Source organism: Microchirus variegatus (assembly GCF_963457635.1).
Source record: "Microchirus variegatus genome assembly, chromosome: 11".
Taxonomy (NCBI): Eukaryota; Metazoa; Chordata; class Actinopteri; order Pleuronectiformes; family Soleidae; genus Microchirus; species Microchirus variegatus.
Genome location: NC_139812.1, coordinates 2,739,949 through 2,884,127, shown reverse-complemented (window position 1 = coordinate 2,884,127; position 144,179 = coordinate 2,739,949). Strand labels below are relative to the sequence as shown.

Sequence of the window (144,179 nt, the reverse complement as noted above, 5' to 3'; positions counted from 1 at the left end):
CATGTTTATTCACTTATTGAATGACAGTTTTCCTGATAAAAATCAGTGTCAGTATCAATGAATGTCATCTTATTGGCTTTGAGGTCAATAAGGCAAATATACCAATGTACAGCTGATAAATTGCATCTGATATATAGAGATAGATCGATATATCAGTATATAGGCACCACAGGATTCTATTAATATGTTTACTTCAGATACTTTTTCAGAATCAAAATACCTTCTGGAACATAAACTCAATATAAGCTCACTCTTCATGTGCATGAAGAAAAACAAACACTGAATGAAAGCCTTTCCGGTGTTTTATTTATAGAAAATGAAGCATGGCTTCCATTTGACCGAAAGTGAATTGATCCCAGCCCTCGCTGCTGCGAGACAAAAAGGGTTAGCATAGCTCCACAGCTGTCACTTCCTGTGCTCTCAGTGTCACACTTCCTGCCTCACAACACAGTCAGTGGCGGTCTGCCAACCAGCCATAGGCCGCACATCAGCACTCTCCCCCTCGTCTTTTTCCCCCAGCAAACTACAGAAACAGAGCTGCATCTTAGAGAGACACCTTGGCTTTCTTCCCTGGACTCAGCTGTTTTTTTTCTTTACCAGGCTCCGGAACGAGAGTGTGAGCCCGGGAAAAACATGTCTGAAATAAACCATAAAAAAGGCCAGTGTTCCTGGCCGAGGCCATAACTAATGCTTAAAGGAAAAAAAAGCTTGCATTGTTTAAGTAGCACCTAACCTTTCAACACAACAATCATACTGCAGATAATGGAACTGATACTGTTAAAGTGGCTGAGAATGAAACAAACAAACAAAGCTCCACATGTGAAGCTTCAACAAGAGTCTTTCTCAAAGTCCAGATTGAATCGTTTAAAAATGTTACAGTATTCGAAAAAAAGGAGAACAAGGAGCCTTTATGAAGTAAAAGCAACACACTTGCGTTCTGAAATGACGCCATGTATGAAGCAACTCAAAGTTCAGGTTCGACCATTTAGCAATCCCAGTGTAATATTCATCTTCAGATGAGAAGAGCAAAGCAGAGCACAGTTTGTTTTTTTACAGTTTACTTTGTGTTTGAAGAAAAAAAAGAAGAAAAAAAGACATTTTAAGGCAGTGTCTCAACCAAGTCTCAAGTGTTGTTTCCGTTGTACATTTCACAGATAATCAAGATGACAGGTCCTGCCATAAAACTGCAACTGCAACTGATTTCCTCCATTTTACACGTGACCCTCGTGGTGAAACAGTGTGTGCTCAGAAACCTTCTCAAATGCAGGCGATCTACAGCTGATAATTCCCCAAAATGTTTAACTAACCCTTTAACAAGAGTCTGACATCACAACGTTCAAAGATAAGGCCAGAGGGTTTGCAGCAAGAGACACATCAACACATTATGCGACCTAATCAGTATTTTTGTATTGCATTTTATTGACAGCTCTTATGAACTTGAAAATTGACTGGGAGTGGTTTAAGTCAAGTTTTGTTATGCTGTGTGTGTGGTTGTTCTACATCCTTGTTTATTGCACTTCTCTAAATAGTTTTATATTGCAGAAGAGGGACTATAAACGTCTGGACTGAACTGTAATCTCGTCTATGCATCTTTAGCATCTTAACCTCCAGTTTCTGACAGTAACTTTGACAACAGGAGCTGCACTGCATATTTTCAGCATTTCCTCTTTGTTACACACTTAGAACTCTGCACAGGCTCCGTGTCTCAACAGACACTGTGCAGCAGCTTCTTCAAGTTTAAGAGTTTTAAAACCTCAACACCTACTGTAACTTTCAATAGTTGACACACAAATGCAATCATAGAACTAATTAAATCATCACTTAACTACAAAGAAAGGAGACCGAGGAGGAGCAAGGAGAAAAGAATCCATTCAGTGAGTCGCACAGTCACATGGACATTAGTGGGGCTCGCCTGCAGGCTTCTCACTCACTTTAGATGCTTTGTGATCACACATCACACCACATATGACTCACATACTCTGGGCCAAGCAGAGCTGCAACAGGATGTCATTCAAATGCTTCAGCAATGTGACAACTATTTCTGAAGGATGAAACTGACAAAATGCTCATTCAAATGCTGAGACACTGAAATATGACTGAGACCGAGTTAAAAACAACTTTGCACTTAAACATTTGGGGATAAATGATTATTTTATAGCTTTAACAGGCCGTGTGTTTTAGGCAGAAATGTTTACATTAAGAATTCAGAATCAGTGATTCTCATCAGCAAGTAAATGTGGCCGAGAGCCAAACAATGGTATCTACATCAGGGAAAGTGCCTTAAAACATCTTCAGTCACCAACAGAAATCCACATTTGCTGCCTTACACTAACAACAATATGGATTTAATCACCTGCTTGTTACAAATGTGTGCAAGTTACGTACTTGTACTGTTTATATTTATTGTGCATCATTTCATTTTTACTGCATTTTTTTAAAATTTAGTTTAAGTTAACTGTCACTTCTAGCAACATAATAACATGAATAAGTTAACTTTTATTCAATATCATATGTGGGTTTTTCCCTGTTTTTTTAAATTGTTTTTATTTAATGCATAGTGATCCTGAAAAAGAGAGGTTGCTCTCAGTGGCGCTTCCTTGTTTTGACTCATTGAAATACATACAATGTATATAGTCATGTTTTGTTTTATTATTTCACCTGACCTTATAAATAATTTTCTTTTACATTCCTATAATGGCTGTTACCAGCTTTGACCCCTCAACAACACACGAGGCGCATGGTCATGAGTTGCAGTGCAGGATGGACAGATGTGCCAGCGTCACATGGTTTACACAGGAAACAGATACAGCACAGTTTTGCAAACCAAATGCACATGCTATATTGTTAGAGCACAAAATGTGGTGAACATTGTTCAATAATTCTCTATACATTGTGTCTGTTTATCTCTGATTACACAGTAGGAAATGATGAGGTCCTTTTTTTTTTTTTGAACAATTGACTATTTCAAGAAATAACTAGAGATGCGTTTGTGTAAATGGGGGAGCTACGGTTTCAAACCAGCCACTCACTTCCTAACCAACACTGGGTTCATCCCACTGTACCCCTGAGGAATGCCAAGAACTCAGCGCTACAATGAGCTAAAACTAGTTCTGTGACAAAGCACAACACAAGCACGCAAACAAGCCTCATGTCTGCAACACAATATTGGAATCTACGCATTATTGACCAATCTCTGCTCCACCCCTGTGCGACATCCAGCAGAGGAAGCAGTTCAGTCCAAAGTATGATCGCACGTCATATAATTAAAATAGTTTGGTGATGCAAGTATTTATCAGAAACGCTTGCATGACATCACCATTGTCACAAATAAGTTCCTGAAGGGACTTTTCATGGTCTGAGGTCAGGTTTAAGTCTTTGTTTGTTTGGTAAAAGAAAAACTAAATTGGGAAGTTGATGCGGATAAAATAAGTGAAAACCACTCCCTGTGTATAAACAGCCTGGCACACTGATGCTCACCCTCACGGAGAACATTGGCTGCCAGTGGAGACACAAGGATATATTATGCCACTTAACAAAAGACTCACCTAATAAAATCTATGCCCACTTGAGTGTATGCTGCCATACGAAAACATTTGCTGCTGTATCTCGTTTCACCGCCTTGAAGTTTGTCTCGCTTTGTAAACTGCTCACTCCCCACACCAAAATCCATAGGAAAAAAAACGGTGATTTTACATCACAGCACACAGAGGTTATTGATCCACCACTGCCACCAATTATCATCGCTGTCACATGTTATAAATTGTCAGTGTTGTAGCACTGAGCAAATTAAATTAAATTAGATTTATTTTTACTTGATAAGAGTTATAAAGTATGATGCATCAATCTACAGTAAATACATATTTTATAACTGCTGAATGTTGGCCCTGTGATTGGCTGGAGACCTGTCCAGAGTGGACTCTGTCTCGTGAGTTGTGTCAGCTGGGATTGACTCCAGCTTCCCCCTTTGTTCTAAAACGGGTAAGCAGTAAAATTAAATGAATGATTACTATTCCAGCTCTGCATCAGCATCAACTGCTTAACACCCAACACAAATAGTGTTAGTTTATTCATTTCCAGTTACCGCGCCAACAATCCAACTACAGTACGGACAAGAGAGTAACTGGACTGAGCTTTTCAGATTAGTGTCATATCCATATGTGTTTACTCTGAATTCATCCATTAAAAGAAAACGTCCTGTATAAACTGTAATGTTTATAGCCAAGCCTCAGGGAGAGTGTGTGTTTACGTAAGTGCACACAGGACGAATGCTTACAGCCAAATGATATTCTGTCAAACAGGTTGTGAACAAACACACACACACACACAAATTCCTCTTCTGACTACACGTCGGCTAATCCAATGTAAACCATGGACCAGTAAGGCCTCATATGGAACATAACCTCATCCTAATGAGGAAGAACCTCATTTTCTGAGGGCAAAAAGATGTGCATTGCGGTCAGGTTATGGTTATGTTTTGGGGCTAACTTTTGGTTTTTGGTTAAGAAAGGAGGTCACTGCAGTGTCTTAACAACAACAGGGCTCCATGACTGAGGACCAGCTTTATTATTCTGATGAATTTAGACACGGTACAACAAAGCAAGCAGTGATGTAATTCAGTGTGTGTCTTTTGTTAGATCAAGAGGAACTTCAAGTTCCTTTTCTGGCATGAACACTGACCTTGCTCGGACCAGTTCTGCTCAAGGATACCAACGCATTGTCTGAATGAGGCAGAACCTCATTTCTGAACCTCTGATTCGGTTTATTTATAAGACTTGAATTGTGCTTGGAGTTGGGGATAAACTGGTTGTGTTTATCAAACTTCCTTGACCATAAAACAGTCGAGGTCTAATAGTAACCAAATCGAACGACAATACACATCACCAAAACCAAAATAAAGCTTTGGTTAGGCTTTCCAAATAAATGTAAGACAAACTAAATATCGTGTCATATCAAACATGTTCGCGCAGGGCCGGCACCATCATTTATGGGGGTCCAAAGCAGAATTTGATTTGGGGGCCACCACCTCTGAGTAGCTAGTAACTATTATTCATAGCAATGCATCACTTTCCAATAATTATAGTTGTGTTATTTACACCAAACCAGTGTCACTCTGGTTTCCCAGTGAAGCACTTGAACTTGAACAAGTAAACCAGTTGAATTACTTTTTAAAACTCGGAACCAATGTGGCATCATCATCATCTCCAGAATAAAACCAAATAACTGCAGCTCGAAACTATTTAAATATCCAAATACATTACATGTTCTCCACACAGTTCTACGACAGCTAAACGGCTCTGTGTGTGTGTACACACATGTGTGCAAAGTAAAAAACCCAAACATGTGCACAGTGAAATTCCTTCATGTCAGCATCTCCTCACTCACAAACACAGAACACTCGTCCTTATGTTCAGCTTCTCTGTATGTGGTGGTGGTGGAGATGAGACACATTACATCCTCTCATTAGAAAAACACAACATAAATGTACACACAGTTTGTGACAGGAAGAAAGGACAAACTGTGGCCAACTGCCAAAGCCCCTGCACGCACACACACACACACACACACACATACAGAGAGCCATGGACCACGTCTGCCTGTCTGTAAACGACTAAACGCTTCTTTAAACGCTGAGATAAACAACTCGCCTCTATTCATTCGCTATCACTGCTGGAGTCAGTCCCAGCTATTTTTTCTGCAGGATGACAACTTATTTTCGTTCCGCCTGTAAACTGAACTGAACTGTGGGGTCCCACGGTTTCCGCTTCTCTTCAGCTATTTTTTTCCGCACACGCACACAAACGCAAAAAAAAATGAGGCGGGGGGGGGGGGGGAAACAGCCCCAGTTGAAACACCACCACACCCGCTCCGAAATGTTTGCTTCACGTACCTCTGCAAGCACGAGACGCGGCGCTGCTCGCGGGGCTAACAGTCTTCCGTGGAGCTGCTGTGGACTGTGGTGCAGTCACTGCTGAAGTGAGCAGTCAGAGCAGAGGACGAGCCGTTAAAGTGACCTCAGCCACAGACAGAGCAGCAACAGAGAGAGGGGTGAGTCAAGGGCTCTCCTCCAGCTGAGACTCCAGCAAAAGAGGAGGAGTTTTCATACATCTGCACTCCAACCATCCTCAACCTCAACACATTCTCCACTACTTTATAAAACAATTGTTTGTTGACTGACTATTTTTAGTCATTCAACTGAGGCGTTTTAACACATTTTTTCCTGTGGGGTGGCAAAGTGCAAAATGCTCCATTGTGTTTGTATATTCTATAAACACAGTAAAAAGTTGAACTGAAATAATGTACCAAATCATATTGTAGTCACAATGTGTGTCAACAACATATTTTGATATTACATGGATATTTTTTTGCCTTAATAAACCCCATCTTACAGTGTATAGATGTCTGTGGTTTAAACAGTGCATCTTTACATAATCAATATCCATCAATGCCAGAGGCGATTCTAGAGTCTGTAGGGGCCCTAAGCAAACATTCCCAGGGGGCCCTTCCAACCAGTGTTCATCACCATTATGTTACAAATAATCTGACACCAAACGAAAAATGTATGAGTTCAAAATATTTTTTATTTTTTTCAAAATGAATGAAATAACATGGAAAAACCTTGTAATTAAAAAGTATGTGAACATATAAATGTAAAGAACAATAAAATACTGTAAATAGCTAAAAACTATAAAAACTTAGTAAAAATATATACACTGTAAAGAACCCACATTATAAAACAATATAAATATATAGAACAATTAAATACTGTAAGTAACTGAAAAAAACATATATAAACTGAGTAAAAAAGATATGCATTACACTGTAAATAATCCTCTTCATTTTACAACTTGCAGAATGATAACTTCACACAGGTTAAAGTGAGGTGGGGCCCCTTTAGGGAGGTTTGCTACTGAGATGTCATTGCAAATCGCCCATTGTTGTTTAAGGGGGACGGGGAGGCGGCTGGTCACTGCACATTTCAGTAAAAACAGTCCTCAGGCTCTGAGTGTCAGGGGCCCCCTATCGGCTCGGGGCCCCAAGCAGTTCCCTGCCTTGCCTGTTCACAAACTGCACCTATGATCAATGCTGTTGTTGTTTCTGTCATTGTCATTTTTATTTGCGCACCAGGTCAAGTGTTGTATTTTATTCTCTTGTAGTTAGTTCCCTTTTTTATATAGTATCTTCATTTATTTTCTTGGTATGTCTGAACAGAAAAGTAATCTCTCCCTCACAGACACAGACTTCACCTATGGTCTTTATTTCCTCGGGCACAGACTCTAGTACTAAACAGAACAGCAGAGTTTAAATTAAATTAGACATTTGGTCAATATATTAATTAACAGAAAACCTTAAAATTAAAGTGCGTAATCCAGACGGTGCAATTTACACAAATTTCAAATAGAAATTTCAGATGAAGTAATTTATATAGTAAATAATATACAAACAAACAAAAAAAGCCTCTGCTCAAGGTTTTCTGGGTGTTAATTATTTGACTTATTTGATAACTTTAGATCACAGTGACTGAAAACGGACAAATGTTTTGAATGTAAATTTTGAATCGAGGTTGTTCTTCAATACCTGGCCTACAAACAGACATATTGCATATTGCAATATATTGCACATATATATCGTTCTTCAGTGGTGCAACAGATTATGTTGACAGAAATAACATTTCTAATAGTCCTCTGTTTCTCTCCTACACGGTCTTCTTGTTCCTCTCCCTGCTCTGATTAAAGTTTTGTTGATTTAACTCTTATTCTGCAGGACTCTGGCTTCTGCTAATGCAGCTGTGCCGTCTGGTTTTCTTATCCGGGGTATTAGCAGTGATGCAATGTTTCCAGATGTGGAACAAGTGAGAGAGAAAAAAAAAATCTGTTTTTTTCAGTCGAGCCTCAGGAAAAGCTATTACTTCCTCCCAACAAATAAATGTGTCTGTAATAGGCATAGTGTGTTTGGCACAAAGAAGTGTGTTTTTATTTGTTATTAATCTTTTTTTTTTTCCTCTAAAATGTAGAATATGAGAATAAATAGTTATATATGTTATTTATGTTTTAACTGACAGTATACAGCAATAATATAATGTTAGTCTCTGTACGTCAGGGCTACATAATTGTAAGGAGTGGTATTGCATAATCAAATTATCTTGTTTTGGTGTTTTTTTTTCACCATAAGTTACACAACAGTGTGTTTACTGTGAACTTTAACATGGTTTCATGGTTCTGCAAGTCAAATATCAGAGGAAACGGTTTCCATTAATTTATCACTCAGACATAATCTGTCATTTTATTCAGTTATGGAAGACTTTAGGCAGAATTAATTCATATTTTTGTAAGATTTTAACTGGTTGGATGTGTTTAGTGGCGTCAAAGAGGTGGGAGTGTGTGGAAAAACATGTTGGATGACTCTCTGCCTGTGCTCATGTCTGATGGACAGAAATTCCATCACATCGTCTCCCTCCACAGCTGGACACAATTGGCACGAGTAGGACAACGTCACCTCCTAGTGGCATTATATGGATATTACACAAGCAGTTTGTACCATGGAGGGTAAATGGCCCGAGTCAACTTGTTTTTTTTAATAACTAGATAGAGGTGGATTAAGGTCAATGTCTCTTGTTGACAGCCTGTTTAATTGAGTACATATTACATGCTGTATATTTAGTGTCTGATCACTTTCAGTTAATAACTTAATTTTCCTTTTTCCTACCAGAGGCTTCATTAGTCAACATAGGTCCCAGCATGGTGTGACATTGGTGGTTGTTTGTATATTTCATCTTGTTAAGTCTATGATCATTACCACTCCAGCCTTCTGTACTATTTTTTGCAGTATGTCTACATTTTAGGACAGATAAGGAGTTTATTTTAAAAAGGTTAAGTAAGGATTATTATCTTTAACTGGTCAAAGGAGATACTTCTATTGCTTTGACAAACCAGTTTAGAGAAGGACGCAGAACACAAATATTTTTCGTTTAATTTAAATTACTTTTAATAACATTTTCAAGGACTAAAATATTGTACAGAAGACAAGTGTCTGAACAGACTTTTAAGCAGATGAGTTCCAATTGTTTTCTCATGTGACAATACTATATAAAAAAAGGGCAGTAACTTCTATTATGAACCTTAATAGGAGAATTTCTTTCCTCCAAATTCACAACTTGAATAATCTCTCCCTTCTGCATTATTCTCTGTGGGTGGACACAGCTATCAATGTGGTTTATTTCCCTGTACTTCTAAAAGTACAGGGAAACTGTGACTTTGTTTTGCAGGATCATAAAGTGTCCACAAGTCAGAGCAGACAGAGCTTAGCTGACACATCTCACGTGTCAAAGAAAGAGCCAAACAGATCTATCCGATTGTTGAATATACATTCAATGCTGAATGAAGAAGGCACAGACGAAGCCGATAAGCTGCTCAGATGCTCCTGTTGGTCAGACACTGGTTGACCACCTCAAGCAGCGAGGAGTTCTCTAGAGCTGCAGCCACTCGCTCTTTGTCTGCCAGCTGTTTGTTCACTGCACAGGAGAACAACAACATCTCACAAAATATGCCAACACATTCACAAATGAGCAATAACTATTACACAAGAAGACTTTTATAACCAGAATAAAACAGGAAAGCACACATGGAATATCTGTGGGTAAAATAAGACAGTAACTATCCCGCAAGACTTGCTGTGATTTTTTTTTTTTTTTTTTTTTTACCTGCTTCCTCTGATGCATGAGTCCCAGGAGTGATGTGAACATCAATCTGCGCAGAAACAGAAACACACACTGCATTTAGAGTGGACCTTGATGTGTCACAATATTGTGTTTATGGTGTTAAATGTACATCTCTATAGCCACAACACACAAACGTACTTTGAACCTGGCTGGTAGAGAACGTAGCAGCTTGACTTTGATTGACAGACCGATGAGTGTTGCCATGCTGCAGTGAGGGATTGTGGGTGTGAACTCAACACCCACAGTATTTTCTGCATCATTCACCTGTGAGATAGATAAACAGATTGAAATTTACTCTATAAACAACATATTTCTACTAACAGAATGCCCTATATAGTTTACTGAACTTGTTAAAAATTGCTTTCAGGGCCAGAGTATTCATTTATGACACTAGGCTGGAAAAGATAATGAACAATTGTCCGATAAAGGCTAAAGTGTGAATGTTAATTAACTTTGCTCCTGTGATTTAAAAATAACAAAGTGGAGAGAGTGAAGTTTGACCCTTTCTAAACTAATTTACAACACTGTTTAGCCTGAAATTACCTCGCTCTCCCTTGTTCACATTCTCATAACCCTAGAAAGAAACCATGACAAATCAGGAAAAATATGAATGTACTGCGATACCTTGACTCTGACTTGCTCCACCACATTGAGTTCTTCCAGAGACAGAGGATGCTCTGGGTCGTTGATGGCTCTGATCAGATGTAACTTTAGTTAAAGAATTCAAGACAACATAACATCACAAGTCCTGCCTCTATGTGCAATACACTGCAGCATCTTGGAAGTACTATTATTATTTTTGTTCTGTTTCCAAATAGTGATGATCTGAAGTTATGCAATTGTACAACTCATTTCAGTAATCTAATGATCATCATAAATGCACCCTTATCACGTCTGCATATGTGTTGCATCTAAAGTTACTTTTGTTCAACAACAGCACAAACATCGAGTATGTCTAAATCACAGAAATCATAAAAACAAAGAAAGGCAGACACAAAAATTCATTGAATTCTCGATTTAGAAACAGCCAAAGCTTGAGAGTTGGATTTATATAATACGTGTTTAATTAATGATGACTGCCATCGTTAATATGATCAGTAACACATGTGCTTTTCCTGTTAGAACATGTCAAAATGCCAACTGTGCAAATAAAGCATCACGTAGACTGACTATATTTAATACAGCTGAGTTATAGTCACCAGAAATAACCGCATCGAGTAATATTTACTCTACTTTGTATTGGTTCTAAACTCCTAACTGCTAATTACTAAACTGACAAATACGTCTGACTTCCATAGATGGATAGATTATCATTATACACGAGTCCTCTTTGTGTATTATATATAATAATATACATAAACGATGATGAGCTGAACAAACTGGCCGAACACAGTTATCAGTTTACGAATCGCACAGTTTGCTGTATGTTAGTAAAACCGGAGAAAAAACTAGCGGAAGTTATGACAGGATATCGAATATTTCTCTGTCGTCGATCGGATCATGGACGTCTTCATCCTCCTCTGACGCCGTCAACAGTCTCTCTCCAGACCGCTGGAAAATCACAGGGTTTGCGTTCTCCAGACGAGTCCCTCCAGACATGTTTACTGCCTATTTTAGCACACGACGACGAACAATAAAGTCAGAATGTAAATTCGGAGCAGCGTATGTTACCAAACACACTGGACCTCGCAGTGCGTACACTTCCGGGAATAACGGAAGGCGACAGAGTCCAAAAGGGCTACAGCGAGAAATTAAAGAGACAGTACAGTTAAAAAAAAACCTGACAAACTAAAAACGCGTTCTGTAACCTTGAGTATGAAAAGAGCCACTTTATGCATACATATATATGGTAGATAAACATGTTTACATGCATGTTTCTATGTGTACTGTTGTGTAGTGTGTTTTACATCAATAATGCTGTGTTCTTGTCTACAAAACACTCCCTGAGGAGTTCATTTGCTAAGGACAAACAAAGGGATCAAGAAAACACATGACATGACAAATGGTTGAGGAAAACATCAAGCAGTCACAACAGAAAATGACTACACGTTGGTCATCACTTTCATTGGAAACCTAATGCGGTTTAAGCTCCCAAACTGAACCATGGCTTGTGTATTTTAGCACTATAGTATGACTATGACTCATGAAATTTAAGAACTTTTGACATTTAATTGCTGATTACCCAACCTTTTCTAAAGTATAGATAAAAAACACCATTTTAAAATAAAACACAGAATAATGCAGACTTATTTGTTCCATTGTTTGTGGCAATCTAAAAATGAGCACATTGTATTTTCTTCAATGTTACAGGGAGCCACTGCAGAGGACCTGCAGAGTCACAGTGCCACAGGTTGCAGACCCATGCTTTAAACAAAACTTAAAAATCTGTTTCAGTAATGACTGGGTTGAGGAAGAAGGAATTGTAAATAAACTGCTCAGTAATTGTACATGTAGTGCATTTATTAGTGTTCTCCAGCGAATATGAGGCACTTGTTCACTTTGGCATTTCATTGTATACTACATAAATAGTAAATTGAATTTTAGTGTAAAAAATTATGTACTTTTTACTCCTGCAGTAATATGGAGATGGGAATTTAAAAAGTGTACCCTCAGGTGGCAGTTACAGTTTTTCTCGGTCACTTTGGTGCTTTTCTCACATCACTATTAACATGTGCACAGCAGTTAGTGCATTTCTCAAACCAGTTAGTGCAAACTGAAAAACCTAGTGGATAACCTGCAAAAGCATGTCACATGTTCAAAATAGTTAGTCCATTCCTCAAAAGCAAGTATTCATGTCAATGAAACTGAAGTGTCATCAAAATGAGAAGTCTTGACACTATCGTTTATGAACACGAAAGTTAAATGGCTTTGTCATGTTTTCATTATGACAGTTTATTCTCTCAGGGTTTTCCAATGCAAAAAAAAGGTCAGAACTCTGTGATGCTACTTGAAAATGCTCAAGACAGCACTATAAACTAATTGTATAGCCATTTGAAAACTACAATAAAGTTACACATTGCTGTAGTTAGGAGAGTAAGTTAGATATTATGATATGTTGGATTACTGTCCAATACTATTCATACCTGTTCTACCTATGAAATGTTTGAATGATTGAATTCACAGTAGTTCTTTTTTGGTTGCACCCTCCGACCAGCCTCAGCCATTGTGAGGCTGTGATTGACAACATGCTCCACAACTGTAGCTCTAATTTCATTAGGAATCTGCCTAAGTTTTTGGTCTCTTCTCCCTCTTCCCCGGTTTTGTCCCCTTCCTCTTCCTCCCCACATCCTCCCCCCTCTTCCACGATGCTGACGTTCCATTTCTGTGTCACAGAATTGTAGAAATGGTTCACATTATGTCCTGCTTGGTTCATACTGTATATGGTTGCCAAGTGAGGGTTCATGGGATTTATCCCTGAGTGACTGTGAACAAGTGTCTTGTCATTGATTACAACTAATACTTCAGACATCTCCTCATGAGTGAAATCTGAAGTTCACCTGAGATCAATTGTTCAATTTAGGAGACATTTCCAGGAAAAGATGACAAAGAAAGGTATAAAATTTGCTTGGCAGAATTTGATAACTGGTTCAACAATTGTGTATGTAATGACTCAAGCAATGAAATGAAGACTATTAGTTTTATTGGGAACGACTATTCAGCATCCATAGGTATAGTTCATTTTGACTGACATGACATAAGCAAATGATAAAGTTATAAAACAGCAGAGAATTGTATGAAGAAACTGATTCATGTCCAAAAGCATTTGCAGTTTGTTCAGAGGAATGAGACATTGCTTCTATGATGAACACAAATGACTAAATGTCGTGGAGGTTGAACTAATAGTTATGAGAATGTTCATTCTGATCTGAGAAAAGCACCACAGCAACTGTAAATAGATGTACCTGAAGATGTGAAAGTGAAATGTCTCACTGTGTGGTAGTGACTCACTTTGTCCACCAGATGGCAGTAGCTGCTCATTTTATTTCTGCAATGCAGCAGCATTGTAAAATTGCCCAGTTTGTCTTGAAATACACAGACTGAGGACATACATAACATAAGCTTCTGGATGCCACATAGTCTAGTATAAATAATCATTATCTATTACGATTACCAGTTTGTTTAAACTGTTCACTGAGAAAAACAACAACAAAGTAGTCTTAGAAAAAAACTGGATTATTGCACTTGAACTTTCCACATTCAAAATCCAGTCTGGTAGCTTTCAACACATTTGACGATTTAAGTAATTTAGAAAGCCCAGTCATGTTTTGACTGTCAGTGAAGACTGATGTGAGACCTATTTAAAAAAAATGGAAAAAAGTTCCCTTGCTCTCTATCCTTCACTTGTGTAGTGACAAGTCCATCACCAGCAGAGCCCGTGGCCACATCTAAATGCTGATTTCATCAGTGCAGAATCTTAATGAGCTGCTGAAGTCGATATAAAAAGCTTCATTTTAACGCGATGTGTTCACCTTTTAAAAAATGTGCATATAATAAGGCTGCCTTTGACTGTTGACACGCCAGCCCTTGGTAATTTAAATGTCACACAGAAGGGCAATAGCGCAGGAAAATAGCAAAGTGTTTTATTAATTATGAAAATTTACACCAACAATCTTGGCATTTGCTCCCTTTTTTGCCTTCAAGATGGTCATTGGAAACAAAACTATTACCTTTTTTTAACCAGAGTCAAAATTCTTGGAGTAGGAGTGCATATGTACAACTATTACAAGATATATACAAAATGTGTTATTGAGAAAGGTAACACTCTTTTACAGACCTGTAAGCATCAGTACTGTTTCAGAGTAAATGATGATAAAACCCGCAAAAAAGATACCAGTTGTAGGAGAAATGTGTTTTTATAAAATGTTGATTTACTCGTGTGCCGTGAAGGTGAAAATAGTTATTCAGGTGTGAAAGCAAAACTCAAATGTGTAAATGAAAAAAGGTTACAGTGTTCGTAAAAAAAAGTGATTTGCTTAAAGCGGACATAGAGTGGTTCTGTTGCACATATATGTTAGTTACGGACTACTTACATACATTAACTTGTTTTTATGGTCAAAAACCTCCTAGTTGCTGTAAAAGAGCCAATTGAAATCCTCTTTTCTGACGCTGTACCTTAGTCGCGAGATTTCAGAGTGAACTCTCACCCCCAGAAGACAGAGTCTTGTGATTAGCCAATACTATTCAGCACATCCGCTCTCAGAAGCGCAGCTCCCCCCTCTGGAATGGTGGATGCACTGCTCCTCATTATCAAAACATTGTTTTAACAATGTTTAAAAATAGCTTTGTCACGACTCCCAGCTGCAGTCCATTTTATGACTTTGACCCGGAGTCAGACCCAGAGTCAGAAGACTCGCGAAACACCTCCACAACGGACGTTATTCTTCTTCTGCGGTTCAATGTACGCAACCGGATGTGCCCGGACTAGTGCCCGGAGCAGGATGATCTGCTGCTCCGGAGAACCAGTGTTTACGTAACCGGACCAGGTTTTTTTTAGAGATCTCGCTGAGCCAGAGATTACAATAAAACACAGCGTTCTCAGCAGTGGCTGAAATGTTTGTTTAGAACACTTCAGGGCTTCTTAAACAGGGTAATGACGCAGATACACACTAAAAAACAGCGTTAATTGGAACTTCCGGTCTAGGTCCGCTTTAAATACACTGCCATCGAGGACACATGGTTGGTGTAGTGCCTGCACAGCAAGAAGACCTGGGTTTGAGCCCCAGTTGAAACATGGGCCTTTCTGCATGAGTTTGCATGTTCTCCCCATGTGTGCGTGGGTTTTCTCCTGGTTTTCCGGTTTCCTCCCACAGTCTAAAAACATGCAATATGGACATGAGGTAAATTGGACACTCTAAATTGACTGTAGGTGTGAATGGTTGTTTGTCTCTATGGACTGGTGAACTGTCCTGTGTGCACCCCCCGCAACCCTCCTGTCGAGGTTAAAGTGGTAGAAAATGGATGAATGGACGCCAACAATCAACACGTTATTATCTAAATTAATTCAAAACAATCACATTGTTGGTAATGTGACGACCCCTTGTGGGGCACAGTGGTTTGTCTCCTGTGTTTCAGGCCTAGGGGCGGGGTCATCATTGAGGAAATGAGCCACACCTGGTGGCCGGTTTGGAAGAGGCCTTGCTTCCTCCCTCGTTTCTCTCTCACTCGCACGGACACACCAAGAGTGTGGGCCTTGGTGCGGCTGCTTCATTGTTTTTCTTTTATGTATCCATACACACACACACACACACACACATACATGTATGCTTACACAGACTGACTACTGTTACTGGTATTTAGGTTTACTTTTGTTAAATAAATCATTGTTTTGAAACAGACCTTGTCTCTCTCCCTGTTTTGTTGCAGCCTACGAGCCGGGGTGTAACAGTGATCGAACAAGATTTGACTTATAATCTCATAAATACAAAAAAAGCAAATACCACAAGACAAAATGTTAATTAATCAGCAACTGAAGTAACAGAAGGAAAAAAAAAACAATCACATATCTCTGAAATCCATCCATCCATCCATCCATTTTCTACCGCTTATCCGGGGCTGGGTCGCGGGGGCAGCAGTCTGAGAAGGGACGCCCAGACCTCCCTCTCGCAGGACACTTCCTCCAGCTCTTCCGGGGGGACCCCAAGGCATTCCCAGGCCAGCCGGGTGACGTAGTCACTCCAGCGTGTCCTGGGTCTTCCTCTGGGTCTCCTCCCGGTGGGACATGCCCGGAACACCTCCTCTCAGCTGGCTCCTCTCGATGTGGAGGAGCAGCGGCTCTACTCCGAGCTCCTCCCGGGTGACAGAGCTCCTCACCCTATCTCTAAGGGAGCGCTCTGCCACCCTGCGGAGAAAACTCATTTCAGACGCTTGTATCCGGGATCTTGTTCTTTCGGTCATAACCCAAAGTTCATGACCATAGGTGAGGGTAGGAACGTAGATTGAACGGTAAATCGAGAGCTTTGCCTTTCGGCTCAGCTCCTTCTTCACCACAACGGACCGATATAACGACCGCATTACTGCGGCCGCTGCACCGATCCGCCTGTCAATCTCACGCTCCATCCTTCCCTCACTCGTGAACAAGACCCCAAGATACTTAAACTCCTCCACCTGAGGCAGGATCCCTCCACTGACCCGGAGGGAGCAACCCACCTTTTTCCGGTCGAGAACCATGGCCTCGGACTTAGAGGTGCTGATTCTCATCCCAGCCGCTTCACACTCGGCTGCAAACCGCCCCAGCGCATTCTGGAGTTCCTGGTTCGTAGGAGCCATCAAGACCACATCATCTGCAAAGAGCAGAGATGGAATCCAGCTGCTCCCGAACCAGACCCCTTCCGGCCCCCGGCTGCACCTAGAAATTCTGTCCATAAAAATAATGAACAGAACCGGTGACAAAGGGCAGCCCTGCCGGAGTCCAACATGCACTGGGAACAAGTCTGACTTACTGCCGGCAATGCGAACCAAGCTCCTGCTCCGGTCGTACAGGGACCGCACGGCCCTTAACAAAGGGCCCCCGACCCCATACTCCCGGAGCACCCCCCACAGAATCTCTGAAATGTGTTTCTTTATGAGCATAAGCTGCAGAAGTTGTACCTGAACTTTGAAAACATTGACAGAAAACAATAACACATACACTGGAGTTAGATATGACAAATGAAGAGTCCTGGTGAGCTTTGTTATGCATACAATTTCATCCTGTGCAATAAATAACAACACTTTGTCAAAATATTGGTGAAAAAATGAATAATATGAAGATAGTTAACATTCAGAGTGGTGAAACTTCAGCCCCTCTGCATTTAAACCAGCCTTTTTAAAATTCCTAACGCCGCCAGTAACTCAGTAGCACTGACTACATGTGTCAGCAGCTGTCATGCACTACATGATGGGTCCTGTATTTATTTAGAACAGGGTCTTAATCTTTGACTAACTCTGTTGTTGGTGTCCCAAGAGCAGAGCAGCTGATGTGCATGTCGTGAGAAAAAAGGAATACATTGGTCCTTGATATTCAGGGAACAACAATGCTCACTCCCAGACCACAGAACAGCAAGTCGGGGTCTTGAATGTCTGAGTGAAATACCTTTGAGGATAGCTAGTCCCCAGTTTGTATGACATTATTCCATTACTTCTATGATTGCACCGCCTTTTAGTGGCAATTTGAATCACTTTTGCCTTCAGACAGGACATACCAGTAGTTCAATTGTTTGTTATTGTTATGTAACACACAATAGTGTAATAACGATGGTCCTTGACATGCGAGGAACTGTATTTTTTTCTGAATTGTTGTTGAAAATTCAGGAGAGAATCAGTCAAACTTTTATATTTTGAACAAAAAGTTGACAAAGAAATGGGGCCACAATATGGAAATGTGTGACTAATGAGTGAGTGATTTTAGCATGACAGTAACTTTACTGTTCACTGACAGCTGACCAATTATTCATGAGGTCAGTTATTTGGATCTGACAGGTTTAGATTGTTTAAGATTTGTTACTGGCTCTATAATTGAGCCCACGGGGACCACGGCCTTCTGTATTATATAGCTTTTGGCCAGTGGAGAGTTCCATGGAATATATTAGACACTGTGGTTTTGATAGAGGTACATCTGCAGAGAGCCTCTCACATAACGAGTTGCACCCCATCATGTATGATTTACTGAATAAAATATACAATCATGAGGTTAAACATTAACAGCTGAGAAATACAAACTAGTTTGAAACTCTTTTGTTTGCATTCTGACAGTGACACTTTGAATATGTGGAATTTAAAACCATTCTGATGTAGTTTACCCACTGAAAACACTGCTGTCCATCATTTGTGAGTCACAAGTACAATGTGACAACCTATCATGTGTGCTCCATTATAACAAGAACCTCATGTACTTTTCCACTGTCCTGCTCATGTTCTCCTGTGTGCACCGTTACTGTAAGAAGAAAAAATATGCAACACAAGGTTTTGTGTTTTTGAAAAGCTAATAAATGTATTTTGCATGATTGGATCACGTACATCTTCCCATTTAAAGACTTTATTCATAATGTAGACACATTAAAAACCCTACGACAGCCAAGTGAAGACAGTTGAACTAGAGAAAGCTATCACTCTACCCTGTACATGAGGGTCGCAGGGGAGCTGGGGCCAATCCCAGCTGACATGGGGTGAAAGGCAGCGTACAGCCTGGTCAGGTTGCCAGTTCATTGCGGTGAAAAACACACGAGATGAACAACCATTCACTCTGACACTCACACTACTGTCAATTAGCCTTGGCTTTTTTTTAGACTGTGAGAGGAGACTGGCGTACCCAGAGCAAACACAAAGGGAGAACACGCAAACTCCACGCAAACTCCACACAAGGCCCTTGGTCGAACCAGGATTCAAACTGTTGACCTAGGCCAGGGGTCTGCAACATGCGGCTCTAGAGCCACATGTGGCTCTTCAGCCACTCTGCAGTGGCTCCTTGTAGCTTTAGAGATCAAGGCGACAAATAAAAGTGTTTTAATATCTTGTGCAACATCTAATGTCGACGTAAAATGCAATATTCAGTACATGTTTGGATGTGTCCTGTCCATCTTTGGATCCACATACCGTTTTTCTTGAGCATGAACAACATACAATCCAAATATTTGCTTCATTTATTTCAAAGTGGGTTCATTTTAATTTCTTTAATTTGCCACAAACAATGAAACAATGGAAGAACCAGGTCTATAGGGGTATAGAGGTTGGATATAAACTGAACATGTTGTAGTTCTTAAATGTCATAAATGAAAGAGACTATTACTATTGTATATAGTTTGTCTGTATAAAAACCTTTATATGTGTTATTATCTTCATCTTGTGGGTTTTTTTGCGGCTCCAAATGAATTTTTGGGTGGAGAGACGACAAAAATGGCTCTTTTCATCCTAAAGGTTGCAGACCCCTGACCTAGGCTCTACCCTGCCATATGACCTTTACCAAGAGATTTAAAAATGTAATCTGCATTTGTATAGCCCTTTCCTTGTCTTGTGTTTGGGGCTCAGTGTCTTGTACTGTGGCTTGAAAGAGCCACCTTGAAAGATGCCAGCGGTTTTAACCACTGGCATCCGGTTAGTTGACGGCCCACTCCATCACAGCCACCCAGGTCAAGTGGTAGCATCAAGAGCCTGCATAAATACTGTCTACTACCGGTGACTACAGATTGATTGGTGAATTATAAATGGAACAGTCCCTGTCTGAATCTTCTGGATTAACCTTAGATTTTCTTGCATTAATCACATGAATGATTGATTAAATGCAGCTTTGATGGCACCCCGCAGCAGGATTGACTGAGTTATTTAATATAAAGTAATAATGATGTTCTTATTGAGGAGCAGCAGTGTCAGTGGAGATGGTTAAATATGTGAAAACAGGGAGATGATGAAACAATTTGGTCATTTAGGCTCATGTTATCTGACACTATATTGGAGGTTGACATCACTTGCTCCTTTTCCTGCAAGAGCTGAAGGAAATCAAATCAGCTTTAATTGTATATAAATACAGAGAAGTAGAAAATTCAAACCCAATTCAAATGTCCCCCATGAATTATGTTTAACTAAACTGTCAGAGCAAATACATGAACCAACCAAAGTAAAGACTGGAGAATGTTTTCTGTGGATATATTATTAATGCACCAATTTAATGTATCTCAGATTGCTAATAATGGACTTGACACTTACAGTCAATAAATTAGAATCTCAATAAATTAGAATATTGTGGAAAAGTTCATTTATTTCAGTAATTCAACTGTATTATATAAACCCTGTATTATATAAATTCAATACACACAGACTGAAGTAGTTTAAGTCTTTGGTTCTTTTAATTGGGATGAGTTTGGTTCACATTTAACACTAAAGCCAAAGTCAGTATCTCAAAAAAAACTTGAATACACCATAAGACCAATTTAAAAAATAACAATCGTTGGCCTTCTCGTTGGAAAGTATGTTCATTTATAACTAGCTACTCAATACTTGGTTGGGGCTCCTTTTGCTTTAATTACTGCCTCAATTCGGCGTGGCATGGGGGTGATCAGTCTGTGGCACTGCTGAGGTGGCTCATCTGCATTATTTGGTCTCTTGATTTTTCATTTTCCTCATAGATGTCACGATCCAACAATTGTGCTGATATTACTAGTTGACATACTACATTATTTTCGGATAACACATGCTATGGTATTGCACAGATGAACGTAATGCAAAACGATGTCAGAGACGTCAGACTCTGTTGAACTCCAGCCGCAGCATGGCTCTTAATCTGAAAAGAGCAGCACGCTCTTTTAACTTGAAAAAAGCCCCCAGAATAGTCAGGGCTATAGCCGACCAAGAGTTTCTTTGGTTGATTACAGCCCTACAGATTAGTATTTGAATTTGAGAATCTCCATCGCTTCACCTCTTGAGCGTGATAACGCTACAATTCTTGTCACAGGACAGTTTGCTTGTTGTTCACTTTGGGTTACTCATCTCCACAGACACAGCTTGTCTGTCAGGTGAGAACCTAAATGCACGACACACCAGACGGAGACAGATCAGTTCATATGTAACAGGCAGTATTTATACGGAAGGCAGAGTTCAAACCAGGAATTCAGTCCTTGTGGCAAACAAATTCGACAAGGAGACGACAGGCAGGGATCAAACCAGGAAATCAGTCCATGAGGCAAACAAATCCCATAAGTGTCAGGCAAAACGGGAATGTCCACAGGTCAGAAGCAGGTTCAGGCAATACCAAGCGCAGCAAGAAAATAACGCTGGACTACTAGGGATGAAGTGAGACAATCTGGCAGAGAGCAAGGGGAAGTGGCCGGTATATATGGGAGCAGAGTGATTAGCTGATCAGGTTACTGGGAGTGACAGGAGGAGGAATGAGGAGGACAATGAAATGTTATTATTCAGGTTGAAACTGTGACATTGGCATGATGCTGCTCAAAGACAAGTCTTTCACCATACGGAAGACAAGTCCCCATAATCTCAGTGAGATGTAAATTGTAATGTGAAAATCCATGTGATAGTGTTTAGCTGCAATGTGATTACGTCAAGACCCAGAAAGCATTTGGTTATGGTTAAAAAAGATAAAGGTTGTCATTACCTTAGATTCTACAAAACAATGCATCACAGAGTTAAAACACACACCAACATGTTTTTTTCTAATAGGGTTTGTTCTAAACGTGTGCTCTGTTGCTTGATGAAACTACGTCACTCTAAAAATGTTGATATGACACATTTCAATCTAAATCCCAGTTTCAAACTGGGATGAGAAACCTGAAGGAGTGCCATTTATACGTCCTAGCTCATTTCATTTCCAGCATAATCTGCAAGGTTCATATTGATTGAGCTCCTGCAGGTCACAGCTTTTCATCAGACATGCAGTTATTGCCCAAATTCATGCTGGCAAGAAGAGTTGCTTATTTATTTCAGCTGCTCCTGTTTTATGTGTGATTCACTTCTACTTTTGGAAGATTTAAGGTCACATAGCGTGGTCCTGTTGCACATAAATGTTAGTTATGGAGGTCTTCTTACATACATTAACTTGTTTTTATGGTCAAAAACCTCCTAGTTGCTGTAACCTAGCCGATAAAAATCCTCTTTTCTGACAGTGTTTTTCTGCTGCGAGATTTCAGAGTGAACTTTCACCCCCAGAAGAATGAGTCTTGTGATTGGCCAGTACTATCCAGCACATCCGTTCTCAGAAGCGCAGCGCCCCCCTCTCGAACAGCGGATGCACTGCTCCTCATTATCAAAACATTGTTTTAACAGTGTTGAAAAATAGCTTCGTCACGACTCCCCGCCGCAGTCCCTTTTATGACTTTAAGTCGGAATCTGACCCAGAGTCAGAAGACACTGTTGCTCGTGAAACACCTCCACAACGGACGTTATTCTTCTTCTGCGGTTCAATGTACGCAACCGGATGTGCCCGGACTAGTGCCCGGAGCAGGACGATCGGTTGTTCAGGAGAACCGCTGCTTACGTAACTATTACGGGATTTTCAGTGATCTCGTTGAGCCCCGAGATTACAATAAAACACAACGTTCTCAGCAATGGCTGAACTGTTTGTTTCGAACTGTCAGGCTTCATAAACAAGGTAATGACGCAGATACACACTAAAAAAACCAGCGATAATAGGAACTTCCGGTCTAGTTCCGTTTTAACCATTGATGCCGTTTGATGTCTTCTATTCAGAGTGTTTAGATTTGGGTCTTCTGCTTTCTCCCGCCCATTGAGCATTTTTATTAGTTTTACATGTATACAGTTAAACAAACAACAACAACAAGACAAATATTGTTTTAACAACCTTTGGACAGTCACCTTCTGTCAGATCTCCCAGCAAATGTGGACGTCTGAAAAAATGAATTAGACCGGCTGGTGGTGAAGACAGCCACACTCAACTGAAACGACTTCAGTTTAAAATCTGGGAACTTGAAAGCACTATGTGAAGAATATTGATACAATGGCAGGGTCTTTCAGAATTCATCTGTTATGTTTTCTGTAGAAGAAAAGGTAGAACGTTTCATTCAAAATGCTTGAGAAAATACCAGAGAGAAGTGTTTTGAAAAGCAAAGACCTTTAAGAAAATAAACTGAGACAGATCATTAAAACAGACACAGCTGCTTACTCAGCTGCACGACACTAAGCCCATTTATCAGCGGCACTTTATTAAGTATTATCATGAATTTCAAATCAATCTTTGACTTGAGCTAAGTAAATGATTAGTTTTTTTTTTTTACATTTAGAGTACCAATACATAATTCAGACACATTATTCAGATCAGCTGAAAACCATGCAAAACCAAAACCATCCATAGAATAAATAACACCTAAATATGTAGGTTGTTTAATATAGCAATTAACTTTTTTCTATCTACATGGAGAAGATAGAGACAACCAGATTAGTCCAATTATATAAAAGAAAGGGATTCATTTGACACGTCAGAGGAACCAAACATCTTTCGGGCATGATGTTACAATTATAGGTTTTAATGGTACAGTGATTGTCTGAGGAACAAAACACAGTTTTAATGGTTTTATAATTTTAATGAATTCTTATTTTTCATCACTACACAATAAAATTACATAAACATCTTTGATGGTTTTATTGCACTGCAGGATCACAGTGTTGTGGTATTTAGTCGGGTCCACAGGGGACGATGGAGGTTCTGCACAGGAACTTAAAGCAAATTGCTAGTAATTACTCATTAACTTAGTCATTACTTAGTGCATTATCTCCATTTAATCATGTGCAGCTGAGTAGTTCTGCGGCCGCCACCTACCACGCTGAAGTGTGGTCTGTTGCTCTGTGTCACTGATCTTGCCCGGATATCAAATTAAACCGTAAAAATACCGTACTAAAAATTCAGTAACTCATTGACCAGAAACACTGGTTGTAGCTGAGCAGTCAATCTGACTAAAGTCAAACTTTTTTGAGGTTTAAAGGTGAAGTAAGTAGTTTATAGTGCCATCTAGAGGAGAGGCTGAAATGTACAACAAAGAACTGCTCCTCTGCTCACCCCCTCCCTCACCTGAGCGCTACGGTATCGTCAGCCAGTCAAATGTCGTCCTCGTCGTCTTTCTCCGTGTCAGCAGATGAGGTTCGTGAGGCGAGGGAGAGGGCGGAGCTACCGCGGCCGTAGCAGACGAAGCGGAGAGAGAGGAGGCGGGACTTCCGCTACAAGTAAAGAGACGCTTGATTTGTTCTCTCGCGTTTGTCCTTACAGGCTCCGGTAGAAACATGGCGTCTCGCTGCTAACAGTGGAAATGCAAAAGCGGCCCGTGACCATGTTTTTTTACATGACTTTTTGTAAAACTACGAAAATGAAACAAAAACTATTATACAGCGACTAGACAATGCAGGAGCACGTAATATGTATAAAAAAGTGGATTTTGGGTCATATAAACCCATAAATACTACACAGTGTCCCTTTAACTGGTATTTTATTGTATATCTATAATAATAAGAAGCAGCTATATTTTAAGATTTCCCAAACAAAAATCTTTGAAGCTACCTTGACATACAAGAGCAGTCAAGTCTTGTTCAAATTAATTTATAATGGACAGACTTAAACAAAGACGCTGGAGGTTCTAGTAGAAATGAATTTCAACAAGAGAAAACAACAACCAATGCTGATAAAACATTGATGTTTCATGGTGTGTGTGTGTGCGTGTGTGTGTGTGTGTGTGTTGGTGTTAGAGCATCACAGCCTGAAGCTAACGGCATCTCCGTCTCATCTTTTCTTGATGTTAAAAGCTTTTTAATGGCTCATTCTCATCAGTGATCCCTTCTTATCATGTGATTTAACACTACAGGGACGCAAAACAACGTTTTAAATTCCCACTTTGTCTGTTTTCACAGGGAAACAACAGGAGTTGTATTTCATAATTGGTGCAGCAACAGCAATGTGCCTTTCATGAACACACATTATACGCACATATAATTCTAGAATGATTGGGGAATATAATTCGGTATGAAAATTTAATCCATTCTGTTTTGTTTGTTTGAGGTTGATAGGGTGCGTACAAACATATAAACATACAAAATATAATCAACAAGGCTCAGCGTAACTGCAGAACAGTTCAATATCACAGATGGCACTAAGAGATGTGTGCATACATTATATAAGAACTAAATACTCAACTGACTGAAACTTTAACAACAGACTAAAGGTGGATGACATGAAATCTTTGTTTGTGAGTAAACCAAGTTTAAGATTGTTTGGCCTTGATAGGGACATCTGGAGGAGGAGGAGGTGCCAGGTTGTTGTGGCTGTGTATGGTTCTTCAACGAGCAACTGACTTGCCTCTTGTTTGTTAAATGAATACATTGTTAAATTGCCAAATTGGTTGTTTGTTTAATAGTTATTTATTTTCTTCAGACTTCAATCATCCAATCCCATAAACCAGTGTTTTTCAAGCAGTGTGCCGTGGCACACTAGTGTGCCGTGGGAAATTATCCAATTTCACCTTATTGGTCTAAAAACATTTTTTGAAAACAAATAATTAATTATCTGCAAATAATATGGATATAAATATTCAAGACACATTGGTAAGAATTACTAAATTGTTAATATAGGTTACAGAGTATCATTTTTTAAACATTTTTGTTTGGTGGTGTGCCTTGTGATTTTTTCAATGAAAAAAATGTACCTTGGCTCAAAAAAGGTTGAAAAACACTGCCATCAACAACAACAAACAAGAGTCAATATCAGAGTAATCTGTTTGGCATTGGTAGAGAAGATTTGACAGCCCACATACTGAACACTGATGCTCTTTGGGCTCTGCTGGCACAAATGTGGCACCATTTAAAAGCGAAATGAACAGGCTTTCTAACGGTATAAGATTTATTGCCAAGAATCATTGTTACAACAAAGACATAATCGACCAAACACAAACGTCCTTACTAAACTTCCAAGTTTAATAAATGCAGGAAATATGAAGACTATATTAGCATAGGTCAACGTGTCAAGTAAAGGTTCCAAGTCATCCAGGTCAGTTGTCTTCAGGAGTTAGCTTTATGAATGTACATAAGAGTCTGACCACTACACAAACCAGTAAGACAAAAGCCTCAACATTGAAGTAGACAGGAAACACAGAGACCAACATCTGCTGTTGCCATCAGACCCTTTCACCAACCAGGTCAGAGAAAAGAAAGGGGGGGAACGGTGAAGGAACAGCAAAACAACTACTGCTGCAACTCAAATTGGGCCCTCGTCAAAACCTTCTGAAGAAAAACATCAAACAAGGGAGAAAATAGCAGTAAATGGAACAACATCATTGTTAATCTGTGTATTGCTGGAGTCTGTGTTAATGCTAAATGTTGGATAATTTTTAACAAATACCACTTTCCTGTAAAATTCAAATCCTGCAGAACTTTAAGACAAAAACTTCACCTAAAGGACAAAAGTCCAAGGCAAAAACAGATCAATGTGGTTTATGCAGTGCAATGTAATCTCTGGGTTGTCCTGAGCTTTACACTGGAGAAACCACACAATCACTGCATAAACACATGGCACAGCACAGAAGAACCACCTCATCTGGACAGGACTCAGCTGTCCACCTACTTCTGAAGGATGAAGGACAGTCTTTTGATGATGAGAACCACTGTGGCCTGGGAAGACAAATGGTTTACAAGAGAATTGAAAGAAGTCATCGATATTAACCTGGAAAAACCATCAGCCACCTACACTGCTGTCCTTAGCTTTCTTTTTAAAAGGATCAACACACACAGAGAACAACACACAACAACTCTGTCTCTGAGGTGACACTAAAAACACTAAATACATTGATTTTTCCTCCAATTAGTGGGTTTGGGGGTCATTACCCTGTATCAAGTGAGGCACCTTAAAATGGAGCACTGACATCACTAACATCATATTAACCTAACTCTAGACATAACAATAACACTGTTATAAGCGCGTGAGCTCAATCCAACATTTCACAAGATTAAACCAAAGAAAGATGTAAGAAATGTCCTTTTTTAGGTCCCGTCCGTTGGTCCAGAGATGGTAGCTGGTTGACCATGTTTTTTGGTGTCTGTTGCTCAAGTTCCACCTTGCAAAGTTGGCTAGTTGGAGCTAATTTGGCTCCAGATCTATGGTTGATCCTTAAGGTGGATTTCCACTGGAAGCGTTACAGCGTTAGCTCTGCATTGAAAGACCTTCAGTTGAAGAGCTGATGACCAGACTGGAGAGGCATCTGTGTCCTTACTCCACTGAGGAGGACTGGGCTGAGGAGAGGAGTCAGGGTCCTCCTCACAAGAGTACCGGAGAGAGAAGAGAAGAGAGGTCGGGAGAAGAGACTGAAAGATAGATAGGTGAAAGATAGGGGATCTTGAGAGACTAAAGGCCACATTATACTTCTCCGACTGCGTAATGCGTTATCCGTCTGCGTCACCACGTAGACCACTCGAGCCTTTATAATTCTGCGTCGTGGTGACGGATAGGGGCTGCAATTTCCCGCCCGATCAGTAGGGGTCGCTGCGCAAGGTTGTTGTGCTTTTGGCTACAGTGAGCAATGGCGTCCGAGGGAGAAAGACTGTTGTTGAAACAGCGGCCGTTTGTCACTTTTCTGTGTCCCGGAACGCAGTTTTAAGATTATTTGAGGCGAGAAATTGGCCTTTTAGAGTCTAAACATGTGCTGTGTGTGTTAAGATATGACGTATTTATAGTTCGGCAGCGACAAAGTCAGCGGTGTTCAGCTCCGCCCTCTGTGGACGCTAGCTGCTCACTGTGAGCCGGCACAGAGCAGCTTAGCTCGGCCTGTCCTGAGGATCAATCGCAGCTCTTGCTGTCTCCGTTGTCCCTTGACGGAGTGACGGACACTTAAAAAATATTCCGTGCACCAGGAGACGACGCAGAGGCTCTTCGACAGGTTCTGCGTCGACGCAGAGGACTCTGCGTAACCTACGCAGAGCACTTTAAACAGGAGTATATCTGTCTGCTGCTCTCAGCCTGATCTATCTATCTATCTATCTATCTATCTATCTATCTATCTATCTATCTATCTATCTATCTATCTATCTATCTATCTATCTATCTATCTATCTATCTATCTATCTATCTATCTATCTATCTATCTATCTATCTATCTATCTATCTATCTATCACAATGGAAACTTTGAGCTGAGTGTGACCTATCTAACTGAGACACTGTAAAAAAGAAAGAAAAAGCTGTTTCAAGTATCACTGATATTGTTCAGTCAATTGTTCAACTCACATTGTTTTCCAAGAAAATCCCCTCCGTCTGGCACACTGCTTTGCTATTAAATTTCTGAATCAAAATCAAAACAGGCGATGGAAATTCTTGGGGTGAATAAGCTGCACTTTACAGATCAACTCCCACATTGTGAGCCCGTGATGGTGAACTATAAACTTACAATAAAGCAACAACTTCAACGGCTTGCATGTCAAATGAGGGCAATTCAGCTTTAATTTAATCAGTGACGTCTCATAATAAATATTTCATGTAAAATGATTTGAATTTCTTTGTGCTGAAATGTGGTCAAAGTAGCAAGGATGCGGTTCAAATATGTATGAAGCACAACTCCAGTTCCTCCCACTTTACAGGAATTAAGCTGAAATGAACACATCATTAAAAACAACCTAAAATCATAGAAACTTCCTAAAGAGATGAACGTATTAGATGCATGCTTTAACTTTTTATTTTGGATCATGTTTCATCTGCTGACATGAAGGAGGCAGAGTTTGTTTTTGTATTTATTTCATTTTTATTTAATCAGGTTAACTCTAATTGAGATCAAGAACTCGGGCGACCTTGTAAATGAGTAAATACAAGTTCAAAAGGACAGATTACAAACTGGCTTTCTGCAAACTACGTCTTTTATAGTCCTTGCTTTGTGGACTGGAGCACAATCATGTTGGAATAGAAAAGGGTCTTCGTCAAATTTGCCCACAAAGTTGGCTACTTTGTCCAAAATGTCTTGATACGCTGAAGTTTTAAGATTTCCCTTCATTAGAGATAAGACCCTGAGCCCAAAGCATGCAACCAGGGACCGCAAAGAAGTGAATGATTAAATCAATATTTTAAAGTGTTTGCTTCTTAAAAAGTGTTGAAAATATTGACTCAAATCTAATTCCATACTTTTTGATATTTGTATTTTAGGCCGTACAAATTCTGTTTTAGTTTTCCTACAGCTAAGGATGAAGGATGAGACTGTGACTGGGCTTAGGTGGGTTTGAAGACAAACAAACAAAATACGTGTCGGGTATTTGTCTTGGGCTTGGGGAGGTTTAGCTCTAAAAAAATGGCCTTTAAAGGTGTTTTCTACAGGAAAATATGGGTCACATAGTGAAAATATAGCATGTAGGACATTATCATAAGCTGTCACACAAAGAAGTATTCTCATTCTTGTTCATCTGACAGATGTTCGGACAAGGTTAGAGGAACTACAGCAGGTCCACCCTATAGTCTTCAACCACTTAGCTATATGTGTGTGTGCCAACAAGACAGAAACCTACTAAAACACTTCCTCTCACCACCCTGGGTCACATCGTAATGACCAGACAGATGCTGCCAAGGAGGAAATTCATCTGAGGATATTTTCAGTGTGTGGGGAGGAAACAAAGAAGAACATGTTGCTGATTTTAATATTTCACTGGTTTGTTGTACAGATGTTCTGAAGTTGACAGTGTATGTGTTTTAAAAACGTGCAATTTGTTACATACAACTTTTTGGGAAGAAAAGAGACCTAAAACAAGCATGACTCGCAGATATACAGGATATCTAAGTGTGATGGACTTCAGAGGCTTTACCTTCAGGGATGGAGGGAAAACTTCAAAGATAAAATCATGCAGAAGCTTTTAAACATTTCTAGAATAGGAGTTAACACAGACTAGCGCTGGCACATGCATCTGGGATATTAAGTAGGACAAAACTGCAAACTATGAATTTGATTTATTTTGCAGGTTCAGACCAAAAACCAAAACTACAGTCTGACACAATTGTTACAGAAAAGTGGACCATTCATTTTCCTGCAATCTGTCTTGAGATGTTTTCCAGGTGATTTTTTAGCAGTCTGAGTATGGAAGTCATTTCTCAGCTCTTTCAGAATGGAGCTGGATCACAAAGTCTTTCTGTTTGCCTCCCATATTTTAACTGTGACTGGATTATAAACAAAAGGTTTAACTGCAAGCTTTTCTGTTTTATTAATGCTGTGGTTGCACACTCATACTGGTCACTGGAAGTGTAATTTTCCTTGCTCATTATTCACAGACAGGGTTTATACACCTATGTAATATGCATGCATCTATACAATTCATTTGCACAATACATTTCTGAAGAAAATCTGCAAGATAGGACAGCAAACTGGAAAAAAACCCTCTAAGGTTATTACTTGAACATTCTCATTATCGTCTCTGTGCTGTGGGAACCCTGACTGATGAAAGTACAGACGAGCCGTGTGCATGCACTGCAAACCTCCCCTGTAAACACAAGTGAAATAAATAAAGCAAAATGGTCGGTCCTTTGTTGTAATAGACTCCATAAATAGGACAAAAGGGTCCATAAATACAGAACAGCACTCTATGAAGCAGAACAGCTTCCCAGGGGTTTTATTCATCCGGTGCTGTGCTCATCTTTCTCACTGTTGCAGTGTGGTTTCAATTGCTTCCCATTATTGGCTGGAGAAGAGGCTGCTCAGCTGTTAAAACCTGCAGTCCCCCTCAACTATCTTAATAGAGATCTCCCTCGCTCTCTCTCTCTCCCTCTCAGCCTCAAAGGTTTTCTTAAACTCAATTGAATGTTTTGATACTTATTTGAACAGTTTCTAGGTTCAGGAAAATCTCTTTATTACTAATAAACATCACCTGCTCAGTAATAAAGTTATTATCAATAAATAAAGACTTATCAAAGATGATTTGTAAGTCGTCCACCAACTATATTGTTATAGCTAAGTTGAATGTGCATACATTTGAACATCAAATCAAACTGAATCAAAATGAAATCAAATTAAATGTATTGTTATCTGACCAATTAACAGCAGTGTGCGTATATTGCTGCATATTGAGTAAGGAGAATTGCAATTTTGTGCTATGTGCTTCTTCTGTACATTCACTGACTCTTTATCATCAGTTTAGAGCATCACTATTTTCTGTTACATATTCAGCTACGACGAATAAACTAGAAGTTATTTCTGGTGACCTTGACATTGTGTCTCTGTCTTTGTCTCTTCTCCTTAAATATCAGATCACCCAGGAAATCTGTGACAGCACACGCATCTTCAGACTACTGGGATCAGACAGGTGAGGACACAGACACACACACAACGACGTATCCCTTTATTCATCAGACTCTTGGTGTCTTACCACTGAAGACGTGTTGACCGTACACATCCAGAAGCTTAGGACTCTCTCCAAGCCTGTGACTACGTCCGGTCCCAAAACTCAGTAGCCAATTCGCAGGCAGCTTCCTAAGGCCGGCCCATGGTCAGAACCACAAGCAAAAAAACATGATGCACCTCCCATATAACTTTAAAAGTTGTCCATTACATTCAATTCACACTATGCTGATTCAGTGCCACACAGCACTCTTTGTTTTTTCAGTATAAAGGCCACATTATACTTCTCCGACTGCGTAATGCGTTATCCGACTGCTTCACCATGGAGACCCCTGGAGCCTTCATACTTCTCCGTCGTGGTGACGGATACGCACTGCAATTTCCTGCCCGATCAGTAGGGGTCGCTACGCAAAGTTGTTGTGCTTTTGGCTACAGTGAGCAATGGCGTCCGAGAGAGAAAGACTGTTGTTGTTGAAACAGTGACCGTTTCTCACTTTTCTGTGTTTTAAGATAATTTGAGGCGAGAAATTGGCCATTTAGAGTCTAAACATGTGCTGTGTGTATTAAGATAAGACATATTTATAGTTTGACAGCGACGTTGTCGGCCGTGATCAGCTCCCCCTCTGTGGACGCTCGGTGCGCACTGTGGCCGGCACGGAGCAGCGATAGTTTGGCCTGTCCTGAGGACCAATCGCAGACTTTGCCGTTTCCGTTGTCCCTTGACGGAGTGACGGACACTTAAAAAATATTTCGTGCAGTCGCAGAGGCTCTGTGACAGGCTCTCCGTCGACGCAGATCTAGATCTCTTGTCAAACATAGAGTATGACATGAAACACAAATAAGCTCCCATTAAAAGTTTAACGTGATAAGTACTTTTTTGACACTGCCCACCCCTGCACTGCCACCGTATACTCACAAACACTACTACTTGATGACTATAAATAATGCCATGTATCATGGCAAGGTTCCACACATTGTGAAAGTGTCAGATTTATAACAATACATTCCATTTTTTCGAAAGAAAATCCATTAGAAGTGCATGATTTACCTCATATATTCTACTGTTAGACATTCTTTCGAGCAAGCTTTTGAATATTTTATCATTTATACAGTACACTCAAAAATCTGGCCAGAGGCCTTTACTGAGTAAGACCTTGCTGCCTCCCACAGTGCCGCGTTTCATCATGAAAGATCAATGCCTTTCTCAAAGACATAACACGGTGATACTGTAGATAAGATAAGATAAGAATTCACTCAGAAAGTTACAGGTTACAGTAAAGAGGAATAGTTCTACCATTTAAAAGTATATTTATCAGTATTATTATTTTTTATTATTATTATTGTTATTATGAGAAGCCAAAATAATTTTTTTTTATTATTTCTCAAATGCAAACATTTGTGTAAAACATGGCAGCAGCTCTGCAGCAGATTCACTATGTGAACAACAGAGATACGTGTGACACAGCAGATCAGTGTACAAACGGTATGGCAGGTCCCAGCAGGCCAAGCATATATAGGCATATTCATTTTGTAAGGATACATACATGTAACAGTCAGGGAAATATCAACTTAAAGATTATATTTATATATTTATATTTATATCTATTTATTGTAAATAGTGCTGTCAGTGGGTATTCTGGATTTGGTAACTGCCACGCCCCTACTTTCAACATCTGTGGACGAAATACAACACTCCTATTTGCATATATCTTCTGTCATCGCCCAATTTAATTATTACAATATAAACTGGAATTCTCTGCAATTGGCATTCATTTATATTTAAATGTCTTGCACTACAACTTTAAATCAAGGAAATTATTTGCTTTTTTTAAACCCATGGTCATTTAGACCAGTATAACATCAGGTCTTTACCAGTTGTGTTTCTCAGTACCATGTACAGTGGGGCAAAAAAAAGTATTTGGTCAGCCACCGATTGTGCAAGTTCTCCCACTTAAAATGATGACAGAGGTCTGTAATTTTCATCATAGGTACACTTCAAATGTGAGAGACAAAATCCTGGAAATCACATTGTAGGATTTTTAAAGAATTTATTTCTCATCCCGTGGGGTCAAAATGATCATGAGAACGGTGAGCAAAAATCCCAGAACTACGTGGGGGGACCTGGTGAATGACCTGTAGAGAGCTGGGACCAACGTAAGAAAGGTTACCATCAGTAACACACTACGCCGACAGGGAATCAAACCCTGCAGTGCCAGACGAGTCCTCCTGCTTAAGCCAGTACATGTCCAGGCCTATCTGAAGTTTGCCAGAGAGCATATGGATGATCCACAAGAGGACTGGGAGAATGTCATGTGGTCAGATGAAACCAAAATACAACTTTTTGGTACAAACTCAACTTGTGTTTGGAGGAAGAAGAATGCTGAGTTGCATCCCAAGAACACCATACCTACTGTGAAGCATGTGGGTGGAAACATCATGCTTTGGGGCTGTTTTTCTGCCAAGGGGACAGGACGACTGATCCGTGTTAAGGAAAGAATGAATGGGGCCATGTATCGTGAGATTTTGAGCCAAAACCTCCTTCAGCATTGAAGATGAAACATGGATGGGTCTTCCAGCATGACAACAATCCCAAACACACCGCCCGGGCAATGAAGGAGTGGCTCCGTAAGAAGCATGTTGAAGTCCTGGAGTCGCTTACCAAGTCTCCAGACCTCAACCCCATAGAAAATCTGTGGAGGGAGTTTAAAGTCTGTGTTGCCCGCCGACAGCCCCAGAACATCACTGCTCTAGAGAAGATCTGCGTGGAGGAATGGGCCGAAATACCAGCTACAGTGAGTGCAAACCTGCTGAAGACCTACATCAAACGTTTGACCTCTGTCATTGCCAACAAAGGTTATATTACAAAGTATTGTGTTGAACTTTCGTTATTGACCAAATACTTATTTTCTGCCATAATTTACAAATAAATTCTTTAAAAATCCTACAATGTGATTTCCAGGATTTATTTTTCACATTCTGTCTCTCACAGTTGAAGTGTACCTATGATGAAAATGACAGACCTCTGTCATCATTTTAAGTGGGAGAACTTGCACAACCATGGCTGACCAAATACTTTTTTTGCCCCACTGTATGCTGTGAATATCTTTTTTGGATGGATGAGAATATAAGAGCCCCAGGTTTCCGCTGATAATTCAGGCGCTATAAATTTATAGGGTGGAAAACAGGTTTCTGTCAGTGGTGAGCCTTCCATAGGCCCATATGAATTCTCACTGCACCCAGGGCAAAGGCGTTAATTTTCCTCTGACATTTTGGCTTGATGAGTGACGGGGGAATGGCATGTTCCTGAGTTAATGAGATTAAAGGCCAATCTGCTGATCTAATGACATTAAATCATTCAGTGGCCAGAGTAGGAGAGTTTTCCCTCACAGTCCAAACAAGAGAACAGGGCACCAACTTCACATCATCGCTTCCCTAACTGGAAACTTCTAGCACTGACAGTTATTCATCTGGTTATTTTTGCTGTAACCATAAGCAACATATGCATCCCATAACCTTGAGTGAATGTGACAAATAACATGGAATAATAGATGAAAGCAGGACAACTAAGGGAGGTGTGTTTGTGTGTTTGAGGGACGTCTGAAAGAAACGTCTTTTGAAACAAAAACAAAGAAAAAAATCTCTGCTTCTTTTCATCTCACCCTTCTCTCTCTTTGTTGGCTGGCTTCACGTCAGGTGATCAGAGAAAGAAAGAGCTGCTGATGACACAATAAATACAAACATGAGCTCAGTGCATTAAAGAACGTAAAGACAGGGTGAGTCCTTCAGTGTCAGCAACTCTCTTGCTCGTTAAACATGAAACTGGAGTTTCATCCTTATTCATACATTCATCCAGTTCCGTGACTGTGATAAAGAAGATTGTAGTTCCTTCTGAAATTGGTTTTAATTCATTTATGCCTGAATTTGAGTGCAGAATTAATGGATATAATTACAAATAATATTGTTACTGAGAGTAGAAGAATTCTGTATAAACATACTGAAGTTTCATACCCCCTTTTATCCTGAAAACACATTCACATATGCTGTCAGCCTCCATCTTTTGATCCTATCCACCCATCCATCCATTTTTCTACCACTTTATCCTCCACACATTTAAAAAAACACATGGTTGCCAAAGTGCTAGACACAGTAAACTAAAACACAGGATATATGGGTAACTCATTCCACAGTTTGGGTGCCACCACTAAGAAGGCTCAGTCACCTCTGTTTTTTGTTTTTTTGTTTTGCCTTGTTTTATGTCAGACATTGTCTGCAGCACCTCTATTAACCCGTTTAACCCCACTCAACCTACTGCTGAATGCCTTGTAAGATCATGATGTGCAGCAAAGTAGTGTTTAAATCCTCCAAAATGTATTTCAAATTCAAACAAAGAGTAAAAGAAAAGAATGACCTAAAGTTAATACTGTACATTTTTTTTTCATTATAATGACTTTGGTGGAAAGTGTATAGCTAATGTATAGCTAATTCAGGATGTGCGTCGCAGTTTTTATTATTGTGTTACTTAATGTAATAGCTAATTTAGAGGAAGTCTAAATCGTAAATTGGGATGTTTCTGTTATTTTTTGATAAAAGTGAATGAGCGAATGAACAACTGGAACAAGGAAACTCGTTATTTACGTAAAACAAGGACTTGCTATATCTTGTTTTGATTTACAGTGTATACAAACAAAAATATCTATCTATATCTATATCGCGGAGCAAATAACACACAACAGCCAGCTGCGTATATGTCTGCAGACTTCCATCACAAAATCCACACAGGACTGAGCTAGAAAAGGCTCCACTGTCTATATATTTCTGCAATGCTGTCAATCAAACACTGGTTCCGCCTTTCAGACAGTTCCTCCAATCATCATGCAGAAGCCCAGCGTCCACGCCCACCCACTGCTCGTTTTTGCTGCATTTGTCCAATCACCGTTGAGCTCACCAAAGTGAAAAAAAAAATTCTGTCGCCCCATAGAGAACCGTTGAAGCTGAACTTCAAGTGGTTTTATGTGGAGGCTGCTATACGGGAATACGAAAAATCATGAAAACAATCCATAATCCGTGATAAATAGCTGATTCTAAACAAACTAAAGACACATTCTCGTCGTGTTCTAGCACGTTTAGTATTGAAATGTAAATACAACACAGTACATATTTGACATTTTAGAGGAAGCTGAGAGCAACCGCCACAGTTGACATTGTGCAAATGTCTTTGAAATTACATCATCTGCCTTAGACATTCCTAAATCAGACTCTGGGCAGATCAAACTGTCCTTTGAGTTTGGTTAGATTAGTTGGATTCAGACAGAAATATGATCCACACTATGACCTTCACCCAGTCAAACAAACTTGGAGTCAATCTTTTTTTTGCAGAGGAACATTTTCAAAGTTGGACTTCTCCTCTTCTTATTCTTCCAAGGTTGACCCATTCTTGTCTGCAACAACAAATTCAGGTCCTGAATGTTACTGCTGTACTTCCTGTATATTATATGATATTCTATAATTAATCTACTCCATTTGAGTCATATGACTGAACACTTTGACATTAAATTATTTGAATCTTAACCAAGAATCCTCCAGGATTTCTGAAATGTTTGGATTTTTTAAAAAAAACTTAAAAAAAATTATAATAATAATTTTAAACATGACAAACCTTTTTTCATATATTGTCACTTTACCACACAGAGAGCCACAGTCTCATCTCAGAGTCCTTGTGGATGCTCTCTCTCCTCCTTTTTAAAAACTGCACCATAATGAATGGGATTTAAACAGAAACTAAATAGCTTCCATTCAGACTGTTCCGTCTTAGTGCAGAGGACAGAGCTGCTTAAGGCCTTTGTGACATTAAGATACTTAGAATAAAGAATTTAGATATCCAAAAAGGCCCAACAAAAAGTTTAAATGACCCAAATCACAATAACCTTCTTTAAAGTAACTGTTCAGGGTGAGATGATTAGAATAAGACAAAACCCAATAATGGAGGGCCTGTTAAAATTGTAATAAGACAAATGTAAGCGCTTGTATAATCTGGACCCTGAGGCAGACTCAGAGGCAGGAAAAAGTATTTTAACTTAAATTACCATTTCAGGGCAGTGGAGATGAGGGAAGACGACAATGGTGGGAGTGATGCACTGGTGAACTACAGACACTGGAGTGGTGCCACTGGTGTGAGATCAACACCATTGCAAATAACTTGTGCCAAGTGCCAAGCTGCTTCAGCACACATAACAAGGACTTCCCACGATTTCTATGAATCACCATCATGGCAACCTAAGATGCAGCAAAAATGAACAGGATTGGTACTGTTTTCAACCCCTCAGAATTCAATACGCACTTTAAATCCACAGAGATCGAGCGATTTATCAAAAACTTGACAGACAGAATATATCCGATCCTTATGATGCCCCCAGCATGCTTTTTATACGAGCTTGGCAACAGCAAGAGAGGACATTATTCCAGACCTGCAGTGCATTAACATACTTTTAGCATTATCAATAGGGCTGCAGCTAATGACTATTTTGATAGTCGGCTAGACTGCAATTACTGAAACAATTAGTCGATTAATAAGATAATAAATCACACAATGTTACTCAATGGGCCCACGGGTGGTGGAGTGGTTAGCACTCTGTTGTTTGGAACAACTTCGGAACAAGGGCCTTTCTGCAAGGAGTTTGCATGTACTCCCCATGTGTGTGGGTTTTCCAAAGTCCGAAAACATGCGATATGGGGATTTGGTGGGTTACCCTGCCCTGCACATTGCCCTGCAATGGAATGGCGAACTGTCCAGGGTGTACCCCGCCTATCGCCCAATGTCTGCTGAGATAGGCACAGCACCCCCCGCGACCCTCTGGTGGAGGATAAAGCGGTAGATAATGGATGGATGGTTACTCAATGGTTCTTTTTACCTACCAGCTTTTCAATTTACCATGAGGTTGTTTTGGGCATGTGTAAACTAAGAAAAAAGTTGACTTGATTCGTTTAGGACACAAAAGATATAGGATCCATTTTTCTGTAAACCAGGGAATCATGAACAAGAAAAAGTGTATAAAAACTTTTCCCTTAATAAATAAAAGTTGCAAATAAAAGTACATTTTCCATGAATTTGTGCCCAGTATGCTGTAGTCTGCAGTGTTTTTAAACTATGTTACACAAACTGCTGTGTGATGACATAATCTACAAATACATTCATTTGCAACTCATTTTATAATTTATTTTTGCCAACACGTCTAGTCATTGCAATTTGCATCAGGCAGTGTAATCCATGATTTACCAAGAGTTAACCACAACTGTTAACAGGGCGATGGTAGTGGCAGAGCGGTCCTTCAACTCGAAAGTTGTGGGTTTAATTCCCAGCTCCTCCAGTCTACATGCCGATGTGTCGTTGGGCAAGGCCCTTATGACACATTACTCCTGTTAGCTGTGCCCGCATGGGTGAATGAAGTCAAAGCATTGAGTGGCTATCAAGATATAAACATAAATACAAACCATTTACAAAATATGTTGCTTGTGGGTTCCCATCACTGAGTCTTCTTCTACCTGCTGTGAGCACATTTTTCTGATCTGTGGGGTTCCAGTAAAATGCTCCCCCATTAGCTGACTGTTTTGGCAGCTATCAACCATCAAAACAGCTGACGAAGAGATGATTTTTCTGACATATTGCCTAATTTATGTGTTATAGTATATTTGATAAAGGTGAAAAGCATTATTTCCAGAGGGTGTGACCTTGACTGTTTGACATCAACGGAGCTCTATCAATCTCATTCTGCAACAGCTCCTTAAAAGAGAAAAACATAAAAGATTTGGTAGAGGGAGAGAGAGGGTTATTCTCAAGTTTATATTGCAACACCATGAACTAAAAAAGTATTGATTGTGTACAGTATATCCCAGGAGAGGCATGCAAGTAATTACTTAGATTTAGATTTTGTTTCTGCGCAGTTTATTATTGGGAAAAAGGAATGAAAAGGGCAGAGAATCAAATAAATCCCTGCATGGTTCCACTGTTGTTTTTGCCATGAAAAAAACAACATATTTTAAAGGTTGCTGAGCCTTTAAAATGCTGTGTATACTGTATTATTCAACATGTAAGTGCCACATTGGCTTTACTAGTGTTAACTGTTTATCTGTTCTGTGTGTGCAGGAGCAGCTTGGCACAAGCTGATTGCACACACCTGTGTTTCACATCCAGTTACTTGCAGTATAATGTATAAATCGCACATCTCTGAAAATGTTTTTTTTTAGTACTGGTAATACATTTATATATTGACTGTCTTAGTTTGAAATAGTTCTTGTTTTTCTGTGTTGGATTCGTGTTTGGCTGGTTTTGAGACACTGACTGTAAAATCATGCAGACCTCTTTAAAAACATAAAAACCTTGATGGTTGGTAACATCTTCATTAATGAATGTGCTTGACAGCAAACAGTAGCAAAATATCTATTGTTCTGTGAATGAATTTCCGTTCATTAGTACTGAGATGACTTTGTAGTGAGATAATGATGTGAACCTGCATTATCAGTGAAACGAAGTAAGACTTAACATTTTGCTTTGCACATTGGCATCTTCCTTTTTTTGCCTCAGTAACGATGTCTCTACTGGAAAGTGTCTGAGATGAGATGATGTGACAGTTTAGTGAAATGGGTTTGGAAGCTGAATGTCAAATGACTAAGTCAATAATAAGTCAATGATCTGATCTGAAGCCCTTGTCATTCTGTGCTAAATGCAATTCAAATAACACGAGGCAGAAGATGTTGAACGTGCAGATTTCTGGTTTCAAATGTGTTGAGATAAGGCTGAGATTTTATATCGGTAAAAAAACCAAGGCTTGAATGTAATCAGTTGAAATTTGACATGTTGCGGGCAGTACTTTCTGACAATTCAGGATCTTGTAGTATTTGTCATGGCTCAAAGGTTTACTGGTAAATTGTCAATGTTAATATAAACTATAAATAAAGTATCTAATTGTGATTATTTTGAGAGGGAATGGTCATTTTTACATAATTATTCTCGTTTTCATGTGAAGAACATATTATAACGCAGACACAAACAGGCTGGAGTCAGGTACTCTTGAGCTTTAATTGGTTTTATGGTGCAGCGCAGCCGTTCGCCACAGTAACACACAGTCGGCAGAATGTCAACAACAACACTGGCTTCTTCAACATGGTCGCCATTCGCTCACCAATCAGTGGGCCCTAATTGGGCATCAAGCAACATGCACACTGCTGATTGGCCGGGGACAACAAGCCTGTCACAGCATCCAGCTGCGTCGCTACGCTACCCCACTACAAAGTTCCTCGCCCAGATGAACTACACTAACATGCAAAAAGGCCAAAAAAGTGCCAAACTCAGTGGCAGTGCATCATTTCTAGGGCAAGTAATCTCTTACAGCTCAGTATAAACACACATAAGGCACAACGATCTAACCAGTAAACTTACCCCCCCCCCCCCCCCCCCTCCGTTTCTGAACTAGGAAGATCAGGGTAGACTGCCTTCACTTCCATTGAGACCAGGATGCATTCTTGTCCTCTATGAACTTAAGGTCCCAATAGCTACTATGCGCCGAACGAGCACTACAATCTGGATAGCATCTCGTCGGCTTCCTTTCACTGCGAGGACGCCAGGTCATCGAAGACCAGGCCGGACTTCCCTCTGATGAGAAAGCTGGGACAGAATGAACAGGCACTTCATGCCTCACTGACTGAACGTCGCCTGAGCCGTCCAGTCCTTGGAGATCGGCTGACTCAGCATGCTCCTCCAGCGTCACGTTGTAGACTGGTGTTCCACTCCCTCTGTAAGGGGCCAGCCTGTCTCGATGTAAGGCGACTCTCCTCCTTCTGGTGGCCAACAGCACCAGGTAGACCACCTCCCCAGTCTCTCCAGAACTCTGCAGGGCCCCGACCATGCGCTGTACAGCTTGGGACATCTCCCCTTCCTCCTCTCGGGCAGATAGACCCACACACGCTCTCCTGGCTCGAAGTGTCTCCCCTGCTTCTTTACATCATAATTGCGCTTCTGTCTTCCTTCCACTCAAAACTGTGGGCAGACTGCAGCCTGTCTTGGAGCCTACTGGCATACTCCTGGCCAGGAGTGGGCTGTTCAGCGTCGAATGGCCTCCCAAAAGCCAGCTTGACTGGTGTGCGGAGGTCCCGGCCCAGCATGAGAAGAGCAGGGGTGCAAGCGGTGGTCTCCTGTACCGCTGAGCAACAAGACACGAGTACCACGGGAAGGTGCGCCGAGACGAGGAGGGGCATTTGTTGGCCCAGAGTATGGTGAAACCTCTCCACCAAGCCATCACTTTGAGGGTGAACGGGGGTGGTGCGCGTTTTGTGGATCCCCAGACACTCGCACATGGAGGACATGCCTCCCACCAGGACATCAACCACTTTATATCACATTTACGTCACATCTGCATCAGACATCCTTCACATCTCTGCGGCATCGACTCCAATAAAACCTTTTCTGGAGGCGGTGAAGGGTCTTGGCTACTCCAAAGTGTCCTGACCTCACTGCTCCATGGTTGGCTCCTAGCTCCGTCTCCTGCATGCTCTTCTTGACCACCACCTGCCATCTTTTGTCTCCTGTTTCTGTCCAGGCTCTCTGCAGAACCTCCTGACTCAGTCGTAGCGCCTCGATCATTGACCTTTGGTGGTGAGCAAACTTCTTGCGATCTTGCGAGGACAAGGCATCCTCCATCCACTCTTCTGCAGCAGCCAACAGCATGAATTGAGCATGGAAAGCCTCCCAATCTGACTGACCTGAGTACTTGGTCGTAGTCACAGCCATGAGCAAGGGGGGACACCATTCGCCGCTCCTCTCTGTTCGGATTGCTGCTGATCGTTGTTGGGGAGACCAAAGACACTAGCCTCCGCCGAGCCAGCCATGCCCGCTTCAGCAGCAGCTATGGCTGGCAATCCAGCCATAGCTGCCCTCAGACGGCCCTTTGATTCACGTGAATCCCTCCCAAATCTCTCGGCCACGTCCTCCATCCGTCCACACGCTCTTCTTTTTCACTTTCACACTGCTGCTGCGGTAATCCATGGCGTGCCAGCTAGTGGCTATCAGGCTTACTCGCTGCTGTGAATGGATGGTTGGCTTTTGTTGTTATGGTGCGTCGCAGCCGTTGGCCACACAGTCAGCAGAATGTCAACAACACTGGCTGTCACTGGCATCATCCAGCTGGGTCACCACAATATCTAAAATGATAAACTGGGTAATATTTGTGCACATCCAGAGAAACACATGAGAAACAACGATCAGTACAGGACCATATTTAATCTAAAATGGTAATTTGACAGAAAATATTGCACCTCCTGTGTTTTTAAAACTGCAGTTGTCCGTAAACCATAAACTAATTTAACTGGATATTCTTTTTCGAGGGTAAAAAAAAAGATATTTTATTTCATCAGACCCAACTAAAGGACAAGCTCTCGTCCTGAACAGATGTCTCCTCCTCAAATGGCACCAGCCATACTCTCAGTCATACGAGGGAAAAGCTGATAGATCCAGGCCAGTGTCCAGAAACCAGGCTTACAGGTTTGTGGGATTAATATGTTTATGGTTTTTGGTGTGGGTGTAGTTCTACCGTATGTGTGTGTGAGTGTTTGTTCAGATGGAGGAATGTATACACGCATTCACGTTTTTAAAAAAATCTATACCGTCTGAAATATAAACTCATTACCTGGCACACAGCTACTTTAACACACAAGGCTGAAAATGAACAGTGAGATATTTTCCTGTCCATGTAATTGGACCGAATAAGAAATATTGAATCTAATGAGGAAACCTAGTCAGCTCTGGAAAGAGCGGCTCCCTGTGGGCAGTTAGTTCAAGGATGCAGAGTGCAAATGCAAACGAGATCATATCATCCACACCTTCAGGATTATCTTTTTTCTTTTTTCTTAATGCTTTCTTGTTGCTGTGGCTTCTCTTTCCCTCCACAGCAGCATCAGCACCCTGTTTACATCTGTACTTCTTTTTGTGGTTGAGTTTTATTATGAATAATTATTATGGTATTTCACTTCATTTACATTTTACTGTCATGAGCAATGCTGTGGTGTTTGCAGAGGTTTTGTGTTGAAGGTTTAACATTGTATTATACTTACAGTTTGTAAGTTAAAGCAATGCAGAGAAAAGTAAGGTTTTTTTTGTTATTGTGACTGGCAGGTAGGGTGAGAGCCCAGGCAGCCGGAGCTGACTGTGTGAGTGTCTGTGATCTTGATGAGAGTGCTGGAGTGTGCTGGTAGGAGCAGAGCAGTTACTATGTTGCAATGACTGGCAAGGCACGAAGCCGGACGGAGCAGGTGATTACGGCTCTGACACAAAGAGAGCAGGTTCAGGCAGGAGTCCAAAAACCAAGTAAATCTTAGTAAAAAAAGAGGCTCAGGCAGAGATTTGGCTGCAGTGGAGGTACAGTAACAATGGGAGAAGAAAGCCTGCGGCGACACTGTTTGGCAAGCGCTCTCTACATTACCGTAATGATGTATGTAGCTATTATTATTATTTATTACTATTATTATTACTATATTATTATTACGGTAATTTCACTGACACCAATACAAGGAAGGCAAATCAGCACTTTTGTGATGCATGTTGATGCACTTTTTTGATTGGACATATTATACTGTTCAAATTTCAAAAATTAAATGCAAATGCAAAACATGTCTTAATTACATATGAGTGTGTTTATTTCTAAATAAAAATGCAGAAAATTGTAAATAACTGCCACGTATCGAACGCTTTAAAGTGTTCTGGAAAAAATTAGCAAAAGCTCTTCGTCACAGGACATTTTGCAGGTGCAATAAGCAAAAAAGGCCAGGCAGATATTTTGATACTTAAAGGGTTAACAGCGGTACTACATTGTACTGTGAGGTTCAAAGACAGCCATTGTCACAGTCCTGTGATCAAAGATGGCTTTAAAAAATGTTCAGACAGTATCAGATACTGTATGTGGGATGACCATGCCACATTATGTGTGCTCCTACCAACTACTACTAGTGCAACATGAAGTATTGCATGTGGTGTGTGGCGTAACTTGTGTTGCAGGTGATGACTTTGCCATTGTGGCATCTGTCTTAGCCAAGTTTATTAGGTCCATCTTGCAGAGTGTGATTTAAAATGATCTTATGAAACTGCTGAAATCTCACAATCTGTAGGAGGCATGAGACTCACACACAAAGACAGGCGAGGGCATTGAAGTGGGGACCAACAATCTACAAGAATCATGGTAACCACTAGAGTGCCAAAGGGGAAGTAGACAAAGTTCTGCAGATCCTGATAATATGAAAGAATAACATCACTGTGGCATCATTGTTGTGTGCTTTTGTTTATTCCAAACATATCCCAGAGCAGCAGCAATCAAACCCTACTCTATCAGCTGGACAGCAAACAAACCAACTTATATTACTTATTTAAGAAAGTGCTACTTAAACGCTGAATTTCAAATTGGAATCTCGTATACTATACTTGTTTTCGGAAAGAAGAAGCACTATGTGGTAACATGTTACTGAGGATTTGTTTTCTTTTTATGACCGAGCAGTAAGTGACGAGTCCGACAATGTGACATATATGAATTATAACTGTATTCATTTAAATGTAATTGTCTTGACAGATGTAGCTCATGTGCTAAAGTGTGGTGCATTATAAAAATCACAATTCCAGTATTTCAGCAGTAACACAAAATGTATTCGACAAAAGACTGTTAGTGGATTTGTGGTAATAATATAATCTGTAAGCGCTGTGATTGTCTCTAACACAGCAACCCATTGAGTAGTTTTAATTCTATTCTTTTCTCTGTTCTTACTACATTCTACAGTAAGAGATAAGATAGGATAAGATAATACTTCATAGTCTGTTTGCACAGAAAATTGTCTTGCATTCATCATCATGCAGACAATCGTAGACAGACAAAAGACAAAGTTAGAGGCAACAACATGCATTAAACCTCAAAATATAAATAGTTTGCATATGTAAATATGTAATTATCATATGGGATTAATATTTTAATATAATTGAAGGTATAAAATAGTAAAATTAGCATTGTTGGACTGTTTCATAAATTCAAATATTTGTATGACTGGATATATGTATGCACATATGTGTGTCCATGTGTAGAAAAAGCATCTCATTAGTAATTGAAGGTGATATAAAATGGAACGTGTATAGCAGCAACCTCCAGCATTCAAAATGGTTACTGCAATCCTAAATCCAAAACAAAGTGAGATATAGCAAGAGGAAGATCGACTGTCATCGACTTCCTCTTCACGTTCACTTGTCTATATTTGAATGCATCTCTACTGCAGACCCTTGTTGTTCTTCTCTGGTCGAGACATTTTGATTTGTTTGATTGTTATCAGTGAATCCAGAACTTCAATTTAACTATTTAATGTTTCCATAATATAATACAAAATACATTTCATATATAGATCATCTTTAAATGTTTCACACACATCCTTGTAAACTGGGCTTTGAATTCATGCTGTACGTTAGTATTTTTTGCCATTTAAAGACCTAGAAAACCTATTTAAGTGATAAAAATCTGACACTGTTATTATCTCCAACCTGCACACCGATGTGGTTCAATACAACAGCTCCAGCCCAACAATTACTAATCATATGTTACTGACCGTGCACTGTTGTTGACTCACAGATAGTATCATTGAAACGCTGGTTGACACTGTCGTGATACAAGTGGTATGACTGCTGCTTTTTAATGAGACGGAAAAACACTGCTCTGTTCTCCCCGTATCCTCGAAGCTTCTCCGTTGAAGCGTCTGGCAAGCTCTTGACTAATATTCAGCACTTTTTTATTCCTTCATGCAATTTGCATGTGTGTCTGTGTGTATGTCTGACAAAGCATGGATGCAGAAGGTGCTCTGAGTGAATCAGATGGAAAAAAAAGAACAAAGGCAAAGTGGGAAAATGCAAGAAAATAGTAGTATATGGACAAGAAATCCCACTTTACCTTGTGACCAGTCCACAATGTCATGCATGTGCTTGTTTAACACCTCAGCAGTTACCAAATCATTAATTAAACTGCATCAGACACAGGAGACATCACATATTTCCAGTCATGTGCTTCCCATAAGGCAAATAACAAGGCTGATACTGATACACATTAAGGATAACAATAATGCTATGATAATATTGAGTTGTAATAATAGTGGATTGAGTCTGAGGTTGTTAAATATTTTTGGAATGATTTCTTTATGTATAAAAGATGCTTGTGTTGATAATTCTGTCAGCGAGCAATTGACTCTGATTTTGATCATTTCAGTGATGCACTGGTCCCAAAAAGTCTTATTATTATTATTGTTGACTACAGCACTACTTAGTAGAACAGCAAATAGCAGAAGCTCCCAGTGATTGATTAAAGCCTCCCATTAAAAGCCAGTGAAGCCACATTTCCCTAAGACTGGAAAGGATCAAATGCAGAATTGATTTACATTATGCTGCTGGTTGTTATGGGAGAAATGATCAATAAGACCAAAAATGCTCCTGCTTTACACTGGCTAATGTAAAAAAAAGTGGTTAATTTAATTTATAGTATTCTGTTATAAAGTTCTATAACATTTAAGCCTTTAACACCTAAATGTATGCCTGGAGTGTTTTTTATTGTTGTTGTTGCTCATTTTAACTATAAAAGGACCAGTGATGTCCTGTATCTGAGCGTTTTTGGCCATTTTTCCAGAATAACATCCAATAACACTTTTTTGAGTCTCTCAATGTTTCTTTGTCTCTCAATGTGCAAAAACAGACCAACAAATTATTCTCGCGAGTGAAATTATCGTAATAACCACATGTTGGCTTGTGCAAACGTGTCATCAGCGATAAAGTTTTAAAGGGTTAATGAAATCAGTTATGTTATTAAATGTTACACTAGTAACAGTAGCAGTAGTTATTAGGGATGTAACGATTTTCTGTGCACGATATGATTTTCTCACAATTTTTTTATTTTTATCAAAATGAGCTACAGACAAATTATGACCAAATAAAATGATCTTTTATTCGTAGGAAAAAAATCTTAGCGGTGCTTTCTTTACAGAAACTCTGAAACTCTGTAAAACAGTTTGTGTCCTCTTATAAAAAGTGCAACTTACATGGTCATCTTAAACAACAAAATACATGAAAAATATCTCCTTTCTTTAACACTCTCACAAGTAAAGGCCACATTATACTTCTTCTACTGCGTAATGCGTTATCCGACTGCGTAACGACGGAGACACCTCGAGCCTTCATACTTCTCCGTCATGGTGACGGATACGCACTGCAATTTCCCGCCCGATCAGTAGGTGTCGCTGCGCAAGGTTGTTGTGCTTTAAGCTACAGTGAGCAATGGCGTCTGAGAGAGAAAGACTGTGGAAGCGGAATTACATTGAAACAGTGGCTGTTTCTCACTTTTCTGTGTCATGGAACGCAGTTTTAAGATAATTTGAGGCGAGAAATTGGCCATTTAGAGTCTAAACATGTGGTTTGTGTTAAGATATGACGTATTTATAGTTTGGCAGCTCACAAGGTGGTGTAAACTTTGCTTCTCATTGTGGTGGCGGCTAATATGCTACTGCATGTTGCTCGTGTTGCCGCTATTAGCAAGTAGTGTTAGCAGTCTCTTTGGTTTTGTCTGTCCATTTCTCACTGGTTGTATAGGGAATCCAAAATGCCACCACACAGGTGATTTTAAACAGTTCAGTGCATCCTCTATCTCAAAGTTGTTGTTGTACCAAATTTTAATCGTGTCACGATGCATCGTTACATCCCTAGTAGTTATTATCTGTAGGAATCAAAGTGTAAGACTCTTTATGCTCAAACTGTGAGCTAAATCACTGAAAAAAGAAGAGTTGACAAACTTTAAAACATTTAACACAGTTGGTATAACACCTAAATAAATTTAGATCATTCAAACGAAAGTAAGCAGTTTTCTTTTTTGTAAAAGCTTTGTTCTAACTTTGCCTTGAATGAACTCTATTCATTTAGGTGTCGACAACATACGTATAACTTTCTATTGTGTAGATAAGAGGTGGGTAATGTACAGTATGTGACAGGTGAGAACAGAAACACAGTGATATCAGAGCTTTTCACATTCACTCTTCTCACACATGTAGTGCAACCACCATTACAAAGATATATATATATATATATATATATATATATACAAAGGAAGAAGGAACATGCACATGGAGACAACATGTTAAAACAATCCAATGATGCTTGGTCGATTGCAAGGCTGTGTTGAGTCACCACATGAACTACTGAAATACATCTGGACTATTAGTGTTAACATATTACTGGATATTATCTGTTTTAATATTTTTCACATTTTCTAAACTTTATTTGTATGTTGCTGTCTTTTTAACCGAGCTTATTATTTCTTTTTATTTCGGCTGCTCTTAAACTGATAATGTTTTTTATCTTTCTGAAATCCAGTATTTTGTTTGACATTGCATCGATTTCTTTCAACTTTGTCTCTAAGATATTTTACAGAGTGTCGCAGTACAGCACCCTGAATCTATATCAGTGTGTGAAAGGTATTTCAAATCAACCTTGCCTTTGTGAGTTATTATTTTTGACTGCTGACCTTGACCATTGAACCACCTGCAGGTACATTCTCCACAAGGAGTCAGAAGGAATAACATATTTTTTTTTTTTGATGGTTCTGCTTTATGGAAGTCTTACAACTATTGAATATGTGACTTCTGATATTTACATGGCTCCTGTGAATAATTCTGATGCTCTGGGACTAAAGTAGCACATTAAACATCATTAAAAGCACCAGAGCAGCTGAAGAAGACAGGCTTGGTGTCCTTTTGAACAGTTCCTGCCTTTGATGATACAAACGTGTTTAATACAACCATTTGAACGCCAAATACGTGACTAACAGATCATTTCATTGTATTAAAAATACACATTTTACTCTCCCTGCAGCTGGTTCTCATTTGTTTCCTGTCATATAATCATCCATCCATTATCTACCGCTTTAGCTCCACCGAAGGGTCGCGGGGGGTGCTGTGCCTATATCAGACATTGGGCGATAGGCGGGGTACACCCTGGACAGTTTCCTGTCGAATCAGATCAGCCAAGACACTGCTGAGTCGCTAACCTCTCTCAACAAGAAGTGCATGGAATGTCCATAGCAGTGAATCAAAGCTGTTCATGGTGTTTTGCTCATCGTTGCTCAGTGATTATGACCCAAAGCTCAGAAAGAAGCTGCTGACATGAATTTAGCTTCTGCAGGGAGTGACATAGATGCTGCTGTGAGGAAGACATGTCTTCTCCTGCTGCAGCGTTGTGACACACACATGCACAGACTGTTTGCATAAGTCAGAACTATGAGGATTAGGGGGGAAACATTTCCTGGGGTGCTTTTTAGCATTTTCAGCCCAGGAGGTAGGCAGTGACATCAGACTTTAAGCCATGCCTCAGGTGAACCTGCAGCGCTTTCTGAAAGGATGACTTCAAGTGTGCTGCTTTCTCACTACTTCACTTACTGTACCTAGTGTAGCTGTTATTTCTTTATCAATTGCTTGTTCTCTTCCTTCCTTTGGTTCACTGATAGTCTGTTTGCATTTCCCGCTGTAAGGGAACTGCACCAGGGTTCACTTGTACCAAATGTTGAGGATCAGTATTCTTTACATTTTAGGCTATGTAGTTTTATTTTATTTATTTTTATTTTATTGATGTTAATGATATCTTTTATTATAAATAACTCATAAGTTGGACCATGACACATCCCTTACATTGTATGAGTAATACAGTGTTCCTGTTACAGATAAAACTCTAGTACATCTTTATTTTGTTGTTGAAAAAAAAGTTTTGATATAGCAGATAGATTTACTGTTTTTGTTTTCTACTTTAAAAGTGTCTTTAAAGACTGGCACAGCAGTGGGGCTGCAGTCAGACATTTAAGCCATATTTGATGATATCAATCAGTTAAGTTTTATTTCAGAGACCACTAATGGAGCAGTAGAGACGGCTGCTGTGACCACTGATTGGTTAAAAGTGTGTGTGATGGCAGATACAAACATTATCACAGATTCCTTTGGGTAAATCATCAAATCACAATAAAGCAGGTCTAACAGCGATTTTTAATTCTCTTTTTTACTTTAAAATGTAATCACACAACATTTGGATCAGTTGTGATTGGAACAGGAAATCAGCATGCCGCTAGCTGATTTTTACATTACTTTACTGTGGGCAACCAGACAGAGTAAAAACCTACCAACCTTGTAGTTTATTTGGTTCATGTGTATCATATTCTCTATGTAGAACACAAGCTCTTGCTCTCTGGCAGATGATGTAAAGTCACCAACTGTAAACTCCATCATTTGGAAAAAATTAATTTGGACCATGTTCCATCAAACCTTTAAACAATGCTGCAGGGATTACACATTTTGTGCAATTTTTACCACCAGGTGTGTGAAATATGTGTTATGTGCAATGATTGTGAAATATTTGTATCAGCAAAGTCAATAATGTGCACATTTTCCTTGTCATGATTCGTTACAGCTGGTGTTTTGCTTTTTTATGTTGAGTGTATCTGCGGAAGCATTGTGTGCGCAGCACTTTATCCAAGACAAATGATCCCATGTTGATCATAAATTATATTTTATCACATACTGAACACACACAGCTTTAGTTCATTCATGTCCATATTCAACATCAGAATGTGGAGTTGATGCCAGATGTGCTGATCTGAGTATTTCTGAACCAGTTTTTAGGCACAACAACCAGAAATGTACTCTCTCCAATGTTACTCACAAAACAAACAACTCAAATCATCCAGTGAATGGCACCAACAGCATGAATCCGTGGTCATAGAAGGAGAGTTTAAAGATGACTCGTGAGACATCCACAATTTTACATATTCAAAGAAGAAAAAATTATTAGTCAGAGGGTTTCAGTGGTGCATGCAACTGGGTGTCATCCGCATAAACATGGTAAAGTACCTGGCAAAGGGGCAACATGTTGTCTGAGAACAGGAGAAGGCCAAGACAGAACCTTGGAACACCACAATCTAGCTGAGCTGATGTAGAGGTTGTGTTCAGGGCAACTGGAATGGAAGAGTGAGTGCTGAGCCCCTGATACCTACCTGGGGTAGGTTAAATGTGAGGGATGCAGTGGTCAACTGTGTTGAAGGAGGAACTTAAATCTAAGAGAATTAAATTGGATGGGTTACCTCTGTCAGCAGGTAGTAAAAAGGTCATTAGTCGACAAAGTATTAAATGATGCATAACTGCCTCAGTGAGATGTGCAAGCACCCAGGATAACAGATACGGTCACAACAGATGTGCATTGTGCTGACAACCGTTTATGCATGATTCTGATGTTTCTATATATAAAGCGGGAACTGACTGATGTGTTTCTATAGAAACTAGTGTAATTGTGCACATAAAAGATGCTGCATTTGAACCAGCCTTTTGTCTTTTTCTTTATTATTCTTTACAGCACTTGTTGTTTTAAATTGCTTTACAAATAACGTGGAACGTTGGAATTCATGAACAACTGAGGCTTTTGTGAGAGTGAAGAGACTCTACTGAGAGAACATTACAAAGAACTGAGGATTATTATTAGGAACATTGTACTAATGTGCAACATTGTACTAATGTGTAATGTACTCTAATGGACACTATTGCAATAATGAGCTCAGTGAGTGGATTCATTCCATTTCTCTTTGTAAAAGTCTTCCTGTTTTGTGTGTTCAAGGAAAGACTAACAATGAAAATGAACCAACTGTCAAACAATAATACGTAAGGTGTAAACAAACCCCATATTATGCTTTTCATGAATTCATACATGCATTATTTATATTCACAGTCAGGTTGCTTCATTAAAAAAAAACTAAAGAGTTGCTTAAAATTAAATGTATTTTCATTTTATTTGCTCCACAGTTATGCTAATAGCCTGGGCTTAAACATCCACCACTACAATCCTTCACGAAACCTCTTTCAAAGTGAAGGAGGTCAAGAGGGAAGCATTTTTTAAATGTATTTATTTTCTTATTTTATTTAAACCTGGAAGACATCCAAGCCTCCCTCTTTTAATTTCCCTTATCAGAGCTCACAAGCAACAAACTGAAATGCAACAAATGACACATTTACAAAGGGACACAGAATATTAGACAGGCTGCTCCCTGGACGGCTGGACTGAATGCTGTTTTTTTTGGCTTTGTCAACATTTCATTATCATTAAATAGACATGAAGGATTTGCTTTGAATTTGGTGATGATTTAACTCTTAAGAGTTGGCACTATTTAGAGCCAATTTCCAGGTTTTTGTGTTTGACATGTCCTGTAAATTCCATCCTTCGCCTTACCCCCAGCTCTACCCTCTCCAAAAATACATACATCGTGCTTCACAAATCTCCATTTTTGTAAATATATATAAAACATATTGTAAATGGTCTGCATTTGATGACCAATCAAAGCTGCTTTACACCACAGTTTTTGACATTCATCCATTCAACTCAATTCATCACACATTAATACAACATGTCTATGTGCAGCACTTTTCTATCTCACACATCTCTCATAGGGACACGTAGACTAGAGGAGCTGGGGATCAAACCAACAACCTTAGAGTCAAACGACGTCCCACTCTACCACTGAGCCATAGCTGTCCTATATGAGAAATGTGGAAGGAAGTCCGTTACAAATACACACAAAGAAAAGCAATTACCTCAACAAAGAAATAACATAAACACACAGTCTAATCCATATCAAAGTGATCTAAAAATCCCTCCCTGCTGTTTATCTTATTTCTGCCGTGTGACTTTAAAGAATCCAAATGCACAAACACATCAAAACATGAGTTAAAAGAATTGTTTAAACTATATAAACTAGGATTCTGATCCCATTTGGAAAGTTTCTGAACTGAGTGTGCCACTGAATTTAAAGTTCTGTCACCAAAGAAGCCAAAACTAATTAACAAAACAATCCAACCAATCAAACTCTGACACAGCACTCCAATGCAGAGGTCATAAAAATGGCACAACACAATAAAAATAAAAATTGTCTTACTTCAGCAAAAATAAAAAAAACATATTTTATATTCTCACTTCTTTTCTGCAGATCTGATTTATCATCTTCCTTTTCACCAAACAGTCAGACAGAGTCAGTGATAGAGTCAGTGATAGAGTCAGGCAGCTGAAATTCATCTCAGCAGATGAAAAATTGTCTGCTCGACGACCTTCAGTGCAACAGTGAGCAGCAGCACAACAGGAGGACGGCGTCAAATGCAACACTGCCACACACTCACACTCAATTCTGTGTCGCCGTGTTTGCCCCAAAGGCAACGTTTTATTCAGTTGATTTTTCCCCTCTGAAGTGTGAAGAAGGGAAACGAACGCTCATCATAGCATCTCAACACCACACAAGGTTGTAACTTAGCTCAATCTGCTCACTTACAGTGGAATCATAAGGGATTTTCTGACCATCTTGTGATTTTTATTTGTAAATAGGCAGATTTAAGTATTAAAGGACATTTTCAAATGAGCAAAAAAAGTAAGTAATATCCATCAACTTTTTGGACCAGGCAAGGCCTGAATCATTGTCAGCCTAATGTTTTCACTTTGCTATATGAGTATAATAATAATTATTATATATATACACACACACATATATATATATATATAATTAGTATTATTATACATATATGTATATATATATACACAGAGCTGGAAAGTAATGAATTACATCCACTTGCGTTGCTGTAATTTAGGTGTTGCGTTTTTTCTAACAGGTGAGGTCCCTGAGGGAGTGACATTTGTGACCTTTGACCATTTTGACTGACACATTATGTGTTTTACATTTATTTTGTCAGCACTTAAATTTCTAAAGGTTTGTCTTTAATCGTAAAACAAATAATGTGAGATTTGTGTCCCTTAACCCCAACCTTGTTAAAAAAGTAACAAAGTACATTTTAAACAAGCTACTTTTTTAACTTTAGCTTGAGTACATTTTTAGAGCAGTACTTTTACTTGTAGGAAATTGTAGAAAAATAAAGATACATACTTACTTGAGTAGAATACTTCATTACCACCTCTGCATATACTGTACGGAACACTCTTTCTGTGTAAATTACACTAACGAATGAAAAAACCTAGTGAGTCTTGAACATGATTCAGTCATGTGTTTGGTAAATTTGCAAAGTCGAAGTAAATGAGAAAACCAGAGATAAATATGCACGTTGACAATGCTGTCATCTCTTTCTCTCTCCTGCACTCGCTCTGTGTGCTGTGTTGCCCTCGAGCCTCTGCTGCAGAGTACTTGCCTGTAAAAACCCATTAACACTGTGAACCTGAAGCCGCTGCTGCACAAAGAGCTCAATTACCATCTACAGTCTCTCCATCCGTCTGTCCGTCTGTCTTTTCCAGCTAAACAACCAACTGACCACAAGAATTTTCATTGTTGAGACTTAGGCAATGATGTCACTTTGACAAGCGTTAATAGATATACTTTTAGATACAGTGAATTGGCTGCTGTGTGTGTTTTTTATTGGTTTGGCTATTTCAGATTTTAAGTGTATATTTTGTTCATTCATTCATTTATTCATTCATAATGTGTGTTTGCAATTACACCACAAGTGCTGCTTATAGGGGAAATAAGTAGTTTATAGTGCCATCTAGAGGAGAGGGTGAAATTTACAACAAAGACCTGCTGCTCTGCTCACCCCCTCCCTTCCCTGAGCGCTACGGTATCCGCAGCTGGTCAAATGTCGTCCTCGTTGTCTTTCTCCGTGTCAGCAGATGAGGTTCGTGAGGCGAGGGAGAGGGCGGAGCTACCGCGGCCGTAGCAGACGAAGCGGAGAGAGAGGAGGCGGGACTTCCGCTACAAGTAAAGAGACGCTTGTTTTGTTCTCTCGCGTTTGTCCTTACAGGCTCCGGTAGAAACATGGCGTCTCGCTGCTAACAGTGGCTATGCAACCGCGGTCCGCGGTCATGTTATTTTACATGACTTTTTGAAACACTACGAAAATGAAACAAAAACTATTATACAGTGACTAGACAATGCAGGAGCACATAATATGTATAAAAAAGTGGATTTTGGGTTATATAAACCCATAAATACTACATATTGTACCTTTAAACTGAAAACTATTTGTTTGCAGTCTCAATCTAGTCACCGATTATTGAAGCAAAAGATATCACAGCTGGCAGATTAACGGTCAGAAATAAAGGCCTGCTATATTTAAACTTCGAAAGAGCAAAATCAGCTTGTTCGGATTAATATTTTTTTCAGCAGATTGGCGTAGGGTAAACTTGTGGAGACAGAAGGACATCACTGAAACAACCAAAGACACAGAGAAAGAGACAAGAAAGGATTGAGGCAGACAGAGAGAGTGTCATTAGTGGATATGGATGGTGAAAGGGCTGAAGAGCAGAGGTTATCTCTTTCCCTTTTACAAATCCTCCTGATCACAGCGTCCTGAGCCGTGCAGCACAGACACACATTCTGTTTGGAGAAAATCTGCACAGCGACAGCCAAGAATGTTTTACGGCCTTCATAAATTTGGTGCTACACTTATAGTGAAATGAAATATCAGTGGAAAAAATGTGGGATATTTATAGCTATGCTGTACCTGTCGACAAGGAAGAAACAGCAATATATGTTTTGGGGGGGTGTCAAATTTGCAGAATGATTACACACAGAATAGACCCACTGCAGGTGTCAGAGGTCACCACAGTGACTGATTTATTCACTGACTGCAATGCTGTCAACAGAAATCCTCTTCAGAAAAGAGTGAGATTAATCTTTGAAGCACTTTCACCGGGCGACAGGAGGGTTGTGAACGTGGAAAATAAACGCACACGTTCATTGGACGAGCATCGTCAAAAGATTTGACAACAACGTAGCAGTGACCTACAACACTGACACACCTGTAAGAGATGTGTCAAACTGTAAATATTAAGATAAGATAAGATCAACTTTAATGTCTGTTTACACAGAAATGTGTCTTGCAGCAAAGCATGAGCTGCTGAAGGTGTCCTTTAGGTTTGACATCAGTCACAAAACACAATTTCTCCTGTTTGTCATGCAGAAGTGCTTATTTTGGCATGACACCGGCTCAAGTTCTAAGCATCATTTTGGATGTAAGAGTAGAACATTTTTTAGGCTTATTCATGATTTGTCAACACAGTTTGCAATAATATATACTTTTGTTGCATAACTCTATACCCCAGCCTCACTTATAGGGCAGTTTGGCCCTATACTATTATTTATGGTATAGTTTTTGTATTAAAGGGGAAATAAGTAGTTTATAGTGACATCTAGAGGAGAGGCTGAAATTTACAACAAAGACCTGCTGCTCTGCTCACCCCCTCCCTTCCCTGAGCGCTACGGTATCCGCAGCTGGTCAAATGTCGTCCTCGTCGTCTTTCTCCGTGTCAGCAGATGAGGTTCGTGAGGTGAGGGAGAGGGCGGAGCTACCGCGGCCGTAGCAGACGAAGCGGAGAGAGAGGAGGCGGGACTTCCGCTACAAGTAAAGAGACGCTTGATTTGTTCTCTCGCGTTTGTCCTTACAGGCTCCGGTAGAAACATGGCGTCTCGCTGCTAACAGTGGCTATGCAACCGCGGTCCGCGGTCATGTTATTTAACATGACTTTTTGAAACACTACGAAAATGAAACAAAAACTATTATACAGCGACTAGACAATGCAGGAGCACATAATATGTATACAAAAGTGGATTTTGGGTTATATAAACCCATAAATACTACATATTGTACCTTTAAATATAAACTGTGATTGTGTAAATCCCCTCACTCCATCTCCAAAACCATAGGTGTTTTTAAATCACAAGGAAACTACAGACACATAAGTGCTGTATATCAAAAATCAAATCAAATCACTTTTTAACTGCCTGTACTATTATCCCACAAATTGTCCACAAGAAATGCGTTGCACCAAGTGTGATTAAATTGTTAAATAGTAAAATAATAACATGATTAAGCTAAATTGAATAGCATGCATACTCAAGCTGAGCTCTTCACTTTGTCTATTTTGATAGTCGCTTGTATTTATACATTTATGGTGTGTTTTTCGGTGGAGCCAATTTTCCACATGTGAACATGAAACTTGATAAAAAAAAAAAAAACATTACCATATGTTTATTTTGTTAAACCTTAGACTGTAAAACACACAAATCAATCATTAAATTAAAATATAGCTTTTATCATAATGTGACACTAAGTCTAAAATGATTGACCCCACTCCCCATTCCGTTTTAGTGACAGGGTTCTGCGTGTATGGTTGTGTTTGTACTGTAGGACCCACTTTGTTCAGTAATCTGTGTTCTGACAGCAGGTTTACTTTGTCACTTTTCACCTAATGCCTATGTGAAAGTCACAACCCAACGCAGCGTTTTCTTCCATCTCAGTGGTTCCTGTCACTCACTGCAGTTGGGTCAGCGATGCCTGGTGATCGTTAAGGCTGCGAGGCATCCTGGCGCGGAGACCTGCACCTAATATCACGCTTCACAACCACGTCAATACCCTGCAGCACTGAGTTTAAAAAAAAAAAAAAACAGCAAGCTCTGCCTAAGCACTCACAGAGAACTCCAGAGGAGAGGCTTTTTCATCCACCCCTGCTGCTCAGCCAGGTCAATGCTACAGAAGAAATAAGCTGTCATCTGACTGGAGGCAAATGGAAATACACTGAGTCAGACATTAAGTCATTATAAGCGCTAGCGGGGGTGGGGTAGCTCAGTGGTTAAGACCGGTACCCCTGTGTGCAGAGACATCATGGTCACAAGTTCAACTCTACCCTTGGCAGGTTCTACTCAGTTCCCTTGTAAGTTGCTTTGGATAAAAGTGTCTGCTAAACGACATGTAATCTAGTTAGCTGGTCCTGGAACAGCAGTCAAATAGTCTTGTAGAGTCAAGATAAATTGTCACAGGCTGTAAAGGAGTGGGAGTGAAGTATTGTTTGTCTGTTTCTCTGTTTCTCTGTCTGTTTGTTTGCACTTGCCAATATGACCAACAGAGGCCGCCAGAGGCTCGTTGTGAATCAGGTGAAGTTTGCCATCTCTGATTGCCTCGACTACATTTACATTGAACATGACTTGTTATTACATTTTGATTTGCTGCTTCAATAGTCTTTCTTTTATAAAGCTCACTTTTAAGACAATGCAGTGAATACTTCACAGTTTGTGATGCAAAAAAGTAACTGACCTTCTTTTATGAAACGCAGATGTACACTTTAGCGGCATTTATGGAATGTTTTTTTTTTTTTTTTTAACCATTTGCATCCTCATTCACCAATTATAAATCTATTGGAGATGTATTAGGTGTAGGCTAGCAGTCTTGCATTGACAGCAAGAAGACCTGGGTTCGAGACCTGGTCAGAACAAGGGCCTTTCTCCGTGGAGTTTGCATGCTCTCCCCGTGTGTGTGTGTGTGTGTGTGTGTGTGTGTGGGTTTTCTCCGGGTTCTCCGCTTTCTTTCCACAGTCCAAAAAAAAATGCAATTTGGGGATAAGGTAAATTGGACACTGTAAATTGACGATAGGTGTGAGAGTGTGAATGAAGATTGGCACAGCACCCCCTGTGACCCTTATGTGGAGGATAAAGCTGTAGAAAATGTATGGATGGATGGAGATATTAAAATAGTAATATGACAAAAAATATGCTTATGTGGGAACTTTTCATAAAAAACTAAAATACACTTAAAGGAGTGCATAAGGTCTGTGATATTACATATATTATTTGGCTTCACTTTCGCTTTACTTGTTGAAATCCCTGTAATGGAGTAATGCAAAGAGTAACATGCAACATTCTGTTGCCAAAAAAGTGATTTGTCTTTCCTATTTGCTTCTAAATTACCTATTTTCATTGGGATCTGTAGGGGGTTAAAGTTACATTTGATTGATTGCTCTCGTTTCAATCAGGGCACCACTTTCAATTTCAGAAAGAAAATTGAGGAACTAACGATCCCTCTACACTTAATTAAAAGTAAGTGTTTATTAACAGTTAATCAGTTCATTGTAAATTCCTCTCATTACTGGAGGTATGTATTCTTGGTACACTGATCTTAGGGTGAATTCCAATTCCTTGCTTAACCCTCAATCTCAAAAATGCGCGCTCCCTCTAGTGCTAGTGCTGTCCCGATTCTCAGAAAAATTAAGTTGAGGGCCAAGTTTAAGGGCTGTATCGCCCTCAATATTGAGATTTTCCGAGACCACCCTTGGGAGCAAGGGCTACCCAGAATGCAATGCTTGTTTTCACATAACAAAGATGGCGCCGAAAGCAGCGAAACGAGAACGCTACAAATTTAGTATTTTCTTTGTTAATAAAGATATGAAAATTATGAAAACCATTGTATTATCTTAGTTTAGGCCCATATTATGGATTACTGACGTCATTGTTGCGTAACATTTATTTTTATTTTACGATCTTTTGTCAATAGCCCGTCGTTTGCTATGGTTTACTTTTCAATAAGCCGTGGTGTGTGGTAACTGTCAGCTGAATATGTCCGTGGTTGTGGTATTTGTATGAGTATCATCTTATAACTAACTGACAACCTAATAACTTGACTGACAAACGGATCGTAATAAATAATCGTGACGTAAATGTGTTCTTCTTCTTCTTCTTTTTTGGAGTTGACAGACTGGACGCAGCTTTCGCGTTGTTCTGCCCCCTACAGTCTGAAGACGTATCTGCATTTAAGGGGTGTCCCATTTCTAAGTGACAAAATACACTTGGTTTTGAGGGCCAGTTAAGATTAAGGGTTAAGATTGAGGGTTAAGATAGAATTGGAATTGGCCCTTAGTCTCTGCTCAGAAGAAATGCAAACAATTTGTAGTAAGTACTGTAGTGCTGGGCCGGGTCATTTTCCATTACTCCATTGTACCTCCTCACTGTGGGCAGCCGTGCTGTAAGCCGCAAACACACACACACAAACAAAGCAGTTATTTTCGGCGTACTGAATCATTAGAATCGGTTAATTAAATAGATTAATAGACTCTGTCTGACACAGTCACTGAACTAAAATGCAGCAGAAGGGGTTTTGATTCTGCTCGCAATCGCCAGCTTCCGGCCGTACACCATGACTCTTCTGTTAAATATTGAGATTTTAAACATGACCTTGCTTAATGTTGGAGACTAACATATTTTCACGAATGTTAAAGGGACAATGTGTAGTATTTATGGGTTTATATAACCCAAAATCCACCTTTTTATACATATTATGTGCTCCTGCATTGTCTAGTCGCTGTACAATAGTTTTTGTTTCATTTTCGTAGTGTTTCAAAAAGTCATGTAAAATAACATGGTCGCGGGCCGCGGTTGCGTTGCCACTGTTAGCAGCGAGACGCCATGTTTCTACCGGAGCCTGTAAGGACAAACGCGAGAGAACAAATCAAGCGTCTCTTTACTTGTAGCGGAAGTCCCGCCTCCTCTCTCTTCGCTTCGTCTGCTACGGCCGCGGTAGCTCGTCCTCTCCCTCGCCTCACGAACCTCATCTGCTGACGACGAGGACGACATTTGACCAGCTGCGGATACCGTATCGCTCAGGGAAGGGAGGGGGTGAGCAGAGCAGCAGTTCTTTGTTGTAAATTTCAGCCTCTCCTCTAGATGGCACTATAAACTACTTACTTCACCTTTAAGTCTTTTTAACTGAGGTACAGTTGACGTAAGATTTTAGTTTCGGCTCAGCTCGCTTGGGACCTCACCACAGCAGGCACCAAAAAAAAGCTGGTGTTTTTGAATCAACAAAAGTTGGATCTGCTTTTGAAGTGACACAGTTACGATTCTAATGCTGAAGTATCAGGACGATGAAGCAGCACTTTGTATCCAGCTGTGAGTTTTGGTCAGTCCTGAGCCTCCAACGTCCTTCACACATAATCCATTTATATTCCATTTTAGGACACTTCTGTTTCCCCTACAGGTATGACATATTTTAAGCATTATAGCTCCTTTTGAAATGTGATGTTTTTTCTCTAACTTCTCTCTCTTTATCCCCCTTCCCACCAAACTCCCAACTATACCTTCAATGGAGACACATCATAAATCTCTGGTGGAATCATGTTGGCATGCCCATGGCACTGCTGCTGTCTGTTCCTGGAACCTAAAATCTTCAAATGCTTCCCCTGTTTTCCCCATTTTTCAAGAATAGATTCACTGAAAACTGAAGTGCAGCACTTGATGATGTATTAACTCATGAAGTAAACTCATTAAAGAACTGGAGTTCAGAAATTGATTATTCCAGCAGTAATCTCATAGTTTATATAAATGGATTTTTGAAAATGTGGAGTGCAGGAATCTGAATTACTCCCACCGTTGCTGAATCTTATCATTATTATTCATTCGTCTGGCCAATAACAACAAAACATGTGGAGTCAATAATGGAAACAAAGCTACTTATGTGGAATAAACAGCACCAGGCAAAGCTGTACATAAATCAGAAGTCTTTATGTACTGTTGCTCTATTGTTTAGCAGTTGAGGGCTGTTCGATTTCTTGAAGAAGAAAAAAAAACCCCGAACAAAACCAAAACAAACTAATGAGCAAACATACATTCACAGTCCTGCTTCCAGGCTGCATGGGGAGGCCATTTCTGGATGGGAAATGCTTCAGGCAGCCCAGTAAACAAAGACTACCTCTGCTGTGCTGTGCTGTGCAGACACATTGCATAAACAAGTCCATCTGTATGTTTCAGGATAATCTCTTTCACGTATTCTAGGTGACCAGAGACTAAACACCAGCATCTCACTTCCCTACCAAAGAACTGTTGAGCAGTCTGTGTATCACCGCTAAAAACAAATGGGAAAATTCAGAAAAGAATAATTAAATATTCTAATGCCAATTCTCATTTCAACTCAGCTTACAGAGAAGCGTGCGTGGCCCAAGTACTTTAACCACCATGTATCCACATAAAACATGTTTTATTGTCACAAGTTGCTGTTTTTCTCCACATAAAAACATGACACTTAGATAATGTGGTGTTGAAGAGCAGCAGAGGAGTGAATCAGAGCTGGAGAACATTCTGAAAAAGCTTTTGTTGTAATGAGAACACACACAGCAGCATCTGCCAGTAGATTGATTAAAACCCATCATGTGCATTCATGTTTCTCCAAACTATCATCTTTTACCTGGGTCTTTTTCACGGCTGTTCTTTTAAATGCCAAAACCTCTGTTTTATGTGAACTTTGACTTTTCATTAAAGCAAATTCTAATGTTTTATATTATCTGAAACATTAGTTCATCTTCTGTACTGATAATTTAGCTATACTGTTAAATTTAAACCGTCTCCTATACTGATGCAGCAAAAAAAACAACTGTTCATTTACTTAAAAGACAATTGCTGCCCTTTTATATTGTACACTTAGGGACATTTAAACTGTGTTTGACCCCGTATGTATGAGACTGCTGTGCAGACAGTCTCATCTGGGAAACTACACCCTCATTCATGTTAATGCTACATCGGAGAATCACATGGATTAGACAATGTGCAAGATATGACTCCCTCATTGCCTGCTCTGTCTCGCTTGTTCTTACTTTTTTTTGCTCAGTGACATAAATATTGATGAACAAAATGTGTACCTGAGTGTACCAGAGCCAGGGGCGTTTCTCCTCCAGATCGGTTCTACTGGGCTTGTGTGAACACAGCAATCGCACTCCGTTCTGGCACAAATCAGTAGTGTCCAGCTGTACTTACCCACAAACCGGTACAACCAACAGTACTGTTGCAACATTGCCACTACCAGAAACAGTGTTGGGAAAAAGAGTTTGAGTTAGTCTAGTCTTATAACCAAGCGTTTTACCTGATGTGTCTCCGGAAAACAAACTATCCAGTGAATACTGTATTTATAATCCTTATTATATATTCCTTTTCTTTATAATCCTCCAGAACACGTCTTTTAATCGGAGGTGTCCGGATGCAGAAGCAGTGCGCCGTCTTATCATCATCATATCATGAAGTGCATGTGAAAAGGAGTCAAACTAAGTTAAAGTGCAACATTGTAACACATTACTCCCTGAATGGGAATGAAATACAGGTATGAAATTTGCATTTGAAAGATTTGCTCTTGGGCTCCCCCTACTGTTGGCAAATGGTATTGTTTGTTCCAACTGTCATAACAGTATGTCAAGGTAACGTGTGCATTAGGTGACAAGAAGACCAGTGAACTCTGAAGCAGAACAGCATCCGTGACATACTATGCCGTAAAGCAGAATGTTGCAGCTCTTTTTGTGGCACACACCCAAAACCAGAGGCTTTGATAGAGGTGACATGCACCATCAAAATAATATTGGAGACATTAATTGATGGTTGCAATCCTAAATGTCCCTTTAAACTTTAAATGTCATGCTCCTCATTGTAATGTAAATACATTTGCCATCACTTTATACAGATATTCTGTACAGAAAAACAACATGAATGTCATATTTGGCATTTCCTGTTTTATTTTGAACCTTACATTCTTCTCCTGTTGCAGATCACTTTACTTCCTGTCATTTCCCACGCCCACCAGCTTAGTCACATGCCCCGCCTTGATTAATCTCACCTGTGTTTAATTTGCCACACCATTTTTTTTTGTTTTAATCTCCCGTCATCATTCGGTCTCTGCCACCACTTCATCTATTCATTCACCTGGTAACTTTTCAGCGTTCTCTTGTTTTGTCTCCAGTGTTTGACCCTGGTTGTTTTTGTTGAGTCTGCCTTAAGCTTTGTGATTTTTATACCTTTGCTCATCCTGACCGAGTGTTTGTGTTCCAAACCATTTACCAGTAAATGGCCATTGCTTTCGTCAACCTGCATCTGAGTCTACTTCCTATCCACTTCAGGTCCTCCAAAGTTGCGGTTTATTACTGTTGCTGACTGATTTTGGCCATAACAACCACTTAAGTATATATTCACTACGTTACCTTGCTTTTAGACAGCCTTTTCTGATAGGAAAACTGAAATTTTGTGTTACTTTGTGAACCGCTCTCTTCCCAGCACAGCAGTCTATCAACAAAAACATACTTATTAGCTCTGAGGACATGGTGGTTGCTCAACTATTGCCTTGATCTATATATGTTTATGTTGCTTTTGTAGATAAAAACAACTCCCAAAACAAATATAACTGAACTTAATGATGGAAGCATCAGTGAAACAGAATTACTGTTAAACAACTTCTCCGTATTTTTGCAACTTCAACGAACTGCAGGTCTTTTTTTGTTTTGTCTGACCAACTTGCTGGCCAAAGCCAAAAAAGCCCTACACAGCCCGCAGCAGGTGTTGTGAATATAAAGTAGAGTGGGAGTACATCAGTCATTGGCTGGCCTCATTTGAAATGCAAGATTAAAATGAGTTATACAAAATGAGGCCTGGCAGGAGGCTGCAGAGGGGCTGAAATACAGCTGTACAAAGTCACCAAAACATCACACAATGTCAAAGCCAAAGCAGTTGTTTCACTTAAAAATGGGTCAACTGAGTTTTTCACTTGTCAACAGTCTTATTGGACGCAGAGAGAACACAGTAAAAACAAAAGCAAAGTGTTTACAAATAAAGACAAAAAAATTGACTTGCTCGTGTTGACTGTGAACCTTTGACTAACTTTGTCTGAAGAATTTGTGTATTATTTAATTTTGTAATATTTTCCAGTCATTGAAAATAACTCTTTGGCTGACGTGAAGTTAGCTAGTGTTTGATCCTTGCAACTTGAAACGCATCACAAAGACTGAAAGAAAAAAAAATGAAAAGCAAAGCAGGAGTCTCTAAAAGCATCCATTTCTTGGTTTGTCTGTTGTTTTTTTATGGTCTGGTCCAGTGATTTTTCCACCTCTGTGATTTACTTTGGTGCACCTGTGTGTCATTACCTTCTCCATTTGTGTGCATCCAATGTGGTACATTTGTCAGCTCTTCTTTTCTGTCCTGAGACGTCTCCTCTTTCCTCTCTTTAGTGACCTGTCCATGTACCTGTGTTTGGATTACCACAGACAGGATTCATGGATGGATGTTCGATGGACTTCCCTGTTGTTTGACCCATCTGCAGGTATTGTTTTTGCTTCTCTTGTTTATTTTGTCTGTCACTATGTTTACATTTGTCATGTTTACCATCTTACTTTATTGTGTTAGTGTCTTCTGAGTGATTCTAAAGGAAAATGAATAGTTGAGATTGGTGTTACCCTCCAGATCATGAAATTTGCAGCATTACTCTGCAGAGAATTAAATATTTGCCGGGAGATGATTATCAGACCGTGCATAGATGATCTTGCATTTCCAGACACTTTTCTTTTTGAGCGGTACCATTTCACGTCACAGTCCATCATTTACATACACAACCTAATCAGTCCTTACATTTCCAACATTACCAACCAAAGTCATGCTCTCACATCACAGCAGAAATTGTGTGAACATTTTTTTTTTTGCAAATGGGAGTTTTTTAAACGTCGGAGATGCAGAGCACTTTAAATGATATAAATGAGAAGTCATTTATGTGTGTGAATATATATATATATATTTACTTTACAATGTAAATCATGATCAAAATGAGGTAATCCCATGGGATTATACCGAGGTTTTACCTGTTTGAACAATGCTTTTATGTTTCATCTTAAACTGCTGCCAAGTGCGCGTCTCCCCCGCGGGATTACACCTAAATGAAATAAATTAATAGGCTACAACTCAAGCAGTTTCCCCTAATATTATTGTGATTAAAGGACTACAATCAAACTTCCGCATTGACCCGAGCAGCTATATTCCCCCACGCCGTCTCCCTCTCTTTTGCTGCTGCAGCGGTGTTACACTTTCTTCTAAAAACATGCTCAAACTCATCGTATGAGCACATTAATATTTCCAGCTCCAGTGGGGTGAAGAACGTCGCCCTCCGCTTCCCCGTTGCCATGGCTGTTGCCGAGATTTGATTATTTAGTGAGTCGACCAAAGATGGTGTTTCCTGGAGTCAGACCTCATGAGTTAAGTTGAAAAGCAACCAGAAGCAACTCAGATCTGAGGAGAACTGAGACAATGCCAAACATATAACAAGTATGTTAACAGTTGGGCATCCTCTCTCAGTCTGCCTGTGAGTCCCAGAGTTAGGATATTTAAAGGTGTTACATTGAGCTGCCCTTGGGGAGGACTGCGCAATAGCGTCAGTCATCTGCCCCAGTCCGGTCAGGCTCAGTGAAAATATGAAGAGACGAATTCTAAGTAAAAAGTATACTCAACAAAAATGTAAACGCACAAATTTGAAATGGTGACCAAAAACAGAATTGCTCAGATTCTTGATGCATTTGTTTATGGAATGATTTGTTTTGCTCAAACCCAGTAGTCCAGTGTCACTTGGCCACTCCTATTGACTGCAATCTCAGATTGAGTATTTCAACTCACGAGAGTCATGGAGCATGGCAGAGTGGTGGACAATTATGTGTGACCAGTACACAGACACTCCTTATGGTCTGGTCAATAAAAGGGCACACCAAAATGTGGACTTTTGTCACGTGTCAATATGCCACAGATGTCACAAATCATGAGGGAGCGTGCCATTGGCATGCTGAGTGCTGGGTTGAGCGTTACATCTGTGGCAACACAACTGAATGTGCATCATTCCCAGAGGTGGAAAAAGTACTAAAATATTGTACTCAAGTAAAAGTACCAATACTTTGATGAAATATTACTCAAGTAGAAATAAAAGTAGTTCATTTGAAATGTACTTTAAGTAACAGTTACTTAGTTACTTTGCGTGGGGTGTGAGGGTAGTAGAAATATGACAAAGGGTCAGAAATCCAAAACTATTTTGGAGCTCAGGCACCCGGCGCCACACAGGATATAACGTCACTTTTGGCGCGCGCCCTCTATGTTCACGCGCCAGTGGTGGTGCTAATCACATCATCATTCGTCTGGTTCTGGTGCATATTTTCGCCCTGTAGGTCTTCATTGGGCTGAATTTTTATTTTTATTCAGTAACGGATATGATTTATAAAGTAACTAAGTACAATACTTGAGTCAACAATCACTCAAGTAAAATACAAAATCCTGATTTTAAATTGTACTTAAAAAATACAAAATACATAAATACTCCGTGATCGCTCCGCCTAGCGACCAGAACTGACGGCGGTCTGCACAACAGGTGGATGTCAGCGCAGACAGTTCCTGACTGTCTGCGCTGACATCCACCTGCCGAGCACGTCGACCACACCGGGGTCTCGACCTCACAGCAGCCCAGCAGAAATTGATCCTAATTGCTGCCAAGTTATTTTTTATTCATTCATTTATTTATTTATTTTTTAAATGCTCACTTTCTGCATATGCATTCATTAATATCTCCAACTCCACTGGGAGAGAAGTAGGAAGATTGAGTCTTCTTAACACTTCTTTACTTTTTTTGCCGCAGTCAATCACGTTATCTGTGTTCCATCGGCGAGGGCTTTTTATGTCCTCATGCACGGGCTTCACTCAGGGTAACTCGACTCAGAGTTGATTGAACAAAGTTTGAAAACTCAGCGTTTGACAGCTCAGAGTTGGTCAACTTAGAGTTAAGGTGTTAACTCGGGTCTATACTATGACCTGTTACACTGGGTTTGAGACCATGTCGGAACAATGGTCTTTGCATGTTCTCCCCGTGTGTGCGTGGGTTTTCTGCGGGTTCTCCAGTTTCCTCCCAAAAACATGTGAGGGGTTTGGATAAATTGGACACTGGTGTGAGTGTGAGAGTGAATGTTGTTTGTCTCTATGTGGCAGTGTGATGTACTGGCGATAAAGCGGTAGAAGATGAATGAATGAATTGTATGATATTTAATCTGGACTCAGTAGTGGCCGACCAGCAAAAGGCAAAATGTTACGTGATCATGCATGAAACTATATTAAAATGAAGCGAGTGAACCGAATGTTTTCAGTTACACATCAGTTTTTAATCAGTTGACACAGGAATGTATTTGCAAATGCTGAGTAAATGTTGTCCCTGCAAATATTCACTGTGAGCCCAGGCTTTAATCTACAGGAGCACAAACAATCACGAGAAGAAAGAAACAATAGTTCTGTCCGTTTTCCTTTTTTCACAGTGGGCACACGGGTTCATCTCTCACTCTCATTTTTATTTAAAACAAAAGTCCCCTACATGTCAGCGGCAGCAGTCATCTCTGTGGAGGTTTAGCTGGAGCTGTTGTCAGCTGCTCTCTCCCTCTCTCCCTCATTCACATGCTGCCTGCATATCCACCACTGAAAAGCCTCGCTTGCATCACTGTGTATCGAACATCATTCGTCAGATTAAACAAGGAGCCCAACATGATCCAGGGATTGTAATAGTAGCTGTGATAATACTAATAAAAGACTGCAGCTTATTCTTCTTTAGTGAGCACTGAGACATTTACACAGTGTTTCAGTCAGACTGTAAAATAAAACCAAATGTCTAGACAAATAAATAACTTTCCAAATGGCAGATAATAACTGTGGAAAGGTTGTTTCACACTGTGCAAATGATTCACTATCTCTCACTCAATGACTTCAGGACACTTTATCCTTAACAATAAGGATTACTCCTCAAATAGAAAGGACAAATCTAAAAGAAATATAAATAACAATGGTTAAACGGTTAATCAATAAAATGAATAGGGGATTGACAAGTAAAGTGAAGTGTAGAAAGAATTTAAAAGTCAGTTTCAGGTATTTGTTAAAATTACATAATAATTGACCACATTGTGAAAGCAGACAATACAGTCATAAAACTAAAACGGTAGAAAAATGATATCTTTAATCTTAAGGGCTAACAGTGCTCTGGGTTTTCTCTTTCTTGTGGTATAAAGACAAATGATCCACTTTTCTCTTAAGAAAGTGCTCGCCCACTGCTGTGAAAGAGACTTCAGTGTGGGTGGAGGATGAATCTTACTGGACTCCACAGTGTTCCCCTCTACACCGTTAAAGCAACACCTCATTTTAATAGGAAGGATCATTGTACAGGTGCATTGCTGCACAAATGCATGACACAATGTCTGAGGACAAAAAAACAAAACATATTACACCATTTATAGATATTTGTTTAGGCAGAAAAACAAGTATGACCAGATATCTTCTCAGCTCCATGATGTGGGATGACACTTGTAGAACTTTAAGAAGTATACAGTGACCTTTGGAGTCGGAGCACTGACAAATTAAATCACTTCATGATTACATCAAAAATAAGTTTGTTTCCAGTTTAGTTGGATGTTTTTTTCAGAATTCAGACACTTAATATTATAATCATTCCATCTGCTTATGTCATCTACATCTGTACTGCACTAGTTCCTGAAAGAAAAAAAAGAAACCGGTCCGTTTTAAAAAGAGTTTATATGGGCAAGAAATCGATTTTCTTTTTGTTCCAAGTCTGTAAAATAATCCATAAAATGGGCTCCAGTAGCAGAGCAGAGAATACATTCAGAATTCGATTTTGAATAATCGCTATATTTCCTTTTTTTTTTCTCTCACAATGGGCTGCATTCAATTGATTTGCTATGAATAAGCCATATCTGTGCTGTAGGATCCCTTCCGTCACCTGACCTGCTGCTGGATTACATGGTGACAGACGGACGGTGAGGAGCAGCCTGGAGTCTAATGGGACCTGAGATGACTCTTTCTCAAACAATGTCGGGACAGAATACTGCTGCCTGCAGTGGGTTTCCTGCTGAAGGATCAAGTGCTTTTAATGACTAAAGTACCTTTCCCCCCCGAGTTGAGACACTAGTGAAAGCCACCCTCCTCTTCCTCCCCCCACCTCTACCTCTCCCTTGCTCTCTCCCTCTTCAATCCCCTCACTCTGCAGAGAGCAGCCAAACAGAGAGCAGCCTCTTGCATCTGCTGTCATCACTGTGAAGCCAGGCGGATGCTGCCGAGCGCTGCGGAGCCTGAAGTGAAAAATTCACTTGGGATCGGGGGAAGTGTGTGAGTGTAGAGGAAGAGGAGGTGGAGGATTGGGGGAAAAGGAGGAGAGGAGAAGCAGACGGTCTCCCTCCTTTCACTTGGCGGGCTTTTCAGCAGCAGCTTCAACTTCATCATGGATGTCTGGAGTAAAAAACTCCCAGGAATTATTACACACGTCGCCCTGATACTTGTCAGCTCATGCAGGGTAGCAGGAGGAGGTGAGTACATACATCTAAAATTTACACTTTACAGTGATTTTTGGTCATGCACTGTACAGTGGGAGCCTGTGCAAACCTACACATACTTTTTAAACACTTTTTAAACAGCTGTCATTGAGCTAGATTGAGTGAAACCTGCTCATTGGAGCAGACTACAGAATTCTGTTGTGAGTTAAAATAGTCATAATGCACAGCAATCATTTGTATTACTAGTTTATTCATGTAATCATTTCATTATTTCATAATATTTTAATATAGACAAAACGTCCAGATTGAAACACCAACCCGAGATTAAAATATAATTTTCCCCCATTTAAATATTATTACTTTCACTTTGTTGACTTGAGATTTAGTTCCCAGTCTCTTCTGTGTGTTCTTACAAGAGTATACTTTCCATGCAGTTTTACAATTTGAAATCTGATTAGATTTTACTGTAATTTACATTTTTTGGACATGATTCAACACATTCTGTAGTTTATGTAAATGTACATTCAGGGTCCACCAAGTGATGTCATGTAAAACAAATCCTGGCCTCAACAGTGGGATTATTTTACATGTGTTTGCCTTACCAAACAAAGGAACCTTAAAAATACAGCATAATAAATTGGTTGTTGAAAGATATAGCATGAGACTAGCGTTGTTGAAAATTGCACTTTGAATGAGCACTTAGAAAATAAGGGATTTTGTTTGAGCAAAATGGGGACAGATTTGACATGAGGGTTATATTTCCCTTGACAGACGGCAGCTACGAGAGAGCGAGAGTAAGCTTTGAAGTATCAGAATAAGGGAGATAAAGATTTTTATGACCCTGAAGGAAATGATAGGACTCAGCAGAGTCGGAAACTGTACAATCTGAAGAGAAGAAAATGCTGTTGTCTCTCTAAAATCAATAAGTACTGCATCAAACCCTTTTTGGCCACTTAGAAAGCAAACATACAGTACATCATCCACTTAATGATCTCACAAACCTTAGAGTTCTCTTGTCTGGACTTTGTTTTAGTGCTGAGCCGGTGGCCCAGGTATAAAAGCTGACTCTGGATATTAATCAAAAGGAGCAAAGGACATAAAAACGTTGCATAAGGGCAGATGTTTGTGTTTCTCCTGCTGGTTATAACTGCCCTGCTCAGCACTGAGGCAGCAGCGTACCTGATTAGAGGAAGCGTGGCTGGAGGAACCGTTTTGTAAAAGCTGACAGGTCTGTCTTGACCGCCAATGTTTCTCCGTGAAGATACATTTCAAGAGAGAAAAAAGGATGTGTGTATCTAATCATTTGGAGCATTGGTTAATTCAAAATAAAAGAAAAGAAAGAAAATATATTTTCATCAATTTACGCATGATTTAAGGAAGCATCAGTCGTCTTTGTCAAGGAATGCTCACGTTTTAATGCATTAATAATACTGCACCCCCTACACTTACCAAGTCCTTACCAACATCTGTTCATCTGCTCCGTCATTCTTTAATCCATATTCATATGATCCAACAGCTTGTTGGACACGCTTATGACAAAATACAAAGGGAAGCCTATATGTTTAAGTGCTTTAGATCCGTATAGCTTCTCAACAAGCCAGCAGAGGAAACTCATCTACTGACTGTAAAAAAGGTTTCAAATCACTGAGAAAAAGAGCCTAATTGTCACTTGATTTATAACATCAGTAATAATTTCCCTTTGCAGTTTATGGTCTTAATCATTTGCTTTTCCTCAACAGCATGGTGCTCATATCTTAACTTAAATGTCCCATATTATACCCTATTTCTCCAAGTTAACCTAGTTCCCTGGTGTCCTAATGAACATGTCTGTGACATGCTTTGGTCAAAATACCATAAGGATGACGCACCACAGCAGTTCAATCACCCTGCCAAAACAGCCCTGCTCAGAACGCTCTGTTTAGTAGTATCTCTTTAAAAAAAAAAAAACTGAAGGGACAGGAGGCTACTGGGAGCTAACAGCAGTTAGCATTTGGAAAAGTGATCATTTGCAGGTTCCAGCAGGCACATTGCCACCATATATAACATGTATCCAATGGACAGATAAATCCTCTGAGGCTGGAATTTTGTGTAGGACTCTGTGCTGCACTGTGGAGCCAAGAATAGACTTGCAGACTTTGCATCTTTCCAGTTTTCGGATGCCGTTGCCCTCGCCAGCACTCTCGTGTGTCTTACTGACAAAGCAGATCTCCGCGAGACAACAATTCCAGGAATTTAGTGTCTTATGACGTTCCAATGAGTGCGGAAGTCAACATTGAGTGTTTTATCTTCTGTACTAAGACTGATTCCATGTTTAATACTAATCAGACTTTGCTTTTGAGTTTTGATTCAACAAAATATTTTAAATCATAAAACAAATGGAAATGGCGTAATATTTTATTGCACAATTGATAATACTAAAAGAAGTACCTGGCACTGTACAATGCTAGTGGAAACGCAACTTAGCCATGGCATGCCTAGGGGATGCGAGTCGAGCCGGCTGTTTTCTCTGGTTTTTCAGATCTTTCCACAGATCTGCAACAGGATTACAATTAAGACTCATTTCAGATTAGTCCAATGTTTCTTGAGCTACTCTTTGGTGGTTTTTTTGGAATCCTAATAGAGGATTCATGACCTGCGAGTGAGACTGAGCTCTCTGACACTATAGACAGCATTTTTTATGTCCGGGTTAGGATGCCTTGATATCTTTTAATGTGAATTGTACCTGAATGGAGCAGGTGAAGAGAGGAGATGGTGCTGATGTGGTTCATGTCTCAATGGAGCAATTAGGTTGATGCAGCTGCACTGATTTTTTTTATCTACCAGGGCAGCAGTGTTGGACATTAAAAAGCCCTTTTAGGTGTCCTCTAAAACTTACTTTCTTCTACCACAGCCTAACTTTTAACACGCATACACACCTGCTGTTTGCATTAGTTCCTCACAGGTCTAGAGTTTTCGGCATTAGAGTTCTCTCTACAAGATTGTGTCAACCCAGTGAACACACCAGCAACAGGCACTCATCATTGCTATCATATAGAGTGGACACACACACACACACACACACACACACACACACACACACACACACACACACACACACACACACACACACACACACACACACACACACACACAAACAGGAGCTGCATGAGGTTATGGTAACTTTTCTCTCAGTCTCTTTCAGACCTGCTAGTTCCCTGTGGAATTCCTATCTTTGCTCTGGGCTGATTTGGAGTCCGTTGAGTGTCTGCTCTAATCGCAGCCTAATGACAAATAGAACTGCTGCCCTCCAAACCTTTGTGTGTGCATGTCCTGTGAGTGTGTGCACCTTGAGATAAGAAACAAGTGTGTGTGTGTGATAGGAGGTGAGCAAGGCAATGCTAAGCAGCATGAATGTTGTGTGTGCGCGCGCGTGTGTGTGTGTGAAGCCTATAAATGCAGTTAGGTTATTGCATGTGCACATGTTGTGCTCCGATAACGAATGACTCACCGCTCAGTCACCAGCAGAGAGGTGGTCAGGTTAAAATAAATGTGTCACTAGATGCCGCATCTAAACAGAAACCCAAAGATTTTGACTTGTCAGTCGGTGATAGATGCTCAGCTGTTGACTCTGGTGTGTTTGATGAATAAGCATTAAACTAAATTGGATATTTTTACTTCAGGGTTAATGACGATAAACTTTTTTCTTAACGTGCAACAGTATTATGACACAAAATTGTGAAGACAGAAATGTTGCTCAGGAGATAGCGCAGGTCATCCTCTCACCACATGGTTGGTGACAGATCTCGGGTTCCGTCACTCCACATGCCTGAGGCTGCATTTACAATACATGGTGCAAGTGACCCAATTCGGATTGTGTCCTCCCATGTGGCACAAATCAGATATGACCCATGAAGGTGTAAGCAAGAAAAAAGCTTCAGATATCATCAGATCAGTTTCGTGCCTCATTCGTATGTGGGAATAAGTCAGATATGAATCACATATGTGCCACATATTGTGTCTGCAATCTTCACCTCTCAATATGAGGAAGGAGAGAAAGTGTGAGGCAGGTATGGCACATTAGGCAGGTAATCAAAGAGGTGGGAAACACGGGAGGGCGCAGAGTGGAGACGAGTGAAACAAGACAGTATAAAAATTTAACAGGAAATGCAAGATAAAACTTGTATTCTAGGAAATAAAAAGGGAACTTAACTAAACAGGGATGTGATAACGTACATATCTGTGGTTGTCAAGAAAAGTTCTACATTCCTACAGACCAATAAGCCTTGAAAGGTACTAATGAAAGGTAGTAATTGACAGTGGTTTAGAATTAGTGATCGTAAGTTTAACCTCTACAGTAGTGAACAAGCACAAACTTGGCATAGGAGCAATGGAGGTTGAGTACCTTGCTTAACTGGCCCATTTCCCTTTCACACAGCCATGGGCTGCTATGTTGGTAGGTTTCATACTTCTGCGTCGTGGTGACGGATACGAGCTGCAATTTCCCGCCCGATCAGTAGCGTAACCTAAGCAGAGCACTTTACGCATGAGTATAAATTGGGCTTTAGGGCCAATTCCAATTCTATCTTAACCCTCAATCTTAACCCTCAAGCTCAACCCTTAATCTTAACTGGCCCTCAAAACCAAGTGTTGAGGGTTATTTTGTTACTTAGAAATGGGACACACCTTAAATGCAGATACGACTTCAGACTGTAGGGGGCAGAATAACGCGAAAGCTGCGTCCAGTCTGTCAACTCCAAAAAAGAGATTGAGGGTTTAGATTGAGGGTTAAGAAAGGAATTGGAATTCACCCTTAAGCTCATCATGATATGACATATGAACAAGATATTGATGCTTTTTAGGAAAAGCATAGATTAGTCTAGCCTTTTGCTTAACTTACTGTCCCTTCATGTTGGTAGTGCCCTCCATTCTCCCTGTGTCAACACATATGAAAACAATTAATTACAGACAAACAGGCCAAGAATTACCCACAAACCCATGAGACACCAGAAACGACAAGACTCGTTTCTGGTCCTGCATCATCTCTGTCAGAGATGTAACCTTTCACAGATAAGCATTTATCACTCTATAATTAACTTAATGGCTTGACATAATTGTGTGGCCTGGTCAAATATCTGTATGAGCCTACAGTGTGAATGGCTAAATCAATTAATTGCTTTCATGCCATCATTTGTAATGTTAATCTGCAGGCTTAAGGCTGCAGAAACCAGTTTGTAGCAGACAGAGGAGATTGTGAGGTGTGAGGAGTATTGACAGTGTGATTATTAATGGATTATAAAAGTGCACATAAGTGTGTGCCAATTATTGAGATCATTTTCAGTGGCTTCACTCTGATGTCAGCATACAAATCTTGGCTTGTTTTGTTTGTATCTCTTCTCCAAATTATGTTTGCTGATATTCATACTTCAGTGTGAGGGGGAAATCTCAGAGGAGAAATCAATCTCCATCATCACAACGCTTTGGGATGGATTAGTTTAAACTTGCTGTACTTGACTTGAATTTTTAATGTCAATCATGCGTGCAGGATTCTGGCAACTTTACTGTGACGTGTGTCTTCTTTAGGACTTCAGCTATAGTTGTTCTAAATATAATGAGAACAAACGCAAACATTATTCATTCTGGCAATGAAGGAAAGAAAGCTGAGGAGAGAATTCTTCTCTTATAATATGTGTTCAAGCCATAATACCAACCTGATGAACTCGAGGCTGTGTTACAGCAGCAACAGCCATCACTGCAAACTTGGAGCCGTCCATCAGGAGTTTAGATTTATTAACCCAGGGACAAGTCGCTAAGTGATAAAACTGACAGAGGCCGGCAGACCATCCATCTGAGTTTGTGATGCATTGATATTTGCTCAGGGCCGACCCCACTGAAGCTCGGGCTCACTAAACACACACATATTCATCACATGGGCCTGTCATTACCTTAAATAACTTTTATTATTTTAAAAATCACTCTCTGCTCAAGTCAGGTCTCTTGACACTCACTGTGGTCCCTACTTTGGACTAAATAAAAGCAACAGTGCTATTCTTGAGCCTCTGATCACCTAATGAAGAAGTGAAACTACGGATGTCAAAAGAGACACTAAATTGAAGTAGCTCTTGTCCCAATGGAGTATGATTGAGATGATGAGGAAAAGGAGGATAATGATGCAAAAGTAGATGGAAAATTATTATAAACTGGATGACAGAAAAACCGGAGAATGGTGATAAAGATTAAGAATACAAAGTAGACGCAGTGAATGAGAACAGGATGGTGTTCAACAATCCTTCCTCTGATGATGACGTAAAGGATAGTGACGAAGATGATGCCGATGATAGCAATGATGATTATGGGGATGATGCTAAATAGACTCAAGATATGCTAAATAAGTGATTCTGATTATCCTTGATAATGATGATCGTCATGATCTTTGGAGAATATTAAGAGACAACGTAACAGTCAAGCTGAAGAAGACGGTGATAAAGAGAATAACTTTTTTGAAAAAATGTAAAAGTAAAGCGAATAACTATTTTCAATTAAAAAACAGTAAGAAAATAAAGTAATATCAACTTCTGTCAGTGCCTTGATTTAGTCCTGATGGAGTGTGAAGAACAGCATGTAATGACTGTAACAGTCTGCTTCACATGTGACGGTGATAGTGCTTACAGCGCTGTGGCATCTGCAGGTAAATCCACCGTCACCCCTGGTGTGCGGTTGAAAACGCTCCGTAGATTACGGTGGTAATTCTCCATCTTCCGTCACTTTAAAAACCTTCCAACTCATTGTCTTTATCGCCGACCTCGTCGTCTTCAAACAGAATTATGTCTTAACCATAAATCCCGGTCGATTGGTTCAGCACGTTCAAAGTTATCAGCAACGATGTCATCGAAGCCGAGAAAGTCCTCAAAATCACTGCCTTCAGAAAACTCTTCGCTGTCAAAGTCCTCCATGTTTGCTCGAGGAAATTTCAAAATAATGTCACGAGGAACCCTTACACCCCCCGAAAATTGATGTATCTGCTTTCCCGGCGTCAATAGTAGAATTACACAGCCGCGCCCCCGGCGTCAATAGTAGAAATGTGGCAATTCTTCCCTGGTGTCAATGGGTTAAAACAAACCCTTTACTTCTGATTACACATTACCTCTCTGAGCAATGCACAACATACTTTTTTCCAGCACCACCTCTTAATGACTTGTTATTTACTGCCTCTGCCTTGGGTGTAATATGTTGGAACTTAATGGAACTCAATTGGCTGTAACTGAAGTTGATATATATTTTTTGGATTATCAGAGGCAAAGCATGGAGCATCCACAATGCAACAGACAACTATTATGAAAATCAGTGGTTGCAGGATTTTACTTCTGAGTCCGTAGGAGGAGAACTGGGCATCATTTAACAAAAACAGCACTTGAGCTGCATCTAAATTTCCTTAAACTGTAAAACTACCGTCTGTTTATGCTCTCAATCCAAGCTGCTACAAGAGACAATTAGATTCAAAGCAATGTCTTGGCATATGTGATTGCAGTAGACAAGTCATTGTATTAAAGACTGTAGCTGACATTGAACAGCTTTGGATAAAGGTCAACTAATGGCAAACAAGCAACAGAGATGAGGGATCTGACGAGCAAAGCAATGACTCAGGTAATGAGGTGGAAGCGAAAGAGGAGAGAACACCTTTCATTTCCTTTAGTGCCACAGTGACATTTCATCACTTCACAAGTTTTTTTTCAATCCACAGATCACAGCAGATAAATATCTCACCTGAGCCCACATTATGGCTATATTGATAGCACTGGTTCATTGTAATGTCCAGTAATTAACTCTCAGAAGTGAGGCTAATGTCATCCTGAGTAGGGGTGTCACGATCGAAACGACGTCCTGCATGCGTGTCAGATGAGAAAAAAACATTCTTGTGCTTGTAGCCATTGTACTACGAATACGTGTTACCTCCTCCCGCTAATCTGAAGCTGTTGCCAACTATTAGTAACCATAGCAACTGCTGATTTGGGCAACACATTGACCAAACTAGAACCCCTTCCCAATTCTCTGAGATCTCTGGTGTGGAAATATTTTGCCTTTCCCCCAGAATACCACGGTGTTTGAGCTATTTTATGCGCGTGTAGCAAAGCACAGGACTCCACATGCATCAGAAATGCACAAATTTCCATTCATGCTAAAGCAATAACTCGCGCTATAGGCGTGTTTGCAGCATTAGACATTCGACCTTATTCAGTGATGGAAAACCCTGTATTTAAACATTTAATTAGCGGACTGGAACCACATTCCACACCACCAAATGCCAAGCAGGTTGCATATAACTACAAAGGTGTTGCCTTATGATAATGTTATTGGAGGTCAGTGCAACTTCTCTTCTAGTTCAGGTGACCACGTATTCTAAAGTACAGAAATTAAAGTTGTTTTGTTAATTTATCCAAAAGTTATACTATACTACATTACAGTAGTATAATATTACAGTTAGTTTTTAATTGAATGGTTGTTGTCACATTCATATTGTTAAAGCTGCCATAGAACAGAAGTACCAATTAACACAGTTTTTTTGGTGTGTATCTGGCCCATTACCTCATTTATGAAGCCCTGAAGGTTCTAAACAGTTCAGCCACTGCTGAGAATGCTGTGTTGTATTGTAATCTGCAGCATTTCTCTTGGACAGCGGATCCTCTTGCTCCGGGCACTAGTCCATGTACATACGGTTGCATACATTGAACCGCAGAAGAAGAAGAAGAAGGTCCGTTCTTCTTCTTCGGACCTAAATAACTTTCTGTATTTATTACTTATTTAATTCAATCAAATTTCACTCGTCGCATGATGCATTTACAATGATAAACTGCGATCTAGTGGCTGTCACTTTGCGGGTAACACAATCGCCATGCATTGTGGGAAATGCAGTTTATGGTCAACGCACGCCTTAAAGCAGCATAGACCTATTTTAACAGCGATTTTTAAGATCAACGAATCACTCGCGGACCACATAAAATGACGTGGCGGGCCACATCTGACCCCCAGGCCTTGAGTTTGACACATGTGATATAGACAATCAAAAATGAAATGAGTTATCGTGACATAAAACCAATGATAAAAATGGCAGACCCATCTGTGCTAAATGAGAGAAAAAAAGATTGTGAAGATTGTGACCTTAAATTTGAAAATTGAATTAGAGCAAGGATTTGGCGAATTGTGACACCTTTAATCCTGATGGAGATGCTGCTCCTTTATATCAAAAGGAGCCAGTTGAGGCGTGTTTGGGCACCTGGTCAGGAAGTGTTGGAGTTCAAACTAACTAAATCGAGAGAAAAAAGAAGACAGCTACAGCGTCATTACCTTTCAGTTATGTTGTTTTTGCTCGGCAGAAGCAAATGTTGTGAAATATGCATGAGGAAAGCTTTTTGCACATTTGCATGTGCTTATACCAAGTGGGACACAAACAAACAATGACAGAAAATGACATCATAGCATAATACATTAATTATGATACGAGGCAGGTCATGGTTTACAAGAAACATCATTGCACACAAAGGTGGTGAGTTGATTTTATTGCTATACATGCTGATGCATATAAGGAAGGTACAGCACAATTTGTTTTCAGCGAGTTTGGATATCGGTGAGGCAGATTAGATTTTTAACATGGCAGAGACGGTGGGTTATGGTGAAGATGTTTATGCCCCCCAACCTCACAGTGCACTTCTGAAATGTCTTTGTTTTTGTGATACTGAAACATCCCAACTTCTCTGGTGCTGATCAACAGCTGCACACTGATGTATCTGTAATGCAGTTTTGTAGATCAACAGAGCAGCATGTAGAGCTGCTGATTACCAGAGCAGAAATTCTCAACAGGTGATTGTGTTCTAAGGTTTTCTCAGGGTGGAGGCTGTAAAATGAAACCATAATGAAGTCTGACTGTGACACATGACTGGTCCTGTTCACAGGTCACATGTAGCACACATACCCCGTCTGTGTTTGCATGCATATGTGGATCAATAATTCAGACTCTGCAGTGCCACAGCAGCTAAATAAGTGAACAAAATGGGTTCTACACAAAGAATCTGGACTCTACAGCAGGATGGTGTCAATGTGGATAAAGTGGTGTTTTCGCTATTTTCGTGGTGTTTGAGATTATTTCCCATGCACCTTTTATTGAACCTGTGAGCTTAGTTTTTAAATGTTCTCTTTATGGCTGAGTGTTGGAACCGTTTTATTCTGTAATTTAACTTAATGAGAAAGCCTTAAACCTTTTTCGGTTTTTGTTATTATGAATGTATTAAAAACAAGACTAAGCCAACTGCTGTGATAAGGAATAAACCAGTTGCTACCAGCTGTTTTGAAGTCACGCCAACAAACGATGTAATTGTTTTATCTCTAAAAGAATGCATATCGGTCCAAGTAAGTTTATCAATTTCCTGCAACATCACAAAAGGTTGTGAGAAAGTGAGTGGTTCAAGGGCACAATGTTGATTGTGTTTTTCCTGCCAGGTGGGTGATTAAAGTTTCTCTTCATCAGCCAGATTCTTTAACCTTTCCATCTCTGCAGCCATGGGGGGTTTCAGTTTACTGCCTGTTCAGAAAAGGATGAAAGTTAGACCTGGCAAACCCTGACTAAACACAAATTCATTGCCCATTTGGAAATGGTAGAATTTTATTGATTTTTATGTGTTGTTGTAGTTTAGTTAACGGCAGTGCACATTTGGCAGAGTTGGCTCTACATTAACATATATATATATATATATATATATATATTTATATCTGCACACTATGAGAATTTCATCTTTAAAATGTGCAGCTTGAAAAGGACATTCTGATCATGTGAGTACATTGTCTGAACTTCATTTCACAGGACAGGTGTGTAAGTGTTGAACAGAGTGCTCATGTCATGCTGCCTGAAACTTCATCTTGAATCCAAGGTGGTTGAGCCGAATCTGTTCACTGCTTGTGCTTCACAAGGTGCTACTGATGTTTTTTGAATGTCCTTGTCCTAAATTGTGTGGGGGGGGCGAGGCAGTGCGTAGACTGTGAGTGGGACATGCATCAGTGAACAGACGAACAGGTACAACAGGAAGGGTTTCCACTTTCCCCGTTGCTTACGGTTTCCTGCATGTCACGCAGAGACTTGCCGTGTTAAAATTCTCCACCATACACGGGGTCAGGCTCCACCACCAGGGGAGGAGATGACAAAGAGTTTCTCCTCAAAGCTGAAATCCAGTCGGTGGCTCACACCCACAGGACACGATCATGGTTCTTTTTTCTTTTTTTCTTTTCTTTTTGTTGCCCCCTCTGATTCTCTGTGATCTCTGAGTCATAACAGCACAATCCTCATTAGCATCTTTCAGCTTATTGGTAAAATTATAATTATACTTACCATGTGCACTTCAATGTGCACGTCAAATAATGTCATTTTTGGATCAACATCTCATTGTGTCTTGTTATTTGGTCCTCTTCATTGACGGGCATGGCTCTATACCACAGTTCTCTCTGGGTGTGTGTGGGTTTTTCCCACAGTCCAAAAACATGCAATATGGGGATTAGGTAAATTGGTCACTCTAAATTGATGTAGGTGTGAGCGTGAGAGTGAATGGTTGTCTCTATATGAGGCCTAATGCACTGGATCTGTACCCTATCACCCTATGTCAGCTGAGATTGGCACAGAACCCCCCACGACCATCCGGTGGAGGGTAAAGCGGTAGAAAATGGATGGATGGATGGAAGGTTCCATTCCATTATTTTGAATCTGAATTTTATAAACTTGAATTTCTGCTCACACTGGTCCAATTCAGAATATTTCCTCTCTTACACCAGCTTAGTTGTTAATAACATTAATAACAAGTAGATAAATAACTTATAAGAATCATTTCCTCCATGAGGGAAGCTGATTGTATCCCTCCCCATTGCAGAGAAAAGCCAGATGTTAGCAGGTGTTAGTGGGATTATGTGATCAGTTGGAAGATAGTTATAGAAAGGCCAACCCAGTATAGCATCATAATATTAATTACTTCTGGCTATCGAGTACCACATCAAACATAAGTAACATGAGCCATGAATAAATTAAAAGCATAAACATTACATAGAGGAACCAGAGTTTAAAAGCCATGCTGTTCCTCAAAAAATCCTACTGGTTTGATAAGCAGGTCAAGTCAGATATATCATTATTTGATAAATGACTTACGAATTACAAATAAGTCCTTAAAAAAAAACAGTCTCCCTTTATCTGTTAAATAATTAGCACAACTCTGGCTAAAAGAGTCAGCACTATGCTTGTGGTGTGTTCTAAACAATGTAAAGAATTACATTTGGCATAACACAGGATGTACCGCACATATTGCCATGGGATGACAAAGACCTTGAGGAGTGGGAGGCAATGTTCACAACTTAATTATTGTTTTTCCACCCATGGCAGTGCTTCTACAGCTTCCTTGATGTTAATTACAGATCCTCGCGCTTTTATTGCTATCATTTCTGCATGCAGTTTATGGAAATTCTCTGGCAACCTAGCTCTGAGCGAGGGAGTCAAGCTGTTCGCTCTAAATGTCAAGCTGAACGATATCTAAATACCACAAATGCATATGTACAGTGCATGTACTATTTATGCTCTCCTTATCTCTATATTTAAACTTTAATGGCAAAATCTAGCTGTGGATGTAGAATAATTAATTACTGTTCATATTGATATAAAGAAGTTAGTCATACCTGTAGAACAACATACAAGAAGAGACTGTGGCTCTGATAATGACAATTCAAACTTAAAGCTGTAGTGAATAACTTTTAAGTACAAATAATTATCCATTACATTAAAAGATTGCTAACTCACTTCACACAGTGTTAATTAAGACATCAGCTCCATATGAGTCTCTATGTTTTTATTCTCAGTACAGATGTGTTTAGATCTTGCATAAATGTGATGTCAACACACATGCCAACAGCTGCATTACGCCGATAAAGTGAGAGTATGAACAGCAGACAATTTCAGAAGTGAATTCTACTGCTTGAAAAAGTAAATGCTTCTTGAAGCAACACCACAAATGGTGCCGAAAGCCCATGGTGATTAAAAACGTTGGAATGAATGTTACAAATGTGCTGGATGCTATTTGGAGTGCGGAAAAAACAACAAAAAACAGTGATCTCAAACCCGTAGATCTTCATTGTGGGAAAGAGGAATGCTCTGCAGCAGCTTTGTTTAGGCCAAAGGCTGTCGAGGTCGATTGTCAGTGAAATGCTTCTGCCGCATGTTGACTGCAGTAAACCAACAGTAAAGTGACTTTCACTACAGCTGTTGTGGCTTGGGTTGGATATGTTTTATGTGTAAGCAACAACCCTGAACTATTGAGCATACAGGAGACCATACATTTCATTGCTGTGTCCTTACCTGGACTCACTTTAACATTAAAAAAAAAAAAAAAGCGGATTGCAGAAAATGTAAGAGTGCCATTTGTGTTTGCACATCCAGGCCCATCAGACAATCATCATTAAATATTCAGGCTTGCATATGTTTGAAAGTAGTAGGACTATTTTTTCTTTTAAATCCAGAGCTTTGGTGAGTTGGGAACTATAAACATATATATGAGAGAAAGGTGGCTTTGCCATTTTTTAACCACTTTCTTTGAAAAATAAAAAAAATAATTTGGTTTGCTAATGTCAAACTGCATTTACCATAAACCTGGCTGATAGAAAAGAAAAACACAGCTACAGCTGTTGCTGCACCTATTTAAATGAATTAAACAAGGTCATGGAAATCAGAACAATTTGGAGGCTCGTGAAAGAGCCCAAGACCACAGTGATGAAAACAATCTAAAGTACTTTTGAGCAGCAGGAAGTCCAGCTACTGCTTCACTTTTCCTTGATGTCCTGCTGATGTGTCAGGATATTTTATGAGCTGCAGTTTTTTTTAGTCAATGACCCAAACTCAAGTGATATTTTTCCTTTTGTTTGTTTATTTTGGAGGTTCTCAGCATTTTCTTTATCCCCGTCCTCCTCTTTAAATTGGTTTTTCACAGCCAGCGCTGTGACTGTCAGCCACTGATCCAGAATTAAGTCCTGCTCAAAGGAATTGTTAAATTATTTCTGGGTCAAAAACATAATTGAGGTTTTCCTTTGTGATTGCATCAGCTCCTGACCCATGCTCCTGAAAAATGTTAGATTATTACTCAGTTTGGACTTTTGGTTTTCTCTTGATTAGAATTTCTATTTTCTTTACACATTCTTCTCATTTTCAGTTAGTGTGGTTTCCCTCTGTTGTGACTGCCCAGTTTGCAGTTTTTTTTCTCCCATGTTATGTCCGTACTTTGTTACCTCCGCCAAGGAGGTTATGTATTTGCCGGAGTTTGTTTGTTTGTCTGTTAGTTAGCAACATAAGTCGTAAAAGTCACGGACAGATTTGGATGACATTTTCAGGAATGGGACCAGAAACAAGTGACTCAATTTTGGCCGTGATCCGAAGACACTGTCACTGTTTACAACATTCATTCTCTGACCATAACGTTATCACAGGTTACAACACACGCTGACTCAGGCGTGCCGGCAGGGTGTATTTTGTAGGCACTGAGCTGCCTTGGCGGAGGTCTGCGCTCTCTGAGTGCTTTTCTATTTATTTTTTTTTCACTTTGCACAAATTTCTGACACCTGACATCAACGTCTGTGAAAATACCAAAATTACAATTTTACCCTCACCATGTTATTGAATAAGCATTTACCTAGCAATTGAGATTATTAATTCCTCAGCAACAGACCACAAAGTTACACAGGGCTAGCACTATTGCCTCAAAGCAAGAAGGTTGTAGGTTCGTTGGAGCGGGGAGTTTCTCCAGGCTCTTCACTTTCCTCCCACATCTTCAAAACATGTAAAGATTAGACACTATGTTGCCCTTAGGTGCAGGTGCGTGAATGAATGGTTGTTCATGTTAGTCCTGTGATGGACTGGCTACCTGCCCAGGGTGTACCCCGCCTTTAACCCTGTGTCAGCTGGCACCAGCAGCCCTGTAACCCTCATGTGGAGGATAAAGCGATGGACAATCAACGATTACAACCAGCGTAGTCACTGTTCAATATATTCTTGTTTCCTGATTAGCTTCATCGGCAAACCACAAGACTACTTCCGTGTTTGCATATGGTCGGTGGTTGAGATCAGCATCTCATCCTGTCAAAGGCACGGCTATTTAAGTTCCCAGCAGATTCTTGTCCTTCTAGCCTCTCATCTGCATCTCAGTCAACAAGCCTTTAGCATTTAGCTGTTTCTAGCAGCCTGCACAAGGTTGGGAAAATTACCAGCTACAGAGTGTCACCACCCAGCCTTCCCGTCTTCTCCAGTCTGTGCCACATCCAATGTCTGTTGTTGAACCCCAGTCGGTGGCGATGTGCCTGGTTGATGTTCTTGCACCTCAGTAAGCGCCACAACTACTCTGAGCTTCTGCAACTCAGCTGGTGCTCTGCCCAATGCCTGACCCTCTTTTCCAGGCTACATCGCAGCCAACTTCAGCTCCGTGGTGACTCATGCTGAGCTTCTGGTCATCTGGTTTCCTGGATGACGTCCGCTTTTCTCACACAGTCAGTGCCTTAGCCGACCTCTGTCTCTGAAATTAATTTGGCACCAAAGCCAACCTCTGCCCTTGCAGTTCAACCATTGGCCAACATGTTTTCCCTGGTTCTCTGTCTTGAGTCCAGCTGACTCCACATAGAACATTTATAAATAAATACATCTATTTTATGTTTTGACTCACAAGAGTAAGTCTGTATCATCACATTATCTGAGCAACATGTATGAACACTATTCAGATAATGCACAACAATGAAGAAAAGCAAGATTAAATCAGTCTGCCATGAAAGATAATCCAAAGTCAAAGCTAACATACTGGGCAGGAATCCAATGTCAATGCACTCGAGCCAAGTCTGATTAAATCACAAAAAAAACCAAAGTAAAGACAGCTCAAGATCTTTCATTAATTTAATTTCAACAAGCGATATCTTATCTCAGAGATGCTCTCAGCAAAAACATCTACTGTCCGACAGGAGATTTAGCGATGGAAGCAAAGAGGTCATTTACTTTTGCAGTATATTAAAAGAAGATTTAGTATCATATTTTTAATCAAATATGAGTGCGCATACTGTATTTTAGTGAAGACTGATGTGTGAGTGTACGATAAGTATTGATCACTAACACAAAGTTAAAGTGTAATCGGTTACAAAATCGAATTATGCGATGTCACACGCCAGAAGTGAAGTGGTAAATTAAGGAGTGTATGATACAGTGTTGTGCTGTGACTCATGTGATTGTCTGCTGAGCTGTGTGTAAACCAGAATAAACACTAAAACCTTGACAGCAGTTATTGATAGAAGACCAGAATGTGTGAAATCATTTTTATTTGACAGAACTATGACAGCCCTCACAGTAGTGACAGTAGTTGCTGCCACTCTCAAAGGCAGAGTCTGACTTTTTCACTGGGGGCAATTATTTTTCTTATTTAATTTTTTTTTAAATGACAATACACAGTGCAACAACTCTAATTACGGTGCTTTGGGGGGGTGACCAGTGCTTTAAGTGGAAAAAAAACAACACTCAGGTAAGGTACTCGCCTCATACAACTGTTGTCAGGTAAATTAGGCGCTGGGCGGTCGGTTCCAGCAGATCATTAAGTGATATATTCAAACACTAGAACACAGATGCTGATTTTTATCAGGAAGGAAATCGTTTTAAGGAAACTTTCAACTTTCCAGACAAATTATGTTTGTTCACTTGCATGTGGCCATAGGGAGGTCTTCAGGGGAGCAGTCCTCAAGTAGCATGCATACAATACACACATCAAAGACAGACATGAGACGGAGAACAGGTGTAGCATACCATGATGTATTTAATAATGGCAGAGTCTCGGCAGGTGCAGTTCTCTTTATTTTGCAGCACCATGAAAACTAAAAATAAGCACAGAATTAATTTAGTTAATAACATACATATTTGACAAATCTCATTTCCACAGTGCATCTGAATTCAACTATAATCTGTGTAATCTCCTCTGGTAATAATTTAAAATGTAACAGACATTTGATTTAACTGAACAAGTACTGCTTGCCTTGCTTACCCTGGTGGAATGTCACTGGATGATGAATGAAAAACCACATCATCAACCACACATTTTTTATTGAAATACACAATATAATCGTTTCTTCCAATTCTGTTATTGACAGAGGTGTGTCACAGTCCCCTGGTGTCAAATCTACTGCCCTCATCCTTCAGGAGCTCCTCACAGTTGTCTGGCAGCCACGGACCAGGCTTTGCTAAGCTGAACCGAAGAGAAGGTGAGTAAGAATAACTATACTGTCATGAGTAAAAAATACTAATACTGTGTAACATTAACCAGTGCCGCAACTCTTAACTACTATTTACTTGTACTATTTTATACAAACTGTGACACATTTCACATCATGTCAGTGTTTTTAATTATCCCAGCTTGTGAAATACCTTACAGTGTGGCTCCTCTTGTTGAGTCTCACTGTTCTTCTCACCAGCTCCTTTCCGTGGGTTTGTTTTGGGGTCATTTAACGGTCCATCAACCAGGTTTTCTCCATCTAAACCGCAGAATCCATGCCTTTTCACTTTAGGGTAATTAATGGGGCAACGCAGTGGGGCAGTGGTTCACACTGTCAAAACAAAAGGGTTTTTAATTCTTGGCATAAGTGTGAATGGTTGATTATCAATGAACCCTGTCACTCACCCATTGTCAGATGGCATGAGTTCCAGATCTTCCATGACCCAAGAATGAGCAATTTACAGGCTGGATGGTTTGACAATTGGCTTTGAGTGCAGGGACAGTTTACCTGTTCCATTTGTTTAGGCTGAGTATAAGTATTTACAGAAACATTATTAGCTTGGATCAATAGTTTGTGATGTTCATAATATTTGATGGATTGAATGTTACTCTCCATTAGAAACAACTTTGCAGGCCTTCTACAAGTCAGCTAGGTCAATGATATTTCAGCTATTCCACATCTCTCTTCCATCTGCTTTGGACGCCATTCCCCCCCCCCCCCCCCCCCCCCACACACACACACACCACCACCACCTTTACATGTAAAAGGTAGCACATTATTAAATAATTGCAGAATTATTTTCTGTTTTTCCTTTGTTCATTCTTTCTTTTTATCTTCGTTTTCATCGGCCGTCCAGAGAAAGTAAAGCTGCACAAAGAAGACTCCCCTCTGTTCCTGGTCTGATAGACCCTCCTCGTGATTCGCTTCCATGCAAGGCACACGGTTGCAACACGGCACACATCAAAAAAAAAAAGAAAAAAGGGAGAGTCTCGCTTGGATTCAGACCAACTGACAGATTCTTCCTTAGGGGAATGCATGAACTGACAAACAGAGACAGACAAGGCAGAAAAAGAGAAGAGCAGTTTCCCCTTCTTTGTACTCTTTTTTTTTTTAGGTGAATTTATTAATTAAGAATGTCACACCAATGAATGTCACAAAAGAGTGACCACATTAAAGCTCACATAGAGTGGTCCTGTTGCACATATATGTTAGTTATGGAGGTCTACTTACATACATTTGTATGGTCAAAAACCTCCTAGTTGCTGTTAACGAGCCTATAGAAATCCTCTTTTCTAACTGTGTTTCCTAGCCGTGAGATTTGAGACTCAACTCTCTCACCCAGAAGAGAGAGGGTCTTGTGATTGGCCAGTATATTCAGCACACCCGATCTCAGAAGCACAGCTCCCCCCTCTGGAACGGTGTATGCACTGCTACTCATTATCAAAACATTGTTTTAACAATGTTTAAAAATAGCTTCTTCACGACTCCCAGCCACAGTCCCTTTTATGACTTTGACCCGGAGTCAGACCCAGAGTCAGAAGACACTGTCGCTCGTGAAACACCTCCACAACGGACGTTATTCTTCTTCTGCGGTTCAATGTACGCAACCGGATGTGCCCGGACTAGTGCCCGGAGCAGGAGGATCTGCTGTTCAGGAGAACTGTTGCTTACGTAATCAGACCAGGTTTTTTCAGAGATCTCGCTGAGCCCGAGATTACAATAAAATACAGTGTTCTCAGCAATGGCTGAACTGTTTGTTTAGAACCTTCAGGGCTTCGTAAACAAGGTAATGACGCAGATACACACTAAAAAAGAGCGTTAATTGGAACTTCCGGTCTCGGTCCGCTTTAAAATAACTAGTGCAGTGCCCATAGGAAGTATGTATTGTATAACTAAGTATGTATGCACTGGCATGGCTGACAGTCACAACAGCTAGCTACGCTAATGCTAATGGAAAAAAAAACATTTCTGTTGTGCCTAATGAGATTTCCCAGTGTTTGTATTATATTAGCCCCAGGCTAATGGTAATCTTAGCCTCACTAGCTAACCTTTGGAAACAGGTTTGCCAAGTTAGCCGCAAAGTAGTAGCATGCTAATGCAAGATAAATATGTGCTCGCGTATTGGTGAATGGACAATTCCGTGACACAGAAAAGTGAGAAACGGCCACTGTTTCAACAACAACAGTCTTTCTCTCTCGGACGCCATTGCTCACTGTAGCCAAAAGCACAACAACCTTGGGCAGCGACTCCTACTGATTGGCGGGAAATTACAGCGCGTATGAAGGCTTGAGGGGTCTCCGTGGTTACGCAGTCGGATAAGTATAATGTGGCCTTAACGGTCAGCGAGATATGCCTGTCACAGACACAACTTGCTCTATAGATAGATGTATGCTGAAACAGGAAGGTGCGAAAAAGCCAGGTTTTTTGCTGCATTGTTACATGAAGAGTTGACTTGTCTCCATTCACACCTTACTTAAGTGAACGATTCTTACCACCTGGGAAACTGCAGGAGGTGCAGTCCACCAGTCACTCTTTTCTTGTGTGTTTGGTAAAGGCTGTGAGCAGAAGCACCCGCTGTGTTCCCTCACTTCAGTCAGCTCACAGCTTACTGATCTGAGTTTGATCTGTATAAAGAAGAATTTGATGCTTGCAAAAGCAGATAAGATGCATTTGAAGAGGGGGAAAAAAGTTACTTTTCCATCTGCTTTGGACAAACTGAAGATGAAGGGAAAGGCTCTTTCTCACATGTAATTCTGGTTTTGTCTGGCTCAGGTTACAGTTCCGTAAAGGTTCTCCAAGGCAGCAGAGGAAGAAGATGTGTAAAGCTGAAGGGAAGAAGAGCAAAGGAAAGAGAAGCCAGTAATGTAACATTATAGATGCCAAAAAACACCAAGAACAAACATTAAACCTAAAATGAAAAAAAGAAACGTAGGAGAAGGTGGTTATGCATCATTATCCAACCAAAATTACACAACAAGAATGGATGAGAAAGAAGATGAAAAGGAAGGAGAAGAAAAAAGCTAATGCACATGCCAATGGCCCTGGTGCACCACATGAGAAAAACACAAAACACTAAGAGAGAATGGAAAGGAGGGTGAAGATGGAATAGAGGAGCACATTTTCATCTCCAGAGAGCAAAAATGGAAAGGTGGGAGTGAGAATGTGGGCCATTACAGACAAGGCTGTGACCCATCGGCAAGAGAAAAGAACAGGAAAGAGGAGGAGGGGGCAGTCGACATTATAGACATCACCAACTCGTAATGAAAATGTGATCGTTTTCTACCAGCATCACTTTATCAGTAAAATGTTTAAAAAGTGTTTAGAATAATGCATCATGGTGTCGATTCATCTGTGTAAGATTTAGTGGATCAGCACCAGCAGCCCTGTGATCCTTGTTTTGTGATTGTGTTCTCTCTATCATTTTATATATTGGAGAGGGTTTATGTCGTGAGCTACAGTTCAGCAACATTATCTTGCTCACAATCAAACGTGTAAGGTACAATGCCTCATTCATTCTCGGCCTGATATTAATATTACATTAGAGCTTAGACCTCTAGTAGTAGTGTTTGCCCAATAAATCTAATTGAGCTTTGAGATGAACAGAATTCACTTCAGACATAATCCACGATATAACAAAATGTTTCATTCATGTGAAAATAAAAGCTGCTTTAATTATTGAATCCCAGCTGTTCTTACTAGAATTCAAACCCCTGCTAATTTATTCCTCCTCCAGCTGCTGCTAATGCTCCTCACCCTCTAAAGTCACTCTCTGAGGAGACTCTTCATTCAGAGTTAATTTAAAAACAAAATGAGCCGAGACTCGACACACGGCTCCATTTAAGAGAAACATCAAGAGAGCTTTGCTTTCTCCCAAGCACTTGTCTTTTTGCTGTATAAGAATGTGTGTTGTATTGTTGGCTTTGTTAAAAGAGGAAATTGTACTCAAGACAGGCAAGACATAGCCTGAAAACCCACTTTTCCCACAGAAAACTAGTCACATGGAACAATTTCACAAATAATATAATGAAGCATTAAAAAATTTAACTGGAGTAAATGTATATAGTAAATATGATTTGATTTGAAAAATAAGAAGGGCTCTAAAAATCAAGCCTGATTCTTCCTTGAGTTGAAGTTTTCTATCCATGCCTTTCAGTTATAAGCAAGTATTTAAGTTGCCTTAAATACTTCCAGTTACTGCATATTGTTTTACAGAAAGTTATCAATATCCTTAATCAATGAAATCCCTGGGAAATCAAATTATCATTCTCTCAGAGTACTTAAATGTTTTCCCTGTACCTTTGCTGGCCTGTTTTTGCTCTGTTTAGAAAACTCTGTGCTGCTAAATCGATCTTCTGTCTTTTTTATTTATTGCTGATGACCAATTTGACTTTGTATTCGTTACTGCATCTGTTGCTTGTCTCTTCCACGATGGTACATCTTCTGCCTCAGTTGATATCTCAGATGTCTCAACCACTACTGTCCATCTTTTGAAAATATGCACAGGTTATTTCATCACATTTTACTCTGGACACACAGAGACGAGGCGTAGATTGGGTTCAGAATGCTAATCTGTGCGTGCGTGGTAGTGAGTAATCTAAATTGATTAATCTAATATCTACCTCAGGAGGAAACAGAAAAACATATCTTTAAAATAATTGGTAGTGGGGGTCTTAGGAGTTTCTGGTTTGTAGTGGAATGTTGGCACTTCTTACTCCTTTGAGAAGATAAGGAAAGTTGACTCTCCTGAGGTCCCTTGCGTAACCTGATTCCAAGTGACTCAACTGGCAGAGAGCCCAGAATCAAGTTCATTTTTAAAAATATATATGTATATATATATATACATATATATATTAGAATTTCTAATCTATGGCTGCCCATGGAAAAAAGGGAATTTCAATGGAAAGAGGCTGACATTGATTACAGTCTTTCATTGTAATTATTTATTAGACATGTCTTCAAAGTCACTCGAAAGTGAGCGGTCGTCACGTTAAAAACACATCCAGCCCTGTTATCAGTGGGATTTCACATGTTGTGACTAATTTGTGTAGTAATAATACCTTTGTTATGTCCACTTCCATTCAGCTTTCCTTGCCCAAGACTTTTTGGATTCCCAGAGGAGAAGAATGGCAGTGGTACACGTTCAGGGGAAGGTCGTTGTGAGGACATAGTGGCTGTGGGAATTATGGGGCAGAAATGCTCCATGGAAAAATTATCTTTGGGCTCGGCATTCAAAGCAGTGGTTCAGGAGAAAACAAGCCTTCTGAACCAGGCTGCTCTGCACACGGACTTCAGAATCCATATTTTGCTTGTTCAATTTTCAATAACCCCGCATTGTCAAGCAAACAAAGCAAGGCTAGACACCTAAGTCATGATTTATTTGAAATTCACCATAAAATGAAGTTTAAATACAAGTCTAAAGTATATTACATTAATGATTCCAAAACAAAGTGTGGAGTTGAAGGGTATTGCAGATATTTCAATACTAGATGTCGTAGTCTTTTATGTTGATCAGAATGTTTTAAGGTTTTTCAAAAGTTAAAATAGGTTACAGCATTCTCAAGTTTGGTCCTGTCCCTACTATGAAGGGACTTACTCAGGTAGAGGAAAATGCAAGCAGTAAAAATGTCCCTTTCGTCTGATTCAGCACATTCACACGCACACAAATGCACACACCTTGTGGTATTTTAATTATTTAAAGTCTTTTCATTTTATGGGCCTCTGCACTCGTACTCTGGCTATATGAAGCAATGAAGTAGTTACTTTTAATATTGAATAAGGTTTGCAGTGTTCACCATAAAGGCCTCAGCTGCAGCTCATAGGTTGTGGTATGTACAGAACAGGCTTTATCAAAGACATGGACTCTGATAAACATGACTGTTTAAACATTAAAAGAAAAGATAACTCAGACTTTCAGACAGATTTGTCTGACAGTTTTGTTCTTGTTCATGTTGTCATTTAATTTCCCCTCACATTTTCCAGCTCCCTTTTCATTGCAAAAGTTAATTAATGTTTTTTTCATTTTTGTAAAGAATCAAATACTATTATGGTGCTGAGAAATGAAAATCTGTTACTTTAACCTTTCCGTCCTTCATAGGTTTTTTTTCTTTCCTCCTTCTCTCCAGGTGCTGGAGGTTGGTCTCCCCAGAGTTCAGACAGGTATCAGTGGTTGGAGGTTGACCTGGGTTTGCGCACAGAAATCGCTGCTGTTGCCACCCAAGGCCGTTATGGCAGCTCTGATTGGCTGACGGCCTACCTGCTGATGTTTAGTGACACAGGACACAACTGGAAACAGTATCGACAGGAGGACAATATCGGGGTGAGTGCAGAACACCGTTGTGATGTTAGGCCCGTTTCATTGTATAGTACTCAACTACGTGTGGTTTAATTTCAAGATTCAAGATTCATTCAAGATTCAAGATGCTTTATTTATCCCGAGGGAAATTATTGTGCAACAATTGGGAGGTAAACGTGTAGATGTACAAGAGTTAAAAGATACATAAAATAAAATAAAATAAAATAAAATAAAACAAAAAAAATAAAGTAAAATAAACAAGTAAGACAAATGCAACAAAGTGCCAAACAGAAGGAAAAACAGTAACTTACAACAGTAACTTAAATGCAACAATGCCACAAAAAAGAATCAAAAAAGAATCACAGTCAACGTAGGTATATATAATATACAGCAGTATGCACGGAAATAAAATAAGTACAACTAAAATATGGTGAGCAAATGTTGAAAGTGATAAACAGTGATAAGGTGACTAATGTTATCAGCATAGTGCAAACAAAGTAAAGTGATGAAGTGATATGGGTAAAGTGACATTTGGATCAGGACACAGTGTCTCCACTGTTCCTAATGCGGCCAGAAGTAGCTAAATTAAACAGCCAATTTAATGTTCAAAGCAGTACCAAAAGTATCCCAGTTGTTGGCACCCCTCCATGGGGGTACCAAGCACAGTGGTCCGACTCCTATAAGTTGGAGCTACAGACAAACGCTGCAGTCCATTGATTTGTATAAGATCATGACTTGCATTTGTTTTGCTGTGCAGCCTGAATTTTATAAGTTTTCAGATGTGCCGTAACCATGTATCACCGGTAAGATGTGCCATAGCATCCTCGAGGTGCATTACACCGGGGTATTTACTTGAATTAAAACGCTCTGCCTGGAACAATGTTTGCCTGATATTGTTTTTCCCCAAAATGTATAACTCCTACATTAAAATCAAAGTTATTAAAAAAGTCCCTCTCACACACCCTCTCTTGTTCACTCTCACCTCATTAGGCATAACAGCTTAAAATTGCAGTTTCCGTTACTAATGTTGGGTCAATAGAATTTAATACTTGCGACTGTTCAATAGCTGAAGGTTTAATACTGAAAAAAAATAGTGTTTTCCATTTGAACGCTTCCTGGAATTTAGTCAAGAAGAATGTCATCAGTAGCACAGTTTCTGACAGTCTTGTCCGGACGAGGTTTGCCAAGAAATGGATAAACAGACTACACACATAGATATAATTACAGTTATGGGGCCTCCATCTGATGTTCTGCTCTTAAAATTGTTTTCGAACCTTCCCCATAACATGATTGGTCTATGTGACCTCAGCAAACCGGCTCTACACAAAAAGAGTATTATATACAATAAGTATTATTACTACACAGATTACTACACATGTGAGAAATCCCACTGATAAAAGGGCTGCTGGGATGTCTTTTTTAATGTTAGAGGACTGCTCACTTTCAAGTGACTTTGCTCTACATCAGCCCAGCGGTCAGGAGCAACTTGGGGTTAAATGTCTTGCCCAGAGAGAAAAAGGCATGTAACAGTTCCACAACATCCACCACTGAGTCACCTTAGCCCCCAACATGCACATGATCACAGTTATATTCAGACTAAACTGAGGCTCCACATCAGTCTAGTATGTGTGAGTACACATTTCACATTCCACTTCATCAGCATTGACGTCTTGCCAGACAGATTCTGTATGAGCAATGGATGGGTTTTACAGGTGCCTCCTTGCATAGCCTCTCTGATTGTCATCTTCTTCTTTGACCAAAACAAGAGCACACCAACAACTGGGCTGGAAAGTGTTGCATCAAATGAAGAATATGCATAGTCCATGATGTCAAAAACAGTTTGAGGGCCCATGTATTTTTGCAAAGGGTCTGCTTGTACCATTGTAATCGTGTGGATAATGACATCCGTGTAAAGCAGACTGCCATTATGGCCCTGAGTGAGTAATTTGTGTTGTTGCTTGGCTTGTCTTGTCACTGTCATTGTAATTGTTGTTTGTGTCTATTTTTATTTATTCTTGGTTGCTGCTGGCTGTGCTTCAATTTACCCCTCGCGAAAAAATAAAGAGAACGTTAAACTGTGGACTCATATGGAAGTATAATGATGCACGCAAGTCGTCATGTGCCCACTCCGCCTTACTGTTTCACCATAGTGGCAGATATCAGTAAAAATGTACTTGCAGTCAGTAGCCGCCTACCATTGGCAACTACTACAGCAATCAGAATGAGAAAATATATTTTTGTTGATTTTTGGTGAATAATTTAAATATTTAATTTCATACTGTTTCAACATAATGGCAGATATCAGCAAAAAAGACAGTTGGGAGCTTTCCCAACTTGATTGGCCAATACCTGGAGGCGACGTACAGCACACGTATCAACAACACCAGTTCTCAGAAGCGCAGCGCCCCCCTCTAGAATGGTGGATGCAATGCTACTCATTATTAAAACATTGTTTTAACAATGTTTAAAAATGGCTTTGTCACGACTCCCCGCCGCAGTCCCTTTTACGACTTTGACCCGGAGTCGGACCCAGAGTCAGAAGACACTGTCGAAAGTGAGACACAACCACAACGGACGTTCTTCTTCTGCGGTATCAATGTACGCAACCGGATGTGCCCGGACTACTACTCGGATCATTAGGCCCTGCTGTTCAGGAGAAATGCTGTTTGCGTAACCAGAACAGGTTTTTTCAGAGATCTCGCTAAGCTTGAAATTACAATACAACACAGCGTTCTCAGCAGTGGCTGTTTTTTCGAACCTTCCGGGCTTCATAAATGAGGTAATGGATGCAGATACTACGGTGGCCCTGAGGTGCAAAACACAAACACAAATCACAAAACACATACGCAAATCAAAAAACACAAAGACATTAACTCAAAACAGAAAGGCAAATCACACAACGCAAACACAAAAGCAGAAAACACGAAAACATTAACTCAAAACACAAACACAAATCACAAAAAACAAATGCAAATCAAAAAACACAAAAACATTTAAACATTACCGTTTAAATGCCAATTGATGGTCCGCAAATGAGACCGCAGTAGTCGAGAGCGATGGGTCGGACTATGAACAAGCCGTGACCGTCCACCTATCTCTGGGGAGACGCGGAGGAGGGTGACACTGGAAACTGATTTCACCGCGGTTGTTGTCGCATATGTATGAGGAAGTGTATAGCTTAAACCTCATCCATTTTGGTGGCAGGAATTTTAGATGTCAGCCTGCGTATGTGACGGACATCTTCAGTCGCTCCTTGAACAGCCCGTGTATAATATGAAGTGGATAGAGCACCATCCCCTCTGCCTTGAAGACTATCGAGCTGTGTGGATTCACTGAGGAGAGGACACTGACATGCTGCACTTTATCACAGTGTTGTTCAGTCCCGGACATCGTGACACTGATGACGATGTGGAATGCGGAGCTGTGGCCGTGTGATGCACTGAGACCTGCGGTCACTTCACCACTGATAGTGTCATATCGGTTCATAAAGTTACTGTTAAATGTGATGAACACGCGAATTAGAGTTGAATATAAACAGGTTCAGTGAAAGAATCGGGAGTTATAAAAATACTTTTAACACCTTGTTATTGTTTCTAATAATAATTATACAATTATACAAGGGAAATCATCAACAACCGGCTGTGCTCTATCCAGTTCATATAATACATCCGTGGAACATCCCATATTCAACAGTGACCCTGAACCAAAAGTACTACAACACGTTACGTACGAATGTAAATAACATCCACCAAGCATACACATATGGATGTTAAAAACACGGACTGTGCAATAACGTTTTCCGTTAATGTTTTTCATGTTTTGTGCTTCTTGATTTGCGTTTTGACATGCATTTCCGTTGTGTTGTCTGCTTTTGTGTTTGCATTTTTGATTTGTGTTTCTGTTGTGAGATAATGTATCTGTGTTGTCTGCTTTAGTGTTTGTGTTTTTTGCTTGAGGTGGGATTTGATCCGGGGTTATCTGTAGTGTGCACTTCTACATGGGACGGCAGCTGCACTAAGTGAGCTAAAGTGAGTTAATGTTTATGTGCTTTGTGCTTTTGTGTTTGCGTTGTGTGATTTGTGTTTCCATTTGTGTGCTTTTGTGTTTGCGTTGTGTGATTTGCGTTTCCGTTTTGAGTTGATGTTTTTGTGTTTTTTGATTTGCATTTGTGTTTTTGATTTGTATTTGTGTTTTTTTTATTTGTGTTGTGTTTTGTTTTTTTGGTGTGTGTATTACGGTGGCCCTGAAGTGCAAAACACAAACGCAAATCACATTGTTAAGTGGAACTTCCGGTCTAGGTCCGCTTTAAATTTCCCAAAAAACGCACAAAAATGTTCTGAAAAAAGCTCTAACATTTAAAGCCGTTTGTCAAGCATTAGCTCTGAAATGTTTCATTTATTTATTTTTCCACCCGGGTTGTTCTCTCTCGTTAGGTATAGGCAGTCATGTCATAGCACCTGGTATAGACAGACGACGCTGTGACAAACTGCTTAATTTTAAATGAGAGGTGAGACTCTCACAGTGAAGGTAAATCTAATATCAGCTGAAAACTTCCTCGGAGAGAGCAGAAATGGCTTCTTGCAGCTTAAAAGCTTGTTGATTTCACACCCAGCATAAATCGAGATAAATCCAGTGTGTCTCAAATGTCCCTCTGAAGCTCCCCACATTAGTCAGCTGAGATTATGTTTTTTGGGAAACAGAGTTGACTGCTTAGCTGCTTCATCAGTCATATTTCCTTGCGGGCCTTTCTGTCTTTTAAGCTTTTGAGGCCAGAGTTAGCGAGTAATGCTTTCTCCTTGGCTAGTTTTCTTATCAACTCCTTCTTTCTTCACATCTACTCTAAAGGATGTAAATGGTCAGATGGTGTTGGGAATATATACTATTCTAACCGGGGAATCTCTTAAGTGTTAATGGAGGTGGAGGGATTGGAATCACAATACAGGATTCCCTGTAGCACAGTGACAGATTATGGTGAGTGGCATCCTGAAATGCAAATGTGGGCTCTGTAACAACAGCTACAAACTGTAGGAAGTGTAGGTGTGACATGTTTAGCTTGTACATAATGGTTTGCATTTCAAGAATTCACTTGATTTCCAGATTTTGAGCATTTTTGTAGCTGGAGGCGTTTCATTTTTTTCAGGTTTTCCACCTGTTCCATAGTAACTAAAGAATGACTTGAGGGGATTTGTTTGATTTTGGTACCAATTTTAAAATTAACTGATTTATGAAAATTAACTGATTTATTTCAGGTTTTTATGTGTTTTCTCTGCCGATTATTTTCTGGCTAAATTCATTTCAGGGATACATGGCTTTCACAAGTACACTCAATTCATTACCCAATGCATATTTGGTTAAATTGGCGGAGCCGGAACCAGAACATTTGCGGGTATGAGAACTGTACTTGCTGCTTGCAATTTAATATTTCACATTGAATATAACATTAAATATTTAGATTGAACTATTTAATATATTTATACGTTAACAAATATTGGTGTCAATGTGGAAAAAATACAAGTTTCAAAGACACTTAAGAAAAACATTTTTTGAAGCTAAATGTCAAAGGTTGTTTTTTTTTATAAATCGGCATGATCGAGAGGATATTTTCAAGTTTTCACTGATTAACAGTTTAGGTTTTGGTGGTCAAAAGTCTCAGTGGCCTCACAAACATACAATAATTTTTGGCCTCTTGAACATTTAATTTATTTTCAGTGCATGTTTTACAAGTCTGGAAAAAGATTGCGTGAACTACAGTGGTCAGCAGAGGCGTACGACCACTGAGCAAGTGTGACCTTCTGCAGTAATAAAATGTTAACTTTAAGCATTCGTATCATAACATTTCAATTTTCTCTCTCTGCTCTAACACGTATTTGTACCACTGATTCCTGTTTTATCACCATCTGCGAAACAATTCTTTGTTTGTGCAGCCATTTACACTCAGAGATGAGGTTAATAAAAGTGATTGGTGCAACATCACTAAATGATGAGCGTGTCCCTCTCTTACTGAGACGGTGTGCTTTATTATTAGACTTTACTTCCCGTCTTCATCTGCCTCTCGCTCTCTCTCTCTTTGTAATTAAAGTGTCTTTTAACGGATTTAATTTCTCGAGGTCAGATCATATTATCAAAAGCCTCAGCTACATGACGTGCACTTCTTAGCTCCCTCAGCAGGAAAAAAGTCATGTGTGGAGGTTAGGATTTGATCGCTGACAGACTCAGCTGCTCAGCTCTGTCAGATTAGTGAAACATCGCATTTACACGGTTCAGATGATGACACTTGACTTAAATGAGTCAACTCTTCAGAGGACGTGTCACAGCATCACACAGGGATGAAAATAAGCAGACATGTTCGAGTAGTAACAATCTCTACATGCCAGTACTTTTCCACCTCTGATCATTTATGTTAAATTTCAGGGTCATTATCCATATAATTTCAGACTTATGATCCGCTATCAAATGGAAATGCCACTATATGAGTAGTGCTTATGTAAGGAAGTGATCCTTTAAACTTACAATCTTACTAACAAACTTACTAACAATTAACGTGAAAGAGTGATTTTTTTTCTCCTGAATGCACAGTCAAGGATCCAGTTTAGTGTGGTTGTAAACTTATTTATGGACTGAACAACAACAAACAGGGAGATGTTTCATAAACGGCATGTTATGTCTCAAAGTGGTTTCGCACAAGGCATAACCATGACTTCAATATTTTGTGAACTTGTGTTATATCAAAACAAAATCTTGATAAATAGCAATATAGAGTATTGAATGATTCCTCACCCCTACATAGCCTAATTGCTGACATCCTGCACTTTATTATTAGATTGAGTGTATTTGAATATAGAAAAAGGTGAGAAAAAGAAAAAAAAATTATGAACCAGAATGTGCAAATAAGTTTTAAGAAAGAGGGAGGAGTGAAAATCAAGACAAATGTTAGAAGCAGGGTTACAATTCAAACTGGGAAACAAGCAAACAAAATATGGTCTACCTGACAAACAGTCAGGAAAACTCTCATAATTAAAGCTCACATAGTGGTCCTGTTATATACAGGCTATACATGCTATACACATATATGTTAGTTATAGAGGTCTACTTACATACATTAACTTCTTTTTATGGTCAAAAACCTCCTAGTTGCTGTAAACAAGTCAATAGAAATCTCTCTTTTCTGACGCTGTCCTCAGCCGCGAAATTTCAGACTGAAATCTCACACCCAGGAGACAGAGTGTGTTGTGATTGGCCAGCCAGCGTAGAGCCTTCCCAACCGTCTTGTGATTGGCCAGTACCCGGAAGTGACATAATTACCACACCAGCTCTCAGAAGCGCAGCTCCCCCTCTGGAACGGTGTATGCACTGCTACTCATTATCAAAACATTGTTTAGTTTTAACAATGTTTAAAAATAGTTTTGCCACGACTCCCCGCCGCAGTCCCTTTTATGACTTTGACCCAGAGTCAGAAGACACTGTTGCTCGTGAAACACCTCCACAACGGACGTTATTCTTCTTCTGCGGTACAATGTACGCAACCGGATGACCCGGACTAGTGCCCGGAGCAGGACGATCTGCTGTTCAGGAGAACTGCTGTTTACGTAACCAGAAGGGAGATCTCGCTGAGCCCGAGATTACAATAAAATACAGCGTTCTCAACAATGGCTGAACTGTGTGTTTTCGAAACTTCAGGGCTTCGTAAACAAGGTAATGACGCAGATACACACTAAAAAACAGCGTTAATTGGAACTTCCGGTCTAGGTCCGCTTTAATCCATTTATTCAAAACAAGTCAAAACATAGTCCAATTTCAGATTCTCCCTGGATCGCGAAGCCAAACACAGAGTGCAATGCAGAAAACCCCCATACAAGAGTGAGTCCAAGCAAGACACTGGAAAACGCATTTAACTTTTGAGCTTGTTTGACTCTGATCTGAAAATTTGGAGGCTGGGCTGGTGGTGGTTGCAAAGTTTTGCCTGTGACAGCGATGTGAGGCAGCATTGGTGTGGCAAGAAATGAGTGAGGGAGGAGTGTTATTTAAATGGACTGCCATGGTGTGAGAGATGGACTCTGACTAAAATATTGCGTTGAGGTGGGGCAAATCACGTCTGTGTCCTGCATGAACTAACACAAGACTTGATTTATGTAACAAAGTTGTGTGTTGACTGATCAATTTGAAATATGCAGTATTTTTAACCAATTCTCCACTTCTCCACAATGTATTGGCTGTATGTCACCTGGTATTCACATCGTTCATGTATTAGCAAATACACATTTTTCCAATACAGACACTAAAAAGAAAAAAAAATAATATGTTGCAGGGTATATTAACAAAGTTTGAGATTTTTAAGATTACATTTTTGATTATTCAAACGTACTGTAACAGTGTTACAGTGTGAAAAGAAGCTGAACTACTACAAAATACAATTGCTCTACTTCTAAAAAGGGGAAACATTTATAGATTATTTAAAAAACAAGGTCGATAATGTCCATCAACATCCTGTGACTCTGGCTCTCAGAGGATCATTGAGGTTAATAAATGGTATTCTCCATGGACCAAGTGTTTACCAACATGTCTAATAAGTATAAAACTACACCTAGTGCCTCACAAATCTAATTTTCTACCCGATTGAGAAGCAATTCACCGGGAACGCGGCCCTATCTCCACAATATTCCCCTCATTAAGGGGAAAATCAAACGTATCACTTCTCACTGAAGCCTTGGGGGACTGCAGTTCAGCTTCATTGATCTGAGGAAAGAACAAGTTCAATTGTTTAGTCGAAAAAACAATGACGATCCAGAGGGAGATATTTAACGTTTCTTAGGATTTCTCACAATCCAAGAGTGGACAGATGCTTTGATTGAAAAACCAGGTAACATTTATGCTGTCTGTGTGTTTCAGGCCTTTCCAGGAAACACTAATGCAGACAGTGTGGTCCAGCACAAGCTCCGGCATCGAGTCATAGCTCGCTATGTCCGCCTCATCCCACTGGACTGGAATCGAAATGGCCGCATTGGACTCAGGCTGGAGACGTATGGATGTCCTTACAGTTAGTACTGGCTTTTTATTTTCTTAACAACACCTCAACCAATTATTTTGTTGTTTTTTCCACTTGGGGAATGTAATATTTCACAATAAATGGAAATCAGGGATTGAGGTAATGTGTGCAGTGGAGGCTTCAAGTGGACAGTTACTTTAAACGGGGCAGGTGTCACACATCGCTGCTCTGTGGATCCTTTGCCAATGTCGACTGTGGCAGACTTTGATAAAATGCTCAACATTTTCAAGTAGCACCGTGAGCACCAGCCAATTAGATCATGCAAATATCTGAGCACAGGCACTAGCAAATCACTATCACGTCTATGCACTTAGGGTCAAACAATCCACCATCCAAGCGTAGCACTGGGGCAAGGCTCTTCTCTCCACTGCTGGTGTTTGTGTTCGATTGAGTGGTCACAACAGCAGCAGACTGTTGTGTTGTTTGTGTACAGTGTGAAAAGTGTCTGAAAGTGACCTAAAGCATTATTGTTGTTAGGCAGGTTCACCTTCAAGGGGTACAGGGACTTGCAAGTAAGTGCAGCGTACAGAGTTGAATGAGCTCTTGTTTCTATATGTCACAATCATTTTTGGTGCAGTAAAGCAACTGTTGGTAATTTTGTTTGTTGGTGATGTTATTCCTCTGTTGTTTTTATTTTTTGTGGACAGAAATGACGCATCCTTCATCTGAAAATGGGCTCTGTTAAGCAATAATATCAGAACTGATGGAAGAAGATGTTGTGTGTGTATACAGCAACAGTGCGGGGGTGGGTAGTGGCAGGCAGCATTTATCACCTTTAACTTTCCATGGGCACTGTAGTTTCAGTCTTACCCCAACCTGTACAACGTTGTGTACAGTCACTTTACTTGTGCAGTGGTGCTGTTGCCTGCATTGACATAAAATTAATTACTTCCTGTGTGCAGTGCAGGATTGTCACCGGGCGACATGAAAACAAACCACTGCCATGAGAAGGACAGAAAGAAAGATGGTTTCCATTCCAAGACCTCTCAGATATTGTGTGTGTATATATATATATATATACACACAATATACAAGTGTGATGGAAAGACTTTTTTCACATATACATGTGGGGGGGGGGGGGGGGGGGCATGTATATGTGGTGTGTGTTGACAGAGTTCACTGCTGCCTTCGTCATCTGTTGAAAGCAATCACAGCAACAGCAGAAGCTGTATTAATCAAGATCACTGTTCCAAAACTATGGAAACATGAAATGCTTTTAGCCATCTTTCACAAAGAGGAGTCTCGTGGGATGAGAAAAATGTGATGTCGCGAAAAACACCCTTTAATGGAAGCATGTTGCAATTGCACTTTGTCGAAATATCATTTTAATTTTGGGAAAAACTATAATGGAAACACAACTCCAGTCTTGTGGAGTAGCGAGCCTTAATCAGCATTGTGTGAACTCATATTTGTTTATATCAACAGGTACACACTGTAAATGAAGTTACAATTGGCCACTATTTCAGTATGTCTTTCCATCACTGAGGAGCAGGTAGAGAGGGGGCAGACATTTGGGGTTGAATTAGTCACGTGTGAAAGACGTTGGAGCCTGGAACCTGCTGGGCAGGTGAGGAATGGGCAGAAAAAGCAGACACGGCATTAGAAGAGACAAAAAGTGAGGGCAGACGAGGCAGGAGAGGACACGGCAGCTGTGGCCTTGACAATTACAGAAAGTTTGCCTCTTCCTGTGTCTGTTGCTTGGAAGAGACGCTTTCATCACACAAACAAAGAAGTGAGATGTCAGTGAGAAGTCGACTCAGTGTGAAAAGTTAATCAGTTCTTCTCTGCCCCCAGACACCATTTCTCGACTTGTCATTTAAATCCACGATAAAAAAAAAAAAAAGCAAAATCAATCCAAGAAAATTATACAGCAGTATAACTGGAAGAGTTTGAAAATATCTCATATTTAAACCTAAACTCTTGTGCAAGAATCAATTATCTTTGGAAGGATGTGTGCTTGGAACAAAGATGTATGATTTTCTGTTCAGAGAAATGGGATTTAATTAGACTGCGAGGATGCCGGCAACATTTCCTCATTTCATCCAAAAGGTGAAGAGTAGAAAGTTCTCGCGTTTGACTTTTTGAATAATTAAAATCGTGGGTTGTGTGGTTCCAGTGTCTCAAAGTTTCATAAGCACTGGATGCTTCAGAAGACATTTCTAATTTGACGCTTCAGTAGTGATGGCGTGGTGGCAGATTTCTTGTATCAGCACAGGAATGCTCAGTACAAAGATGGTGGTGTATAATTTCATTCAGAGTGACATGAAGGATGCTACAAAGTCTGTAATTTGCTACTCAGACTCAGACATCAGCTTTAAGACCAGCCCCTTATTGACCATCTGTATCTGCTTTATTTCTAATCACTCACTCAACTTGTTTTCTTCTAGAAAAATGTGCGCTTGATTTTCTGTTCTGAGCAAAATCCAAACTTCAAATTTAATCATGAGTAGAATAAAAAACAGTGTGATCATCTGGACAAGTCAAGGTAAAGACATGCAGAAAACAAGGCATGCATACAGTAGATTCTTCATTGAGAGTTCTTCAAATATGTATATTGATATAGTTTTTTTATTGAATTATGTATGAAGAATTATTAATATTTCAAAAGCTGCAGTCCATGATAACAGCAGTTCATATAACCATATAAACAAAGGCTTTTCAAAAATTCAGTTACAATAATATTGTAACTGAATTTTTGAAATATATTATATTTGTGATGACACGTGCAAAATCAAATTTATTGACTTGTTTTTTTTGTATTAACATGACATGAATGTGCAGGGAAATGTATTTCTGATGAAATCAGCTCAAGTGTTGGATTTGAGTCGTCTTTGAACGAAATACGTTCAACTCCTCTGGGAGGACAGGGATTCGGAGAGAGATTTAAATAGATCTGTTTGAGAAACAGACTCGAGTGAGAAAATAAGTTTGCAGATCCTCAAGGACATGGAGAAATCTGAACTTGAATTTACTTCTGTAATCTGTTGAGAGCTTCTACGTCGACCATATTTAAAGAGTTAGGTTGGAATAAGCCAAAGACCCGAACAGAATACAAAAAAAAAAAATGATGAAAAAAGTGAAAGTAATCTGACCGAACTGAATCTAAAGATGTTAAACCAACAGGGAAAAACAAAACAACTGAAATGTCTGAACAGAAAGTTCCAATGAGATTCCAAAAAATAGTAGTTTTGTAAAGTATTGTTTACTTCACTAACTTTGTCCTTCTTTGTAAGATTCACATTATATATAGTGGGTTTACTGTGATTCGACCAAAAAAAAAATCATCTTTTGAGAATAAAGTCATAATATTACAAGAAAAAAGTTGTAATATTATGAGAATAAAGTTGTAATATGAGAATAAAGTTGCAATGTTATGAGAAAAAAGGTGTAATTTACAAGAATAACATCATTAGCATCTTTAGCATCAGGACTTTGAGAAGCAAGAAACTGAGTTTGTTTTGAAGGAAGTCACACGGACTTGGAGGAAATCATCTTTTTTGTGGTAAAATTTTAAATGAAATCAAATGACACAGCCTGACCTCCTCGAGCTTTTATGTTGGTACATCCGGTTACTGGCAGTGTGAATTTGCATATTAGCTAAACATTTAGTTTCAAACAAAACATATTTAGCATTTAGATTTAACATTTAGATTTAGATTTAACATTTAATTTTAACATTTATATTTGATATTTAACATTTAGAATTTGGTTCAAACTAACTAAAAAATTCATATGTTTTTTATATATGTTTTTTTGCTAAATGTGGCAAAAAGTTGCTGTTTATTTTATCATGTGCAACTTAACAATTGGCGCCTCATATACAAAATCTCCTAATATTATGACTTTATTCTTGTCAAAATAAGTATTTCCTTATTTGTTAAGCCCAAACCAAAATATAACTTGACAAAATGCTCCGCGTTTCTCATCTTGTCGCAGGTTGCAGGTGACTTTATTCTCAAAAGATTATATTTTTGTTTTCTTTGTTGTTTTGCCCTAATGCTCTGTTGTACTAATGGCGTATTAAGTAAACAATTTTACAAGCTGGACATATGGGCTGAACGATAATAATAATGATGTCATTATTTTGACAGGAATTGATTCGCCACGTCAGAGGGACTGCTCATTTATACATCATTATTCTTATTTTCATTTGAAATAAAAGTCTGTAGAATAAATGATGTATAGATCAAGACAATGATGAATCTAAAATGACATGTTGACACATATTTTGGCTTTGACGAATATAGTACCTCCTGCGATTTGAAAATTGCTTTGGGAAGTATTGTGATTTTGATAAAATGTTGATTTAATTCTTCGTTCTTGTGTTTGAACTGTTGCGATTGTGTTACTTCTCAGACTCTGACATGGTGAGCGTCGACGGCCACAGCAGCCTCCTCTACAGGTTGAGCCCCAGGCTGAGGCAGATGTTCAGGGAAAGCATCTCTCTGAAATTCAAAACCCTGAGGAACTCCGGAACACTGCTTCACGCAGAGGGCAGGAACGAGCACAGCCTCACCCTGGAGTTAGAGAGAGGAAAGCTTCTGTTCATCCTTCGCAAAGGTAAAACTCCGAAATACACAAAAAGTCACAGTCGCTCAAGGTCGTAAAAGCTATTCCTACAGAATGACTCTTTAATGGTTTGGTCTCTGCTGAGAGGCAGGGGATTATGTCACTGAGCCAAGAGTTTACAGCCTGTGATAACATGCACTTCATTAGATGGTGGTTGTGTATTTGACGGTGTGGCTCTATAAGCTGTGAGGCTTCCAAACTCTGGTGGCTGTTTTACTGCTCTCACAGAAATTTACTGCTTCTGATATCATCATGGTGTTTGCTGACCACTAGTTTCTGGGATTTAAAGGGGTATTCCACTACGTTTACTGTATACATGTAGTCCAGAGTAATCCTCATACTCTGTCGTTATATGATGCTTCTTTGTCTGAGATTTTCGAAATCTAAAAAAAAATATTTTTTATAATCTTCTGTTCTGTTACAATAAATAAGATTGAAGATTAAGTTCAGATTTAGAAGAAAAGTAAAACTGTACAAGAATGAGCCCCCAAAAAAGAAACAAGTGAATTAAGAGTCAAGGCTTAAAAGTAAGAGGAGAAAAAAGTTATTAGGAGGACCGATTTGGTGTTTTAGTGCGTAATAAAAAGACATCAGGAAAAAAGATTAAGGAGGAACAAAATACACTTTTCATTTGCATTACAGGAAGTTTATAAGTTGTTATTTTTGGTTGTTAACAACACATACTCAGGACTAAAAGGGAAAATATTGATGGGGATTATCTTTTTTCATCTAGAAGCCACTGTTTGTGAATGTTGTGTGATTTGTAAATGTGGAGAAATACATATTTATCCATTTATAGTTTCCTCCTCGCTCCTCTGGCCTCTGCTCTCACATCCGTCTTCTGATATTCTTACTTTTATAGATCTTCACGCTGTCTCCACACTTTGAATCTGCCGTTGCAGTTCTCTGACTCCGTTTTGTCATACAGTCAGGTCCATAAATATGTATATATAAATAATGAAACGAACAAGATGAGCTTTAACTGCACACTTTCAGCTTTAATTTGAAGGCATTTACATCAAAATCAAGTGAACGGTCGTTGTAGGAATTTCAACACTTTCTATATGTGCCTCCCACTTGCTTGTGTATACACACACACTTGTATATCCTGTTTTTGAATGGCCTCAAACTTGATTCTCTGCCATGTTTCCTCTTCCTCTTTGTGATGTAAAAACTGTACAGTGATTAGCTGTACGGTACATGTTGTGCAGACGCAATTACTCAAGATATAGTGCAATCTCATCCTTTGTAAATAGATGGGTTTCCATATGTAACAGGAAATTCAACTGTGTAGGAAATAGGCATAACACGCACAGTATATTTTACGTTTGACACTGATTCATCTACATGATGCCGCTTTCTGCAACAACACAAAACAAATGATGAGTAAAAAAACAAATCCATATTTATAGCAACTAAGTACCATTATGGAAATTGATTTCCCTCCTTTACACACAGTCTATGAACTCATGGGCAGCTAAGTTTCTTTGCTCTGTGTGACATTAAAAAATGCAAATGTGCATTTTCTAAATTCAGGACATATTGTGCCTCTAAAACCAACTTTTTGTACAAGGTGTACAACATTTACAACCCATCCTGATGCTGTGATTATTCTACACGTGCACTAAGCAGCTTCAGTAGCATATAACCAAACATAACAGTTTGTTGGAACCACTTGCATAAATTACCAAAGCTTATTATTTATTTAAACTTTATTAAACCAGGATGTCGCATTGAGATTAAAAACCCCATTTACAAGTGAGACCTCAGCAAAACAGGGTCAGTTGAAAGAATTATACATATATATCATACATACTTAGACAAGCAAATTAACAACACCAGAAAGCAAAATGCAAATAATATAGATACATTCATTAGCACAAGGCAGTAATACTTAGGCATAAATTCATTGATCGTTTAATTAAAGTTACTGCAGGTACTACTTCCTTAGTGCAGTCAAAAAAAGTACAGATGTAAGTTATGCACTGATGTTTGCTGGCATGTCGAGTTGCCTTCCTGATAATCATGTAACTGCTGCGCACAGTTCAACTTTCAGTTTCTTGGAAACATCTTTGCACATAGAATGCAGGTAGAATCCTGAGTAGAGAAAGTGTGAAAGACTGACGTCATCAACGAGTTTAACTTATGACCTGAAGGAAAAAGGCTCATATTCATCTCAGTGGGGGCTGATGGGCGATTGCCTCTGAAGCTCAGAGTTTCATGTAGACGCTGGTGAAATAAAAGAAGATTGATTTGTGGTTGTCGTTAAAGTGCCTGGAGGTTCAATTCCTGCAGCAGCCCTCAGTCACATCAGATCATGTCAGCAGCAGAACACAAAAAGCACTCATGGTCTCTTGCAAAATAAAAGTATTTGTATCATTCCCATCTTGTCTACTGTAGATTGGAGAACAGATTGTTGCCGAGTGCAGACGATGACTCATAGATACAGTGTGTCAGCTCAGCTGCGACAGTGAATGTCAGGCTGCCTGCTGTGTCCAATACTGCACTATTGACTTACCCTGTTATTCTACTCTATCTATTGTGATTTATAGGGCGGTTTCTGTGTTGAGCTCGAACTGACAGTATTGTAAATAAACAGTTTAGCCTTCATCCGAGAAGCAACGCGCTGGTGTCGTGCAGAGCCAGCTGTGCTTAATTACAATCCACAGTTCAGTCATTTCAGCTGCACGGAAGGTCCTGCTCAGACCTGGTGTTAACTTGTGCAGAGAGAGACCATTTTGTAATTTTTTGACAGGATCTTATCCAGTGCCGTGCTCCTTTTGCACTGGTCAAATCCCTCCAACACCTGATAACATGAGGCTTTTTGTCTGCAATGGGAGCAGATGCAAACAAATGACTGCAGTAGACACAGATTATGATCAGCTCCAACAATGATATCCTGTAATGTCAACATGACTTCGGGGTGAATATGCTAATTTATTCCTCTACTACTTTAATTGTTGGTATAGATGAGTCTGCATCTTTTCAGTTGCTGCTGAGGAACTGAAGTGAAAGATATAAAAGTGTAACCGCTGGAACATTGTCACTGATCTCCATGTTGCTGTCTTTTGTCCTGATTTATTTCTTAAAAGCTGCATCCATGATGCTGAACAAAACCCTATGGAAATTTATCTCTGGCAATAGGAAAGCAGTCACTTGACTTTTAAAGTGGGTTTACTCATGTGTTGGTCTTCCAATAACTTGCATATGGAAAAGATAAAACAGGGCTGTCAGCATCAATACACTGATTGCGATTTATTAAAGGCTCACCCTAACATATTTTATTTGTATTGCATGATTTTATTCCAGTGTCACGCAAGTTTGTGTCCAACCCTAATCCACAGCCTGCATGAATTGTTTTTACTTTAGACTTATTGCACTTCCTTTGATTTGAAATAAAATATTCACATTCATGAAGTTACTTCCTTTGCATTTCTTTGATTTCCAACAAAGAAACAATGCTTAAAGTTGATTTGCATTGTTAATTTGGACCTTAAAAGTCTTGTGAATAGCAAACTAATATCAATTTTAAATGTTTCATTAACTATTGAACTTTTGCAGTTAATCGCGATTAAGAAAAGACAGTTTTTTTTTTAATTATTTATTTCTTGTTCTAGTCAGTTTTTGAAGTCCTCAAACACACAATTTTCACAAGATTATAAAACTGGAGTGTCTGTTATGAGCAGATTCACGTTGACTGATTGTTTTGCACCATTTCAATTATTAAAGCTGAGCAGAGAATAATGAAAATGCGGCAACAATTACAGCAGTCTATCATCTGATAAAACCTGTCACTATCTTCACACAAAATTAAATTGAGAGTCACAGTGAGGAGCTTCAACACAGCAGCAGTAGACAGATGATTATTTGGTAATATTGCCTTGGGGAGTTTTTTTTTGTTTTTTTAATGATCAAACACAAGAGCCTGCACTGTAAAAAGCCATTGATTTGAGCTTCTCGGGTCATAAAGCAGGGAAAGTTCACATAGTTCCTTGAAGAAATCTGCATGAATCCTGGAGGAAAGTCACTGAAAACGAAGACGACCCCACTAAAACCATAATGATTGTGGAGATCGCACAGGCAAACTCCCACAAGTGCTTTGGAAGTAGTAAAGACACAAAGAGCACTTACCGAACAAACATTATCCCTGTAGGTAATGGATCTCTTCAGCTAGTAAAGCTAATTGGAATTTAAACAAAAGCATATAAGACTTTCCGCTTTGCATATCTGTGGGGTAAAGCACAATCTGCACCTTTTTTACAGCTCACTTGTATTTAAAACACTTAAAAAAATGCTGTTGGACATTTCTTGTGAAACAAACCAATCAAGTTCTGATAAATTCTTTGCTCTTCACCACAGATTTCGTTCGTAGCCCAGAGATCCAACAGATGTGATGGATGCATTTATTTAATTATGTTTCCTCTTAATCTGCCATATTTAAAATGCTTGTCATCCGTTTGCAATTCTCTTGCCTCCTGTGCCTCTTCTGGCATGTTGGTGCGTATCTTGACACAGTACTTTCACTTTCAGCATGGCAGGATTATGTGAATGTTATACAAATATAAACAAATATAAAAGGATAGAACATAACATATTTTTTACAAGAAAGAAATACATCCTCAGGCATTTCCCTGTTCACCTGACACCATGGTGCTCATTCAGGGTAAATGAATATAAAGAAATCTCTTTTTGTTAGATTGTGCAAACTGTACCTCATGGCAAACCTACACTTTAATTTTGTTGAAACTGAAATGATTAAACTTGAATATTTCACATTTATAAATTGTATTGTGCCCTAACCCTTAGGCATCACATTTAATCTAGCTGGTATCTCCTACAGTATCTAATATGCTGAAGCGTGTTTAAGTCCAGAAAGTTATTTACCTGCGTATCTCTGAAAAAGATATTATGGTTTATATATTATTAAGGGACAAAAAAGAAAAGTAAAACCTGTCCTGTTGTGATTTTTGAGTCACTGTTCACATCAAAAGTTATGAAAGTGATCAGTGATAATTTGACTGATATGTTCAGTAACATTTTGTGACTCTGTTTATTATGTTTCTCTCTGTGTCTCTTTCTGACTCTAATCTCTCCCTCTGCTGTGACCTGCTGTGATGAATCAATAATGATTGATGTCCATCTCCTTGTTTCCGCGTCCTTTCTTTGCCAATGCAGACAGTGTTTTCTCATTTTAAATAACATCAAATTCACATTAAATGAATTAATTTAGCCCCACCTTATTTGACTCAGCTCAAACTCCACACACAAAAGGCCAACACTATAACAAATGAAGAAAACCAGATGTATCCGTTGTCATTGTGAACCAATTCCATTTACGTTAATTAAGAACAAATTCAGAATATTAACTTTCTCATTCATTCATTCATTCATTCATTCATCACCACATCTTTATCTCCTCATGTCCTTCTCTTGTTTTCAGGCCAGCTTTCCTCTCCTGACAGTCAGCATCTGGTGTCTCTGGGCAGCCTGTTAGATGATCAACACTGGCACCATGTCGCAGTGGAGCATCATAGTGATCACCTCAACTTCACTGTGGACAAAAACACGGTGTGGCTGCAGATCCCTATGAGTTTCAGCCACTGGAACCATGACCAGGTGTGTGTGTGTGTGTGTGTGTGATGTTGTGGGGACCTAATTCTGTTTACACAGTCAGATTATGGGGACTTGTCTTCTTATAGGGACAAAAATGATGACCCCATAACATAAATGACTGAACCCCCCTTAAATCTGAAGACGTGTTTTAAAGTTAGTCTAAAGTTAGGGTTAGGTTAGAGGGGGTGCATGTGACCCCGGGAAACATGCCGTTTTAGCCGTACTTGTAATTGTACATCCGCATCCACAAATTGATGCACTTTAAATCTTTTCTGTTACAGACTAAAAAACAATGTTAGTAAAGTTATTATTTGTCGTAACTTGATTTATATTTTGTTTTCTTTAATGTTAATATGCATACAATGTTATGCAGAGGTGTATGAAATGCGCACAATGTTTTCTTCATCCTAAGGGGAGCATAACAGAAAACAATTGAGAAGCACTGGGTTGGGGTCAGGGTTAGGATAAGGCCAGTAGTAATTATGGTTAAGGTCAGAGGAAGATTCCAGGAAAATAATGGAAATGTCCTCTGAAGTCATGGAACCCAGTGTGTGAACTATTAGGTGAAGACATTTTATTTAGCCCTAACTTCTTTAAAGGACTATTTCAAATACTGGTAGTATTTTTTGAATGATCGTGCTTCCATTCCTCAGTTTCCCCTGAACAGAAAAATATGTTCATTCCTAAAACAGAATGTGCCATTTGAATCAGGAAACTATTTCTATTTTGGCACATTTAGACCCGCCCATAGGGGGACGGGACCTCACTCCCAGAATGTAAACACGGTGTACACCGTATGCCTTAAAGAAGCTTCATTAACAGGCTCTTGCTTTGCAGAGTAAACTGAGAAACTGATATGGCAGCGGTGCGTAAACAACAGAGTAAACATACTTAATGAGCTACTGATGTGATAAAGCTGGAGTCTGTAATCAATAAAACACTTTTCCTCCACATTCCTGATAACATCAACAAATAAAGTAATCTAAAAAGAAAAGCTGATTTACCTGTCTGCAGATGTGTTTATTAATAATACATTTTAGTGTATTCATACAGGTGAATCAGACCCGATGCATCTCCCTCCTCCACATGGATTCAGGCACTGTGTGTTTCTTCTTTTTTATGTTGCTTTGTAGCCTGTTATTACATGTTTTTCCAAATTTGCATTGCAAGGGATATTTTCTCATTTTTTAATAAACAACTTTATTTATTGATGGCTATCTGGGCATGGGTTTCCATGAATAATATATTTCAGAAACAAATTACAGACTCAAACCTTAAGGTGTTGAACGCAGACCAACAAAAAACTTGCCACTTGCATTCACACACACGTACACCTTCTTTTCTTTGACTCTCTGTGTGTTTTTATCTGTTCATGTTTTTCGTAAACAGATGATTGTGGGATCAGACCGGGTTCTCAGCTCGTGGAGCTCTGTCGGGTCAAACAGAAATTTCTGTGGCTGTTTGGAAAACATAATTTACAACGGAGTGAACCTGGTAGACCTCGCTAAACAGAGAGACCAGCGTGTCACTGTGAAGGTAAACAGACTCTCAATGTTCGGCTGAAAAGTGTGTTTGTGTCTCCAGCTCGATTTACTGGTGTATCTGATATGTTTAAAGTCTTATGAAGATAACAAGTGTTCATGTTTGAAGCACAGGAAGGTTCCTGGTTCAACCGGGATTCTTCATGTGTGGAGTTTGATTGAGATTGTGATTAGGTTCATCAAAAACTGTCATTTGACTGTACACTGTAAACCTTTGATGTAAATTTACACTAAAATCTGAACAGTATTTTACTGTATTATTGTCATACCGTAAACTGCAATGCAATCTGGGAGAAAAAAATGTGATTACAGAAACTTACAGCACTTTAAGAGAATTACATTTTTTACTGGATTTAACTGTAATTTTTAATGTAAACAGCTGAGCGTCATTGGAAAGTCAAAGGAAGGTGCACAAACAAAATGTAGAAAATTATCTGACATAGGAAGACCTTTTTGTAATCTTGTTTTTGCAGCTTCCATTTTTATTTTAGTCGATGTTGTAATTTTACCGCAAAAAATACAGTGAGATACTGTACAAATACAGTAGTTTAGTGGCGAAGCTGCTGCCAGTAGTTTACTGTAAATTTACAGTGAAAAGTTTAACAGTGTAGGTGTGAATATGAGTGTGAATTGGTCCAGCTCCCCCTTACCTCAGAGGACTGAGTTTTCACTCAATTTGAGGCCATTAGCAACAATGTGCGTCTGTATAATGATGAACACTGTGATCAGTTTCTGTATCTTCATTGACAGTGGTTCAGGAGAAAATCTTTTATTTAAAGGTGCCATATGTAAGAATGTGGCCAAAAATGGTTACTACATTCAAAATCAAAAAAACGACGTCTTTGAGGTTTCGTATTCTGACGTAACTGGCAACCCGTGGTTGTTTGGCAGCTGAGACTCTACTGATTGCAATGATTGGAAGACAGCAATAGGTGGCGCCACATGCCAAAACATGATTTCAAAACATAAACATGATTTGCAGTCTGCAAAAGATTTGTTTTAATTTGAACATTGTGGCTGTACTGTTGTTGTTGGTGAGTTCAGTTTGTTATATGAACATTATTCCTGAGTCTCTGTGACATATAAGGAGAATGTCATGGCCAGTTGCTTTAGATTTATTACATAATGCACCTTTAAGTGTGAGTAAAGCAAATGCAGAGTTTCTCTTTTTTCACACACTATAGGTAAAAAGTGGCTAAAAATGTGAAAAAAATGTGTGGAGTAAGAAAATACTGAGAAAAGACTGAAAACAGTCTTCTGTTAAATATATATATTTTTAAATATAGAAATAAATGTGGCTCGATGACACGCTAGAGCCATAGTTGCCATAACACCTCCTCAAATACTGTAATGACACAATAGGTCTCACACTTCTGCCTTTCAGTTATATGTCTTTGTCCTGAAAATATGTCCTATACTTCAACACAAAAACACACAAAAGCTCTGCTACTTCATTTAAAATAATCAAAGATGGGGATGAAGTAGAGAATGATAATAGAAGAAAGAGCAGACTCTTGCTGTAAGGCTACAGGTACCACTGATAAAAAATGTTGAAGATCATGATGGCAGTTCTCTGGTACACACACAGTGATCTGCAAAGTCATAACATACATCAAATATACTGAGGTAAATCTAGTATTATTTGAATTGTCGTAAAATGTAATTGTTATACTCATGTATTGCCATCAGCACTGTAAATAACTGTCTACGTTTACTGTCCAGAATGTTGCCGCTCAGCTTTTAACAAGGACACACAGGCATGAGCACATCTCCCCTATTCTGGCCTCCCTCCATTGGCTCCCAGTGCGGTGCCGCATAGATTTTAAAATACTTTTATTTGTGTATAAATGTCTGAAGGTTCTTGCTCCACCCTACCTCTCTGATTTGCTGCAGTCATTATGTGCCACAATCATAGCTGAAGCTCAGTTGCAGCTCCTAGATTATGGAATGGACTGTCATTTCACATTAGACATTAGACAGGCTTCCTCATTGTCAAATTATGTTTAATACTACTGTACAACTGCTGCTGTTCTTTAAATGTGCTTCAGAAATAAAATTGGATTGGTATACACTTGTGTTGGTTAACAAAGTCACAGACAATAGAACAACTATTGTTTGTCTGGATTTAGGTGCACAATGATACATTCTGGTTTCCTGAAGTTTTTTTCTTTCTGGCATTTTGTGCATCAAGAGGACAATTGGCTTTGTATTTTTGCTTACCCTTAAAGATTTACTGCATAAACATTGTCCCTTACTGTTAAAGAAAATTGCATACAATACAATGGTATAAAGCACTTGGTCGTTTAAACATCCTTCTTACTGTAAAAGGTTATAATGGGACACGCACAGAATTGTTTTTCATCGTGTTTGCGTAAATTAATATACAGTTTGCATGCTTGTGGATTGTGTCAAGCCTGGACAACACCACTGCATCTTTGTGCCTCTCTACTCTGCAGTTTGGATCACTTTAACTACCCCACAAAGAGCTTTTAGATTTGATCATGTGTCTGCGTGTTGCAAACTCCACTGAAAATAGAAACTCAATATTCCCTATAGGGACCCTGGGTTGTAACATATCACTGTTGCTGCCCCAGCAGTGGTTTTACTCTAATTACCACTTCACAAAACTATGAGCCTGCACAGAGATGGCCAACTGCTCCCAGTTATTAAAAGGCCACTTTGTTTCTCTGCCTCTCCTTCTGTCTTTTTCTGTCTCTCAGTCTTGACACCTCCTCTGTGACATTAGGAAGCAGTTGGGTGACATTGATGTCTTCAGTTTGAGCTGTTGGTGCTTATTTTTCTAGGCCTATCTATTATCATTATGCTAATACTGCCATGCTCTTTAAGAAGAATTACTGATTAGATGTTTGCGCATGAGGGCACTGCTTCACAACCTCGCAAATTAATTCATATTCCTGCCTTATCGGGTTCTCATATAAATAATTTCTCTCTCTTCATATATTTTCCCATCTCCCTTTCTTTATCTATCTCAGGGCAACGTGACCTTTTCCTGTGTTGAACCCATTTTTGTTGCCATGACGTTCACCGGGCCCCAGAGCTCCCTGTGGTTGCCAAGAGTGCCCGACGTATGGACGATGGGCATGACGGTGGGGCTTCAGTTTCGGACGTGGAACAAGGCGGGGCTACTGCTGACCTTTGAGCTCCCACACCAAGCAGGTGCAGCCTGGCTGTACCTGAGCAAAGCTGTGGTCTATCTGCAGATCCACAAGCCTGGCAGGGCACCACTGGAGCTTAACGCAGGTCAGATTGAACGCTAACTTCTGACAAGTACCATCTTGTTCTCCATTTGTGTATACCAATCCTGGTATTCACAGATTCAGATTGCCTTTACCATAGGATTTTAGTCATTTAATTTGGTATCTAGAGGATTATGTTGGATTAAACATTGCAACAGCTCTTACACTGGCTTTTGATGGAAACTGGGGAAAAAGATTTTGAAATCTATCCATCTTCTACCGCTTCATCCTCTGCTAGTGGCGCTGGTGCCAATCCCAGCTGACATTGGGCAAAAGGCAGGCTACGCCCTGGACAGGTCGCCAGTCCATCACAGGGCCACATAAAGACAAACGACCATCCACTCTCACACCTACAGTCAACTTAGAGTGTCCAATTTGCCGACTCCTCAAATCTGCATGTTTTTGGACTGTGGGAGGAAACTGGAGAACCCAGAGAAAATCCACACACACACACGGGGAGAATATGCAAACTCCATGCAGAAAGGCTCTCGTTCACACTGTGTTGCAAAGCCAGGTTTTCTTGCTGCAAAGGCAAGAGTGCTAAAAGTGTGAAATAATTGCTGAAATAAAAAAAAAGAAAGAAAAAAGTTACCAGCTCCAGGAACATTGTCATGTTGCTGAGTCTGACCTTCCAGTTTCATCAAAAGTCTATTCTTTGTATAATATATTCAAATATGATGTTTAATTTGGTTATTCATATTTTAATTATTAAAACCATGTTTATTTATAAATACAACATAGGGCTTAATATATTTAATCAAAAAAGAGATCTTGATATCTGAACCATCAGATCAAAAGTCTGCACCTACTGATATTAGCTTTACACCTACTCAGCATGTTCAAGGACAGTCACAGTCTGTGTATCGGTGTGTGTGTCCTCAGGTTCAGCTCTGAACGACGGTCAGTGGCACTCTGTGCTGCTGATTTCCAGACGAGAACATCTGACAATCGCTGTGGACGGAGATGAAGGAACCACTGCTCATGCAAGTCCCGCGTTTGACGTCACCTCAGCTCAACTTGTCTTTGGCGGTAAGGGAAAGAAAATTAATCAATCAGCACGTGCATAAATTATAGTTTTTATACAGTAAATTGTGATGTGAACGGATCAGGACATCATGGTTTCCTCTCATGCACAGGTTGCCCCACTGATGGGAGCAGCCAGGAGTGCATGAACCCCTTCAAGGTTTTCCAGGGCTGCATGCGTCTGCTGACTGTGGACAACCAACAAGTGGATTTGATCAAGGTGCAGCAGAGGCTGATCGGGAACTACAGCCACCTGCTGATTGACATGTGTGGCATCATTGACAGGTCAGACCTAAAAGCACCATGTTTTGAGATTGTGTTCGAAAAGATGTTGTTAAAGTGTTTGGTTTTGTTGTCACTCTTTATTTTAAACCCTGTTAATCTCCCCCTGAATCATCTGCAGTCTATTTACTGGACAATAGGGTTAGATTTGGATAATGTAACATCTGAGGATTGGATAAAAAAATAAATTATGGGTACAGTCTTCCAGTCTCAGCGTTTCCTCACCAGGAAAACAACCCCAATATTTTTCAGCGTATTTGCCATCATATAAAGTCAGGCTTCTCTGACCTTGCTGAAATGTGTTTCAGTTTCCTTTGTTTTTTTTTTTGAAATGTGATTTATATTTGAGAGAAGCTGTGATCCAGTTTGGACTGTTATCCAGAAGACACACAAACACACACATTACATTTTCTCTCTCTCTCTTCTTTCTCTCAGTGTTTTATTAGCTTGGCACTGACTGTTGCTTTTTCCCCAATCTGTGTGTTTAAAAAAATCATGGGAAATTATCTGTCAAAGATTCTGTCAGTGGATGGATATTATTGGCATGTTTGGAAAAAGGATTTTCTTTCTCCTCCTGCTCATCAAAGTGGTGTTGCCAAATTAATGTTTTGTGGAGTCCAGTACTCCATTGATCAGTGTAATAAATGTTAGTGTGCAAATAAATGTCCTGTGTGAAGCACAATTAAAAAAATATATCTCTATTCATCATCACTTTAGTCATCAACCATCACTCGCAAGGGCTTACAAATCAGATGGTTGCCTCGGCCCTGAGCTACGAGACCCCTCTAATATGATCAACTGGCTACTTACAGAGGATGAGACTTAGAATGAGATTAAAGGGGACATATTATGCAAAATCAACTTTTTAATCATTTAAATCCTTACATTTGGGACTCTGGAGGCCCTACTTCCGCACTCGTTGGGATGTCACAATGTGCTAAATTCCTGGAATTGTTGTCCCTGCTTTGTCCGTAAAACATGTTAGCGTGCTGGCGAGGGCAGAAGTCTGCGAAAAGTTCTATTCTTGGCTCCACAGTGCAGCACAGAGTTCTACACAAACTTCCAGCCTCAGAGGATTTATCTGTCCAGTGGACACATGTTATATATGACATGACAGCAATGTGCCTGCAAATGATCACTTCTCCAAATGCTAACTGCTGTTAGCTCCCAGTAGCCTCTGTGACTGAATTTCCTGTCCCTTAAGTTTCGTTTTACTTTTTTTTTTTAAGGTGGACCTAAAGAGATACTACTAAACAGAGCGTTCTGAACAGGGCTGTTTTGGCAGAGTGATTGAACTGCTGTGGTGCTTCATTCTAATGGTATTTTGACCAAAGCACGTCACAGACGTGTTCATTAGGACACCAGGGAACTAGGTTAACTTGGAAAAATAGGGTATAATATGATTCCTTTAAGAGATTCGGTTTGCCCTTAAAACACTTCCTAATTAATTCCATCCCTTTATCTATATTACTTATCCTATGAGGGTAACACATGGATATACAGTTTAAAAATATCTGCAACATTGATATTTTTGTGTCATCAAATACTGGAGAAGCCACGACCTGCTCAGAACATGACATTAGACCGTTTTTTTCCCCAATGATTAGAGACCATTTGTAAATGGCATACAAATTAATTATCCACAGTGCAGCTTTTCTTTCAATAAAAGGTTGAATTGATTGATTTCCACCTCTACAGCCACTGACCCCCTACCCTCATGAAATATGTGTAGTCAATATTTCCATGGACTCTTGGATAAAAAAAAGATTTCCTACATAATTCTATATTGCCTATATAATATATCAATATAATTGAATATAATTTAAAAGCACACAGCAGTGGGGTTAATATTGTCCCTGCCTCCATCTCAACCTACTTTCAGATAAAAAGAAATTGGTGTTTAAACCAAACTTTGCTATCTGTCAGGTCTGCTGACTAAGCTCTTTTCTGTAGCTGTGAATTTTCCTGTGACTTCAAGATTAAACATACATGCTGTGCTCTCGCTCTCCCTCCCTCTCTCCTTTTTTTTCAGTTTCTCTGCAGTCACAATCCACTGACCTCATTTACCCTTCCTAATATTGTTATCCAGTCACTTCCTCCACTCCTCCTTCCTGTCTTGTTTTGCTTGTCATTCCCCGCTCCACGCTGACACAACGCTGACACTGAAGAAAAAAAAAAAATCCAAGCTGACATGAGCAGAGTTTGCACAAAGGTGCATCACTGTGTGTGTGCAATTTCAAATAAGTTGGCAAAAATAATAAAATAAAATAAATAATGTATAAAATATGTATAAAACAAACACACAACTGATGAACAGGGAACAGTTATCCTTTGTGTTTAAGTTTTTTTTTTCCAAATTTTGGATTATCCTTTCCTCAACAGTTTTGGAAAAAGATGTGAGATTTCACTCCACACCACTTTGCATTTACATTTTCATTTAAGCATTTTAGCAGACGTTTTAATCCAAAGCAACAAATAAAAAGAGGAATAAGCTACATAGTAGTAATCTCGGAAAGAACTCCACTAGATAGGATACAGGAGCAGTGGACTGATAGAGGGTGAGAATGCCGACGTGGATCCAAGTGCAGAAGGAGAGTGCAGGGGAGGGGTAAGGTAAGTGCTAGGACAGAAGATGCTTTTGGAAGAGCTGGGTTTTCAAGAGCTTCTTGAAGATAGACAGGGACGCCCCTGTTCTGCAAGCGCTCGGTAGGTCGTTCCAACAGCAGAACAACACATGAAAATGATCTGGATTGTCTTGTGCGGGGCGTTGGCACCGCCAGACGACAATCCTTTGATGAACGGAGTAGTCGAGGGGTAACATGAGCCTTTAGGAGAGCATTTAAGTAGGTGGGTGCAGACCCATGAAGCACTTTGTAGGCTAGCATCAGTGATTTGAATTAGATACAGGCGGCTAAGGGTAGCCAGTAGAGCTCAATAAACAGAGAGGTGACATGTGCCCTTTTAGGCTGATTGAAGACCAGGCTCGCCGCCACGTTCTGGACCATCTGGTTTCACACCACAGGTTGGGAGGCCTGTTAGCCGGACGTTGCAGTAGTCATGGTGGTAGATGACCAAAGCCTGTACAAGGAGCCTGGGTGGTCTGTTGAGTTAGGTACCTAGGTTTCCTTATATTGAATAGTGCAAAGCAGCATGATCTGTAAAGGCCAAGTTTCTTGCAAGGAGCCAGAGATAGGGAGTCGATATTAATGCAGATGATGTATTGTTGGCTTGGCTTGGAAGGCCAACAGTTCAGTTTCATCAATGCAGATATGTCAGAGACATTCTGAGCTTTGTGCTGAGACCGTGTGGTCGTCAGGTGGGAATGACAGCTTTACATACATGGTACATGTATTTAGGTATTCAGTGTTGTGCTCTGATGCACTGTGACAGCTGTTGTAGAGGCAAAATATAACATAAGATTGTCGTTATTGACTCCAACTTCATAATAACTTCTCTCGATAATGTCAATCAAGTGATCTGAGACAGAACAAGACTTCTGCTCCTTCTTTGTTCCGCTGTCTGTTCTAATAAACAGCTTTGTGTACAGGTCCTCATTACCTCTGCTAAAAAGAATCCCACAGAGGTAAAAACAGTGTAAAAGAAAGTTGGATCATAAACATGGTAAAATGTGCTAATATTAGCAGACCATTTCATAGATTGTCTCAGGTCATCTGTCTCATATGAAATGAGTGCTTTTCCCCCCATGCTCATCTGGAGGCACTGTCAGAGTCTGCTGCAACTTATGTGTTTGTGCCAAACAAAAAGAGCCATTGAACTGCAGTGGGTGACATAGTATACTTTTTATTAACGGGATAAAAGAGGCACTAGAGCCATAAACAGACAGCAGTTAAATATTTTATGTAGTGAAAAGTGATTTGTTCGGTTGATGGCAGTGAATCAGCATTAAGAACATTTACCTTTGTCCTCAGTGATCTGTGTCAAATATGTTTTGTTTTTATTTTATTTTACCATCAGAATATGATATGACCATTTTCTTTTTCTTTTTTTCTTCTTTTTTTAAAAAATCTAATCACATTTAGAACTAAGACTAATATTCTTGTGTTCTGAGCAAATGTAATGTAGAAATAATGCTCGTTCATCAAACATCTATGATGCTGGCATGTTGTTGCTCATCCTCCTCCTCTACCACAGCAGATAATACATGTTTGTATTTGTGGGGATAAGGTGGTTCTGATGTGAGTTGCAGATTCAGTTGCCGATAACCATGGTCCCCTCCTCTTCTACTGCTTTATCCTCCACATGAGGGTTGACATAGGGCAGTTGACATAGGGCAACAGGCAGGGTACACCCTGGACAGTTGGCCAGTCCATCACAGGGTCACCAACCGTGTGGCGTAACCTTGGCCCCATTCATACTTAAACAAGTGTCAGCCAAGCATTCCATGCATGCTCTTTCAATCTCTTTTGACCAAAACAAGAGGGAGCCACCAACTGAACTACAACTCAAAATGGCGTCACACTGACCCCAGAGGGCCTCACATCTGTTTATTAACCTGGATCACAGAAACATCAGGTGGACTGGGCTCACTACTCTCGGTAGAATACGGATGCACAGGCAATACCACACAGCAGGACATATATCAAGATAAGAAAACAAACTTCCGCATGAACTACCTGTCTTGGAAGAGCACAATAACACAGCTAATTCTTATTTTTCTATATCCTGATCTGAGGCTGGGGAGATGCAATCCAGAATCCATCATTCTGACAGGACCAAAGGAGTTGGATCAGAGGCCATCACATACACATAATGAAATTAATTAGAATCCAAGTAAAACCGAAAAGGGATTTAACAAAGTGATGCTTAGATCTGATGGGAGAGAGCCCAGGTGTTTCCTGTTTTCTGGAGTACGGGAGAAATGCGTTATTCATACATTGGACATTTAAGGCCTGGTAAACGACACATTATCCTTGTTTTTCACCATATATATTTTTCTGTCCTGCTCTTTGCTTTTGAAGATGAACTTAAGTTATTAGTGGTGTTCTTTTGGGTGTGTTTGGGTGTATTTTTCACTCTAACACTATCTATGACAAGGATAACAGTTATTGCTATGAAGAATAAATATGAACTCTCCTCTGCCTCTTGTTCTCAGGTGCTCTCCGAATCATTGTGAGCATGGAGGCAGCTGCAGTCAATCATGGAGCACCTTTCACTGCAACTGCTCCAGCACCAGCTACAGCGGAGCAACCTGTCACAGCTGTAAGGGCTTGATGCTTTGGCAATTATCGTATTTCAGAGATCAAGAGAATTACATGGATTCTGTGGGAGACAACCGTTGCTTTAATGTAAGGTCCCTGTGGACACTGTTGAAGCAGAATGTTGAGTTGAGGTCACACTTTCACTCTAAACCTTATTACACACAATAATGTGTGTGTGGGCTGAAGAGGCCCAGCAGAAACTCATTAACGCAGAGAGAGAATTAGAAGTAAGGGAAGAAAGCGCTAAGGAGGTTAAAAAAAGGGAAGGTGACAAAGACGCACTGAATAGCTGTGTCTTACAATTCACTGTACTCCCATTTTTAAGGTTCCCTCGAAATGTGACTGGCAAGCCCATCATTCCATCCAAGATCAAACTGTAGATGCTTATCTTAGGATGCTTTTTTAAAAGGTGAAAGATAAAGATAATGGAGGCCAAAACAGCTGAGGAATACAAGTATGTGGCTTAAATTGAGTTTAATAGATAACAATACACATATAACACAAAATTAATCACTGCAAGACTTCTTTGGGTAAAATGTACATGTACTATTTTGTGAAGATGAGTTTGACAAACAACCCAATCTACGCAGCCAAATAATTCCATAGACCAAACATCTGAATGGAGACACAGTTTAGGTCTTTGTTACATTTTCAAACAATTAAATTCTTAAGACAGGCTTTTTTATGCCCCTTTACTAATTTCTTGAAAGAAAACTCTGTTCTGCTACTGTACATTTGTAGTTTACATTTCATATTTGCTTATATTTTATTATAAAAGCCAGTATAGCATTTTACTTTATATGTTTACTTGCTCAGAAGTGATGAACATTACAGATAATTATGCTAATTATATAAAGCACAATTGTGATGAATAAACACATAAGAAAGATCATTGCTCATTGTGTGAATGATAATGATTAATTCCTGTTTATCATAATTTGTTTCTGGCAAATAATAAATCATCTGCTAAATTAAGATTTTCATTTTTTACACACATTGGTATTTGTTCTCAACCATTCCATGTATTATAATTCATATACAAGTCGTCAGACAAGGATCACTCACACAAAGTAATTTGTAGCCTCGTTTGCATGTTAAAATCCAGCATATGTGGTCCTGACTGTAAATCTTGACACCTTGGATTGTACAATATTTAGACTTTATTTTCTTCATTTCCATTGTTTATGTTTAAAAAAATAACCTATCTCTGTGATAATAAAGTAAACATTGATGACATCTCTCTCTGTCCTCAGCGATATACGAGCAGTCCTGTGAGGCCTACAAACACAAAGGGAACACATCAGGCTACTATTACATTGATGTGGATGGCAGCGGACCCATCGGACCACAGCTAATATACTGCAACATGACAGGTCGCTCACATGCACATCAAAACACACCATGCACAACTCCCCTTGTCTCACTCTCTTTCTCTCTTTCATTCTGCACCAAGAAAATCCAATATATTTCCCTTTCTGTCTCCACCAGAGGACAAGACGTGGATGGTAATTCAGCACAACAACACAGAGCTGACCAGAGTCCGACCATCACAGGGGAAGACGCAGCACGCGGCTCACTTTGAATATGCTTCTGAAGAGAAGCAGCTGGCGGCCGTCATAAGCCAATCAGAACACTGTGAACAGGAGCTGACGTACCACTGCAGGAAGTCCCGTCTTCTGCACACACCAGGTTATTGTGCTGATTTTCTGTGACACCACATTTTAACAGCCTTTTTTTTTTTAGTTCAAAGCTGTATTTGGAGCAATGATCGAAGGAAAAAGTGTTGATTATTAAGCTTCATCCACAGGTTATTAAACTACTCACTTTTTGGGATTTGCAGTTCCTCACATTGGATGAGAAGAGACAGATGCAGATGTTTCATACTGGACAGAAGACATGATGCTGTCTCTCATCCCTGAAATTCAGAGTATTAACTCATTTCTAACTGTCTTATTTTTAGGTTTCTTTGTTTTATTTTGGCAGTTAGACTAGAAAGGACCTGAATGTACTGCCCTGTAATCTGATTGGGCAAAGCATCCTGCGATGCTACAGATCATGTCGACCATGCAAAATGAGCAGCAGGTTTTTTTTTGTTTTTTTTTCAATTTGCATCTATTGTTGATGAAGTTACTCGATTTGGAAGAAGTGTCAAAGAGCTCTGGGTGACCGAATATTGAAATGATAATTTTGCCCACCAATTCTGAAGCACAGCAGTAGCATCTTTTGCACATTTGACACTTTGCTTGTATGGTTTAAGTTGATTAAAATAACATGTTTGTGTATTTTTTTCAGATGGTTCTCTGCTCAGCTGGTGGGTGGGAGGTCCGGGTGAAGGACAGATACAAACCTATTGGGGTGGAGCTCCACCAGGCAGCCAGCAGTGTGCCTGCAGCCTGCAGGAGAACTGTGTGGACCCCAGACACCACTGCAACTGTGATGCTGACCACATGGACTGGTACTGTTTAATTACTGTTAGAAACAAGACGGCATGATAATGTAATATGCTGCTACAAAACATTTGCCTTGCCTGGTTTTAATTTAAAAGAACACTGAACACCTCGTGTTCACAACACAGTATTGATTGTGTTTACAACAAAGTGTATTACGACTTATAAAGAAGTTGATAATGATTGATCTCCTTTGTGTGACTCTTAACTGGTGACAATAAATTAAATTAGTTTTCTAATTAATCACCAATGATACTCAAACTGCAGCATTTATTCTACTGCAACAGTTTATCTTTTTACTTTTGTAATCTGGATTCATCTCTTAAATCCTTTCCACTCTCCCTCTTCCATCCAGGGCTAATGATTCTGGCCTGTTGACACATAAGGAGAACCTACCTGTCAGATCTCTGGTGCTGGGCGATGTCCAGCGGCCGGGCTCCGAAACCGCCTATAGGGTAGGACCGCTCCGTTGCAATGGAGACAGTAAGTCCAGTCCAGAACCCTCAATCTCAACCTGTACATTTGTTTTCTAATGACGCACAATTTGTCTAAGCATCAGCTTATTTTTAATGCCATAAAAGCTAGATTGCAAACTCATTTGTTTTTTGCAGCTTCAAAACCAGGATTAATCCTTTTTTTTTTTTCTTACATAAATCTTTTGCAGAAAATGTGTGGAACGCTGCATTTTTCGACAAGGAGACGTCATATCTCCACTTTCCCACATTTCACGCCGAGCTGAGTGCCGACATTTCCTTCCTCTTTAAAACCACTTCATGCTCTGGTGTCTTCCTAGAAAACCTGGGCATCAAAGACTTCATTCGGATCGAGCTGAGTTGTAAGTAAAACCTTTCAGGTTAGATGTCTGATCCAGACTCCACTGAGATGTGGATACAACCTGAGCAGGAAGGATCATCCTCAGCCTAGTGAGATGTTTTTTCCTGAAACTCCAGCTCAGTTCCCTTAAACCCAAACATATATATATATATATATATACTTTCAACTCCATAATTCCTTTTCCTCCTGTGGGAAATCACAGCTGTGTCATTGTGCCTGCTGCAGTAGATTTCTTTTATAAGAGTTTGTAGTTCTCTATATCATTGTTGTGTACTTGTGTTGAAAAATTGTTGTAGCATAACACTTCAGACTGTATGAGCTGTTCTTTGTGACAACACCTTTTGAAAAAGTCTTGTATCAACCTACTGTTGATGCTGGTTTTGATCAAAACAGAGGTAGAGGTACATTTTCATGACAGGAAATGATAATTGCAGCAGAACATAATAGTTGTTTGAGTTTGGCATTAAAATTTTGGCTTCATCGCCCTCCTATATAATATATAAATACACAGAGATAATGGAGAGCAATGAACAAACATCTTAACACCCTGTCAGAGTCAGCAGGTGGATGCTGGTGTAGTGGTGGCGGCGATGAATCTTTGCATCTTTTGCATCATTTCAAATCACCAGCAGAAATGTGGTTATGGTAATGAAAAGGTCAGGTTCATGAAGAAAACACACTTGATACCCTGTTATTATCAAAGTGTTACTGTGTGTTTTTTGTTGGTATTCTCTGTGAAAACTACTTTAATTTGAGATTTTGTCTTTGAAGTTGGTTGTTAAGACGGCAGCGGTTTTCGATGTCCAATAGGCAATAGAACAGGTTTCTATGACAACTGCCCCTTCATTTGACACCGTTGTGAGCTGGCTGGTGTTGTTTCACTCTAGTAATTAATTACTTTGGTCTTAATATATATTTCTCTTTCAGAAGTTCCAGTGAAGCTTGTGTGTCAGTTTGTCACCCGGCTCTGTTTGCTCCCTCTGCAGCAGCCACAGAAAGTGAAGTTCTTTCACAGATTAAAATGAAAAACATGTGCTTGGTGATAGCAGAGCTTCTGCAAACATTAACAACTCTTTGTAGTTGAGCTATTAATGAGAAAAGCATACAGATTTGGTGTAAACACACCCAGCAATGTGCTTTGATGGCAGCAAGGTCTTGATCTTACCTTGCTATGGAGCACTGTTTTTCTACAAATACAAATTCATGGGAATCGTGACATGAACCACAGCTCTAAAACCCACTTCATGAAAAAAAAATTGCATATCCATACCCTTTATTTATACCTGAGAGTATGTGTGAATTTGTGGAGGTGAGAACTGGTCAAAGTGGGTCCTGTCTGCAGGTGGAACATGTGAACAACAGACAGGATGGTATTAGTGGGTGAGGAAAAGGGATATTTGTTTTTTTCACATTAAGCCTGGATTCTCCTTCTTCCCTGATGCAGCCTCCACTGAGGTCCTCTTCTCGCTTGACGTGGGTAACGGTCCATTAGAGGTCACTGTGAAAGCTGACTTCCCACTCAACGACAACAGGTGGCACCACATTCGAGCCGAGCGAAACATTAAGGAGGCGTCGCTTCACCTTGACGAGCTTCCCGGTGCCTCGCAGAAGGCTCCTGCTGATGGTCACATCCACCTGCACCTGAACAGCCAGTTATTTATAGGTGTGTGTGTGCGTGCGTGCGTGCTTGTGTGCGTTTAAAAGATTATTTGCATCTTCGCAAATCTTTTTTGCCAAGTGGCTTCTTGTAATTCTTGTATTCCCCAAAGTGTAGGCAACCAAAGTTTGGCAGACTCACATTATTGATCTTTTCTTCCCCTATACTTTCGGGCTTTTCTGCTTTGGCACAACCACTGGCATCTGCTTGGCCATTTCCACTGTACCAGAGTTGTAGAGGCAGCATGCACAGGCTGATGGTCTCTTTAGTTCTCACTAGTTGTAGTTTGTCAAGAACACCCGTTGTTTGAAGCTGTCACTGGTCCACAAGCTATACCTACCTTTCTTGCATGTCTCACACGTGACTCGCAAGCTGTGACAGCGATCAGCGAGGCTCGCGACAGAAGACGGACAGAAAGCTCGGCCAATTATTTTATTCGGTCCGAATAATTTAATTGCTCATACTTTTATCGTAATAATATGAGAATTAAATAATTATGAGTTTCAAAACCTGGTGGGTTTATCTTACGTTTTAGTGTGCCATACGCTTATTAGGAGCAATTTAAGATTGCAAAAGAAAAGTGTAAAAATGTGAGTAAGGCAAGTATAGCTTTAAGATTAAGACTTTTGGAGTCTTTGTCTCCTTTGGAATCTTCTTCCTGTTTGTGTTTTCTTCTGAAATAAGCAAAACTCTACAGCTTTGCTCCCCATTCCGGCTCATACCCTACATATTGCAGTGTTGTGTCAAGTTAACAATACACGCTGACATTTGATTCAATATCAATCATTCAGTCTATTGCAATTCCTGTGACTCTGGCAAGTCTGAGGTCAGTTAGAGGTTGTAATGCAAGAACTTGTAAAACCATAACCTCTGGAGTTAAAATTCTGCCAAAGAATGGAACAAAATACTGTCACAGTCAGGGAGTTATAGGCAGGACAAGCAAAGTGTCACAGAGACAGACAGCCCGTCAATTTTCCAGATATCAACAATCGGCATGGTGCTCGGCTGGCAGATACACACTTAAGAGTCAGCACTGGAGTTTTTCGCCTGCCAGTTTGTTTCACCGTGTTTCATCACCTCATCATTTAAAAATTCACTACAAGAGTGGTGACTTTTTTTTGTATGCGGATTGTTTGGAAGTCATTAAAAAGTGAACAAAAAAGATATATAAGTCAGTGTCTCTCCCCAATTTGATTACAGACAGGATACACGGTTTGCTTTTCATTCATTAACGTACAGTATGAACACATGAAACAGGCCTGAGTTGCATCAGATATCACAGGGAACACCACGTCTGCATTTATTTTTGATGATGTTATGTCACTGCAGTGAGGGAATGCAGTGTAGACCTTAAGATCGTGATTTTCTGTCAACTTTGTGTGTGTCCGTGTGTGTGTGTGTGTATTGCTGTATGTAACCTGATGCAAAGACTTTTTATATACGCACATATACTGTACATACACTTCTGTACCATATACAGTAACTATACAAATTCTCAAGACTAGATTCAGGAATGTGGTCAGATGTGTCCTCAAATCACCTCTGCTATGAATGTTTATGTTAACCAAAAAAAAGAGGTGTCTCTCCAGTGCTTACCAGACATGCGTACTATAAGTGTCCGCATGTCCACAAAGGGCAATAGGGTCACTGTGACATGAAGAAAATTCTGTCGTTCTTCCCATTTTCGTGGATGGTGTGTGTATGCTCCCTGTATCACAGCACTTCTCAGTCCAGTAGATGCCACACTGTTGTTTTGGTCAAAAACAACACTTTCTTTCAAGGGGACAAACTCCTGTTGAGAATTTGCTGCTACTAAAATCTAATGTGAGATTGAATAATTCTTTCGTTGTTTATCGAACATAAATGGCAAATATTCCTGACGTTATCCACCAGACCAAACCATAAATGATATTGAAGAAATATGTTCCACTATGTGTGTCTTCAGGAGGCACAGCGTCCAGGCAGAAGGGCTTTCGGGGTTGTATTCGTGCTCTGCAGCTGAATGGCGTCACCTTGGACCTAGAGGAGAGAGCCAAGATCACCCCTGGGGTTCAGGCGGGATGTCCGGGCCACTGCAGCAGTTACGGCTCCCTCTGCCAGAACCAGGGTGTCTGTGTGGAGAGACCCAACAGCTTCTCCTGCGACTGTGGCTCATCAGCTTACACAGGAGCTTTCTGTGACAGAGGTGCAGACACACACATCTGCGTCTCACCAGCATCTCAGGCTGTCAGAGATTTAGATGAAGAATTAGTATTGAAATGACAAACAAGATGAGTGAAAATACAAGCTGTTTTCAGACAGGAACGGCAGAAAATGAGTTTGACAATAACACACTCAACAAAAATATAAACTCACAAAGTGAATGTGACAAAACAGAGTAACTACCCAAAAAATAACAGTACAACTTTATCAATAAAGTGGCTTTAATTAGCGAGCATTAGGATCAATTTCAATACAAAAGTCCTGGAGTAATGGTAAGAAGAACACAATGGGGGTCGATGATCCAAGTTCACAAACTTCAATAATGTGTGTGTCCACCATTAGACTCATGCAGAGCGCTACACCGGCGACGCATGGACATAAACCAGGTTGTCGATCGTGGCCTGGATTGATCCTGGAATGATGCACATTCAGTTGTGTTGCCACAGATGTAACGCTCAACCCAGCACCCAGCATGTCAATGGCACGCTCCCTCATGATTTGTGACATCTGTGGCATATTGACAAGTGACAAAAGTCCACATTTTGGTGTGCCCTTTTATTGACCAGACAATAAGGAGTGTCTGTGTACTGGTCATGCATATTGACCACCACTCTGCCATGCTCCATGACTCTGGTGAGTTGAAATACTCAATCTGAGATTGTATTCAATAGGAGTGGCCAAGTGACACTGGACTACTGGGTTTGAGCAAAACAAATCATTCCATTAACAAATGCATCAAGAATCTGAGCAAATGTCATGACATTCTATTTTTGTTTATGGGTTTATATTTTTGTTGAGTATGAGGAACACAGCATGATCGTCGGTCATGGACAAGTTGCATCCAGGAAAAGGGCAGCAGTCATTTACAAATATTCAAATCGAGGAAGAACACAAACATGAACAATCAGGGCACGTGGTCTTTAAAATCTTTCCAACTCACACCATTGTGAAAAAATAATCTTGTCTGCACTTATATCAGCAATGATATCTGTTTGTGTTGTGCAAATAACAACAGAACTAAATAATAATAATAATCATTATTATTTAAAGCATGAGTGCAAAACTGATCTACAGTCAGTCCATAAATATTGGGACATTGACACAATTCTCTTCTTTTTGGCTCCATACACCACTAGATTTGACACCACTTTAATTTGAGGTTTTTTACATCCAAATCAGGTGAACGGTGTAGGAATTACAACACTTTCTATATGTGCCTCCCACTTTTTAGGGGACCGAAACTAATGGGACAAACTAAGCAATCATAAATCAAACTTTCATTGTTTAATACTTGATTGCAAATCTTTTGCAGTCAATTACAGCATGAAGTCTGGAAGGCATAGACATCACCAGACGCTGGGTTTCATCCCTGGTGATGCTCTGTGAGGCCTCTACTGCAACGGTCTTCAGTTGCTTGTTCTTGGGCCATTTTCTCTTCAGTTTGGTCTTCATCAAGTGAAATGCATGCTCAATCAGATTCAGGTCAGGTGATTGACTTGGCCATTGCATAACATTCCACGTATTTGCCTTAAAAAACTCTTTGGTTGCTTTTGCAGTATGCTTTGGGTCATTGTCCATCTGCACTGTGAAGTGCTGTCCAATGAGTTGTGAAGCATTTGGCTGAATATGAGCAGATAATATTGCGCAAAACACTTCAGAATTCATGCTGCTGCTTTTGTCAGCAGTTACATCATCAATAAATACAAGGGAACCAGTTCCATTAGCAGCCATACATGCCCACGCCATGACACTACCACCACCATGCTTCACTGGTGAGGTGGTATGTTGTGGATCATGAGCAGTTCCTTTCCTTCTCCACACTCTTCTCTTCCCATCACTGTGGTACAAGTTGATCTTGGTCTCAACCGTCCATAGGATGTTATTCCAGAATTGAAATGGCTTTTTTTAGGTGTTGTTTGGCAAATACTAATCTTGTCTTCCTGTTTTTGAGGCTCACCAATGGTTTACATCTTGTGGTGAACCCTCTGTATTCACTCTGGTGAAGTCTTCTTTAGATTGTTGACTTTGAAACACATACACCTACCTCCTGGAGAGTGTTTCTGATCTGCCTAACTGCAGGGGTTTTTCTTCACTTTGCTCTGAGGCTCCTGTCGTGTAGTTTTCTGTGGTCTTTCTTTTTAAGAATGTTCCAATGTCGAATGTACAGTTGATTTGGCCCGACCTGATGTTTTTGCTATTTCTCTGATGGGTTTGATTTGATTTTTCAGCCTAATGATGGCTTGCTTCACTGACAGTGACAGCTCCTTGGATCTCATATAGAGAGTTAACAGCAACAGATTCCAAATGCAAATGTCACTCCTGGAATCAACTCCAGAACTTTTACCTGCTTAATTGAAGATGACATAACGAGGAAATAGCCCACACCATGAAATAGCTTTTCAGTCAATTGTCCCATTACTTTTGGTCCCATAAAAAGTGGGAGGCACATATAGAGAGTGTTGTAATTCCTACACCATTCACCTGACTTGGATGTAAATACTTTAAAATTAAAGTTAAAGCACATCTTGTTCGTTTCATTTCAATTACATTCTAGTGGTGTATAGAGCCAAAAAGAAGAGAATTGTGTCGACGTCCCAATATTTATGGACCCGACTGTAGGTAATGCAGTTAGTTTATACACTTTCCAATAAGTTGTTATTGTCTTTGACAGGTTATTCTGTAATATATATATATATATATATATATATATATATATATATACATATAGAAATGTATACATAGTGTTCATAATTTCACACCTAGACAATATCATGGGAAAACTGAGCCATCATAACTGGACAGTAATGCAACCTGTTTTCTATCCAATAATGAATGTCCGAGCTCCACAGAAGCATCGGTAACAAAAACCCCAACTAATACACAACTTTGTTATAATTAGACGGCAGATATTGTGTTCTTCTTTTCACCTGTCAGCTGGTTTTCTTGTGGCTGTTGATTCATCAGCTCACTAATTAGGCATTGTTAGTGCTGCCGAGATGGTGTACATAAAATATATGAGCCACGGATACAGTCCCACTGTGACAGTAGTTATTACTCAGATGCAGTGTGAAGGGAAACAGTATATATTGTATATGCAAATTGAACTGGGGGTCATACTGTCTCTAGAAAGCAATTTACAGTGGATGTGGAAAAGTGAAATGATAAGTTAATCTCATTTACAACTGGAAACATAACAAAACCATTTCCAACAACAAACTGTTTGTCAAACTCTTCCCATCTGCAGAAGTTTCAGCCAGCTTTAAGGCAGGAACGTCCATCAGCTACATATTCAAGGAGCAGATGGTGAACATACTGAACAGGAGTAGTAGTGTGGTGGCCTCCTCCATGCACTCTGACATGACTCTGAGAGCAGAAAACATCTCCCTGAGCTTCAGGACAAGCCAGAGTCCTGCTCTGATCCTCTACATCGGCTCCTACCACAGAGAGTACTTGGCTCTGCTGCTCAACAAACACGGTGAGCACTCACATCCACTTATCTGTGTTATGAGTCGCTATTGTGTATTTTGCTCTGAGGCTCTTCAAATTATACTTTAGTTCTGGCGAACTTCTTGATTTTTCTTACACTCAACAAATCACATGAAAAGACCAGACAGTGTGGCATTTGCAGACAAAGCCTGATGATTTGATGCTAAATCCTACAGACAGGTTTTGGAATTTGCAACACATCCTTGATGTTGGTTTTTTTACTGAAGGGTCTGTGTTTTGTATGTTTACAGTATTACTTTGGTAGTTTTAGACATTCAGTGTCAAGTTGCATCTACAGGTCAATATTTTCCTTTGTATTAACTTATATTAGGAAGGTTTGGACTTCGGAGACTTTTCAATTTGACCGTCAAGCACAGTCTGTCAAACACGTTCACAAACCATACTTTCATTTCTCTATTGACCTTGTGAAAAGTTCATAAATAGTTTTTGTATCCTGGGATTGAATATATTGCTATTGTGACTTTTGGTTTCTCAACGAGAAGAATGTATTATTTAGCCGCTGTAGCTTGAAAAAATGAGAGCTCAAATGTGATCTGAATTGCTTTCAACAAATATTTCTCCATTTGAGGTTGACTTGATAAACAATAAAGGCTTCAGTTGGAAAACTGTCAAATACTTTTTAAAATTCAGACTCCTGTCACTTGTTAATTGTGGTCATTACTGTGTAAACACCCTGTAAGACAGCCTCTCACTTTGCTTTGTCTTTCCGACTCTAACAAGTGTAGAACAAAATGTAAGTGTTAGGAAATATGAATTATACATTGAAAACATTGTCTCTTCTATATTCAGATTACACCGTGGCCTCAGCAGGAATACATGCATTCACAATATGCTCCGATGAATACTTGAATACATTTTCCTCCCATCACAAAATCTTCAGTCGTGTTATTGGCAGTATTTGGCCCTGATTTTCTAAACATTGGTTTATTTTACATGTGTTATTCCGATTATGCTGTTATGTAAATATTAATATTTACTAATATCCATTTTCATTAACATCAATGGTGAGTTGAAGGACATATTAAGCGGACAAAATGTTCAGTAGTTCAGTTTTTTAATGGATTCTCAAATGATTGATTGTGTGTTTGTGTGTGTGTTAACAGACCATCTCTATAGACACTGGAACAGTATAGGGCACAACACTTGAACACCATCACTGACATATAATGGATCTGACATGGAATTACCAACATGGTTTTAACTACTGCAATGCAATCTGAATATGAAGCACCAGTTCCATCCTTCTCACGAAATATTTGATTTTAAAATGTGTTGATGACAAGAATTACATTTTAAATGCCTTTACGAATGCAGGCGTTTCACTCACACAGGATTTGGTGTTGTATTGTGTGTTCAGATAAGCTGGAGGTGCGATACAGATTGGACAGCAGCAAAGATGCAGAAGTCCTGAGGAGCAATGTGAGGAGACTCGCCAGTGGACATCTTCATGCCGTTACTCTCAGCAGATTTGCAGATGCCGTCTCTGTGCAGGTCATAAATTCACTACACTCTTCGACTCATTCAGAATTAAAGCCTGTGTTTTCTGCCTGGTGTTTTCAGCACTTTCTTTTTCAGTCAGGGAGAACAGAAGGAGAGACCAACAAGAAGAGGGAAGGCTGGCAGATAATAGCCTGAGCTTCAGACAATCCTCTCAAAATTATTTTCTTGGGTTCAATATACTACTTTTTCTGCTGACTCACTCGTCACTTTAAAGTATAACCTCAGGGCTCCTGATTCAAAGACAATATAAGTTGTACTTATACTGACGATATGCAGCTCTCTTCTAACTTCCTTTAGTGGAAGTGCTAAAAATCAACATCTGGGTCTGCACATCTTTGTGTATTGCTTTTATTTGGGGTTCTTTAATTGTATTTTCAGTGTCCAGATTTCTAATTGTGAGGAAAAAGTTGTGTTTAATATTATTAGGCCACAATTAAAGGCAACCAATACACTCCACCCCCTCCTCTTAACACATTGTCAAAGCTCTGCTACTAATACACTGGGAATAATTGTCTCTAGTGGAACTGTGAAATTTGGCTGCACTTCTTTTTTTCATTACTCGCTCACTAACTTCTAAAAGTCTCCAGCCTGTTTCTTAGGCCTTGGCCACACTGTGTGCATGTGATTAGAGCAGTTGACAGTGTGGCTGCTCTAATCTGTATCTGACGAATGAGCCCTACTGCTCTTCTTGTGAACAGACCTCTCAACTGTCTTCGCCAGAGTAAAGAGTGAAGATAATCTTTAGCTTTAGAGTTTCAATGGGTATTTGTGTCAACTATGTCACACACATAACACTGTCTGTACCTGTTTCAAAGTAAAAACATGCTTGCCTTTTGGTTCCCTCAATAGGTCCAATATGTTCCACAACATCCCAGGCTTTACAGGATTGGTGGACTAAAAAAAAGTGTTTTCGCAACTAATCAAACACCCTAGCTTTTCAGGTTGCTCTACAAAATTGTTGTGGATATTTCCCTTTTAAATGGTGCCACATCTGTAAGGAAAACACATTTGTGGGTTGAGCAGCAGAATTGAGTATGTGGGTTGCGTCCAAGAAAAACTTGCCAAAGCTTCTCTGCCGATGCTAAACAGCTTATTCTGCTATTGACTCTTGTTTGGTGTAATTGGAGGATTGAAACCAGACATATTGGCAATTTAGCAATTTACTCATTTAACAAGCAGGGGCATCAGTTGCATGTGGAAGAACAACGTGGTACCTCCTCCTTATGCTGGTGGTGGAGTGTTGTCATCTTGGAGGATAGAGTTTTGATCCCAGACTGTGGAGATGTGGGATTGCCACTGTTTGCAGAATCTCATCTCGATATCTCTCTGACTCCAATGATGACAGGCCTTGTGTTTCCAATGAGGGAGATGCCGCACAAGAGTCAATAGCATAATAAGCTCTGCTGCTCGACCCACAAATGGATTTTCCTTACAAATGTGGCACCATTCAAAAGGAAAAACGACAGTCTATAAGAAACATTGTTACAACAAAGCAAAATCGGCCAAACACAAATGTCCTTACTAAGTTAAATTACTAAGATTCTACATATATACATGTTTATTATGTAGAAACATAGTAATGACCCTTGAGATGTTTTTGTTTGTTTGCTTTTTTTTATTTTTTTTTATCAGAAAGCTAATTTTGATGTGAATTTTTTGATTTTCTTTCAGATTGACCAGAACCCCAAAGAGGAGTTTAACCTCACATCAGATGTAGACTTTAATGGCATCAGGCTGCTGGTTCTTGGCAGACTGTACAGTAAGTATTGCAATCAAAAACACAGCAGTGTAATCTCAATCTGGATGTAAAGTTTTATTATGGAAATCATTGTTTTTCACTGCTTCAAGGTTTGTAAAGCTCTATGTGGCTTGATTTGGATTAATAAAGGATTTTTAAGAGCAAAAGTTAACAACTAACACAGGCTTTCAATGGTTTGACAATCAAAGAAGAAAATACAGCCCAGGTTACCCCAATATGATATACAAATATGACAATTATAGTGATTATTTACTTTACTGTATCAATGAAAGACTCTTCCTCTGTCTTGTGTCCGTTACACAGATCAGACATGGCAGCAGTTTAATTTACTTTGTCATGACCTAGTTATGGTCTTCATGAATTGCGTCCCTAGAGACAGACTAAGAAAAAGGCTGTTAATGAGATGAGAGGCTGAGGGACTTTGTGACCCAGGTGTAACACTGCTGTTTGTCAGCATGCTAAGACGAAACCAATTATGTGAGGGGTTTTTTTTTTTGTTGTTGTTGTTTTTTTTGATCAAATCAGCAAAATCTTTTCCTCCACAGATTCTGGTGAGATGGATCCAGAGCTGGCTCAGCTCGCCTCACTGGGTTTCATAGGCTGCCTGTCTGCTGTCCTCTTTAACTCCATCAGCCCTCTGAAAGCCGCCCTGCTCCACCCTGACACCAGCCCTGTCATAGTCACTGGTCCATTGGTACAGTCCATTTGTGGTTCCATATCAGCCAATCCCTATGCAGCAGAAACCACCCATCATCAATCGGGTGAGAGAAAAAATGTACTTATCAAGTCTGCTAATTTTGCACAGCAAACATTTTCACATGGTTTGACATTCCCACTCTCTCTCTCCTCCACTTATCTTCATGCAGTTTTCAGGCAGTGCATGTTGTGTGTGTTTTGAGTGCTGATGGGACAGGGTGGGGATGTACCAATTGCAGAACTTGCTATTGCACCCTTTCCAAAACTCCTACTATAAACTGTATTTATTGATGGCTTTCAGAAGAGGACTTCATCAAATTATATAAAAAAGACTCCAGCTTTTACAATATCGTTTGCCATGCAATAGGTTGTTACATTCAGCATGTTTTCTTAAAAGTGCATGTCCAAAGCATTGTTGTATTTATCAGTTAAATTTGTCCTTTTCATTAATGTTCTCAAAAAGCTTTTCAGTGTGTTATATATCTATCTTACATATCAGTCAACTCTTCCTGTGGGAAAACAGTGAATTAAGGACTCTGCAGCACAGCAGTTTCTTTATCATCATAGTTTGTATTTGCGTGCACAAAAATTGATGAGGATATTCAGTTCAACTTTAAAACCACAAGGTCATATTTTATGCACTAAGACAAAGTTAGGACATTGCAAATCGAAAAACTATCCTTTGTAATGATTTCATTTCCCTCTCTATTTAAAAGCAATTATAATACAGTCATGCTCAAACAATCTGCATACAAGTCATAATGGCTCATATGTGGTCCTGCATGCAAGTATTAAGGTTCTACAGTTAGGGTAGACAAACCATTTCATGGAAAACATAATGTAAGATTTACGGAGTTGTATTTAATGAGCTTAAGCGTTAAGGACCTTTTTAGAAAGGCTTTACAATGAAAGGTGATGGAAACTGTTTTTATTATGACAAATTCATATAACAAGTACAGCAGGGTTCAGTAAACTATTTAGCAGCTTGGCTGTGGCTTGGCAGGAGAGTGTCAGGTTTGAATTTGGCTGCAAAGGAGAAAAAGTAGTGAAGGCAGCAGACTGAGAATCAACATTCTGAACAGTCAGCTGGAGAAAAAGATGGAGCTGAGCACAGCAGGATGTCGGGTGAGCAGAGCTTTGGACCCGAGCACAGAGTCTGGATGAACGAGCCACAGTTTTATGCTGTGGTTGCTTGAAGCTTTGATGAGATGATCAGCTGCAGCCACATGTGGACAGACACATGTAAAACGCAAGGAAGGTCAATAACAACAGGAAAACACAAAGATTAAACTTGTATTTGATCTGTTTTGGACTTAAAGAATGAATTAATCAAGTAAATAAAGAAATATATAATAATAATAATAATAATAATATCATTAATGTTTATCAGTTTTATTTATATTTATGAAATTTACTGACTTGATATGCAACCAAGCATTTATTCGTCAAATGCTGTCATGTACTCACTATATACTATAAATACATATATCTGCGTGAGTATATGTATGCTATGATGCTGTGTGTGTGTGTGTGTGTGTGTGTGTGTGTGTGTGTGTGTGTGTGTGTGTGTGTGTGTGTGTGTGTGTGTGTGTGTGTGTGTGTGTGTGTGTGTGTGTGTGTGTGTGTGTGTGTGTGTGTGTGTGTGTGTGTGTGTGTGTGTGTGTGTGTGTGTGTGTGTGTGTGTGTGTGTGTGTGTGTGTGTGTGTGTGTGTGTGTGTGTGTGTGTATTGCTGTATGTAACCTGATGCAAACAGTTAAACTTTTTATATACATATATATATACTGTACATACACTTCTGTACCACATACAGTAACTATACAAATTATTGTACATAAAACATGTATTATTGTACTAAAGAACATTAACCCTGAACTTCAACCCGAAACAGAAAGCTGGCTACACATAATAATTAGACAAACAACTTTCTCCTTGGGCTAAATGACTAAGTATTATGTGAGGGAGCTGCCTCTCTAACCTCATGTTACCTCCCTTGGGTTCCTTATAATGTAATGGTATAGATTTAATAACCAGCAGATGAGGCAATTGATTGTACTCTGATATTTGATATACTGTACTTAGTCTGCTCTCAATGATGACACAACAGTGTAGTGTCATTGTGAGTCTTTTGTCCTCTGCATTTCTCTGCAGTACCTCCTTTTTTTTTTTCTTGTCACTGGTGACTCTCTCTCTTATACACATGTTTTCTTCTCTTTCTGCACTGTTCTCTTTTTTTTCTCTCCTTTTTGTCGACATCCTCTGTCTGTTCATGCTGTAGGTCAGTCTGAATCCGTGGGAACAGGTGAGCCTTTAGTCAATGCCATCAGGAGCGACTCAGCTCTAATTGGAGGTACGGTAAATGGAACACTGTTAAAAACTTTTACTCTCACACCTCTGTCTTTTCTTTCTACACCTTGATACAGAAGAACTGAACACAGGACCAATCAAGTTTAACACTAAACTGCATGCTGGGTAAATGAAACCCCGACAAAACCCTGAGCTCAAAAAGCACAACTATGTCTGAGTACACAAAGGAAAACACAACTAATTGGAATACAAATGATTTTATACCAAACTGTCAATTTTTTTTAATTTTGCTAACATCTGTGCAGAGACCTTCTCTCAGCTGCGATTGCCCCTGCAAGCCTGGAGAAAATGAGCCAACTGCACCACTAATGATGGCGCAAAACCAATTTGTTTCCTTCTGCCTATTTGGCCACTTATCATTTGTTGTTATTTTTGTTTTTTTTGTTTGTTTTTTTTGTTTAGTTTTTTTTAAATACATATTTTATTTCATGTTCAGTTTCATAATTTGGTTCTGCTTTTATGATGTCCAAGGTCCCACAGCATTAGAGTGTTCTGGCTGCATTACATTTCAAATTTAAACAAAGCACACACACACAGACACGTTCCACACATTCTGCTGAACTGAAATCAGACTCTCTGATGGAAATTGTAAAACCATATATATACTGTATGCATACAGCATATCATTATGTTGCTATCTTGAAACTGGGATGCAGTTTATATGGATTCGAATGGAGTGGTTGTGTCGGTGAGACATTTAAGAATATTGTGTACTATCAACTTATAACAATGACATGTTATGTGTTGAAGGGATTTTCATACTTTATCTTTTTTTTTTTAATCTACATATTATCTAAAGAGATAATATCTCTTTAGATAATATATTGATATTTATATTATATACAATTGTTTGAACACATATAGATGTAATTATATTACATATATATATGTAACATGTTACATATATATATATGTGTTCAAACAATTTGCAGACAAATTAAAAATATCTATTTGTGAGTAATACTATAGCTCTAAATTTTGACTAAAGCTTCACTGGAAGAATACTAAAGTCCAGAATTTCTCATCAAACTTAACAATGTCTGAGTGGAAATGATAAAATGTATAATTTATCAAAATTAGACATTTAATGTCTAATTTTGTGAACCTGATATTTGCCTCACAAGATATGAAGAACCATCTATAACCATCTCGCAATCATTCCTGAAGACTGGGTCAGCACCCACAGATGGTTTGCTGGAGAGATGGTTTGGGTCTCGATATACTGTAAATTTGGATTTTTGGGGGGGCCTTTTACTTGACATTGCATGTGTGTAAAGTGAAGTTGTGATTCATGTATTACACAAATGTCTCTTGGAAATGGCTGCTTTTACCTAAAATTAAATTATAAAATAAATCCCAGAGTTTGAGCAGTTGTAGAAAATAGAAAGTTGACAGTTCAGCTGAAGGTGACTTCGCCATATTTAAATTCAAAGGAAACTTATTTAGTTAGTTATTTGGTTAAAAACAGCTTCAGCCAAGGAGAGAGAAAAGACCAGTGTTGATTTTGCTCTGACATTTCTGTAATGGAGAAACCCTTGAGCTGTTAAGTGTCTCCAAATTGACGCTGAGCAAGCCCTTACATTCCCTGAATGAAGTAAGTAACTTATGTCACATATCTGTTTTCACTGGTGATGGGTTAGCGTTGACTGGTGTGTGAGCCTTTCACTTTCAAACAAAATGATGTTGGAAGCCATCAAATCAGGTCTGGTGAGACAGTAGAACTACGCTCCTACTAGAAATAAATAATTTTTATACTGAAAATGAGCTTTGTCAAGCATTATTATCAGGCCTGACTGAGGGAGCATTTGTTTTTATACAGCTGCAGTGCATGGGCAGTTGGGGGCGAGACAACGTTTCTTTTTTTTGTAGAAGTACGATTCACTTTTCTTTGAGTTTTCAGTAATACTCCAGTCTGTTTGCAGTCATTTTACTTTAGTGGCACAATGTTGCTGTTGTCTCCATCTCCAGCGTGGAAATGTCGCCTAAACACCGCTGAAAAACACAGAGAGTCATGTGGAGCTGATAGGCTTCATCAGTATTGACAATGGTTTGAATCAAACAGACGTGTAAAGTTACACACTCCAGTTTGTAAGTACAGTTTCCTATTGTCATCTCTGAGCTGCTTTAACCTTTAACCCCCATCTCTGCCTTGTAGGTGTGATAGCGGTGGTGATCTTTGTCACGCTGTCTGCGTTGGCCATAATGGCCCGACTCCTCTACAGGAGGCAAAGGATGTTTCAAAGCCCGGAAATAAAAACAGTAAAAGCGGAGAACAGCCCGGAGCTGGCGTTCAGCAGCCAGACGAGCTCACACAGTGGACCAAGTGAGAACCAAAAGGAATATTTTATTTAGGTGGACGCTCTCCTGACCTGGCACTGCTGAGGCTGGAGAGACAGACAGAGACTGTGATGCCTCTCAGAAACTGGAAAACTGAGCAGTAGCTCAACAAGATGGGAAGACACCGACAGTTCAGTTCAGACTTGTTTTTTTTTTTTTTTTGCTTTTGTGGTTGTATTTTTGTAAAGACTATGTACATATTGATGCACAAGAACAATGTGTTGGATCTATATATGTTGATACCATCAGTCGGACAATTGTAAATATCTAATCACATGAAATAATGATTT

The 144,179-nt window shown here is 39.6% G+C and overlaps 2 protein-coding genes across 2 annotated transcripts; one reads left to right on the top strand and one right to left on the bottom strand.

The window, feature by feature from the left end:
• Nucleotides 1-8,965: 8,965 nt before the first annotated feature.
• On the bottom strand, nt 8,966-11,410 carry ciao2b (cytosolic iron-sulfur assembly component 2B). Its single transcript, XM_083897862.1, has 5 exons — nt 11,188-11,410; nt 10,340-10,419; nt 9,854-9,979; nt 9,698-9,743; nt 8,966-9,508 (listed from the first exon to the last, which is right to left on the bottom strand). Exons 1-5 carry the CDS (start codon nt 11,312-11,314, stop codon nt 9,408-9,410), a joined length of 480 nt encoding a protein of 159 aa, XP_083753988.1. The 5' UTR covers nt 11,315-11,410; the 3' UTR covers nt 8,966-9,407.
• Nucleotides 11,411-70,414: 59,004 nt separating this feature from the next.
• LOC310934299 (contactin-associated protein-like 4) lies at nt 70,415-143,904 on the top strand (the record flags this gene model as incomplete). Its single annotated transcript, XM_083897993.1, has 24 exons — nt 70,415-70,499; nt 87,624-87,734; nt 93,869-94,062; nt 102,925-103,072; nt 107,438-107,641; nt 113,091-113,266; nt 114,653-114,799; nt 117,798-118,065; nt 118,944-119,090; nt 119,198-119,369; nt 124,480-124,586; nt 125,839-125,958; nt 126,074-126,274; nt 126,878-127,040; nt 127,388-127,515; nt 127,697-127,867; nt 129,311-129,529; nt 131,469-131,708; nt 134,970-135,200; nt 136,590-136,723; nt 138,404-138,491; nt 139,037-139,252; nt 141,464-141,535; nt 143,708-143,904. 24 exons carry the CDS (start codon nt 70,415-70,417, stop codon nt 143,902-143,904), a joined length of 3,939 nt encoding a protein of 1,312 aa, XP_083754119.1.
• Nucleotides 143,905-144,179: the final 275 nt, after the last annotated feature.

Excerpts from the sequence above, each read along its gene's own strand:
- ciao2b (XM_083897862.1), bottom strand. The coding sequence starts at position 11,314 with ATGTCTGGAGGGACTCGTCTGGAGAACGCAAACCCTGTGATTTTCCAG. Across the intron at positions 10,420-11,187 it reads CGACGACAGAGAAATATTCG|ATCTGATCAGAGCCATCAAC; the intron begins ATATCCTGTCAT and ends AACTAAAGTTAC. Across the intron at positions 9,980-10,339 it reads TGGAGCAAGTCAGAGTCAAG|GTGAATGATGCAGAAAATAC; the intron begins GTATCGCAGTAC and ends TCTATCTCACAG.